The sequence below is a fragment of the Osmerus mordax genome, chromosome 19 (genome assembly GCF_038355195.1).
Source record: "Osmerus mordax isolate fOsmMor3 chromosome 19, fOsmMor3.pri, whole genome shotgun sequence".
Lineage (NCBI taxonomy): Eukaryota > Metazoa > Chordata > Actinopteri > Osmeriformes > Osmeridae > Osmerus > Osmerus mordax.
Window position 1 is genome coordinate 4,080,736 of NC_090068.1, and position 144,179 is coordinate 4,224,914.

Consider the following 144,179-nt stretch of genomic DNA (forward strand, 5'->3'; position numbering starts at 1 on the left):
CTAATTGATGATTGCGTTGACTGTCAAGCCAACATTTCAGTCAGTTATTTCTAAACAGTGTGTTTAACGGGGTCATTGACTGGGTTTATTGGATACTTCACACTGTTCCTTAAAGATCCTGTAAAGTGGACCTGGAAACGAGTTTTAAGTTTGCCACACCATAGAATAATGTGTTATTAACTACCCATCCAAATTCGAATGGAAAAAAAACACCGACAAGTATGTTAAATTAGGCTTTGAAATCGTGAAAAAATCAGCAGTCTTCTCTGCTTGAGACTGGGGGGCCGTGTCGCCTGAAAGAGCTGAAGCTCCGCCCCTCGCTGCCTAGTGCCTACCTCCGACCCAGATAATGGACGCCATGTCAAGCCTAACAAAACCGTATATAATTAGAATTTATTTGTTCAATGAGTGAAACATACAGATGCATATAAATGAAATGTTCCCCTCAGCTGTAACAGTAAAAATGGACACCAGAGACAGCAGACAGTGAGCTCTCCAACTAGGCTACTTCTAACACATTAGCTACCATTTCACCAAAATACCATCATTCTACACCGAGTAGTCTAATATAAATTTAGCGGTTTGCACTAACTCATAGCAGAGATAACTCTGGAAAAGTTATATAGTATAATTCTAACAAGCACACAGAACTGAGTGATGAACTGCTGGCGGCGGTGGATGGTCCAGGTGCGACCGGAGGATGAACGGCCGGAGGGGCGATGCTCAGTACGGCTCCGCGCTGCAAGAGAAGCCGTGTGTTGGTGAACCCCGTCTGTCTCTGGTCCATGTTAAAACTGTCTGCCGTGAAATGGTCAGTGCAGAGGCGGCTGTTGGAGTTTATCCGAAGCTTTCCATGAGCGTGGCTCTTCACAAAATCAATCCACCCATTTTTCATTATCAATAGGGAATTTAAATGGCGTTGCAGCGCTACTGGAATTCTTGCATCCAGGGAAGATGCAGTTGCGGGTGGTGGGAGACATCCTGAAGCTAGCTAGCTAGCTGATGTAGGCTACAATAACAGTACAGCAGGAGGAGCCATTGAGTGATCTGATGTAGATAGGGCGAAATGTCGTAGATAGGGCATTTTTTGGCTCCGCCCATTAAAACCTGATCTGAAAACGGAAGAGAAACTGTTCTTCCGTTTAACTCCACATTTTAGTGTGACAAAGTTTTAGCGCTTTGCACATGCTTTCAGGAACTCATTTCACACGTATATAATGAACTTAGAAGCAAAACATGGAATTTACTTTACAGGATCTTTAAGGTCTCCGAATAGGGTATGTAACATTGGTTGGGCTGAAAATGGCCCGGGTTAGCTCTAGCTATCTTGCTGAAAAATAGATCTGGACAAACATGCATCTTGAATAGTAGATTGACATGACAACACAGGTTATTTATTTGAATGAAACACAGTCAGGAACATGAAATAACGTTATAGGCCATAAGGTGAACCCTGTTATCGTTTCAACCCGCTCCACAGTCTGGCATCTACACAATCTTTAGCTCATAAAAAAGTTGTGCTAAGCTACCAAAAAAAAGTTTGTAGCTGAAATTCCAGTCAATTGTCGATGCGTCTATGTTTTATGCAGAACTAGTTTTTTAGTTTGTTCTTCAGAGCGTAGGCCTAATAGGATTTTGGTGGCACAGTTTGACACGTGATCGTTCTACACCAATAAGGTAGCTGCTTTTTGTCAACATGGATGGATATGGTTGGCAAATAGAGGATGGGACCTTGCACGTTACAGTGTTTCCTCTATGTTTATTTTGCCGTGGCGGCCCGCCACGACTACATTTCTGCCGCCATGGTATCAGAAATAGGGCTGTACAAAATTTTAGGACGTCTATGTGATTGTTAAGGCCGCAATATGAATATCCATCCATGTTGACAAAAAGCAGCTACCTTATTGGTGTAGAAGGATCACGTGTCGAACCGTGCCACCAAAATCCTATTACGCTCTGAAGAAACTAGTTCTGCATAAAACATAGACGCATCGACAATCGAATTTCAGCAACAAACTTTGTTTTGGTAGCTTAGCAGGACTTGTTCTTTTTTTATGAGCTAAAGATTGTGTAGATGCCAGACTGTGGAGCGGGTTGAAACGATAACAGGGTTCACCTTACGGCCTAAAGGTATGTTGATTAGGGATGGGCGGATCGATCCTAAAGTATTGATATTTTCGATACTAGCATTGTATCAAAAGGATCGATTCTCAATTTGAAATATCGATTCTACGTGGGATTTATTTTAAACTAGTGATTTTAGAATACTTTTATAATAGTAGTAGGTCGTACAGTATAGAAATGTACTTAAATAAGAAAGTCAATGGGAACTATTTTTTCTTCCGCTGTGTCTGTGCTTATCATGAGTTCATCAGCGGCAGCGTGCCGCGCTCTCTCACTCTCACTCAGTGAAAGCACACAGCTCAGATTCGAGTGCATTGCTGCGGTCATGACTGAAAGAAAAAGAAGCATAATCTGGAGTTATTTCATTCCAGTTAACAACGATGAAGCTTCATGTGACATTTGTCAAACAACAATATGCCATTGTGGCAATACCACAAACATGACAAGCATCTAAAAGTTAAACACACTAAAGAGCACAACGAAGTACAGCTGACGCAAGCAGAGGAGGCAACAATGCTTATTGCAGTTTATTTAATATTAATAACGATGGCTTTCAGAATGCATTATAAAATTACTCAAATAAAAATATTTCATAGAAGTATCCGTATCGATATCGACGATACTGGATTTGAAAGTACTTGGTATCGGATCGAAAAGAAAATGATTGGTATCACCCATCCCTAATGTTGATGTGTTATGAAACGTATTAAGCATTCTACCTATGCTAGATACAGGAGACGTAAGCATTGCTAATAGGCTAACTGTTACAAAATTATACTTGGCTTGCGTTTGTGATGAGCATAAGGATGGAACCGCACCTCTTTTCAGCAACAGCGTCTTAGCAAATCCTTCTTTAAATTGTCCAAGGTTTTCATTCAAAACTGTCTTGGTGAAATGGTTCGAGCAAAGGAATAAATGAGTGTCGAACTTCACAGGGAGCTTCTCATAGAAAAACATCAGCCATGCCCGTCCAGTGTCTGGTTCCTTATGAAAAGTGTCAGCATTCCCAGTACAGCCTGGAACACTCCATTTACTGGTCCATTTTCAATATACTTTAAAAACTTTAAAACTTTCTCCTTTGTTGTTCGCGTGGAAGTACATAGAGCAGCGCGCAGCTAAACTAGTGTCTGAGATCCTGGGCCAGAACACCAGATAGCTGGTCTGTATGTAAATGTTGGGGCGTGACAAAGGTGATGCGGAATTCCTCTTTTTCGAAACCGATCGTTTTACAGCTGTATGTAAAACGATCGGTTTTGTCATCATACTGACGTAAAAAATCAGCTGTTTTTACGTCAGTATGATGACTTGAGCGAATATCATTCACGTCTTACTGAAACAGCGGCCACGCGAAAGGGAATGAGGAAACTTTTTCCTCTACTAAAAAATACAATGCGGGTCACGTGAAAAAAGGATCCAAGGACTCGTAGAAAGACCGAGTCGGGAAATGAACGAATCGTTCGTTTCCTTTAGCTACCAGTACAGAGCCTATGCAGGTCACGTGAAAAATGATCCAAAGACTCGTAGAAAGACGAGTCGGGAAATGAACAAATCGTTTGTTTCCTCTAGCTACCACTACAGAGCCTATGCAGGTCACGTGAAAAATGTTCCAAAGACTCGTAGAAAGACCGAGTCGGGAAATGAACGAATCGTTAGTTTCCTCTAGCTAACACTACAGAGCCTATGCAGGTCACGTGTAAAATGATCCAAAGACTCGTAGAAAGACTTGAGTCGGGAAATGAACGAATCGTTCCCTCTAGTGTTTCCTCTAGCTACCACTACAGAGCCTATGCAGGTCATGTGAAAAATGATCCAAAGAATCGTACCCGAAGACCGAGTCGGGAAATTAACGAATCATTTCTGTTTACTTGGACGAGCCTATGCAACAGTCCCGATGCGCGGCCACGAGAAAATTAACGAATCACTCTTTGAGAGGACTCGTTACTCCCGAGTCCTTGTAAGGATTCGTTCAAAATGAACGAACCGTTCACGAACGACACATCACTAGTTTGTTGCGAGATACAGAAGAATAAGAAGAACAGACAGCAGAATATAGAATATTTCCAAAGCTCCACAAGCTCTTTTTGCGATTGAAAAAGGCATAAAATTTGAAGTAAGTTTTGAGGTTTGCATTGGGTTTAAGTTTCCTGAACATTTTTTACGAATAGCCTACAGTAGCTGTGTAAGTTAATGTTAGAACTTCAACTCCAATAACAGACAAACTGAGACAGTCAGTAGGCTTGTACTCCGATTTTACAGTTTTCTTGTGCTTGTGCGGCTTATATTTCGAAGCAGTTTATAATCCGGTTTTAGAACAAAAAAGTGGCTTTGTCTCAAGATCTACAAGACCCAGTGAAATGTTATAGCCTAGCTAGCTCTAGCAAAATAACGCTAGCATTGCTAACAACATTACTAATTCAACTTTGGTAGTGTAACCGAGCTCTTTGTAAGTTCGTTTTAGATGTAATTGTATATGATCGTGTGGACAATAAGGCACGGACGCGTTCTCTTTTCATAACTTGTAGTGATGTGTCGTTCGTGAACGATTCCTTACAAGGACTCGGGAGTAACGAGTCCTCGCAAAGAGTGATTCGTTCATTTTCTCGTGGCCACGCATCGGGACTGTTGCATAGGCTCGTCCAAGTAAACAGAAATGATTCGTTAATTTCCCGACTCGGTCTTTGGGTACGAGTCTTTGGATCATTTTTCACGTGACCTGCATAGGCTCTGTAGTGGTAGCTAGAGGAAACGATTCGTTCATTTCCCGACTCGGTCTTTCTACGAGTCTTTGGATCATTTTTCACGTGACCTGCATAGGCTCTGTACTGGTAGCTAGAGGAAACGAAGTCATCATACTGACTGGTTTTGTTATTTGGGTGTGCTTTGCCTTCGGCAAGGGCACAACCTTTGTTCTCTCACATATATATTATTGGGTGTGCTTTGCCTTCGGCAAGGGCACAACCTTTGTACTCTCACATATATATTATTATTTTTTTAATTTCTTTTTGCCCCCCTAAAACTCAGTCAATATTTGGCCTACATAGACAACCTAGGTGTCAAAAGTTTCGTCTTGGTAGCGATTGAATTGTGTTTTTTTTGGGATTTACGTTCCGTTGCATGGTATAAGTGGAAATTACGTTTTTGTGGCGAAAAGTGAAGCTAACGGTGGCTAACTTGCTAGCCACAGTCAATGACGCTACTTACGTCACTAACGTCACGAAAACTCGCGTGACTACCTCTAGCAGAACATTAGTTTAGCAGCTCGTTAACTGGGAAATAGCTAAGCTAACTGCTTTACTGCAAGGCAGCTGCAGAAACGCCACAAGCAAAGAGGCCAGGTGATAACTATTTACTAATTTTACTTTGTGATGTGACACACAATTGTGACGTGTAATGTACAATATAAGCTGATTTTATTAAGGAAGTACATCTACTTTCGGAAACAGTAGTCTACTATGTCACTGAAGTATTAGCATCATGACATTAGCCTCTGTTGCCCGGGCAACACATACTACAGTGGTCTATGATGCATCTGTTTTCAATCGTTAAAATAAACATTCCTCACAAATACATATTATGTCATAATAAATCCTACATTGTAGGATTTATTATGACATTACATTACAAGTAAACGATTTGTGGGTGAAATTATCATTACCTGTGGTTTCAAACCAGTGTTGCTTACTGCAACGCTGTAGCCTACGCGAGACACTACAAAAACATCTACACAGCTGTAGGAAGTCAAACGGCGACAGAACATGTTGGCACTCCCCTTACTTAAATCAAAAGTATATCTAACTACTAACCTTAACTTCATTGCCACAGCCTAAACTTTGTCAATCTGTTCATGAAAATAATTAATTTCAGCCGAAACCGTACAACGGAACGTTAAATCAAATTCAACCAACGCAATCGCTACCAAGGCGAACACAGCAGTAGTCTAGTACTGTACCGTAGTAGTACAATTTACCGGGGCAGCTTCTCCACACAGGGCTATATCGCATTTTGCGTTGTTAGTGACAATGATCGCTACCAGTGAGCTTTTTATGAATGAGCGATTCTCCACTAAATAATTGTCAAGCTTATTTACGTTTTTGGGGGCATATTTTCAGTTAGCAGATGGTACTGTTTGAATCGCGATTCCATCTTCTACTGCCGGTAACGTCGTTGAATAGTCTTCAAAGGGGGTACTTTATTAATGAATGAATGCAATATGAGTAGGCTAAATGCCTGAAAATATCACGAGAAGGGAAAAACTTAAAAGGAAGTTTAAGTCATAGAGATAAGGTCAATTTTTACACCGGTCTGCCAAATTTATTCGTTTTGATTCAGCTATGAGGCTGCCTCTTGCAGGGGAAATGAGAAGACATCTATTTCATTCTACGCTTCACTCGTATTTTGAGTTGTAAATGAGCAGCAAAAAAAAGATGCTTTTAAATCTATGTAATCTTTATAATTAATAAGTATGCATGCTTATATAAAATGCACAGGAATATCAGTTGTAAAAATGTAATAAAAAAATTGACCCCTGTGCAACCGACACAAGCAAGCACACCCTACAATTTCCCCAGAAATGGTACCCTCTCTAGTTTCACTTTACACTTACACTTACAGTTTAGTGCAGTGCAATTGTTTGCACTGCACTAATGCTAGTGTGATAATAAATGACCAAATCATACAAACTGTCATGATACATTATTTTAATGCAGGAATTTCTTTTAAAATAGTATCTGCTGGTGCACATGTCATGCACTAACCTACATGATAATATGATACATATGATACATATGATACGTGTTTGCAGTGGACGGATAGCCCCCCCCCCCGTTGAAATGAACGAATGACTCGAAAAAAGATTCGTTCATTTTACTGAACGAGATTCAAAGAACCGTATCAGTAAAATGATCCGAACTTCCCATCACTAATAACTTGTATTTTACCACTGCTCTTCTTGACATCGCTATTCGAACAGCCCTTACTGATTTCACAAATGCGTTCAGCTTCAAGCCTACGGCAAATCCTGAGGGACAAAACACCCTTGTCCGTTGTCCCATAGAAAGGTCTGCTACAGTAGGCTATCCTCAGGATTTGCAAGTTAGCTAAACTTATACTATATCTAAAATAAGTTTGTAGACATAACAATGGATTCTGCCACTAAATGAGTGACTTGGCTTTATTTCTGGACATACTATCCACAAAGTGTGTTACACAATGCTGTAGATCGCCTATACTCGTGCCTTGCTCTTGGTACCCAGAATGCCCTGCGGCAAGCTGAAAACCTTCTAAGTTAAGGGCATTAGCTTAGTTAAATAAGCATTGTTTGGAGTTCTATAGTTGTGTTCGTTCTGTTTTGAAATGTGTAATGCTATGCTCTTTAGATCATTTGAGTGTTCACCCTGATGAAAGTTGTCTAGTTAGATGGCAAGTAATCAATCGTGAGCAGTGGTCCGTTCAACGTTAACCGGCGCAAGGCCGGATTAACCATTAGGGCAACTGGGCACTTGCCCAGGGGCACATGACATCTAAGGGGCCCTGGACAATGTCAACTAAAATGTTATATCACTTTATGAACGCAGTCCTAACTATCCTTAATGTGAGTACTTTATTGCAACTCGTTCGATCAAAATATTATGTTAAATCACGTCAAAAACAGTGTTTGTATAGTCTAGTAGCCAGTGCCGCCGTTCCCATAACGCGCACTACGCACTGTGCGTAGTATAATACTTATAATGGCGATATTATTTTAGTATAGAAATATTAGGCACGTATATTACAAAACAGGCAGAACAAGAGATATAGCCTATTTAAATGCTAAAAAAAAGTTACGATGGTGCCCCCTCCAAAAAAAACAAACAAATACAAACTCAACTTCCCAAGCTCGCTGTGGGTGCCCTTCCCTATCTCAGTGGCCTGACGAACTTTGACAGCAGGCTAGGTCAACTTTTCTAAAATTGGCTTAAAAAGATAACAGGAGTCAGGGGAAGAAAAAAAGAAAGAAAGAGACTGCGAGATGGTGCCCGTGCATCACTTTCAGGTAAGCCCATGTTTAATCATTAAATACGGGAAATGTGCTGCTAATTTAATGGTTAGCCTATGCATAAACCTCAAACTAGCTGACGTTATTGCTAATGTTAGCACGCTCAAATATGTTTTAACTTAGGTGCAAGCTAAATTGAGATGTTACTGTTAAACATTATCTATGCATTTTACAAGTAACTGACGCCAGCTAGCTGTTACTTTACATTCTATGATGCTTTTATATTCGATTTATCAAATAGTTTTTAAATGAGTAAGGTGGAGAGCTCCTTGGCTAAATCAGGCTAAGAAACGCAAGGTAGCTACGTAGGGCTGAAAAATTAAGAGACAAAAAGATATCACCTTCTCTAGTCAAGATTTTACCAATTGAAAAACAGCTTGTAAAAAGTTTATTTTACATAAAGCTCAAAAAACTATTTTGCGCTCAAAGAAAGGCCCCGAAAATTCGCTCGCACGCGTTGTACTTGCATTACTTTTAGAAATCGTAACTAGCATCACATCAAACACGGGGGGGGGGGGGGGGGCTTGAGCCTTGTTGCCCAGGGCACAGAAAATTGTTAAATCGGCCCTGAACCGGCGCAATGGCAATGTTGTTTGCTTTCAAAGTGAGTCTTATATTCCAGTGCGGTTTATACTCCGATTTACAAACCCAAAGTGCTCATTCTGGGGGGGTGCGCCTTATACACGAACACTATGCGGCTTATTTTCCGAAAAATACGGTAATCAGATAGACGAGAGATCGGTTCCCAATTTAGCCTAACATTGTGTTTACATCTGTGTTAGTAGGTATAATAAATAATACCTGCACTGTGTACTAGCTTGTACACTGACATTCTAAAATTATACATCCAAAGGGTTTCTTATCACACAGACTTAATGTGGTCTTGTTTAGGTAGGCCAATTCCCAAACTTTTCTTTGCTATTAGTTAACATAATATATATGAACATAAATATTATACTGTAAATTTGTAATATTTTTGGGCACCAAGTTATTTATATTTTTCAAGTCAATTTCTGCTTGATTTCTGCAACCTGTCAAGTCAAATTGCAGTGTTTTTTTTGGGTGTGTAAATTCACTTTTTTGTAAATGTTTTGTAAATAAACTATGCACTGTGTTATTTCTGTAACACAGAAATGCTATTATAAGTCCATGGTGCTTGAGCTTTTTTTCCCAAAAATATTTTGGATGTTCCAGCATTTATAGACCCAGATTATACTGTATGTATTAATGAAAACAGTGACCCAAGACTCTGGGCCCCGTTCCTCGTAAGGGTTGAAGCTAAGTTAATCAATTGTCCCTTTAGCCCGTTAACATTAGCGAGATGAGTGAGAATAGCAAATATCGGTTCGTCAACGGCTGATCCGCATCCAAATCATGTGGTTAATTTCAATCAGGCTAAACTTATCAGGGAAATTGCACGTGCACGTCCTACTTCAAAAGGCAGGAAAGGTCGATCACCAAAACCGTGATTTTCTAACGGTATGATGGCGGAAAAGACGAAAGAGAGAGCGGTGATAGGCTATTCTCGCCATCCGAGCAAACTATTATAATGAGTCTGTCTCTGCGAAGACAATAAGAATATTATCATGGCTAAGTCAAACACCGCCGCTGCCAGAGCAAGACAAGCAGCTTGGCAACATTTCCGATAAGCTATAAATGCGAAAGTTTTGGGGAAATGTATAGGCTCATCTTAAGTGCATCATTAGCCCAATCAGATCACATTTCTTTAAATGTGCCTGCTGGCAGTAGGCTTAATGGAAATTAATAATCGAATGAGATCTTGCAAGCGAAAATAATGATCTCAACTTTTTCAGAATAAGTAGGCTAGATAAAAACAAGGCCAAAGAGTATCTAATTGATACGAATTCATAGACACTTAAGAGGATATATGTAGGCTACTGAGCTTATATCATGTACTATATATGTGTATATGCATGTAGGCCTATGTGTAAATCCCTCTTTGATTTAATTGACTGGGACATGGCCAGGGAATATGATGAATTGATTCATCAGCTGGTTAAGCGCCAAGTACACTTTTCTTACAGCAACGCATGCTGCGGCTTTGCCAATGTTTTCTGCATCGCCTATACTGTATAAAAATTTAGCCTATACCTGACGCAAAAAACCTCAAGGCTATGCAGAGTCTGAAGCACAGTTAAAGTTTATTGTCAATTTCTTCACATGTCAAGACATAAAAAGGAATCGATATGACGTTTCCCACTCTCCCACAGTGAAACATATAAAAAGCACAGGCACAACAGATAAGACAAGACATTTCCTAAAACATAGCGTTACATATTCACATACAGCAGCATAAGCTCATAATAAAGCATAAAGCTTGCTGCGGCGTGTGAAATATTTGCAATGTACGGCCCGAGAAGGTCTTGCAAATAAATGAGTCCTTGTCGGCTGAATCGATATCGCTCAAACAAGAACTCATCCGTGTGAAATAAAGGATCTTGGCAATCGCGAAGAACTCTATTGGTATGGAAAGCTAATTGAACTAAAATATAGCTCCTTGGTCAACTGGGTCTCTCAAAAAGGGAGCTGCCATGTTATTTTCCGGGGGTGTGGCAAGCTTATCCAGCTACACTTACGTTAGCCTGCTCTGGAGCAGGTTAGTGCTAATTGATATGTTACTATGGTGATTTATCGAAAGTTGCTTCCACTAACCAAAAAGAGGGGCGTTTTTTATCTTAGCCTGAAAATTAGCTCGCTAAACCGCTTAGCGAGCTACGACGAATACCCCCCTGTTGCTATGACAGCAAGTCCAGGATGAGCTTCGAAGAACCGAACAGTCCAAGATAATGACAAATCGTCAACAATCAAATCCAGCTAACTTGTTAGCGACGTACGGAGAACGGGCCCCTGCTGTTGTTGGCCGGGGCACAATGTACATTGTACAGTTAAGTTTTTGTCCTTTCGCGCAACTAATACGAAGTAATGTGCATAGCTCCATCCTTTAAAGGACGTCCTAAGCGGCTCTGCCATTCTTGTTTTTCCTCTTGAACTCTGGCGCAAAGGTCAAAGTGACGAGTGTTACGCAAACACAAACGTACTATAAAGGGAGGTTTGATTTGTTGTTTTTTTCTCCTCCCGATATGCAGATCGCAGTAATGCAAGTAACGCAAGACATTCATTTTTTTAATTAGTAAGTGTAATGCTATTACTGAAGTTATCAACAGTAATGCATTACATTACTGCTACAGACTAATGTAATCTGATTAGGCCTACAGTAACTTGTTACTTTGTAACACCCCCAACACTGGTTACTGCAGTGAGATTTCTCATGACAAGGGAGTTCTTATTTCCTTCCCTCCCTCCTTCCATCTTCTCTCACACAGCACTGTATTTACTGCTCCTATCTACAGAGTTTGATAAATATTCATATTTCAGACTCTGGGAGTGTTTGTGTGGGTGTGTGTAAACCTCTTCTGTGTGTGTCCAGTCCCTCCCTCCCTTTCTCTCTGAACACAAAGTAAATAACCGACAGGTGTATCAGACCAGCAAAGGGTGTACAGAATTGCCGTCTACAGTAGATCTTACCATACTGTGTGTGGGTGTCGATGTGTGTGCAAGTGTCCACACTGCACATCAACCAGTGTTTGAACAGTGTATGTCGGTTTGGTCACTCTACTGTCCTCTTGAGGGAGACTGTCTGGGCTAATTTCCCCAAATTGCGGGGAATTAGCTTCTCCTGTTGTTATGTCTTGATTGCGTACCAGTCAGGCATTCATTTTACTGTAAGTGATAACTGGCAGTTCACAGACCTTTTCATCCCCATAAACTCCTCCTTTCTCCAGGATACTAGACAGAGCAAGGCCAGATGTGGATCCCTTAGGGTCCCAGTGAGCAGGATTGGGTTTCATATCAGTCCTGGGGACCAGGGCTTGAGAGGATATAGTTCATGTATTGTGTGGTGAATGGACCATGAATGGAACATAACGCATTTGACTGCAGATAGACTTATCTCCCGTGCCTTAGAGTGAATGGAATGAGACAAGTTGATTTGTTAAATCATCTCCAAGCTGTGTGGATAGACAGGAGCATTTCCGCATCTTTGTATTTATGTAAATCCTAAAGGGTTTTATGAAATTATGTTTACAGGACTATTGTGATAAACCCTGTAGATTATCACTTGCCTTTTGTGTAATTCCCCATCTGCAAATGTATTACATTAAGATGAGGTGATGTGTTTCAGAGAATGTGTGTGATTTATTCACTGAGTGAAGTATGAGTGTGTGTCAATATGAGGATGTTACTGTGGATGGGGCACTTACCAATTGTCTAAAGGTCTAGAGCAGGATCTCATCTGGGATTGCTCCTGTTTGGTTTGGCTCTAGGCCCAAAGCCATTGAGGAGACACTGTTGATCCTTGTCTACAGTTTTACTGCACATACAATACCTACCCAAAACACTTGAGAACCCTGTCATACGTGACCTAGCCTTGGTTATAACAAGTAACTGCATGTCAATGGCAACTAGAAGTAACATTTGTGTCAGCAGACAAAAGCTATGGGGCATCATGTATAACTGGACTGCAATTTTATGTACAGGTACATGTCTCTCATCTCCTTTTAGTGATTTGTGTTTTTGTTGGCTGGCGTTCATAAACATGTCACTTAAATTGATTCAGAGATTTGTCTTCAGAGACACAGGGTCTCTAGAGTCTTTAATCTCAAGGACCTAAAACTGTCCGACTGAGAATGGCTGAAGATCTACGCACTCGCTGACTGTCAGTCACTTTAAACAGAAAGGTTCTTTGCATGGCAAATATTTAGCATTGAGCAAATGGAATCTGTAAATTGGAGGAAGAGATGCGGTGTCCTCTCTACACAGAGACAATGTGTGCCTCGATTCTTTAATGTCAGTTCCCAGTTTTATTTCAGATGGTCTGCAGCATTTGTGGATGGACCTGTAGCTACAATACCATTGACAAATACAGCAATCAGCCATAATGTTATGACCACCTGCCTAATATTGTGTTGGTCCCCCTTTTGCCACCAAAACAGCCCTGACCCATCAAGGCTTGGACTCCACTAGACCTCTGAAGGTGTGCATTGGTATCTGGCACCAAGACATTAGCAGCAGTTCTTTTACGTCCTGTAAGTTACGAGGTGGGTCGCCATGGATTGTACTTGTTTGGCCAGCACATCCCACAGATACTGGATTCGATTGAGATATGGGGAATTTTGAGGCCAAGTCAACCCCTTGAACTCATTAATATGTTCCTCAAAACATTCCTGAACAATTTTTGCATTGTGGCTAGGGTTGCAAAGGGGCGGAAAGTTTCCAGAAAGTTTCCACGGGAAGTTTGGCTCGGGAATTTTGGGAATTTTGAAGGAAAAAAAACGTGCCAAAGTTTTTTTGCAAAAGCATAACAGGGAACTTCAATGTAGTTGAGAACAAGACTATGCACGCCTAGCTCAGCTGGACCCTGAATGCAGCTGGTTGGGAACATTGTCTGCCAGAAACATAAACCTAAACGTAAAACGTTCTGTTGTTTTTGAACGTCTTTGTCATCAGTGTTGCGTCTGAACATTTCAGCCCTATGCCTGGCAAGTGTGAGAGCGCCGAATTGCGTAGAGGCCAAGAGCGGTATTGCAGACAGAGATTTCAATTATAGCTCGCAACATATTGAAAGACATTTTTGGAGCTGTGAACATAGTTAAACATTTTTTACTATGAACTGAACTAGTTCATGTAGAAAGTGAAATTTCCCAACACTGTTTGTCATTACCTAGCATATTGATTACTTGGTAAACTGAAGCCATGTTCATTTTAATACCAAGTTTATTTGTATACAGTAGACTAACTTTTTACAGCAGTGAGAGTAGGATGTATGTATGTCCACACAAAAGTTGTATTATAAATGTTTGAATGCATGTCTGCTTATGACAAGGTAAATACAGTTAAATTACCCCAACATTTCTAGTTTATTCCTGTTAATTCCCGTGGAAAGTTTCCAACTTTGAATATTCCCGGAATTTTGCAACCCTAATTGTGGCAGGATGAATTATCCCCAATCAAGGAATACCGTTTCCCTGAAAGGGTGTACATGGTCTGCAACAATGCTTAGGTAGGTGGTACATGTCAAAGTAAGATCCACATGAATGGCAGGACCCAAGGTTTCCCAGCAGAACATTGTCCAAATTATTACACGGAAGGCTTGCCTTCTTTCTATAGTGCATCCTGGTGCCATGTGTTCCCCAGGTAAGCGACGCACACGCGCCCGGCCATCCACGTGATGTGAAATAAAATGTGATTCATCAGACCAGACCACCTTCTTCCATTGCTCCGTGGTCAAGTTCTGATGCTCACATGCCCGTTGTAGGCACTTTCAGCAGTGGACAGGGGTCAGCATGGGTACCCTGACTGGTCTCCCATACGCAACAAACTGTGATGAATTGTGTGTAATGCCACCTTTCTATCAGAACCAGCATGGACCTTTTCAGCAATTTGAGCTGCAGTAGCTCTTCTGTTGGATCAGACCACATGGGGCAGCATTTGCTCCCCACGTGCATCAATGAGCCGTGGCCGCCCATGACTCTGTCACCGCTTTTTCTTCCTTGGACCACTTTTGATAGATACTGACTTCTGCAGAACGGGAACACCCAAGAGCTGTAGTTTTGGAGATGGCCAGTCATCTAGCCTTGTGGATTTTACCAGCTTCAACTTTGAGGACAAAATGTTTACTTTCATGCCTTGTATATTCCACCCCACTGACTGGTGCCATGATCACAAGATTATCAGTATTATTCGCTTCACCCATCAGTGGTCACAATGCTATGGCTTATTGGTGTATACTGTATAATTAACTCAGCTACATCAAATGTCAAAATTACTAATACAGCCTTATATGGGGATACTTATATGGGGACCCTGTGTTTGAGTACCACCACTTCAGGGACCTCTGTCTGCGGTTGAGGTGTATTTTAGGGACTGTGTGTCTTCCAGTGCCTTCTCCACTCGTCCTCTCAGGCCGACGAGAAGAAATGGAGCAGACCAGACGCCTCCTCCCCCGTCCTACTGTTCCAAGAAATCTGGCATCCAGGAATTTTATTTGCTCTGGGATCACACCATAGCCCCTTTTTCATTCTTTGTTACTCCTTCTCTCCTCTCCTGGTTTTTTTTCTCCCTCTTTTTATTACGTGTATTTTTTCTTCAGAGCAAATGGGGTAGGACAGAAGACGATAGGAGGGAGGGGGTGGGATGGGATGAGGGGGGGTTAATGTGTGTGAGGTGTGGGGTGGGTGGGCGGGAAACAAACCTAAACTTGCGGTCTGGTCACGTTCGTTCCTATTTCTCTGCACAGCCCTGACATGTGGAGCAAAGCTGGGTTAGATAGTTCAGTCGTTTGTTACCCAGCAGCCTCGGCAGGACTGAGGCTGGGGCTAGGGCTGAGGCTGGGGCTAGGGCCGAGGCGTATTGCCAAGTTGTGACCGTGGCTCTGACACACGCTCACATGTGTGCACGGCCCCGGCAGCAGCCTGCCAGGCCAGATGTGCTGCTCAGCGTTGCAGCCGGCAAAAGAGACAGGCTCCACGCAACAACACACAGAAGGTAAACTCTGCACTGCTTTAAGTCCATCTCCTCTGATCTGCTTCATACTCTTCTACTCTTCCTTTTATCTATCCCCCTGTTTGCACTCATGCTCTTTATCTCACACCTTCTCTTCTCCTCAGCATGTACGAAGACATTGTTTGTATTTGTCAGTAGTTTGTATCTGTGTGCAATTTCTCTTCTGTAAGAACTGAATTTAAACCCACAGTTGGTTTTATATGTTCCTGTGTCATTGAGAGACTTATCTGTGTCTGGAAGGGAGATCACTTCCTGGGCTTTTTTAGGTAGCATGAAATGGCAGGTCTGGAAATAAAAACCACAGTTTAATGATAGACCAAACTCTTGTTTTGTATAATGAAATTACACTCTGTGATTAATTTAATATGTGCATGAAACATTGAGTACGATCTCAATATCTGAATGTGGGACGAGTCCTGTGGTGTGCTGAGGCAAATACAATACAAACAAAACCAATCCAGTTGTACTACTTCCAAATGATATTTTCTGGTTCTTAACAACATAGGGAACCCCAAGCCTACTTTAAATGCAGTCCACAGTCAGACTAACAGAGTTATAAGATCAGTAATAAAAGACGTAGTCTTCATTTTTTGTTAGCAGTAGCCACTACCTGGCTGGCTTGCTAGCAACAGCAGCAGATCAGCAGTGACTGTTTATTTCCACCATCAGGATGACTGATGCTGTCCCACTGAGGGCTCCAAGTACTCAGCACACTGTGTGCAGTGTCTTAGAGTCCCGGCTTAGTCTCCGCTCAGCTTAAAACATTAAGTGCTCCATTGCTGGCATGGACAGCCAGGGACCAAAGCAGAGTCCCTGTCAGAGAGCCAGCCTGGCTGCAGGTTGCCCTCAAAAGCACACTTGTTGCGGTGCACCAAATGACTCTCTTGGAGTGTCTGTATAAGGGACAGCCCTCTAGACTGAGGAGAGATGGGTACCACTGCTGGGAAATTCCACTGGTGAAGTTTGGCTTGGTTGGGGCTGTGTTGACTGGGGTTTTGTTGTGGTTGGAAGATGTTACCCCTTGGCGAGTGTGAGTTGTTTGTGCAGTGGCTGAAGTTAATTTGAGCTGTGGAGCTCTATTATCAATAAGGTGTTTTGACGTTGTTTGCATTGAATTTTGAGCATCGCTTTACCTAACTGTCACAAATTTGGGCTTCAGTGAAGCATGATACATTTGGACATATTTGTCTTGGGTGTGAAATCCAAATTGTGGTAATGAATCCATTGTAGTTATCAAAAGTTCTGATGAAAATCTATATGCTTATAAGTCAATACTTTTAAAAAGAACACTCACATATTTCGAACACATATCGTTATAGACTTCTGAAACATAATCAGCATCATCGTCCCCACAATTTAGCCTCAGCCCCCATGTCAGCATGATATGACACAACTAATTTGATATCAACACACGGACTAAAGTTGACTGCCGACTATGTGCCTGCTTTGTGCAGGCTTAGTATATTTATTTTCTGTGACGTGCAAAGGGAGGAATCCTGTCACTCGCTTTCTCTCTCCGTTTTTTCTCCTGGCCACGGACATTCTTTCTGCCGGTGATTTCCTGTGCCGTGGCTTTGCCCCGCCAGTCTTGTGGCGTGACTCACAGGGAGTTGGCGTGCCAGTGGTCTGGTCACGGCCAAATCAAATGTATCACAGAGTGGCAAGAGTCTGGGTCCCTGCCCTTGATAATACAGGTAGACTAACTAGGATGGTTGACTAGTGTGTGATGTACTGCTCACACATCTGTAGAAAAGGCAAACTTGTTCAACTTGTTGTGGACTCACCCTTAAGAATGCTGTTATACTTCCAGAGCTTGAAGGTGTCTACATGGGGAAAAATAGGTTTACCGATACAAGTGATATCCAATGAGTGAGCTTCTACTAACCATACATTATATTTTTATGTATTTTGCTCTTACAAATGTCATACCATTTTCTTTTAGGCACATAGAGAATCTAGATGATATAAATTATATAAATAAGAAGATGAACAACTCTAATTCAGGACAAACCTCTTTCAGGTTCACGTTTGGACAAACCCTCACTCCCCTTTCACCCCACCCAATTCCCAGTCCTTCTGCAGAGGAAGGTCATGTGGTTGACCACTTCCTGGTTTGCCCACACATCTAGGGTGAGATTATGCCTTCACTCTGCACATCATGGCTGCCGTGTGTGACATATAGTTCCAAATCTGGAACCAGCTATTTATGGGTGTTTACGTAGTGTACCTTGTAAAGTGTGTGTATTTTGAGATTGGTTGTTTGAACAACATATCAAACCATTATATGTTCCACATGCCTGGCTGGATATTTTATACATTTTATTTTGAATTCAGAATGAATGCTCAGATGTTGCTTCATAATATTTTTAATCGTGACTTTAGCGCTGTCCTGTTATTTCATCATGTTGATGTAGAGTACCAAGATAGGTCCTCCATCTTTGCAAATGCAAAACACATGAGTGTCCTCCTGTTTGCCAGATATGAGACCAAAAACCTTAACCATGAGCTACCGGCCAGTGTTTTGTCAAGCAACCGACAACCATTATGACCAAAGGCAAAAAAGTATGTTATTTTTAATATAGCTGTCTGGCCAGGGTGATTAATTCAAATCATATGGTGTTTTCTCCTCTCGTTCATTTTCTCCCTTTCTGACATACAGAGACAAGCAAACACACACACCACACTGAAACTTTCTGAAACGTTCTCTCCTTTCCACTAACCATCCTCATTTCTGTCTCTCTCTCTCTCTCTCTCTCTCTCTCTCTCTCTCTCTCTCTCTCTCTCTCTCTCTCTCTCTCTCTCTCTCTCTCTCTCTCTCCATCATCGAAGCCAATGATACTAGGAGAATGCTAAGTGAACAGGCTATACAGGGAAGCAGGATACTGTCAGTCTGTTGGGATGTAAGTGATCCTTAAATGTCCCCCTTTTACTAATCCAGGCTTCAAAGGCTCTCTGGGTCAGCTGGGGTTCAGTGCTCAGTCAGCTTTTTTCACACTTGTCCCCCTTGGATCCCAGAAGAAGTCTCTGCTGGGCCAAGCTGACTGAGTCATAGATATTTAGCTTAATGTTACAAGCCTAAATTTTTTTTTATTGGAATATAATTAACATTTAGCGATAAGAAAAGTGAATTGTTGTTACTGTTTTTTGATGGATAGCACTGAATTGATTGCCATGGAGACATTTTACAAATTCAATGCTGTGTGTGCAAGAATCAAAATAAGGTCGTTTATTGTGTTTGTGTATTTCTTTGCTGAATGATGGTAATTAATAAACTGCTTGACACCAAAGTAAAAAAAAGAGGTAAAGACCGGATACAGGCTCTTGGGCTGTCTGACACTGGAGGCATTAGTTGGTCAACATCAACCGTAATAGAATCTTCAAGAATGATCCGTTACGCCACTTAGAAGCCTTACTAATGTGAACGACAGCTCAAAAACACGCTTATACAGCTCCACAATGGGAGTAGTCATGCTGTAGGTATCTTCATAAAAACCTGTGGCCCCTAGGCATCAGAGGAAAATAATATTAATTTCACTCTCAATCACCATATCTCCGCCTTATTTTCTCTCCTCTACCTCTTACTGTCTATTTCTCTCAGATACACATATTACATTTACATTTATGCATTTTTATCCAATTATGCGCTTTTATCCAAAGCGACTTCCAAGAGAGAGCTTTACAAAAGAGCATAGGTCACTGATCAGAACAACGAGATAGCCCCAAACATTGCGAGCAGCCAAAACATGACGCATACATTGTGAAAAACCAAATAAGTGCCAAAGGGAAGAACCGTAAGAGCATGCAGTTAAACAAGTTACAATTAAACAACATGAAACTCAAAGTGCAAGAGTGTACCTGTAGAAAAACAATCAACAGTAAAATATTTCACAGCGAGTACAAGAATTTAAACCCGTTACAACTAACCAACAAGAGCAACAAGTCTCTCAATACGAGTCATTGTGATCCTGGAGGTCCAGCCAAGCATTCCTAAGTGCCGTTGTACTCCCGGAACAAGTGCGTCTTGAGCCTTTTCTTGAAGGTGGGGAGACAGTCAGTGTCCCTGATGGAGGTGGGGAGTTGATTCCACCATTGGGGGGCCAGACAGGAGAAGAGCTTGTGTTGGGACCGGGCGGGTGCTCTTGAGCGGTGGGACCACCAGACGGTTGTCAGAAGAAGACCGTAAGTGGCGGGGGGGGGGGGGGGGGGGGGGGGTAAAGCTGGAGGAGAGACTTGATGTAGTCGGGTGCAGTCCCGTTCACCGCTCGGAAGGTCAGTACCAGAGTCTTGAATCTGATACGGGCCGTGATGGGAAGCCAGTGGAGGGAGATGAGGAGCGGGGTAACATGGGAGTGTCTGGGTAGATTCAAGACCAGACGGGCCGCCGCGTTCTGAATCCTCTGGAGAGAGCGGGTTGCGCATGCTGGGAGACCGGCAAGCAGCGAGTTGCAGTAGTCCAACTTTGAGAGGACAAGTGCTTGGACTAGCAGCTGGGTGGAATGCTCAGACAGGTATCTCCTTATCTTCCGGATGTTGTAGAGGGTGAATCTACACGACCGGGAGACCGCAGCAATGTGGGCTGTGAGGGAAAGCTTGTCATCCATGGTCCCCGAGGTTCCTGGCAGAGGATGAAGGGGTCACCGTCGCCGATCCCAGGGTGATTGAGAGATCGTGGGAGATGGAGGGTTTGGCCGGGATGATGAGGAGTTCTGTTTTGGCGAGGTTCAGCTGGAGGTGGTGCTCGGTCATCCAGGCGGAGATGTCTGTGAGGCAGGCCTCGATCCTAGCTGAGATCCCCGGATCAGTCGGGGGGAACGACAGGTACAGCTGCCTGTCATCAGTATAGCAGTGGTAGGAGAAGCCATGGGAGGTGATGATTGGTCCAAGCGAGGTGGTGTAGAGGGAGAAGAGGAGGAATCAAAAGACGGAGCCCTGTGGGACACCAGTGGAGAGCTGGCGGGGGCCTGACACTTTGCCTCCCCAGGAGACCTGGTAGGATCTTCCCGACAGGTAGGATGAGATCCACTGAAGTGCAGTGTCAGTGATGCCCATCTCAGAAAGTCTGGCCAGCAGGATTGGATGGTTAACCGTATCAAATGCTGCAGAAATGTCCAGCAGAATGATGACGGATGACCTGGAAGCCGCTCTGGCAGACTGGAGGGCAGTGGTGACTGACAAGAGGGCAGTTTCTGTGGAGTGGCCAGTCTTGAAGCCCGATTGGTTGGGGTTGTTCTGAGAGAGAAAGTTTGACAGTTGGTTAGATACAGCGCGTTCAATTGTTTTAGAAAAGAAGGGTAGTAGTGATACTGGTCTGTAGTTCTGGAGGACGGCTTTTTGAGTAGAGGGCTAACTCTGGCATGTTTGAAGGCAGAGGGGGAAGTGCCGGAAGTAAGAGAAGAGTTAAAGACATGGAGAAGAAAAGTTATGATGGAGGGAGAGATGGTTTGAAAGAGAGGGGAAGGGGACTGGATCAAGGGGACAGGAGGTGGGGCGATGAGAGAGAATGAGGTCAGAGATCTCTGCCTCGGACAGGGGAGAGAAAGATTTTAGACATTTAGTTGGGTCAGTCATAGAGGGTGATTGGGAAGGAAAGGTGGGATCAGGTAACCGACTGCTAATGTCAGCAACTTTTTTCTCAAAGAAGGAGGAGAAGTCGTCTGCTGTCAGGGTGGAGGGGGAGGGTGGGGGAGGTGGGTTTAGAAGGGTGTAGAAGGTAGAGAAAGGTTTACACACATATACACACACTCCTGTTCTCTTTCCCTCTCTTTCCCTCTTTCTCTCACTTTTTCACTTACTTGTGACCACCCCATCAACCCACAAGGCGACCACAGCGAGACCACAGTACACTAAGTCAGATCTGTTCAGACAACAACCGCACCTCCCACCAGGGGGTTACTGGAGACTGCTGACTGCTGAGTTTATGAGCTTGTGCCACAGTAGGCCCACCTGATGATTAGAGAATTTCAATAGTTTTGTGGTAGTTAAGTCAGATCGTCATATTTGTGTGGAGGGACTGCCAAGACTTGTCCTGTTTTGCATTGTATGAAACATGAGTGCATCCACTGGTTTGATGACAAACACAAATACCGTAAATCCTCAAATAAAGACCGGGATTAGAGGCCGGGCTTCAGATAGTAGCCGGGGGCGTGATCGATACGGACAAATAAAGGCCGGGCCCCGAATACAGGCCGGGGGTAAAATAAGGTACGTTTTAGCAAGGTCCATTTAGTTCGGAGTTTGTTGGTTCCATTTGACCGTAGCCTATGCCCATTCAGATGTTGCTGATGAATTTGGTTGTTGTGTAATATGATAGGCCTAGTGTAAGTACTGGCCTTTCGGTTTAATTTAGTTTGTCTCCTGTTCGTTCTGTGATTGCTCTCCTTTGATGGGACCAGATGTTTATTGTTACGTTGACACTGCAAATTAAGTGCTATGCGATAAACTTTTTATTTGGCTGAGGGAAATTTTTTACTTGCTTGATTGTAATTGAGAACATTGGAAAATATCTGCAATTGACGATGTATCTTAAAACTGACACTATGGTTAATTACTGATTCATTTCTAAATGGTTAGTCTACAGAAAGTGGATTAGCCTATAGGTCTACTGGTTTCATTCTTAAGTTAAATGGTTGCAGGAAGTGTTGAACGCAAATGCAATGAATGATATTAGCTTACTGTAATTATGTCCAATATTTTATATAAATAATTAAATTCTATAACAAAAGATAAGTAAGAAATAAAAAGAAATGAAGGCCTGCCCCTAATACAAGCCTGCCTCAAATAAAGGCGATTGTTATGTGAATAATAATAATAATTGGTATTGTATTTTATATCGTTGGACTAATTTAAACTCAAGCTTGTGTGGTGTTTCGCCTGATCAGTCACCTTTATAACGAGGTACAACTTGTAAGGATCGTGCATTCGTGGAATGAGCAACACAGCTAACCGTGTGGGTAGCGGCCCAATTCTTTTGCCATAATCCCCTGCAATATTCTTCTGTTGGTATTCACTCTCGTTTTGAGTTGCTTGGTGGATTGGATGATTGCACTCTCCCACAGTAATAAGGAAATAACAACACATATTGGCCATTTTTACACTTTATTCATTTTACACTGTCAGGGATCTCAGTAGCGTGTGGAAGGTCCATACGCAGCCACAACAGCTCCTCATGCTGGTCACCAGCCTGGTCAAACACTGCTGTGGGATGGCATCCCATTCCTCAACCAGTATTTGTCGCAAGTCAGCCAACATGTTTGCATTGGTCACTCTGGCACGTACAGCACGCCCAAGCTGATCCCATCAGAAGGATGTGCCAAGCTTTTGTGGCTGCGTATGGATCTTCCACATGCTACTGAGGTCCCTGACAGTGTAAAATAAATAAAGTGTAAAAATGGCCAATATGTGTTGTTTTTTCCTTATTACTGTGGGAGAGTGCAATCATCCAATCCACCAAGCAACTCAAAACGAGAGTGAATAGCAACATAAGAATATTGCAGGGGATTTTGGCACATTGTTTTGGGCCACTACCCACACGGTTAGCTGTGTTGCTCATTCCACGAATGCACGATCCTTACAAGTTGTACTTCGTTGTAAAGGTGACTAATCAGGCTTTCCAACGATATTAAATACATCATACAATCATAAAGGGAAGGAATAATCGACCGAAATAACGATTCCGAACTTTTTTGGAGGAGTTTATATTAAGATTACCAATGTGATAAAAGCACAATATTGTCCAAGACTGGTGCAGTACTTCTGCACCGCCTGTAGGTGGGATTGTATGTGCTGTTAATATTTTGTGGCCTGTGGCGCCTGTCAACAGACATCAGCATGTGACAACAATGCTACTCACGCTCTTCCTCTATTGTTCAACGGCCAACACACTGAACACAACACAAGACTGTCCATGTGCCTGACATCAAGTGTTTAGTCAAAGACTATCAATCTGGCCTTTGACGCACACAATTCAATAACATCGTTTCCTTAATTGTTGGAACCTATCTATTTATAGCTTAGCCAGACAAAAAAGATGTCTGTGTGTGTGTGAGTGTGTGTTAGCATGTGTATGTCTGTGACAGGACGTTCCTGGAGGAGGTCGCAGCCCAGCTTCCCAGCCCCCTACGGACAGAGCACTTTTAGCATTTAGGTTGTGGGACAGGGGGGGGATGTGATGGGACTTTGGCAGTACATATGGAGGAATGAGTACAGTGGTGCTCTGACATGGTGTGTGTGTTTATGTGTGTGAGTGTGGACCGCCCAAATCTGGTGTGAGAGGGGAACAGGCGGGGTTATATCTTACTAACTTCCTGCAAGAGACCATAAAGCCGAAAGGCATTTGTGGAGGAGCACAACAAAGAGAAAGAGAGAGATGGAGAGAGATTGACACAGTAACAGAGGAGAGACAAGACCTAGAGGGAATGAGAAAGTAAGAAAGGCTGACAGCTACAAATTCATAAATACAAGCCAGCACAAGCAAAACGTTATTCCTCTATTAACATGCGGAACATATAGGGCCCTATTTGAACAATCTGAAACACAAGTATCAAAACGCAAAGCGCAAGTAACTTTGTGGGCGGGACTCCGGCGCTGTTGCTATTATACCGGCGGGATAAATGACTTTGCGCCTGGCGCAAATCTGAAATGAATTGGTCTGAAGTAGCTACATTACTAATGGGTGTGATTTGGGCGTAACGTGCAATATACCAATCAGAGCGTCATCTCACATTCCCTTTAAGTGCAGGCGCGCTTGTTCCATGGCGGATTGCTATTATAACGGCGGACTTGCCAGGCGCACACCAGGAGCGGTTCATAGCCAAGAAGTTCTCGTCAGGGCCGTAATAGATAGAGAAGTGACATTGTATGGGATAGGCAGAGCAGTTTTGTCATTGCCCACTCATGCTGCTCATTCAAATTCTTAGTCTAATTTTTATATATATTTAATTTTTGTAATTGTTATATTTTTTAATTGTTTAGTTCTTAGAATTAGTTTAACCATTGTACTTTTTTAGTTAATTTAAGACCCGTATATATGTTTATTGTTTGCACCTTACTGCCGCAGTAAATTCTGTGTTTGTGTAACATACATGGCGAATAAACCAAATTCAGATTCTAATTGGGATGGGAGAAGAAACCCACCCATATTAGCTTTGGTTAAAGAGTTAAAGAGGCGTGGGAGGAAATTGCCACAATTGTTACAAATCAAGTTCACATACATAGAGATTTGTCATTATAAAAAAAAAAAATCTTTGACATGAAAGAAATGTCATACAATACACATACACAGCCATACAATAAATCAAAACAATGTAAGGTGGCTTTGCAGGAAGAAGACCCTGGCCTCGCCAGCAGTGCGCACGGGCCAAGCATGCGCCCTTAAAATAGCATCTGAATAACGCGCCATTGACTTTAGACTACGTTTTTCCTGGTCTGTGGCGGAATTGTTTTTCTGAAACTGCAAAATAGCAGCAGGGAACGTTTACGCCGGAACACGCCTCCTTTTTTCCCTGAACCGCCCCCGGGAGCGCAAGGTCATTCCCAGTGGTGTAGTGGTAAAAATAGAGGTGGGTAAACTATGAATTTTATTATTTACTTATTTACAGGGTCGTCAAGCACCCCCCCCCCCCCCCCCCCGCCCCGAGCTTTCACGTCTGTTTCGACCCCCCCCCACCCACGCATTGACCGTGAGAAACACGCATTTCAGCCCCTTCACAGAGGCTTGAGAACCCTGTTTATTTATTCATTTTTACGTTTCATTAGGCCTATTTGGATGGAACCAGTAAGGTTGTCTTGTATCTGCATCATCGTATTTAAAAGAATGTTAATAATAGTAGGCTAGCCGTTTGTCCCTGTCTTAATGCGATGTTGTGCAAACCAAAACATCGTTTACAAACGTGAATTTATCTTACTCTGTACTTGAGGGCCTTTTGCGGGCATCTGTGGGAGTGGGAGAACTCGATGGTCTCTTCAAAAATCGCCTGATATCCATGGCTAATTAATCCATTCCAAACAGGTAGATTAATCCACAACGTGTATGTGTGTACATACTTCGTGGATCCTGATTGGTGCCGCAGCCGCAACACATTGATTGGACACAGACCATACAGCGCAGATGAAATGATTCAGACTACAGCGTTTATATGTTAAACAATATGAAATTTAGTCTTTGCTGTTTTAAAATTACACCAAATTTTATTATTATTCTGCCGTTGGATTATTCCAACGCCAGAATACGAGGCGCAGAGAATTTAGATGTGCGTAAACGCGCATAAACGCTAATTAGAGGTGGATAAACGCAATTTCTGCAATTTAGAGGTGGATAAACGCTATTTCCGAATTTTGGGAGGTGCATAAACGGCGTTTACGTGTGTTTAGCCCCCACTACATCCCTGGTCATTCCCTAATTTACCGACGTGCGTCTGTGGAGGGAAAAGTCCGCTTTGCGTCCACTGCAAACTAGAAATGATACTTGCGTTGTTGACAAAGTCAATTGTGCTGGGTGCAAGATAGGGCCCATAGCCTCTATATGCTCCGATTTTTTTATTGACCTCTCCCAATATTGTTATCACATCTTGAAACTGGTGTTTGTGTGTGGGAACATACTGGTTCTTGTGTCCAAAAATCTGATTTTAGACTATAAAAAGACATATTAGGGCCGTATTGTTTGTGTGACCTAAATCAAATGACCTAGTCCTTACAAAATTAAACTATGTTTGCAATTATTACTTCCTCTTTGTAATCTGATGCAACGCAGTTTGTAGTTGCATTTTGAAACCCAACTCAATCCCCTGTTGTTGTCTTCGATTGCAACATCTCAAGCAGTCAGAGGAACCAAACATGATCATGGTGGGGGGTTTGGTTTTGAACCTGAAGGGGACCTGAAGGTCACAGGTCACGGTGCAAGTGGAGTCCGATCTAAGTGTGTGTGTGTGCATGTGTTTCCAGCGTTTGTAATCAACAATCTGGGTCCCAGGGTGGTCACAGGGTGTGTTTTGACAGAGGGACGGTGGCAGGATGTGCGAGGCTGTGCTCTGATTTCCTTTCCTTGACTTTCTCCTTGACTTCACCTCCTTATCTGGGTCGTTCAGATATGTGGAGCTCTCACCTCTGATCCTCTCTGGGAAGCCCAGCCAGGGTCCCGGACACCTTGGAGGGCTGCTTGCATTCCAGCCCCTCTCCTCCATTCAGTCATCGTTCATTCATTGTGATGGTCAGTGTGCGAGAAAGTATTATGTAGGGCGTTTAAGCTTAACTCTTCCTTGAGCTGGAGTGTGTGTAACCTAGAAAATGTGTATTGGATGACCACAAGCTATATATCCAATCAGCAAGTGTGGAAAAAGGATAACAGTTTTGAAGTGTGTGTAATGTTTTTGTCTACAATGCTTTACAGTATTTTGTGTTCAGTGTTCAGTGCCAAGTCTTACCAGGCAGGCTGGGTCTCCCCTCACTGCTGCCGCCTGTAACTGGTAGCCCTCCTGGGGGCCCAAGGCAGGCAAGCGTGTCAAGTATGGACTGTACCATCACACATCTGCATCCTGTCACCGGTTTTAGTGTACAAGTGTGATACACACACACACACACACCTGCATTGAAGTGCACCCTGGTGTGCATGCTTCAGCAAACACATGTTGTTGCACACTTTCATAGAGAAACCCACACACTCCTAAGGTTTTGCAAGTCTGTGCTCACACAAACATAAGATAAGATATACCTTTATTTGTCCCACAATGGGGAAATTCGGGATACACACACACACACAAACACAATGACATTTTGCACCTGTCTCATGTCTCAATGGAGACCCTACTGTTAGAGTAGTCTTCTTGGTAACCCCCACCTCCATCTAAAACTTACCCCCTCCTTAAAATCTTCTAACACACATCATCAAAAATAACAGCATTGTTTTTTGCCCTTCTTATCTCCTCACTCCCAAATATCCTGTTTCTTCGAGTTGCGGCGGCCAGAACCAATAGAAACCTCTTCCTGCTATTGGCTGACTTTACTTCCCAACGTTAGCACAATCTCATCCGCTCCAAACAACGCTTAGTGGAACCTCATCTAGCTTGCTGTTCAGATTTTTTTTTAACTTGAATTCACGTCAGTGAGTTTTTGCCAGGACTCAAAGGTCCTGATCAAAAATGGCCAGCACCATCAAGGTGAGTCAATTTGATTGTGCTTTCACTGATTATTATTAATATTTTGTACATTTTGAATACATGATTTTATGCATCGTCTTTAGTTTACTCTGAAACTCAAATTAAACAGGCTAAGGGAAACACCCTTTTGCCATAGCGGTGAGACAATATTTTGTTTTTCTCCTTTGCAAATTTCCTTTTTCCTATTCGAATTGGTCTGCATAGATTCCCCAAATTTCATGGTATTGACCTGATCTGGGAGTGAGGTGATTTGAATGGGTTATCTCATCCACAAAACAACAATTGAAAGAGTGACATAAATAATTAATAACTGAAAACATACTTACAAATATAGAAATTTCTATAAAAAAAGAAGAAAACTATCAAATAACTGCAAGTAAGAATGGTTATAGGACAACTTTCGTTTTCCTTCATAGTTCTAATTGTCATACGATATGAAGAAATGCTATATTAATTGCATACAAAAGTCATTTAGCGGACGTAGATTTTCTGGTTATGTATTGTTTTTGTGTAATTATTAAAACAAAAATAAAATATTCTCTACAATGCTTGATTTATACTTTACAAGAGCTTTCAAACCAACTTGCTATGCAAATCTTGTGATGAAAGGAGCATTGTTCCCAGAATAATGGACTGAAGTGGTTTAGCACATTTTTACTCCCTCTCAAACTGGTACAGTAGGTCAGGGATAACCAGTCACCTGGCAACTTAACTGAACATGGCGCTCTTAAAAAGATTATCCCACCATGCCAGTGAGAAAATGTTGTCAGGGGTAACACAAAGATGTTTTGCAGCCAGTCTGACCTCTTTGTGAACACAAAAAACAATGCCAAGATGACATAATCAGCTGTCCTACAAATCAATAGATGTAAACACCAAAGTTTGTGAGCAGAAACCAAATGTTTAGAGAGAGAGAAGCCCACTTCTTTGTGAACCGAGATACTGTTGCGTTGAGAGTTGAGATCTCAGGGAGAAAAGGAGAGTAACCGCTGTTTATACTGTATACTTTACCCCTTGAATGTCTTTATATGAAAATGTGGAGACCCTAACTAACCCTCATCTTTAAAACTTTTCTTAGTAGAAATTCTAGCAAAAACAAGATTTGTGACTCTTCTATTCATCAGCATGCAATGCCAGTAAACGTTTGTACCTTTTGAAGAATCCAAGGCTTGCACTACCAAGCTATAGGAAAAAAACAGCTTGTTGTCATCTTTTGGAAAGTGCAATAGTGAAGTTCATGTGGAAAGTACTGTCTAGTTCCTCTGTCACAACAGTCCTGCTTAGTTGCACAATGGTTTCACTGGTGTTTAACATTGAGATTGAAACATGTCAACGGTCAATTATCAGAAAGTAAGGATTTGGTTTAGTACATTTACATTTTAGTCATTTAGCAGACGCTCTTATCCAGAGCGACTTACAGTAAGTACAGGGACATTCCCCCCGAGGCAAGTAGGGTAGAGTGCCTTGCCCAAGGACACAACGTCATTTGACACGGCCGGGAATCGACCCAGCAACCTTCTGATTACTAGCCCGATTCCCTAACCGCTCGGCCACATGACTCCCTAGTAAGTACTGTCCTGGTTACGAAATGTTTGTAATGTGAAGAACATAGTCTGGCCTCTACATACTGTATATCTTGACGACATGTTCCTTGAACTCCTGCAAAGTCAAGAGAAATGGGAAAGTTGTTCTCCAACAAATGTTTTGGAAAGGTCAGGATTTGCACTCTACAAAAGCATGCATAATTAAGTGTAATGGCTTGACTTGTATAAACACTAGGGTCATCCCATGGTATGTGGTTGTGGCTTTTTGTGTGTCAGTTTGTGGCCAGTATTTTTTTATTTCAGAACCTTAAAGCGCACTTTTGCCATATTTTGCCATTAGCCGCTCCAAGTTTCACCCTGAGCTAGTTTCACACATCATGAGTTTTCCGTACCACACATGACAGCATAACACACGCTACTGCCAAACCAAGACCCTGACAATGATTCATTGTTTGCTTGCTGCAGAGACACCCACTCACTATTGTGTCCGATTTCAAAACAATGAATTTGTGTGTGCCGACATAACTTTTTATCCAGTTTGTTAATAATATGAAGCTTTAGGATTAAGTACTTTTTGCTATACTGAAGAGACATACATCTCTGTCAGTTCCTAGTGTGACATCCATTTGTCCTGTCGTCTAACCACCTGGAAAATAATGAGTTGAATGATTGGTGGAATCAGGGAGGGGGCTGCTAAAACAACATCCAGAATGGATGCCCCCGATGAGCCATAGGCTGCGCCATTGACGTTACTAGGCGGTTTACTACCCAATGTGCTGTCCTTTTATACATGGATGAGTGTGCTTCCCTAGCTCTTGATTTTTTCTCCTGCCTTTCCTCCCTTTTCATTTTCCTTTCCTCGTGCTTAACATCCCTTTCTTTCTCCAATTCGCTCTTTCTCTCACTCTACAGTGCCCACCCCTATTCTCATTTACTCCCTCTTGTTTCTCTTTTTTTGTGCTCTCATCTTTCTTGTATCTTTCTCTCAACTTTCGGACTTTTTCTTTCTATTTTCTATGTCTCTCTCCCTCCATTTCCCTTTTGCCTGGCTATTCCATTGGCTCTCTGCAGTTGCAATCCGGAGGCCGATGGACAAGTGCTTCCTTTTGTCCGCCCCCTCCATCTCCGATATCCCTCACTATCTGGAACTTTCAATGCAGGAAATGCTGAGAGAGGGGCTGCTTCCTGTCTACAGATCCACAGTTCATCAGCATCTCTTCAGTGTGGTAGCCTGCAACTGCTTCGTGTGAATAGCTACAGTATCTTTCAGTGGCATAGATTTGGAACTGCCAGAGTTGCTGATACTGAATTATGAGTTACACAGAGACACTGTAGCTATCCTGTGGTTAATTATCTTTTTTGCCCCAATTTTGTGTGGTAAACCTTTCTATTCTTAGAAGGCTAGAGCGCAGTGTGACAGCATCTCCTTTGTGGAAAAATCTTTTAGTAAATGTATATATAATATGTATAATGTATATATCAGTATATATGGCCAACATTTGAACTAAGATTTTGAAAGGATTGAAAATGCTATATTGAATAAGATTTTGAAAAGAATTACCACCAACATGTTTGGCAGGATCATCCAGAAGAATATAATTCTGATTGTTGTTAAATGTCATTTACACAACATTATATTAGGTGAAATTAACAGTGCACCATACCACTTTTCCACGATAAAAGCTCAATATTTATAGTGGCAATTCCCAATAAGAGCCTAATGGTGGCCAAGGGTTTTTATTTGAGTAAGCTGCCCTCTGGTCAATAGTTCATTTTCCTTCCCAGAAAGCTATTGAGCTGCCTGCTTAGTAGTGTCAGTTAGCTCTTCGCTAAAACACAGAGTGCTAACTTTGACTAAGGACCACCCTTCACGTGTGTTCTCCATGTCTTATCCTCCCAAGGAATGGGTGTCAAGTAGAACTTTGCCTTGCTCCTCTCTCCATAATTCTGTGTTTGTTTTTTTTGGCAGTGACGCCAAAGCTTGTGAAACAATCTTTCACTTTTCCTCAGCAAAGAATAATGGGCCGTAGAGGAATTCTCAATTCTGGGCAACGTTGTTGACTTGGCCAGACCTTTCTTGTTGTCCCAACTAATTTATTTAAAAACCATACATTATTATTTTTGCTTCTTTTTTATCATGGTGTTGATGGAATATCTTAATCTCTTCACAAAAGGAACGCAGCATGTTGTCTCGAATCTAAGGTTTTGTTTTGGGTTTATTTTATATTCAATTCATGACCTTCCCCAACATTTTCCATAAAGATTATCACCTAGCCACAATAGGCTACACTGGATACACATAGATTCCAAGCAATTCCCAACAATGGTTTTAATCAACATCACTATCAATGATCTACATAGCAATTGGTTCTCGGCTTTATGGCTTTTTCTATAGGATCAAAGTTCAGGAAGTGTGGAGCTGTCTGGCCCTCCATTAGCCGTGAGTGGATATTTTTTTCTTTTGTTTGGGCTGGACAACCAAAAGCTGCATGTGCTCCTAGTTTCACTAGGATCATCAGGGATTTGAACTAGTCTCTTTTCTCCTCAGTCTTCATCCATCCCTCTTGAGCTTCCTCTTTTGTGTTTCTGGATCTAAACATATCAGTTTTTCTCGTATTGCGTTCCCTCCCTTTCTTCTTCCCTCTGTCAGGTGAGGGTAATGTGGTTTGCAGCTGAGACACTGTATCAGGGAGGACCAGGACCCCACCACATTAATCTGGTTTCCAACACCGTTTCCTTTTCCTCCTAACTGATTTGAGGTCAGGCTCTTGACCTGCCTCCAGATCAGGGCGGTTCACTCACACCAATACGCTTCAGAGGCACTCCTACTACTTACAAATGTGTGTGTGTCTGTGTGTTTGTGTCTGTCACAGACTGAAAGAGAGAGAGGTGAGGAACAAGGAGAGAGTGGCTTTGAGAGACAACTATGGTTGTTTTTTCTAGAGAGAGAGCAAGAGAGGAGAGAGGGACATGAGAGGGATATAAGAAGGGGCAGGGCAGTTGAAGACATGTAAAATATCCAGTTTTAGCTTGGTTGTGTTTGACAAGGTTGTGACCTGAACCGTATGCTTCACAAAACTAAACAACACTGCGAACAAAACTGTTTGTTGTGAGGTTTGTGGGAAAAGGTGTGCATGCGTCATAGACAGTAGTTTTGTTACTTCACAGTTGAATTCCAGAAAGGAATTTGAAATCAACTCCTCCTGAGCTTAAAAAAAAACACACTTTCTTTCTAAGTATTCAGCCACATGTTTTTACCATGTGAGATGGTGATCTTTCTTAGAAGCCGTGCAATCTCACGCTGTGTGTTTGAGAAGTCAGACCTTTAGAACAGTGTGGTTTTAGGGAGGATATCCAGAGATGAGATAACCCCCTTATCAGCATGGTTATGGTCTCTGCTGTGGTCTTCTTACATCAGCTTTAACTACCCTCTTGACCATATTTAAGTAAAAATATATGGTTGAGTCCTAGCATTCAAATCTAAAGCAATACAATGCGGAATTACATAAAAATGTATTTACTGTAACTTTTTTTTTTACTAGAAAAGGTTATTCTTTATTTTACTATATCTAACGGGTGTGAACCTGTGAAACTCACTCCTCAGGTATGTAACAGGCCACCCGCGTCAATGAATAGCTAGCTTTTCTTTGGCGTATCTGATAGTGGTCGCGCTTGGCAAGTCAGAGGTCGTGAGTTCGAGCCCAGCGAGTGACGAATGACGCCTTGTTGTGACAGAGCGTGGCTACATCTGTTACATACCGTCACATTGGTGCCGTGACCCGGATTCACAAGGTTAGCGTCAGCTAACCACCGGAGTGAATTTCAGAAGGGTGAATGTAACGGGTGTGAACCTGTGAAACTCACTCCTCAGGTATGTAACAGGCCACCCGTGTCAACGAATAGCTAGCTTTTCTTTGGCGTAGCTGGTAGTGGTCGTGCTTGGCAGAGGTTGTGCGTTCGAGCCCAGCGAGTGGCGAACGACACCTTGTTGTGACGGAGCATGGCTACGTCTGTTACGTCTGTTACCGTCACACATACATACACATAATTCTAAAGAACATAAAATTATTAAAACTATTGCAAAAACAATGTCAGTATACACTTGGCCACAGAGTAAGAATAAGGGGACCCCCTCAATTTCAGACCATGAATATATAAACCTGAAAAAGGTTCCTCCCTGACTGGTAGGCGGCAAAGTCAGCCTTGAGATGCCAGGATATGTCTATTGTCTTGTGGGGAAGAAAGCCTGCAGGATTAACTGAATGCCTTTGCTTCTTGGTGGTTCCCCGGTGTTAGCATATGGTAGCTAAATTAGCAAGTTTTTGTCGTGTTTGCCAGTTTAAATTTAGTGTTTGCTCAGATTTGTGGCTTTCAGATGAATATTTACACCAATAATAACATACAGTACATGAATGGTAGAGGGGGAAAAAATAGTTTGGAATGTTCACAACAAGCATTGTACCAAAGTATATGACAGACTGGACTTTACACTCTTTTAGAAGACATTTGTTTATATTTTCATATTTTGTTGTTTAAATGTTTTTTCCCCCCCACACTTTGCACAGGAAGCGTTGTCGGTGGTGAGTGAAGACCAGTCACTGTTCGAGTGTGCTTTCGGAACTTCCCAGCATCCCAAGACGGAGATGACGGCGTCTTCGGCCAGCGATTACGGCCAGGCAGCCAAGATGAGCCCTCGGGTAAACCAGCAGGACTGGCTGTCCCAGCCCCCTGCTCGTGTCACCATCAAGATGGAGTGCAACAGTGGCCAGCTCAACGGAAACAGGTGAGGGGGTGGACAAACTAGTGCACTTGTCATTTACAGTAACAGTTGTTTCTTTTCGATCTTATTTGTTGTTGTGTCTTAACACAATCTCTTGTTTTGTTATCAGAGGATAGTAATGAGGCTTTTTGGTTACGATAACACTAAAGGTAGAACCTTAGTAAATCTCTGGAATTGTGGCACTGATGCATTTCCATGCACTAAAATAACGTATTTCAACAAAGGCTACACTTATGACATTGTTTCAAGGATAGCCTGCCTGGTTGTCCACTGCCCTGTACACTAGACCCCAAAGCCATTTGTTTTGAGAATAATGGCTGGCTGATGAAGTTATTGGCTGGCTAGCCAGCTCAGCCAAAACCTAAATGGCTGCTGCAGCCGCCAAAATGTTAATAGCTACAAATGGCTGAAGCTGCCACTTCATGTCTACAGAGGTGTATGTTATACTGATTTACTAGATTTCAATATTTCCAAGTTCTAAAAGAGTACAAAAATATCGATAAAACACTAGTCCTGACTCAACGACAAACGGCATTCTAGTCCTGACAAAACGGCATTCTTACTTCCAAAAACTCAAGATCTAACAACAGTCTAAGTATCCAACGTAGTAATTAGGAAAGTATGTGAGAACAACACAATTACCTTTTCTAGTTTTCTAGCCATTTCAGCTCAGCGTGAGAGAAAAATGCATTGCTTCTTTTACTGTCTATGTCTATGGTCATCACTATCGGAAAACACGCAATTTTAATTGGTCATCAATTCACTGTGAGTCCTGTGTATCATAGCAACGAGCACGAGACTGTGGCGAATCCGGTGTGCAAAATTGATTTAGTTTATCATTTATTTTTCGTGTGTGTATGTCTATGTGATAGATATAATTATTGTTTGATGCAAATAATTTCAGCTGGCACAGCCAAAGAATATCAGATGGCGGCTAAATTTGGCTTACAAAATTATTAGCTGGCTTTGGCTGAAACTCAAATGGCGGCGCTTGGCGGCGGCTTCGGGGTCTACTGTACACTACACATCTGTTTGGACAGGGGAATCCAACTATAGCAACATGATATGATATGTCTGAGGAACATACTTGCCTCAACGGAGAAGGCTTGCTAGTAAACGGAGGGTGTGTTCCAGGGAGACTCCCTCCCCGAGGGGACAGAGAGCTGCAGCCAGGGTGCTGCAGCCCAGGGTCTACTGCTGGGCTTGTGTACTGCAGGCAGGCGGCATGCTGGCAACGGTTTCCTGTCCATTGTCTGGCATTTCTATGAATGCTGCTTCAAAACAGGTCGGTCCGCTGCAGGCTGCAACGCAAACCTACCAGTGTAAACATTTTCTAATAAACACTGCAGACAGGGTGGATGGTTTTAGCCCAGTTAAGGGTGGGGGGCATTACACCCCAAGGCCGCTCATCACTCGTCAGTGACACAGCCTGGGACAGCGGAGTGCCTACACCGCCAAACCAAGTCAGGGCCTGACTAGAGGAGAAAAGGGAGCAGAGGGGCCTGACTAGAGGAGAGGAGGGAGCAGAGGGGCCTGACTAGAGCATAGGAGGGAGCAAAGGTGCCTGACTAGAGGAGAGAAGTGAGCAGAGGGGCCTGACTAGAGGAGAGAAGTGAGCAGAGGGGCCTGACTGAGGAGAGAAGTGAGCAGAGGGGCCTGACTAGAGGAGAGGAGGGAAAAGAGGGGCCTGAATAGAGGAGAGGAGGGAGCAGAGGGGCCTGACTACAGGAGAGGAGGGAGCAGAGGGGCCTGACTAGAGGAGAGGCGGGAAAAGAGGGGCCTGAATAGAGGAGAGAAGGAAGCAGATGGGCCTGACTAGAGGAGAGGAGGGAGCAGAGGGGCCTGACTAGAGGAGAGGAGTGAGCAGAGGAGCCTGACTAGAGGAGAGGAGGGAGCAGAGGGGACTGACTAGAGGAGAGAATGGATTAGAGGGGCCTGACTAGAGGAGAGGAGGGCGCAGAGGGGCCTGACTACAGGAGAGAATGGATTATAGGGGCCTGACTAGAGGAGAGGAGGGAGCAGAGGGGCCTGACTAGAAGAGAGGAGTGAGCAGAGGGCCCTGACTACAGGAGAGGAGGGAGCAGAGGGGCCTGACTAGAGGAGAGGAGGGAGCAGAGGGGCCTGAATAGAGGAGAGAAGGGAGCAGATGGGCCTGAATAGAGGAGAGGAGGGAGCAGAGGGGCCTGACTAGAGGAGAGGAGGGAGCAGAGGGGCCTGACTAGAGGAGAGGAGGGTGCAGAGGGTCCTGAATAGAGGAGAGGAGGGAGCAGAGGGGCCTGACTAGAGGAGAGGAGGGAAAAGAGGGGCCTGAATAGAGGAGAGGAGGGAGCAGAAAGGCCTGACTAGAGGAGATAAGTGCAGCAGAGGGGCCTGACTAGAGGAGAGGAGGGAGAAGAGGGGCCTGACTAGAGATGAGGAGGGAGCAGAGGGGCCTGACTACAGGAGAGGAGGGAGCAGAGGGGCCTGACTAGAGGAGAGGCGGGAAAAGAGGGGCCTGAATAGAGGAGAGAAGGAAGCAGATGGGCCTGACTAGAGGAGAGGAGGGAGCAGAGGGGCCTGACTAGAGGAGAGAATGGATTAGAGGGGCCTGACTAGAGGAGAGGAGGGCGCAGAGGGGCCTGACTACAGGAGAGAATGGATTATAGGGGCCTGACTAGAGGAGAGGAGGGAGCAGAGGGGCCTGACTAGAGGAGAGGAGGGAGCAGAGGGGCCTGAATAGAGGAGAGAAGGGAGCAGAGGGGCCTGACTAGAGGAGATAAGTGAGCAGAGGGGCCTGACTAGAGGAGAGGAGTGAGCAGAGGAGCCTGACTAGAGGAGAGGAGGGAGCAGAGGGGCCTGACTAGAGGAGAGTAGCGAAAAGAGTGGCCTGACTAGAGGAGAGGAGGGAAAAGAGGGACCTGACTAGAGGAGAGTAGCGAAAAGAGGGGCCTGACTAGAGGAGAGGAGGGAAAAGAGGGGCCTGACTAGAGGAGGGCGCAGAGGGGCCTGACTAGATAAGAGAAGTGAGCAGAGGGGCCTGACTAGAGGAGAGAAGGAAGCAGAGGGGCCTGACTAGAGGAGAGGAGGGAGCAGAGGGGTCTGACTAGAGGAGGGCGCAGAGGGGCCTGACTAGATAAGAGAAGTGAGCAGAGGGGCCTGACTAGAGGAGGGGAGGGAGCAGAGGGGCCTGACTAGAAGAGAGGAGTGAGCAGAGGGCCCTGACTACAGGAGAGGAGGGAGCAGAGGGGCCTGACTAGAGGAGAGGAGGGAGCAGAGGGGCCTGAATAGAGGAGAGAAGGGAGCAGAGGGGCCTGACTAGAGGAGATAAGTGAGCAGAGGGGCCTGACTAGAGGAGAGGAGGGAGCAGAGGGGCCTGACTACAGGAGAGGAGGGAGCAGAGGGGCCTGACTAGAGGAGAGGCGGGAAAAGAGGGGCCTGAATAGAGGAGAGAAGGAAGCAGATGGGCCTGACTAGAGGAGAGGAGGGAGCAGAGGGGCCTGACTAGAGGAGAGGAGTGAGCAGAGGAGCCTGACTAGAGGAGAGGAGGGAGCAGAGGGGCCTGACTAGAGGAGAGAATGGATTAGAGGGGCCTGACTAGAGGAGAGGAGGGCGCAGAGGGGCCTGACTACAGGAGAGAATGGATTATAGGGGCCTGACTAGAGGAGAGGAGGGAGCAGAGGGGCCTGACTAGAAGAGAGGAGTGAGCAGAGGGCCCTGACTACAGGAGAGGAGGGAGCAGAGGGGCCTGACTAGAGGAGAGGAAGGAGCAGAGGGGCCTGAATAGAGGAGAGAAGGGAGCAGAGGGGCCTGACTAGAGGAGATAAGTGAGCAGAGGGGCCTGACTAGAGGAGAGGAGTGAGCAGAGGAGCCTGACTAGAGGAGAGGAGGGAGCAGAGGGGCCTGACTAGAGGAGAGTAGCGAAAAGAGTGGCCTGACTAGAGGAGAGGAGGGAAAAGAGGGACCTGACTAGAGGAGAGTAGCGAAAAGAGGGGCCTGACTAGAGGAGAGGAGGGAAAAGAGGGGCCTGACTAGAGGAGGGCGCAGAGGGGCCTGACTAGATAAGAGAAGTGAGCAGAGGGGCCTGACTAGAGGAGAGAAGGAAGCAGAGGGGCCTGACTAGAGGAGAGGAGGGAGCAGAGGGGTCTGACTAGAGGAGGGCGCAGAGGGGCCTGACTAGATAAGAGAAGTGAGCAGAGGGGCCTGACTAGAGGAGAGAAGTGAGCAGATGGGCCTGACTAGAGGAGAGGAGGGCGCAGAGGGGCCTGACTAGAGGAGAGGAGGAAGCAGAGGGGCCTGACTAGAGGAAAGGAGGGAGCAGAGGGGCCTGACTAGAGGAGATAAGTGAGCAGAGGGGCCTGACTAGAGGAGAGGAGTGAGCAGAGGAGCCTGACTAGAGGAGAGGAGGGAGCAGAGGGGCCTGACTAGAGGAGAGTAGCGAAAAGAGGGGCCTGACTAGAGGAGAAGAGGGAGCAGAGGGGCCTGACTAGAGGAGAGAAGGAAGCAGAGGGGTCTGACTAGAGGAGAGAAGGGAGCAGAGGGGTCTGACTAGAGGAGAGGTGGGAGCAGAGGGGCCTGACTAGAGGAGAGGAGGGAGCAGAAGGGCCTGACTAGAGGAGGGCGCAGAGGGGCCTGACTAGATAAGAGAAGTGAGCAGAGGGGCCTGACTAGAGGAGAGAAGTGAGCAGATGGGCCTGACTAGAGGAGAGGAGGGCGCAGAGGGGCCTGACTAGAGGAGAGGAGGAAGCAGAGGGGCCTGACTAGAGGAAAGGAGGGAGCAGAGGGGCCTGACTAGAGTAGGGACTAGAGTAGGGACTAGAGTAGGGAGTCAGGTGGCTGAGCGGTTAGAGAATCGGGCTAGTAATCAGAAGGTCGCTGGTTCGATTCTTGGCTGTGTCAAATGACGTTGTGTCCTTGGGCAAGGCACTTCACCCTACTTGCCTCGGGGGGAATGTCCCTGTACTTACTGTAAGTCGCTCTGGATAAGAGCGTCTGCTAAATGACTACATGTAAACATGTAAATGGAGTAGATAAGTGAGCAGAGGGGCCTGACTAGAGGAGAGAGCAGAGGGGCCTGACTAGAGGAGAGGAGGGAGCAGAGGGGCCTGACTAGAGGAGAGGAGGGAGCAGAAGGGCCTGACGAGAGGAGGGCGCAGAGGGGCCTGACTAGATAAGAGAAGTGAGCAGAGGGGCCTGACTAGAGGAGAGAAGTGAGCAGATGGGCCTGACTAGAGGAGAGGAGGGCGCAGAGGGGCCTGACTACAGGAGAGAATGGATTATAGGGGCCTGACTAGAGGAGAGGAGGGAGCAGAGGGGCCTGACTAGAAGAGAGGAGTGAGCAGAGGGCCCTGACTACAGGAGAGGAGGGAGCAGAGGGGCCTGACTAGAGGAGAGAAGTGAGCAGAGGGGCCTGACTGAGGAGAGAAGTGAGCAGAGGGGCCTGACTAGAGGAGAGGAGGGAAAAGAGGGGCCTGAATAGAGGAGAGAAGGGAGCAGATGGGCCTGAATAGAGGAGAGGAGGGAGCAGAGGGGCCTGACTAGAGGAGAGGAGGGAGCAGAGGGGCCTGACTAGAGGAGAGGAGGGTGCAGAGGGTCCTGAATAGAGGAGAGGAGGGAAAAGAGGGGCCTGAATAGAGGAGAGGAGGGAGCAGAAAGGCCTGACTAGAGGAGATAAGTGCAGCAGAGGGGCCTGACTAGAGGAGAGGAGGGAGAAGAGGGGCCTGACTACAGGAGAGGAGGGAGCAGAGGGGCCTGACTAGAGGAGAGAAGTGAGCAGAGGGGCCTGACTGAGGAGAGAAGTGAGCTGACCTGACTAGAGGAGAGGCGGGAAAAGAGGGGCCTGAATAGAGGAGAGAAGGAAGCAGATGGGCCTGACTAGAGGAGAGGCGGGAAAAGAGGGGCCTGAATAGAGGAGAGAAGGAAGCAGATGGGCCTGACTAGAGGAGAGGAGGGAGCAGAGGGGCCTGACTAGAGGAGAGGAGTGAGCAGAGGAGCCTGACTAGAGGAGAGGAGGGAGCAGAGGGGCCTGACTAGAGGAGAGAATGGATTAGAGGGGCCTGACTAGAGGAGAGGAGGGCGCAGAGGGGCCTGACTACAGGAGAGAATGGATTATAGGGGCCTGACTAGAGGAGAGGAGGGAGCAGAGGGGCCTGACTAGAAGAGAGGAGTGAGCAGAGGGCCCTGACTACAGGAGAGGAGGGAGCAGAGGGGCCTGACTAGAGGAGAGGAGGGAGCAGAGGGGCCTGAATAGAGGAGAGAAGGGAGCAGAGGGGCCTGACTAGAGGAGAGTAGCGAAAAGAGTGGCCTGACTAGAGGAGAGGAGGGAAAAGAGGGACCTGACTAGAGGAGAGTAGCGAAAAGAGGGGCCTGACTAGAGGAGAGGAGGGAAAAGAGGGGCCTGACTAGAGGAGGGCGCAGAGGGGCCTGACTAGATAAGAGAAGTGAGCAGAGGGGCCTGACTAGAGGAGAGAAGGAAGCAGAGGGGCCTGACTAGAGGAGAGGAGGGAGCAGAGGGGTCTGACTAGAGGAGGGCGCAGAGGGGCCTGACTAGATAAGAGAAGTGAGCAGAGGGGCCTGACTAGAGGAGAGGAGGGAGCAGAGGGGCCTGACTAGAAGAGAGGAGTGAGCAGAGGGCCCTGACTACAGGAGAGGAGGGAGCAGAGGGGCCTGACTAGAGGAGAGGAGGGAGCAGAGGGGCCTGAATAGAGGAGAGAAGGGAGCAGAGGGGCCTGACTAGAGGAGATAAGTGAGCAGAGGGGCCTGACTAGAGGAGAGGAGGGAGCAGAGGGGCCTGACTACAGGAGAGGAGGGAGCAGAGGGGCCTGACTAGAGGAGAGGCGGGAAAAGAGGGGCCTGAATAGAGGAGAGAAGGAAGCAGATGGGCCTGACTAGAGGAGAGGAGGGAGCAGAGGGGCCTGACTAGAGGAGAGGAGTGAGCAGAGGAGCCTGACTAGAGGAGAGGAGGGAGCAGAGGGGACTGACTAGAGGAGAGAATGGATTAGAGGGGCCTGACTAGAGGAGAGGAGGGCGCAGAGGGGCCTGACTACAGGAGAGAATGGATTATAGGGGCCTGACTAGAGGAGAGGAGGGAGCAGAGGGGCCTGACTAGAAGAGAGGAGTGAGCAGAGGGCCCTGACTACAGGAGAGGAGGGAGCAGAGGGGCCTGACTAGAGGAGAGGAGGGAGCAGAGGGGCCTGAATAGAGGAGAGAAGGGAGCAGAGGGGCCTGACTAGAGGAGATAAGTGAGCAGAGGGGCCTGACTAGAGGAGAGGAGTGAGCAGAGGAGCCTGACTAGAGGAGAGGAGGGAGCAGAGGGGCCTGACTAGAGGAGAGTAGCGAAAAGAGTGGCCTGACTAGAGGAGAGGAGGGAAAAGAGGGACCTGACTAGAGGAGAGTAGCGAAAAGAGGGGCCTGACTAGAGGAGAGGAGGGAAAAGAGGGGCCTGACTAGAGGAGGGCGCAGAGGGGCCTGACTAGATAAGAGAAGTGAGCAGAGGGGCCTGACTAGAGGAGAGAAGGAAGCAGAGGGGCCTGACTAGAGGAGAGGAGGGAGCAGAGGGGTCTGACTAGAGGAGGGCGCAGAGGGGCCTGACTAGATAAGAGAAGTGAGCAGAGGGGCCTGACTAGAGGAGAGAAGTGAGCAGATGGGCCTGACTAGAGGAGAGGAGGGCGCAGAGGGGCCTGACTAGAGGAGAGGAGGAAGCAGAGGGGCCTGACTAGAGGAAAGGAGGGAGCAGAGGGGCCTGACTAGAGGAGATAAGTGAGCAGAGGGGCCTGACTAGAGGAGAGTAGCGAAAAGAGGGGCCTGACTAGAGGAGAAGAGGGAGCAGAGGGGCCTGACTAGAGGAGAGAAGGAAGCAGAGGGGTCTGACTAGAGGAGAGAAGGGAGCAGAGGGGTCTGACTAGAGGAGAGGTGGGAGCAGAGGGGCCTGACTAGAGGAGAGGAGGGAGCAGAAGGGCCTGACTAGAGGAGGGCGCAGAGGGGCCTGACTAGATAAGAGAAGTGAGCAGAGGGGCCTGACTAGAGGAGATAAGTGAGCAGATGGGCCTGACTAGAGGAGAGGAGGGCGCAGAGGGGCCTGACTAGAGGAGAGGAGGAAGCAGAGGGGTTAGAGAATCGGGCTAGTAATCAGAAGGTCGCTGGTTCGATTCTTGGCTGTGTCAAATGACGTTGTGTCCTTGGGCAAGGCACTTCACCCTACTTGCCTCGGGGGGAATGTCCCTGTACTTACTGTAAGTCGCTCTGGATAAGAGCGTCTGCTAAATGACTACATGTAAACATGTAAATGGAGTAGATAAGTGAGCAGAGGGGCCTGACTAGAGTAGAGGAGAGAGCAGAGGGGCCTGACTAGAGGAGAGGAGGGAGCAGAGGGGCCTGACTAGAGGAGAGGAGGGAGCAGAAGGGCCTGACGAGAGGAGGGCGCAGAGGGGCCTGACTAGATAAGAGAAGTGAGCAGAGGGGCCTGACTAGAGGAGAGAAGTGAGCAGATGGGCCTGACTAGAGGAGAGGAGGGCGCAGAGGGGCCTGACTAGAGGAGAGGAGGAAGCAGAGGGGCCTGACTAGAGGAAAGGAGGGAGCAGAGGGGCCTGACTAGAGTAGATAAGTGAGCAGAGGGGCCTGACTAGAGGAGAAGAGGGAGCAGAGGGGCCTGACTAGAGGAGAGAAGGAAGCAGAGGGGTCTGACTAGAGGAGAGAAGGGAGCAGAGGGGTCTGACTAGAGGAGAGGTGGGAGCAGAGGGGCCTGACTAGAGGAGAGGAGGGAGCAGAAGGGCCTGACTAGAGGAGGGCGCAGAGGGGCCTGACTAGATAAGAGAAGTGAGCAGAGGGGCCTGACTAGAGGAGAGAAGTGAGCAGATGGGCCTGACTAGAGGAGAGGAGGGCGCAGAGGGGCCTGACTAGAGGAGAGGAGGAAGCAGAGGGGCCTGACTAGAGGAAAGGAGGGAGCAGAGGGGCCTGACTAGAGTAGATAAGTGAGCAGAGGGGCCTGACTAGAGGAGAGGAGAGAGCAGAGGGGCCTGACTAGAGGAGAGGAGGGAGCAGAGGGGCCTGACTAGAGGAGAGGAGGGAGCAGAAGGGCCTGACGAGAGGAGGGCGCAGAGGGGCCTGACTAGATAAGAGAAGTGAGCAGAGGGGCCTGACTAGAGCAGAGAAGTGAGCAGATGGGCCTGACTAGAGGAGAGGAGGGCGCAGAGGGGCCTGACTAGAGGAGAGGAGGGAGCAGAGGGGCCTGACTAGAGGAGAGTAGCGAAAAGAGGGGCCTGACTAGAGGAGAGGAGGGAAAAGAGCGGCCTGACTAGAGGAGAGAAGTGAGCAGATGGGCCTGACTAGAGGAGAGGAGGGCGCAGAGGGGCCTGACTAGAGGAGAGGAGGAAGCAGAGGGGCCTGACTAGAGGAGATAAGTGAGCAGAGGGGCCTGACTAGAGGAGAGGAGTGAGCAGAGGAGCCTGACTAGAGGAGAGGAGGGAGCAGAGGGGCCTGACTAGAGGAGAGTAGCGAAAAGAGGGGCCTGACTAGAGGAGAAGAGGGAGCAGAGGGGCCTGACTAGAGGAGAGAAGGAAGCACAGGGGTCTGACTAGAGGAGAGAAGGGAGCAGAGGGGTCTGACTAGAGGAGAGGTGGGAGCAGAGGGGCCTGACTAGAGGAGAGGAGGGAGCAGAAGGGCCTGACTAGAGGAGAGGTGGGAGCAGAGGGGCCTGACTAGATAAGAGAAGTGAGCAGAGGGGCCTGACTAGAGGAGAGAAGTGAGCAGATGGGCCTGACTAGAGGAGAGGAGGGCGCAGAGGGGCCTGACTAGAGGAGAGGAGGAAGCAGAGGGGCCTGACTAGAGGAAAGGAGGGAGCAGAGGGGCCTGACTAGAGTAGATAAGTGAGCAGAGGGGCCTGACTAGAGGAGAGGAGAGAGCAGAGGGGCCTGACTAGAGGAGAGGAGGGAGCAGAGGGGCCTGACTAGAGGAGAGGAGGGAGCAGAAGGGCCTGACGAGAGGAGGGCGCAGAGGGGCCTGACTAGATAAGAGAAGTGAGCAGAGGGGCCTGACTAGAGGAGAGAAGTGAGCAGATGGGCCTGACTAGAGGAGAGGAGGGCGCAGAGGGGCCTGACTAGAGGAGAGGAGGGAGCAGAGGGGCCTGACTAGAGTAGATAAGTGAGCAGAGGGGCCTGACTAGAGGAGAGGAGAGAGCAGAGGGGCCTGACTAGAGGAGAGGAGGGAGCAGAGGGGCCTGACTAGAGGAGAGGAGGGAGCAGAAGGGCCTGACGAGAGGAGGGCGCAGAGGGGCCTGACTAGATAAGAAAAGTGAGCAGAGGGGCCTGACTAGAGCAGAGAAGTGAGCAGATGGGCCTGACTAGAGGAGAGGAGGGCGCAGAGGGGCCTGACTAGAGGAGAGGAGGGAGCAGAGGGGCCTGACTAGAGGAGAGGAGGGAGCAGAGGGGCCTGACTAGAGGAGAGTAGCGAAAAGAGGGGCCTGACTAGAGGAGAGGAGGGAAAAGAGCGGCCTGACTAGAGGAGAGAAGTGAGCAGATGGGCCTGACTAGAGGAGAGGAGGGCGCAGAGGGGCCTGACTAGAGGAGAGGAGGAAGCAGAGGGGCCTGACTAGAGGAGATAAGTGAGCAGAGGGGCCTGACTAGAGGAGAGGAGTGAGCAGAGGAGCCTGACTAGAGGAGAGGAGGGAGCAGAGGGGCCTGACTAGAGGAGAGTAGCGAAAAGAGGGGCCTGACTAGAGGAGAAGAGGGAGCAGAGGGGCCTGACTAGAGGAGAGAAGGAAGCACAGGGGTCTGACTAGAGGAGAGAAGGGAGCAGAGGGGTCTGACTAGAGGAGAGGTGGGAGCAGAGGGGCCTGACTAGAGGAGAGGAGGGAGCAGAAGGGCCTGACTAGAGGAGAGGTGGGAGCAGAGGGGCCTGACTAGATAAGAGAAGTGAGCAGAGGGGCCTGACTAGAGGAGAGAAGTGAGCAGATGGGCCTGACTAGAGGAGAGGAGGGCGCAGAGGGGCCTGACTAGAGGAGAGGAGGAAGCAGAGGGGCCTGACTAGAGGAAAGGAGGGAGCAGAGGGGCCTGACTAGAGTAGATAAGTGAGCAGAGGGGCCTGACTAGAGGAGAGGAGAGAGCAGAGGGGCCTGACTAGAGGAGAGGAGGGAGCAGAGGGGCCTGACTAGAGGAGAGGAGGGAGCAGAAGGGCCTGACGAGAGGAGGGCGCAGAGGGGCCTGACTAGATAAGAGAAGTGAGCAGAGGGGCCTGACTAGAGGAGAGAAGTGAGCAGATGGGCCTGACTAGAGGAGAGGAGGGCGCAGAGGGGCCTGACTAGAGGAGAGGAGGGAGCAGAGGGGCCTGACTAGAGGAGAGGAGGGAGCAGAGGGGCCTGACTAGAGGAGAGGAGGGAGCAGAGGAGCCTGACTAGAGGAGAGGAGAGAGCAAAGGGGCCTGACTAGAGGAGAGTAGCGAAAAGAGGGGCCTGACTAGAGGAGAGGAGGGAAAAGAGCGGCCTGACTAGAGGAGAGAAGGGAGCAGAGGGGGGGAAACGATGGGAAAGTTTGTCTGACTGCTGACTGAGATCCCCGCCACCACATACACACACACAGGCCCAAGTCGGCAACACTCAGCCAATGGCTATCTGCTGCTGTTGGAATCCCCTAACTCAAAACAGATGTACTTCTGCCCCCCCACCCCCCCCAGCCCCCAAGTCTCGTCGCACAGGTCATATTAATGACGCATCTCGCACACTCTCCAAAGGCCCCACCACCACACCAGCCCTCAGCCGTCCTCCACACACACACTCCCCTTCTTCCATCTTTGCAGCAGGCCTCTCTCCACAGGCACCCAGGGAGTGGGTCTAATTTATCTGGCAGTGAGACACTGGGAAAGATTGTTCCAATTAGTGACGAGTCAGGGAGCAAGAGAAAGATTTACAAGGGAGATCAACACTCAGACAGGACTGCTGCTCCTGCTCAGTCCCTTCCCCCCTCCCCCCTCAACCCACCCCCTAGTTCTCCCCCATTCTCTGGAGCTACTATAGGATGGCCAATGCACTGCCAAATAGAAGTATGCGAGGTTCGAGGACAGAGAGTGATCTGAGGGCTGCAGGTGTTTTGATGCACAGGGCATGTGTGTTTGTATGTACATGTGTGTATGTGTGTGTGTGTGTGTGTGTGTGTGTATGTGTACTATAGGGGTTTAAATATTAGCCAAACAACCAAAACTATTCCCCTACGGTTTAAAGGAAGAGGGAAACTGAACAGTATATTAACATCAGAATGGGTTGTATTCGCCATGAAAGTTTGCACAGACAAGGAATTTGCTTTGGCAGGAAGGTGCAAACATTAAACATATAGGAATCTAAAATTTAAATATGAGGACTAAGTATACTAAGGGTACATAACTAGCAATACTAAGTGGAATTAGATTAAAATAAACTATACAATAAAATATAAAATAAAACATGAACCAAATGATGCCAATAACAATGAAATTACAGTTATTTGACTCTATGGGTTCAATCAGAGCAAGAATGATCAAAGTAAAGTTAAATGAAATATATATTTAATAACATTGCAAATGAATGAGATCAATTACAAGGCAAACATTAATAAGTGAACCCTCACATACTGTACCTTGATTATTGTAAATCAGAGAGAGAAAGAGTAAGAGGTGAGCAAGGAGTAGGAGCCAGAGCTGAGGAGAAGCCCTCAGGAGATGAAGAATCAGACCACATCTTGACCCTTACTTATATGACTAGCAATGGGTTAGGGTTACACAATGAGGTGTGAGACCCATCAAGCACAGACTCCGTCCTGCAACTCCAGATTTTTGCATATGAGAGGTGGGCAGGGTGAAACCCAGCCTTACAGTACGATGTATGGTGAATGTTCAGCCTGCATACAGTAGATCTGTCACTGTGTGTGTGTATAATATCTGGGGAACCCGAATTCAACCCAAATTTTTCTCTCGGAAATCAATCCCCCAACTCTCCAGAATAGATCTTCCTTCAGATTATGTTACATGCCCCAGCTTTCTTTCTCCTCTTGTGGAGTTATGGTTTAAGGTTTTGAACCAGGAGGTATATGAAGGGAAGGGGCGGGTGATGGAATGTATTGTGCAGTATGTTGATGTGAGGGCAAGGTTGGGTCCTGGGGTGTTGAACTCTCATTATCTGGATATAATGGGTGAGCAGAGGGTGTGGATCCCTGCCCAGAAACCACAGTGTGATCCACTGCAGACCCAAACTCACAGCCAGACCTTACATGAGTGGTAGGCAAGGTTGTAATAGGAAGTGGGCCCTAGAGCCTTGGTTCATGGCAGATAAATTATCCTCAGCCAAGGCTGGAGAACAATGAACAATGTTAGCTTGGAGTCACGGGCTGAGGCAACGTTTGCCTGCTCTCCAGAATTCTTTACTTTGTCTCTCTTTCTCTCTCTCTGTCCCTGTTCGTTGGTCTGTCACACAAATAGCGGTTAGGTATTGAAAAAATGTTTGCATCACATGCTCCTTTGAGTGTGAACTCAACACATTTCTCAATAATAGATAACATCCACAGACTTGTGATATGTTTTTCAAAAGGAACATATGGCAACATGGCTAGTTTCCACACTCAAACGTATAACAGATACTTTGAAATTAGTGCTTGGAAAGCTGCAACAGTATGATCTTCTGCCCAAACTGTTAACCTCAATCAAGCATAGATTGATCACAGAAAGACATTCTGGTCCTTTCCCTCTCCATTTGGGAAATATATAAAACCAAACTCTTGAGATTAAACATATTTCATTTATAAATTGTTCAATAGTACTGGCACGTTAAGTAATTTTATATCCATCCATCCATCATCTTCCGCTTGTCCGGGGGTCAGGTCGCGGGGGCAGCAACCTAAGCAGGGAGGCCCAGACTTTCCTCTCCCCGGCCACTTCCACCAGCTCTTCCTGGGGGACGCCGAGGCGTTCCCAGGCCAGCCGAGAGACATAGTCCCTCCAGCGTGTCCTGGGTCTTCCCCGGGGCCTCTTCCCAGTGGGACGTGCCCAGAACACCTCACCAGGGAGGCGTCCAGGATGCATCCTTATCAGATGCCCGGGCCACCTCAACTGGCCCCTCTCGACGCGGAGGAGCAGCGGTTCTACTCTGAGCCCCTCCCGGATGACCGAGCTTCTCACCCTATCTCTAAGGGAGAGCCCGGACACCCTGCGGAGAAAACTCATTTCGGCCGCTTGTATTCGCGATCTTGTTCTTTCGGTCACTACCCACATTTCGTGACCATAGGTGAGGGTAGGAACGTAGACCGACTGGTAAATAGAGAGCTTCGCCTTTCGACTCAGCTCCTTCTTCACCACGACGCACCGATGCAGAGCCTGCATCCCTGCGGACGCCGCACCGATCCGCCTGTCGATCTCGCGCTCCATCCTTCCCTCACTCATGAACAAGACCCCGAGATACTTAACTCCTACGCTTGGGACAAGATCTCCTCCCCGACCCGGAGATTGCACTCCACCTTTTTCCGGTCGATAACCATGGCCTCAGATTTGGAGGTGCTGATTCCCATCCCAGCCGCTTCGCATTCGGTTGCGAACCGCTCCAGTGAGAGCTGGAAGGGGATCACACTCCTCAGCCTCCCTGGGAAAGTCTATTCAGGGGTACTAGAGAGGAGGGTCCGTCGGATTGTCGGACCTCGGATTCAGGAGGAGCAATGTGGTTTTCGTCCTGGCCGTGGAACTGTGGACCAGCTCTATACCCTCGGCAGGGTTCTGGAGGGTGCATGGGAGTTCGCCCAACCAGTGTACACATGCTTTGTGGATTTGGAAAAGGCGTTCGACCGTGTCCCTCGGGGGCTCATGTGGGGGGTGCTCCGGGAGTACGGGGTACCGGACTCCCTGATCGGGGCTGTTCGGTCCCTGTACGACCGGTGCCAGAGTTTGGTCCGCATTGCCGGTAGTAAGTCAAACTTGTTCCCGGTGAGGGTTGGACTCCGCCAGGGCTGCCCTTTGTCACCGATTCTGTTCATAACTTATATGGACAGAATTTCTAGGCGCAGCCAGGGCGTTGAGGGGGTCCGGTTTGGTGACCTCAGGATCGGGTCGCTGCTTTTTGCGGATGATGTGGTCCTGTTGGCTTCATCGGGCCGTGACCTCCAGTAATTTTATATCATTTTTATATTCATTTTAACCTGAAAAAGGTTGGTTTTCAATATGGCCAAAAGATAAGTGATGGGGCTTAACTTAAAAGTAATAAAGAGTACAACCTTCTTCTTCCTGTACATATTTCATGTTTTGGCCTAGTTTGGCATCAAGGTTTCTTTTGCAATAGCTTGAAACTTTACTCTCATGCACAATAGTTTGATTGCACTTCAATTCTAGCTCAAATTGTCAAACGTTGGAGCATTCCGTGGGATCTTTAACATGTATGTCATCTCTGACCCTTAACTCAACCTTAACACACTGTTCTAATACCCTAATTGATTACGGATGGAATCGTTAATCACATAAGTCTCATTTGATAAGGAGAGAGAATGTCACTGCTCAACATTCAGCAAAAAGTCAATTTTGAACAACCAAACATTTCCTCAGGTTGGCTTTCAGGTGATTAGGTTTATTTTGACAACCTGATCCCCAGTGATGGGTGTCCGCTGTTTCTGAGGCCCAGTTGCTAACAGTTACAGACGTGTAAGGGAGACACACTTTGGGAGTTCCCATTTCAGCCAAGTTGAAAAAAACAAGGTAGTCCATACTGTAGCAATGTGATAATTTCTTTCCAACAAATAAGGTATCAAGGTTTCATTTTAACATTCCAATCTGGAAACCATATCCTGCTGGTTTTCTAAATTCTGCTGTAGAAAACAAGGCGACCACTAACATTTTGTTATTATTGCCCAGCTTTGGGTCTGTGTTGTCCCTCATTACCTCAAGTGTACTATTCAAACACAAACAACATTTTTAATAATCAAAATTGGCCCAAGAATAAAATTTCTTTTAAGTATATTTTTGAAGTCTGAAGCTTGTCCTCAAGTCACATGGCTGTCCAGCTTGTAACCATGGTAATGCCTCTCTCTATGTAGGGCCGGTTGAGGCCAACAGTTGGTTGACACATGACAAACTTTGATCACATTAAACAGTCTCTAAATTGTTCTTATAATGGCTGCGGCAGGTTGATATGAATTCATGTGACATTCCAGCTGTAATCCATCCAATCTGGTGACTGCAACCCTCAGGGAAGTTCTAGCCATCCAAACAGGAGCCTGGGGGCTTACAGGTCCTCCTCCACTTCCTCCTTTTGATTTTGGCAAAAATCTGCACTTTCTATGTGGCTTGAGTAAAGCTGCGGGGCAGTGGTTTCAGCCGCAGCTGGGATATACTAAATAATGAGAGGTCTGGATGATAAGAGAAGAACAATCCGAGACGACTTTGTTTCGGGGGCTTTGGTGAGAGGGGGCTCAGAATTCTGATTACATGGTCTAAGCAACTGGAGACACATGCTAGGATTATGAGAGATTATTGGGGTCGGCCTTTCAGGTGATAAGTCCATGTTGAGAGGTTAACCTTCCAACCAGGGATGTAATGAAGCATGTTTTTCTGAAAGGCCCCTGTGACCAAGGTGCAATTTTTACAATGACAATAGGGGGGTCAACTTTTTCTCCAGGGTGTAAAGGATACCTCGTACAGCGCAGGGGCGTGCTTCAGTGAACTGAAGTCTTCCAATCCCTACAGTATCTTGCTGGTTTAACGTATTGTCTGCAGTCTGTTGGTGATAATAAATCCAATCCATTCCACAAGCTAATGGGGAACGTACCACACAACAACTGTTGTAGTCAGGGGTCACCAACAAAGTATCGTAAAGCAAAACTGGCAGCAAGTCAGACCCACACACACAACAGCAGATCATAATTTACGCTCAAACACAATGCTGTACCAGAACAAAAGACACTATCAACATTACAGGTAACAATTTATAAATTTTCCGAACCCCCCGACCTGTTGTTTTTACCTGTTTTTTTTCCAAGTCTTAATTAGTAATTCAAACCCAGCCTGTGACCGTGGGTCAGCCTATCATTGAATTCTGCAAACCAACTCAAAGTTATCTGTTGCAGAACTCTCCAAAGTGTATCATTTTGTAGTGTTTAATGAACTGATGATCTCATTGTGATCTATTGAACTTGTTTCGTTGCATCACTAAGATATATAATTGACCTATAGATTGATTCTAACACTTTTTGAATGTGTGTTTGTGTATGTGTGTGACAGGACCTCTCCGGACAGCTGCGGAGGGGGGAAGGTGGTAAAGCTGGCCAGTGGAGGAGGTGGGGCAGAGAGCACAACCCCTGTGAGCTACAGCAGCTACATGGAGGACAAACACATTGCTCCTCCAAACATGACCACCAACGAGCGTAGGGTCATTGTTCCCGCAGGTAACACCACACTTACAGCAACCATGTCACGAAGGGAAAGCATCGTTACAGAGTTTTGCAGTAATTTAGATGTGACAAGATGTGTAATACAGGTACAATACAAGTGTAATATACCCTCCCTCCCTAATAGGCAAGACATTTTGATCTATTCTACTCTGTTGTAGCCTCGTCTAGTTCGGTCCAGTATGTGAGTCGCATTCTGATAAGAAGAGTGTTTCTCCACTCTCATATGTCAAGAGGAGGGACGACTTCCTCTAATCTGCAGAACAGAAGCCCCCAGCGTTAGTTGCCGAGTGCGCTGTTCCTAGTCTAGACAATTTCCTAGGAGAGAAGGAGCAGGGGGGAGAAAGAATTTGTCTGCCAAAGGGAGAAAGGTATTCTTATCAGTTCCCGTTTAGATAAACACACCTACATTCTGGCGCCTTATTTGGGAAGAAAACAATGGCGGCCTAAGTTAGTCAGCCAATAAGAAAGCCTTGTTCTCTCATTGTTTTTCAAAGTAAATAGATTTGAATAGTTTGTATTACAGTTTAATATATTGTTTTTATTATTACAAGACTAATATACTTACAGTATTATACATTATTATTGAGGTTGATACTTGAGGTTGAGTAGAATCATTTTTGTCCCATCTTGATCCTTGACTCCACCTCAAGATGGAAAAATAATGCTGAGTAGTCACCTATTTTTTGGGGGGAATTTTCCCACAGTGACTGGTAGCATCGACTATGTAGCATATTTACAGTGTCCACTCTCAACGACACTGGGCTTCAGCTGCTGTTTCTCTGGCGTAGCGCAACTTCCTATTCAACTGAAGCTGACAAGGACAATGACGAGGCATGTTAAGAACATCCTGTTTTTGCTGTTCACTTAGGGAAGGACAATAGACGCATGCTGCTCCACAGAATGGAATGGGAGGTCGCCGTCAAATTGTATCTTTGCTCGACGTACGGGAAATGCACAAGACATTCCTGATATGTTAGTTTTCAGGGAGAGTGGTATTTCAATTTAGTGATTTGGCATGTAGTCGCATATCTGCCCAGCTGCCCACATATAAGGCTGGCTTTTCCATAACGTGCGGGATCACTTATTCCCTGTCTCACTGATGAATGTCCTGCTTTTAAAGTCACCCTTATACAACCCACCCTACATACTGTCCCAAAGTTACAGTACCGTCTGGGACTCTTGTTTCACCAAATAAATAAAATCCCCCTGCCTCAAAATGTGAGAAGAAATTGGAATGAGGGAAACATATTGAACATGGTCTACTTGCTCAGTTTTTTTCTTATCGAAATGAACTTCACCTTATCAAACTCTTATCAACAAGAGCATCGTTGAAGCATATTTCTGGTCTGATCCTAGACCTTTATTGTTTCTTTCCTTTCTAAATCCTGTCCGCATTAAGACACAATCACTACCTAAAGCAACATCTAGAACATTGTTTGGCCGGTTAAGTCCTCTGATATTGCATCATGATCTGAGGAGACATGGAACAGCAGTGGTCCACCTTCTGCACTATCCCTGCTATCCCTCGCTCGTGCCCCCGTGTAGCCAAACAACTCTCCCAGTTAGCGGTACCCTCGAGTCTCTTAGCCTGTGAAAGTGCTCCAGTTGTGCCTGGCCAGATGCCATCAGCCATGGGGAATCACCAGGGGCTTGTAGTCTCCTCCAGCCCCTGCAAAAAACAGCTCCATTTACAACAGTCACACACTGCTGCTGCTAAATATGGCAGGGGGTTTTGGGGAAGACGAGGGGAGGGGGAAGATGATTGTGGTTTGTTTTTGTGATCGTCAGCCATATTTGGATCCTGCTAAGGTTGTTACAGTAAGTGTGTGAGCGAGGTGAGGGGGGAGGGGCAATCTTGTGGGTTCTTATGTGTGGGAGACTTGGTGAGACAGCAATTGTCTGATCTTAGGGAGATATTAAAGTAATGCACTCAGAACACCATTTCAGCCAAGTCAGAGAATCCTGCCCACACATTTCTGTAGGGGTGATAATGACCACCTTTGACAAGTTTCTGATCATGCCTTTTGAGTGCGACTATTAACCTTCCCTTTAGTCTTTACCATCATTCGCCTCCAATATAGCGAGATTGGGGGCATTCCTGACATTATTCGAAGACACACATTCACATACCTCCCCCCCCCCCCAGACCCTACTCTGTGGTCCACGGAGCACGTGCGCCAGTGGCTTGAGTGGGCTGTGAAGGAGTATGGCCTGCTGGATGTGGACACGGCTCTCTTCCACAACGTGGATGGCAAGGAGCTCTGCAAGATGAGCAAGGAGGACTTCCAGAGGCTCACGCTCAGCTACAACGCTGACATCCTGCTATCCCACCTGCACTACCTCAGAGAGAGTGAGTTCCTCCACTCCCGCACCCCTCCCCCCACCTCCCGCCTGTCCTCTCCGTCCGCTCTCTGTCCCCTCCCTGCTCTTCCTCTCCTTACCTGTGCCTCCACCTCAACCTCCACTGGCCTGTGGAATTATGGGTATTTGAGGAGGAAGGGGGCACAATGGCATACTAGAAGGCTGTGACTAGTTATTATTTTATATTTTTTTATACATATTATTTTTAAATGAACAAAAAAGCTGGTGATATTCAAATATTTTACCTTCAATTCTGTGCTGAAGAATAGTATTTGAATTAGGTGCTGGCTTTGACCGAGGCCAATACACAGGGTTTCTTAACTGCACCGGAGTTGCCTCGCCTTGCCCCAAGGTAACTTATTGTACTGTTTCTGTAGCTTCTCAAAATAAGAGTAAAGGTTCGATTCTACAGCCTTCCAGTAGCAAGCCTGTGCAGTCCTGTTCACAGTCTCTGCATCACATCAAGCTCTCACTGACTTTTTTTGGGGGGGGGGGGGGGGGGGGGGGGGACGACTTACAGCACACTGCGGTGCTGCAGAATGAAGGGTCCCTGACGTCACCTCCCACTGCCTGCCTGCTGCTTTGGCTGTACAACTCTATGCTTCTTGCTTGCTCTCCTTGGCCAATCCTATGTAGCTCTTTGCACAAACACACACTCATGCTGCATAGAGGATCAGATCAGGCTCAAGTTTATGTCAAAACACTAATCACGCAATGGTGGACCCCTAAGAATCACATCACATATTGGCAGATGGGTATAGAAACACTAATCTATTTATAATCAGAAAATGGCTGTCAGACCAGATTTTGGAGAGGATTTTGATAATCTCTGATATATTCTTTGTATTGTCTTCCAATACAGAGGAGTCCAAGATCCACTTGCTCTCACTGAGACGAGGCCTCCAACAAACCCTTCCTTCCCCTATAATGACTCCTCATGTTTGTTTTATATCAATGTTGGTTTTGGTAGCGATCACGCCACTCCAGATGTGCTGGAGAGGTGAGTGATGGGTATTGCTGGCAGGCAGAGAAAGAAAGAGAAGCAGCAAGCAGGCATGCGCAGAGACAGGCAGGGAGGTAGGTAGGTTTTCAGGCAGGTCAACAGACAGGCAGGGAGGTAGGTCTTCAGGCAAGTCAACAGGGAGACAGGGAGGCAGTTCGACAGGGAGACAGGCAAACTTAGAACCAGAAAACCAGACGGACAGACAGCCATTAACTGGACTATAGGCAGATGTACTGTGGAGTAAAATTGTCTTCTGAATTCTCTTCTGTCACTATATTTACATCTGATATGATCAGTACTGTGAATTGCAATAAAATGAATTGCCTGTATATTTACTAGGACACTTAAATGGTGACATTTTGTTGTTTAAAATACATATTAGAAACCATAAGTGATTTTACAGGAGTTAACAGAAATGCACAAAAGTAAAAAACATTAAAACAAATCACAGCCTTAGAAGGAAAGGACTTTCTTTGGCTTTAAGCTCCTCTCAAATGGAAAAGACACCAGGGATGAGGGGTAAAGGGAAGAATGCCCTTACAAGCTTTCCTTTTACCCCGTCCCTTCCTCTCTTCTCCTTTGTTCTTGGCAGCAGCTCCTGCTTTTTCTCCTGATGTACATCAAAATATGTACATATGATGTACACACGTTTGCCGAATTCATCCTGGAGAAGGAAAAATTGTGAAAAGCAATGGATTCTCACTGACTTATGTGGGCACGAGTGACTAACTATTTATTTTGGCTGGCCTTCTGTGCAATTGTCTGTTCCTCCCGGTCTGGCGCCGTGTGCAACACTCACACAAAAGTTTCTCCCTCTCTCTCTCTTTTTTCTTTCTCTCTTTCTTTCTCTCTCTCTAGCAACCCCCCTCTCTTCCCATCACTACATATTTTAGCTTTAAAAAAAAATCTTTCATTCAGCTTTTGTCTCCAATGCCATATTCCTCTCTTTCCCTTATCTCACTTCTCATCCACTCGCTATTCCAGTCAGTTTCCTTGTTGCTAGCCTGTTTGACATTGATGCTTTCAGGACAGCTTCTCCATAGTGCATCCCTCTCCTGGGTTCTCACAGTAAGAGCCGTTCCCACTCATAATGCCCGTCGCTCCTCTTTCCACACATCAAAGGATGTTTTTATTTATTTATTTTGGGGGAGTTGGTCTCTTCTTTTTTCAAAAAAAAGAATGTTTTATTTCTCAGCTCCACTTCCTCACTTGACTTCCGATGATGTTGACAAAGCCTTACAAAACTCGCCGCGGTTAATGCATGCTCGCAACACAGGTAAGGAGACCCCCCCTTCCTCCACCTTCTCCTCCTCCTCCACTCCTTCCCTACATCTGGCTTGGCCTCCGCCACCACAAGCCTTACCGTGGCATCCACTGTAGGACACATACTGGCCATCTATACAGTTCATTCTTCATACTGTATACATGCAGCATACTGCTTTTCTGTTGAAAACAACTTTGTGATCAAAGTTGTTGCTATGCTACGTAATTAGTGTGAGCCTTTACGACTCTCCCTGGGTCTGTTGTCTTTTGTGATGTGTATCCATATTTGATGACACACTAGCGGGAGGTGGCATCCACAGTGTACGCTGGTGTGATGGGACCACAGAGTGGTCTTTTAGAGACAGAGATAAATGCATGCGCTTCGGTATAACATTGATCCATAATGCTGTAATTGCCTGTGCACCTCACACTGTGATATTATGTAATGTTAGCCCCAACCCCGCAGATATACTATTCGCCCATACAATTAAAATGTCAGCATTGGAGCAGTGTATCATGAGATGTGTCATGAAAGTTTCATCATAATTGAAATGATTCATTAATAACACCGTCATTCACTCTCGTTAGGAGGGGCGAGTTTCATCTTCCCCAACGCTCCAGTTTATCCCACTGACTCCCCCAGAGTGCCTGTCAGGGCAGGTGGGTCTTTCAAACTAACGTTACACACTGTTACAATTACACATATACTTGTAGTGTAGACCTATAGGGGCAGGTTATGATATTCAGGTTAAACAAAATGAAAAATACAGGACAAATATGGTGTTTTGTTACTTATTTAAACATATCATATATTAAGTGTAAATATGGATATATATCTAGGAATATACGTTTTGTGCACTTGTACATAATTGTCTATATATGTCTACAAGTGATCTAGAGATACCATCTCTTGTTTGAATCTCAACGTCAGACTCCACATTACAATAAAGCTCCTGTTGTCAGTTTTCTGTGTTGAAGTTGCGTGTAGAGTGGGAGGTCTTTGGCAATCCAGCACCCTTGCCTAAGACCAATGTGTTAAACCACAGTTGCTCTCCTCCCTCTGTGTTTTTATACCGCCCTCTAGGGGGCATGGTGGGTAACTGCAAGGCAGGCAACAGGTTGCAAGTCATCATGAATGAACATTAACTGTGTTTGTAACTTTACAGACTTGTCATACGAAGCAGCCAGAAGGTCTGGATGGCCTCCACAAGCTGTGCCTTCTACCAAAGGTTTATATTTAGATATTCATTTAAACATCAATAGTTATAGCATATATACTGCAATATATATTCTATAATGTATATATATGCAATTAAATGTGAAGGAAATGTTTCCAAATGCAAAAAAGTGGGTGCATTAGTGAGGTTCTGAAAAACCGACACACTTGAATGTAAACAAAACCTTGAGGGAGGAATCAACGAACAGGAAATTGTATACCCCAAGATAAGAAGGAATTTCAGTGCTCTATACACATGGAAACTTGCCCTCAAGGAAACACTGTTAATATTTTGGGAACTTTATCCTTCAAGGTTCCCAGCCATCCCCTGCCATTGTGACCAAAACAGAGGAACAGAGGCCACAGCTTGGTAAGATGCTTTTTTTGTAAAAAAAAAAAAAATGATCAAAAACAAAACAAAGGGCTGTTGAAGAAGTTGAGGAAAACCTTCCTTATTTTGTAATGCATGCTTTTCCATCTCTCAGATCCCTATCAGATTCTGGGACCAACAAGTAGCAGGCTGGCTAACCCAGGTGAGTTGATGTGTTGACAGTCAAAGGCAGTCAAAAATTGCTAAAGGGGAACTCCAAATCAATGTTCTCATCAATTAATATAAACAATTAATTCCAGATTTTGTTATCTCACTATTTTGACTGTCTATCTCTAGGATGTCACATGTAGAAACATATTTGATATTTATGCATATACAGGGTCGGATTAACAATTTTCTGTGCCCTGGGCAACAAGGCTCAAGCCCCCCCCCCCCCTCCTGTGTTTGATGTGATGCTAGTTACGGTTTCTAAAAGTAATGCGAACGCGCGCGAGAGAATTTTTGGGGCCTTTCTTTGAGCGCAAAATAGTTTTTTGAGCTTTATGTAAAATACACTTTTTACAAGCCGTTTTTCAATTGGTAAAATCTTGTCAAGAGAAGGTGATGTCTTTGTCTCTTAATTTTTCAGCCCTACGTAGCTACCTTGCGTTTCTTAGCCTGGTTTAGCCAAGGAGCTCTCCACCTTACTCATTTTAATACTATTTGATAAATCGAATATAAAAGCATCATAGAATGTAAAGTAACAGCTAGCTGGCGTTAGTTACTTGTAAAATGCATAGATAATGTTTAACAGTAACATCTCAATTTAGCTTGCACCTAAGTTAAAACATATTTGGGTGTGCTAACATTATCAATAACGTCAGCTAGTTTGAGGTTTATGCATAGGCTAACCATTAAATTAGCAGCACATTTTCCGTGTTTAACAATGATTAAACATGGGCTTACCTGAAAGTGATGCACGGGCACCATCTCGCAGTCTCTTTCTTTCTTTTTTTCTTCCCCTGACTCTTGTTATCTTTTTAAGCCAATTTTAGAAAGGTTGACCTAGCCTGCTGTCAAAGTTCGTCAGGCCACTGAGATAGGGAAGGGCACCCACAGCGAGCTTGGGAAGCTTTTTTTGGGGGGGGGGGGGGGGCACCATCGTAACTTTTTTTGAGCATTTAAATAGGCTATATCTCTTGTTCTGCCTGTTTTGTAATATACGTGCCATATATTTCTATACTAAAATAATATCGGCATTATAAGTATTATAACTGATGATTTTTCAGTTGGCTAATTTTTGGTGCCCCCTCAGGAGTTGGTGCCCTACGCACAGCGCGTAGTGCGCGTTATGGGAGTTGCGGCACTGGCTACTAGACTACACAAACACTGTTTTTGACGTGATTTAACATAATATTTTGATCGAACGAGTTGCACTAAAGTACTCACATTAAGGAAAGTTAGGACTGCGTTCATAAAGTGATATAACATTTTAGTTGATATTGTCCAGGGCCCCTTAGATGTCATGTGCCCCTGGGCAAGTGCCCAGTTGCCCTAATGGTTAATCCGGCCTTGTGCATATAAATTGTACAAATGTACAAATATATTGTGGATATTAACATCACATTTAGGAAATGGGTACAGTATTTGGCATTCTGTCTCAGTCCATAGTATTGACTGTTAAGACTTCCTGTCTCTCCTCCAGGCTCTGGTCAGATCCAGCTGTGGCAGTTCCTGCTGGAGCTTCTGTCGGACAGCGCAAATTCCAGCTGCATCACCTGGGAGGGCACCAACGGGGAGTTCAAGATGACCGACCCAGACGAGGTGGCGAGGCGCTGGGGCGAGCGCAAGAGCAAGCCCAACATGAACTACGACAAGCTGAGCCGCGCGCTGCGCTACTACTACGACAAGAACATCATGACCAAGGTGCACGGCAAACGCTACGCATACAAGTTCGACTTCCACGGCATTGCCCAGGCTTTGCAGCCCCACCCCCCGGAATCTTCCATGTACAAGTACCCTTCTGACCTGTCCTACATAAGCACCTACCACGCCCACCAGCAGAAGGTCAACTTTGTCACGCCCCATCCTCAGGCACTCCCAGTCTCCTCTTCCAGCTTCTTTGCCACCCCCAACCCTTACTGGAACTCCCCCACAGGTGGTATCTACCCCAACACGAGGCACCCAGCGGCACACATGCCCTCCCATCTGGGAACCTACTATTAGACGTACCAGAGGGAGGTCATTCAGGTGCCACATTAATGGTGAACCTGAATAAATAAACTGGATGAAAACAAGGCAGAGATGGGGCTTAATCAGCCCTTATCAAAGGGGAAATGATCAACAAAGAAGAATTATGGAAAGTAGGGTAAATGCTGTAACACTAGGACATGAGCTGAAGAGGAAGACTAAGGTTTTTTAAAGGAATAAGAGAAGGGATAAGAGAATGTAAATAAATAACGATATAAGTCGATGATCAAAATCAGTGGTATAGAATGCTTAAACGAACAGAGGCATTATAGGAAGTATGGGTCGTATGGGAAAGGAAGATTAGTAAAGATAAGTAGACATAAAAGGTAGTTGTAAGTGGACAACATTACAAAATCAAGTTATTTTAAAATAAAGAGAGATACGTATATAAAAACATACAATAGCTGCATGAATAGTTACTTTTACATATGTGTTTAAACTATTAGACCACCTTATTTAAAGAAGTAAACATATCAAAGACTGTAATGATAAAGGGAGATGAGAGAAGGTGAGAAAAGGATCATAGTTTGTGATACTTTGCGTGCACAGATTGATAAAGGACGGGTAGCTGTTGAAAAACTGTGAACAAAGCACGTACAGGAACCACCTTTGCTAAATCAGTGCAAGATGGGCATGTTGCATGACCATGTTTTGGGCCATGGCACTATACAGTATACAGTATACACAGGTTTAATCTCTATGGTTGGGACTCACAGGACAATATGAGATCAAAGGCGTGAGGGCAACGAGTACCTGAATGACAGTGAATATCAGAATGAATGGCTGACTAGAGACACTTAATATGTGAAAATATTATTATTCCTTTATATATAAACTGCCATGTCTTATCAGTATTATCATGCATACAGTATGGCATTCTTGGATGTAAAGGGAAGCTATATTACTTGACTGTTATTCTTAGAGTTTGCCTTGAAAACATTCCATCAGTGTTGTATTTGGGAAATTTGAAGACTAGAAAAAAACTGGAATATGCAGGATTCGTATGAAGTTGTGTATGACCTCAACCCTTTTAGGGGGAATTGAGTGTTTTTTTGACCAGTGCCTTACCACAGAAACTCTCAATTCTGAAGAGATTTTACAAAAAGTGCAAATGTTTTATTTTTTTTCCTGAGTCGCGAACGCTGTGCGTTTGTTAGATTGAAGTATTCAAGTCAGTGTTTTATTTCTTTTTATATTATAAATATATAACTTATGCATTTATACACTACGAGTTGATCTCAGACAGCCAAAGAGACACAATGTTTTTTTCTAGAAATAGAGATGAAAAAGCCATTGAAATGGACCAAAGTGGGCAATAAGAAATTCAAAAACATTCTTGCCTTTCAGCATTAAGCTTTGTATACAGTTTACATACATAAACAATATATACTTATATACAACTGATTGTGTTGGCCAGGCAAGATATGGCAGATCAGTTGGGTAGAACACCTTTAAGCTGACAAACCTTGTAAAAGCATTTAAACCGGACTGAAATACTGAGATTTATGATGTAAAGGAAATATAAAAATGATATACTTTGATAGATTTTTCTACTGTGTCATTTCTAATAAAGTATTTTCAACCAACATACTGTCCCTTTTATGTATATTTGAAAGGTCACAGATGAGAAGGTGGTGTTCTATCCTGCATGACAAGAAAAGTTGCCAGGTGCCATTGTTTAGACCCGATACAGTAACTGCGTGCCAACAGTGAGATAATCCTCACTGGCCCATCAGCCGATTGTTGCCACAACAACAACGATGAGGAAGAGAGCCATGTGACTTCAAAGCTGTGTATGTGGGTTGTGTCCATAAAGATTATGAAACATATCATTTTAGAGACAGTGGTTTATTAAAAAAAACATATCAGATCCATTATCTTACAAACATGATTCATTCCACACCCATCTGCCTTTTACAGTAAAATAAAATAAGTGCAACTATCCAAATGATTTGTTACAATTTCTTTACTATACATCTATTTTCCTGTAATCATACAGGGTATATAACGATAATTTGTTGTAATACAGTAACTATTATGAATTAATTCCATTACAATTGGAATCCAGCATCTGAAATCCAGTTCTAGTTTTATTCTTCTTTGCCTTCTTTTGTTTGGTTTCCAGACTGTACTTTCACTCTGCAGATGAATATCTTCTTTTACTCAGAGATTTTACACCGACAACTGATGAAACACAAAAACCAAAAAAATACACATATTCATTTTGAGATTTAATTGAGAACAGACTAGCTATTGTATAACAGTCAGAAGTCTAATTTAGTCCAGTGTGCCCCTCTCTATACTTTCTTATACTCTTCTTCAAGCTTCAGTTTCTCAGTTTTGTTGCAAGTGATAATGGCAGGGTCGCTGCTCCCCTGCACCTTGTCAAAGTAGTTAAAGTCGGCGACATATCGTCCACCGGGTGTGCTGAAAAGCACTGGCTTGAACTCGTAACCCCACAGAATCTCCTGAGGAATGTACGAGGTGCGGCTCTGACATGTGGCGGCCGTGGACTCCATGGTTGCGTTGAGGGTCACCAGCAGCTCAAAATCGCGTGTTTTCAGGTTCTCTGCGGTCAGGCCCTTCAGAGGGCTGCTCTCATCCAACACGTGATAGAAGGTGAGCGGCAGGATGAGGAAGGGGCAGTCTCCGCTGGAGTCCATGTAGAAGTCCACGCTGGTCTGGTGTATCAACGTCTTCTCGCCCTCTTCGGTAATGTTGGGGCTCAGCAGTTTGCCTGTTAGCTGGCACTGAATCAGCAGGCTCTTCCTCATGTTGGCCACCCGCACCATCAGACATGTCTTCCCCTCATGACGGCACACCACTGCCCACTTGCTGAATTTTATGGTTTCCGCCCGCTTCTTCGGCCGTGCCAGCTTGGCCAGGAAGGCGCCCGTCACAAAGATCTCCGCCAGGCCAGTGATGACCAGCTGTGCCACCAGGGTGAAGATGGCGAGCGGGCACTCTTCAGAAATGTAGCGGAAGCCGTAGCCAATGGTGGTCTGAGATTCCAGGGAGAAGAGAAAGGCACCGGTCAAAGTCTCCACGTTCATGACACAAGGAGTGTGATTGGAGGGCAGCTCAGTGTTAAAATCGCCATTGCCCATGCCAATGAAGAAGAAGATGACGCCAAAGATGAACCAGGTCATGACGAAGGTGGAGGCAAAAAGAGTGAGTTTATAGCGCCATTTCATATCTACTACTGTGGTCCAGATATCGTGAAGATAAAGTTTGACCATGCCCTCCACATTGTCGATGCGCACATTGTTATGGCCGTCTTTGGACACAATCCTTCGGAGAACCTCTGTCTTCTTGATAGTCATATTTGGTCGGTTGGTGATTGGACCTTCTGTCTTATCCTATCAGGATTGCAGACAACAACAAAAACAGCGCACATTGGGTCGATACACTGTCATCATAACAAGTTGTCCGTGATTAGAACATAATTATAAACATTCATTAAATGTAAACATACAAAACTAGTTTTCCTTCTTACAACAAAATGGGAGACAGACAAGGTCAAGATCTGTCTCTCAAAACATGACACAGCAACTTCAGCAACAGAACAATCTCAAGAACTTGTTATTTTCCTTATTGCTTTTCAAAGTTAATAAGCACATTTTGCAGTTATAAATTAACCCAGCTCCACTAACACACTTGGAAGAACTATTTGGTCTCAGAAAAGTTCTTAAAAGTAAAACCAATATTGTAATTGGAATGTAAAATTGACAAATCATACTCACATTTAGTGTTGTTTCCCAGTTGCTACCCAGGTGTGCGTTTACTTGTCCCTAAACAAGGAATGAGTAAGGTGAAACTACTTAATAACACCCCTCCTAGAGAATTTCACGATCACTCCTGTCTATTGTCCCTGCCTATGCGCATTGAACTTTAGCATGATCATATTTAGGACACAGAGAAAGGCAGAGAGTGAGAGCAGAGCAACAAAGGAGAGAACTGCCTGCACAGGTAATAGTTCAGCTTTTGTTGTGGACAAACTCCACCTATCTGTTCCACCTGACGGGACTTTGAGAAACGTTAACTCTTTCTGTTTTCTCACTTGTTCACCTGTTTGTTTTGAAGTTCCTTTTACAGTTGTGGCTTTATACATGCCTGCATTTACTTTCTCCGTCACAAACTACTGTTGGTAGTATGCTGTTGTGGGAGTGTTCTGAAGGTGTGAACTTAGCTAAATCGTGTCGTAAGGTAGTTTGATGTAACAAATGTCTCTTTTTTAGAGTAAATATTTTCTTAGCAGATACTGTCAAAATCATCTTCATGGCTAGTCTTGTAAACGTAGCAAAATATCAATGCAATTCTTAAGTTACATCCGTTACACAACAGCCTAACCACATCCTTAATCAACAAAAGGTTTTGGCAAAATATCTATTTGTAAAGACCAATTACTTTTCCAGCACTTCTCTACACTAAACAGTGACCTTGGGTTGTGTTACAAGATGGGAGGATAAGAACTCCCTGCGTTTGTCATTAACCCAGCCTGGGGCAAGGGTGCCAAGAGGAAATGGACAGCCAACACAGACAGCTTGGTAATCTCTTGGCTGTCTGTGTCTCTTTGTGAACACTTTTTCTTCTTCTCTGTATCTTTGTTTAGCCCTCTGACTTGTTAATCACATTCATTGTCTTCCCATTTAATATTTAGTTTTTCAAATAGATCCAGTATCTGATCACGAGTGATGTGGCTCTGTCAGCCGACAGCTCTAGTGGTGGATGGAACATTTTCTCTCATTAACTTTAAGAACATTGCCTCAGGACCATGCTTTTTCAGATATGCTACTGATGACTGAAGACTAGTTACAAATTCATAACTTATGCATCTAGTGGAGGGGTCTTCCCACACACCAAAACGCACATTCACACACATACACACACATGAACAGAAATTCACACACACCACCACCGGCACGCACAAAGACACACACAAAACAGCAGGGCCTGGAGCAAAGACATTTGCAATAGTTAGTTATCTAAGTGGGGAGAGCTGAATAGATCATTACATAAAATAAATCGTTTTGTAGGCACTCGGTGGAGCTCCGCAGTGCTGGCCTTCACATCTATTTTATAGGTCACAGGTGGAGATAAGTTTGCCACAGACAAAAAGGTAAAACGGAGTCTACCACCTTGATCTCCAGCCTATCGTTAAATTCACAAATCGGGTTCTATTCCCCAGAGATGGGGTGGAAAAGGGGGAGGTACGAATATAATAAAGAGGAGGAGGTAAAGCATTTCAAATGGAACTGAAATGAAAGCCATGGCCTATGCGCCTTTAGATTTAAAGATAAACGTTCTGCACCAGTTTGCATAAGTGATCCATCATAGGAAGAGGTACTAAGCGGTCAAGTGAAAAGCATAACTTGAGAAAACCTCTGGTGGAGAGGGTCTGAGATAAGCATCACTTGAGCCAATGTATAGTGTGAAGCACTGAGACAGACTCGCGAGAGAGAAGGTAAGCCCTAGGGTGTTTAATAGCACCTTTTCGGTGTAAAACAAATACAGTAATAAGGAAACTGAAAAAGCTGTGTTGGTGTGTCTCTTCAGTCGACAAGTCTCTTAGCCTCTGGCCCTCCTGGCTCAATCGTTAGGGTTCTTCTCTCCTTACGGCGAGTCTGTGTAGCAGAAAACATGTCCACATCAACCAATCTATCACCCCTTTTTGTCCCCTTTTGTACTCATCAGGAGTGGGGTAGATGAGCAACAGGTGTGCCTCGTTGAGGCTCTCTTCCGCAGCCCAGGAGTAAAGGGCTGGGCTGAGGCTTTGCGTCGGTAACGAGGCCAACGGGCTGCCAGGCCTATGGCCGACAAGGCCCCCTTGTCACAATAGACATAGCCTTTTCCAGGCCTAACCACAATCACGTCTATGTGTTCATTTTAAATAAAAGATAAATACATTTAAATAAAACTATATTTTTTAAATACATACTTTATTGGAAAAAACATTACTTGCTATGATATTTGCCTTAAAAGCTTTATAAACACATCACCACACACTGCCATTTTTCAGCTACTTTAAGCTCACTATTTAGCAATTCACTGAGTAAGTATTCTAATCTCACGCCTCTGCTTAATGGTTACTACTTTCAAAACTGTGAGAAGATATCCACAGCCGGTCCCAATGTTTTCATAGTAAGGCCTGCCCAAGGATAGTGTTCCTATTCTATGAAGACTCTCCCAATGCTAGCAAGAAAAAACTATACAACAAACTCCAGCCTTCATTCAATCATGATTCCATCATTACATTTACATTTAGTCATTTAGCAGACGCTCTTATCCAGAGCGACTTACAGTAAGTACAGGGACATTCCCCCCGAGGCAAGTAGGGTGAAGTGCCTTGCCCAAGGACACAACGTCATTTGACTCGGCCGGGAATCGAACTGGCAACCTTCAGATTACTAGCCCGACTCCCTCACCCACCTGACTCCCATTAGGAATGACACCTACATGGAAACACTTTTGCTCTGGATAATAGAATAGGTAATAATAGAAAAAGGTCACTGGGTACCAACAGTGGCTGTCCATGTGGCTAAATTAGGTGAACATGGATATTTACAGAAGATTCTGTGTTTGCATCAAATTGCTCTATTTTCATCTATTGCAAGAAAAAGCTCAGAAGCTGATATTGAGACCCAGGCTCTTACAGTAAGCAATTCACCACTCCCGGACCTCAGCCAGTGGATTTTCATTAGGACCATATTGGCCCTGCTGAAGACAGTTCAGCATCGAGAGGAGGGAAAAGAGCATGGATGGAGTTCATATCAGGAACAGCAGCAGCAGAATTTGAACTTTCATTGCTTGGTCATATCCTCTTGCAACTAGAAGTAGCGTGCCATGATTGATGAAGCAGCACATGTTCATTTTCTTTCAACGGTATATCAGTACAGCGAGTAGAAGTGCTTCTAATCAGCCAGCAGCATGCTGCGTGCCCAGGGGAGAACAGGGGGCCTATTATTGTAATTATTGAAGGAGCACACAGCCTTTTGCAAAACATTAATTAGCTATTAGTCACATTGCACATTTAATTGAATCGACAATTTTATTACTTCCAGAATGTCTGTGGGGCATGGTGAACGAGAGGTCCCCTTAGATAGCTTGAACCTGAGAAGGCCCTATCTGAGGAACAAAGGGCATGTTGGGAAAATGTTAAATCTTTGAGGGTGCAACATGCCATTAATACGCTAGGTATATCCCATCCAAGCCCTATTGCTGAGTCTAAGTAATTGCACTAGATAAACACAGGGCACTCAACACCCTCTCATTGTTTCTGAATGTGCCATAGTGTGCTTTTTGGATGCCATTTCTTATTTTGCCAACTATCTAAGTAATGCACTCACTAGAACATTTTGGTGCTGGAGTGTCGGATTATAAATTAAGCACATGATGACCTGCAAATGCGGTAATACTGTAAAAAAAAACTAAATTGTTGCATTTTTATACACGCCAAGCTTTAGTAAATTTATGTACTAATATAACTACTCATGAATTCTCAATATACATGTTTGTCAATGCCAAACCTATACTGATTTAATAGGCATCAATGGTGGCAGTCGCATCTGGTAGCCGGTTATTTGAGCTGGGATGATGTTGTTGACTGTGATACTTTATCTTTGAAAATGCCCTTGCCAGAGTTTTCTCTCTCTTAAGTTTAGATCATAGGACAGTTTGAAGTCATTATAGAGGGCTTTGATATAGACTGAACCTCAAGCTTCACTGGGGTTCCTTGGGTGGGAGGGGTCGGCCACAATCTTCCTAGCTCGCCTCAGGGTCCTCGAGGCGTGCAGGTCCTCGAGGGTAGGCAGATTGCAGCCGATCACCTTCTCAGCAGTGCAGATGATACGCTGCAGTCTGCTCTTGTCCTTGGCAGTGGCAGCAGTGTACCAGATGGTGATGGAAGAGGTGAGGATGGCTGTGTAGGAGTGCACCATCATTGTCTTTGACAGGTTGAATTTCTTCAGCTGCCGTAGGAAGTACATCCTCTGTTGTGCTTTCTTGGTGAGGGAGCTGATGTTCAGTTCCCACTTGAGGTCCTGGGAGAGGATGGTGCCCAGGAAGCGGAAGGATTCCACAGTGTTGACTGGGGAGTCGCACAGGGTGATGGGGGTGAGTGGGGCTGTATTCTTCCTGAAGTCCACAACCATCTCCACTGTCTTAAGAGCATTGAGCTCTAAGTTGTTCTGGCTGCACCAGGTCACCAGGTTGTCAGCTTCCCACCTATAATCAGACTCGTCCCCGTCAGAGATGAGCCCAATGAGGGTGGTGTCGTCCGCAAACTTCAGAAGTTTGACAGACGGATGACTGGAGGAGGAACTGTTGGTGTACAGGGAGAAGAGCAGAGGGGAAAGGACGCTGCTTCCTGTCAGACAGGAAGTCTCTGATCAACCTGCAGGTGGAGTCGGGCACGTTCAACTGGGAGAGCTTGTCCTGAAGCAGGGCGGGGATGATGGTGTTGAAGGCAGAGCTGAAATCCACAAACAGGATCCTGGTGTAGGATTCTGGGCAGTCCAGGTGCTGTAGGGTGAAGTGGAGGGCCATGTTAACGGTGTCATCCACCGCTCTCCATCCATGGCTCTGTAGGCAAACAGCAGTGGGTCCAGGAAAGGGTCGGTGATGGATTTGAGGTGTGCCAGCACAAGGCGCTCAAAAGACTTCATAACCACAGAGGTCAGGGCGACGGGTCTGTAGTCATTGAGTCCTGTTGGCCTTGGCTTTTTGGGCACAGGGATGATGGTGGAGGACTTGAGACAGGCTGGCACATTCCTACCACTTAGCCTCCTTGGTTGGCAGGACTGTACATGCAAGTGCTGTTTGGTGAATTAGGCCAACAATTTTTTGAACTGGCTTAACCATTGTGCATGTAATAACTTACGTTATTAACTAAATGTCTAGATGTTTGTGGTGGTAAGACAATTGAACAGAGAACCAATATAACACATTTATCAACATAACATGAGCAATTGATAACGTAGGAAACAGCAGACAAATGAAGGCTAAATAATCATTATCCAGAGCGACTTACATTAAGTACAGGGACATTCCCCCTGAGGCAAGTAGGGTGATGTGCCTTGCCCAAGGACACAACGTCATTTGGCTCGGCCGGGAACAAGTACTTCAGAGATGACAATTTAATTTGTGATCTGAGAAATATAGGTACCAAAACCACTGAGAATAACTGTCATCACCAGCTGCATCACGGGCACTGCACTATCTATCTATAATTCCAGATATCTGTGTGTCACCAACATCATCGCGGGCACTGTGCCCTATCTATAATTTCAGGAATCTGTGTGTGTGCCACCAATTGTATTACTAGCACTATGCACTAGTTTCTTCAATTTGAAAGCAGCATTTGAAACTTCACATCTGAAGATTCAGCAGAGGGCACTGCTGAGACAGCCAAATTAAACCTCCCTTCACTTCCTTGATTGAGCAGATGGCGGGGCTATATGAGTGCTGTTCTCCAAACCCTTCATCTTACCTCACACTGCACCAACAGGAAGAGGGATGGGGCCTTTTTTTCCAAACATTTGGAGTCTGCTGGAGCTTGCTGGTGTGCGCAGACTTAAAAGAGTGTGTTATGGTTAATTTGAACACCAGTTGGTAGGGATGATGATTATCCCAGTACTGACATAGGCAGGAGGGGAGGGACAGTCTCCTCTAAAGCCATGGAAGGAGTTCACACTCCCTCCTCTGTGAGCTTTTCCATTACACCCTAAGTACTCCCCTGCTGCTTTTGGAAGAATAGACGCAGCAGCTCAAGCTGGTGTGTATGTGTGTGTGCGTGTGTGTTGTGTGTATGAGCGTAGGGATGTTAATGCCAACATGTGTATCATATCTTTGAGAACAAAAGCACCACAACAACCGAGACATCGCCTGTATGGCAAACGCAAAGCCAGGAATAGACCTGGCCTGGTTAGAGGAAGGCCTGGCCTGGTTAGAGGAAGGCACAGCTCACCACGCCCAGTTCAGATCTATTCCTTACCTGCCTCCTTGACTGGTCCATCATTACTGGATGCTGGCAGAGGTTCTGTCAGGCTGATTCTTTGTATTGATATTCAGTCTCAGGAAAAGCCACTCTCTCCATGTCCACAATCTAAGTTGTCAGACAAGGTCAGACAGGAATTCAATAGAGAGGATTCAAACCAACACTTACGGTACGTGTCCACTACAGCGTTTTTTAACGCTCTGCACTGCTTGCCTTCCCACAGTACACCACGCTCAGGGGCGTGTCCGACAGGTTAATACAGAGTTGTAGTTCTCTAAGGTTACTGAGTGTTGTAGTCATGGCCAATCGTGCAGACTTGGGTTCATGTACTCACAATATCGATCAAAATACACAATAGTTTACTAGTGAAGATTACAGTACATGTTACGCCACCGGTCACTCAACCCAGTCGTGTGTCGGCTGGACTAGCGAGCTAGCAGTGGCACAGAACAGTCACATAATGTGACGAGACTTTAATTTAAAAGTATAAAAAACACACCGTGGACGCTGACAACATCGGCAACCCTGCACCATGCATTATTGGGTGTGTTCACGCCTTCAGCGAGCACAACCATTGTTCTCTCACATATATATTATTATTTGTATTTTTTTCCCACCCCTAAGGATCCCTCAATATTTGCGCTACATAGACAACTCCAGTGTCAAAAGGTTCATGTTGTTTGCGATTGCGTTGCTTGTATTTTTATTCAAGTTCCATTGCACGGTTTAAGTTTAAATTAAGTTTTTGTGGCAAAAAGTGCCTTTTGTCGCCAAAGGGAATCAGTAAGCCCAACGTCACAACGTCAGCACACATTAGCAACGACGCATAACTACGACGTGCATAGATGTAGTAAGACTGTTGCGCACAGTACTGTCAGCATCATACATTTAAGTAATTCAAGACTTGCATGTACAGTAAGTAATTTCACATTAAATAATGTATTTAAACTAGTGGTGGCCGTTATAAAAAATATCGCCGACCTTTGACGCGTACGAACATACCGGTATGTCCAGTCCTGGCTGGTCCCTGAAGTGTACGGACATACCAGTATGTTTAGAACGCGTCCATAGAATGTCCAGTTTGGCTTATTACGTAACAATAAAGTCTTCAAAATTAGACTACGTGTATATTATAAACATAAGTCTTGATGCACTGTATATTTACCTTTATTATCCATATGAAAACGTTCAAACAAATTAGTTTAGCTAATGTTAGCTAACTGCTAACCAAAAATAACTCACACTTTACTCACGCCACCTAGTAAACCATAATATTATCCGTTTTCCTTGACTTGGCTATCCCTTTCAACAAATGTTACTATTGTACAACCAACTAGGGATGGGACGTATGGCACTGACGCATCGATGCTTGTGTCGCAAAACCAATACGCAGTTTCGAAAATGTGTTTTGGAGCTTGTATCAAATTACGAAACCACGTGATAGATGACGTTCAAAAATGAACACAGCCTTAATTAACCCTCGTGCTGCCTTCGGGTCACATGACCCAAAGGTTCATAACGAACCATCGTTGTGTTTACCCAATTTTACCCAATACAAAAACTAATTTTTTTCTTTTTTTCTTTTAACCATTCCAATGTGGGGGGTCTGAGACAGCCCGACAGTTAAAAGAAAATGCTTCACTTTGTTTTTGTATGAGGTCAATTTGTCGCAATACGACGGTGGGTCACAATGACTGATGGGTCAGAATGACCCGAAGATAACACAAGGGTTAAAATATTAAATAACGTAGGGTAGTCTACCGTCGGAGACAACCACTACGGCTATATGACGCTGTTCATTTTCAATGCGCCGATAGTTCGGCTCTTTGGGCCGGCACAATCCGGAAGAAACCACCAAAGTTTCACAAGGCATCGTTCCCCCATTCCTACAACCAACCAGAGATCGAAATAATAGATATACTTTCACAAATATGCATCTAAAACATCCGACAATAGTCTGTCTTTCGTCTCGTTTTGAGCTACTAGAGGCCATCTTTGATTTTTTTTGTCTTCCGGCAACAAATATGACCCTTGATGATGTACCACTTGACCCCGTACACATCAGTATTTTCTCGTGAGAAGAAAAAATCGGAACCGTAATGACAGTACTAAGTTATTTTAATAAATATTTTAATTCGTTAAAAAGCCCACACCAACAAGTTTCTTAATTTTTTACACGTATCCTTCTACTCATTTCAGGTAGCTACATGCCCAGGAAAGGGTAATCTCGTCATTGTCACGTTACATATCAAGGAATATCATTGCCCACAGCTATAAAAAATATCACGTCAAAATTATTTAAAACCTTGACACCAAGAAGTGGGGATACTGTGAATGTAAACAAGTAAGCTAGTGCAAGGGAAACTGAATGTAAACATAACATGCTAATACCATAATATGTGGACATTAGTTATTGAGGTAGCAACCATATGCAAAAATATTGAGTGGAGTCTGATGATGTACAGGAGCGTGTGGGGTGCATGGGTTTGTCCACAATGCGTGTGGCTTTGGGGATGCAGCATTTGGTATAGATGTTTGTGAGGGAGGGCAGAGAGATCCTGACTATCTTCTCAGCTGTCCTCACTGTCCTCTGCAGGCCGTGATGCAGCTCCTCGGGATGCTCTCTATAGTCCCTCTATGCAATGTGGTGAGGGTGTGGGATGGGAGATGGGCTTTCAGCCTTTGCAAAAAATAAACACGCTGCTGGTACATCAAGGAATTAGGAGTTCAACAGTCTCGTTGATGTTCAGCAAGGAATGGTCACTTTGTGCTGACCGTACTTGCATTGAATTACACTGAATTATTGTGTTTGCTTTAATTTGACTAAACATGGCAAGTAAATTAATGCATCGTTTTGTTTTCGTTTTGCTGGCTTCCATCCAGTAACTTATTTTGTGAACACGGGCTGCGTTGCCAACTCAGAAGGTTTACGAGATGGAAGCCAGCTAGAGAAAACAAAACGATACATAGCAATCAAGTTAGACTGACTGGATGTATCCAAATTATTTTTTATTCGTTATAATCCGACCACACAAACAACGTAACATAGCCTAGTCATTTAGCAACAGCTAACTTGTTACTAAACGAGCTAGCTAGTTTGGCAAAAACATCACCTCGTGAAACACAACAGTTCATGCATTCATCTCAGTATCATGCAAACTATATGGGTGGTATTATTTGAGTTATACAAAAACTTCAGTCACCAGAATAATAGCCAAAATATCTACTTTGAAGGTTTCCGCTAGTCCCCTGAAGCGGAACAAATACGTAACGAGAAGGTGGGTTAAACAAAACAACCAATGAATGGAGTAGTCGTCACTAATACGGGGTGCAAGCTAAGTCAATGGAAAATGCGAACCGAGAAATGCTGAAATTGTATAGCAATTTGATTTTAATGCGTCAATCAATTTCTGGAACGTTGAGATTGATCCAAACTCACGCGCATAAATAACTCACTCTGGGGGACCAGTCAAGAAATTTAGAACGTACGTGTGAAAGGGTTAATCTATTCTCAAAGTTGGGTTGGGAGCTGGGTCTATACTACGCAAGCTATGATGACTTTCACCTCGATATTTTAGCGCGGATGTATACCTAGCCAAATTGCACTGTAGGGGGCGAGAACGAGTCTTCGAACCTGTGTGTATGCCTTGTGTATGACATTATCACATCAAACGTGACGTGCTAACATGGATGCGGCTATGAAGCCGCCTGGTTTGCTTCAGGGAAAATGTATTTTTAAGAAGCTTCCCAATGGAAACCTCGACAAGACTAAGGTTGTTTGCACCTTGTGCTATGCAGAATTAGTTTACTGTAGGAGTTCTTCCAGTCTCAAATACCACCTCAACGCAAAGCATCCCTTTGCTAATGCGGAAGATGCGGGGCCAAGCACTGATGAAGCCATAGAGTTAATATAACTAGAGGAAGCAACTTTTGTCTTCCAAGATGGCGTCCCCATTCATTTCTATGAAAAGTGCTAAGTGGCGCAGTGAGGCAAGCGAGAGCGCGAAACTGGACCGCGCCATCTCTCCACTTCCGACCTAGCTTTAAACAGTGGCTCTTTTTTTCCCTAGCTCCGAGACCTCGTGCACGCTTGCAACTAGCTGTACACGTCATACTTTGCGACAGCCAGTGGCGAGCATAGATTTATATGGTTGCGAGCGTGTGAGCTAAGGCATTGCAGTGGCAGAATGGGGTACAAGTCCGATAAGAATCAGAGACATGATGCAAACTTTACGTAAATGTATGCTGTCATTGTATAGTATTCCTTTCACTTGGTTGTTAGAAATAGGCTATAGGGCTAAATATAGGGATATTCTAGACGGAACTCATCACATGTTGCTTTTTTTCTTGTGATTCGAGTATGATTTCCAACGCATTGTATCGGATTAAATAAACTTTTAACATGAACACCTAGCTCCGTCGTTGTTCTCGCCAGGCAAAGAAAGCTCAATAGTTATTTTGGTAACAGAAATCTTCTATAATGCAGACTTACCATAGCTTACTGTCAACTGTATTTTCAAACGAAATGCCACGACATTCACACCGCCTTCAATTTACATATCAGTGTAGAAATGTGGCCTGTGTTTTATATGTTCTACAAAACCAAACGCCTATTAATGGATATAACGTGATCTAACAAGACTTGGAAATAATGTAATAAATAAAAGATTGAGAAGTGTGTCTAAAATATACTTTATTTAACATTTGCCTTTGAAAGTGAACTGTCAGTGAACTGTCAGGACCTCGCCAGCTCTCCACTGGTGTCCCACAGGGCTCCGTCCTTGGACCCCTCCTCTTCTCTCTGTACACCACCTCACTTGGACCAATCATCACCTCCCATGGCTTCTCCTACCACTGCTATGCTGACGACACGCAGCTGTACCTGTCGTTCCCCCCGACCGATCCGGGGATCTCAGCTAGGATTGAGGCCTGCCTCACAGACATCTCCGCCTGGATGACCGAGCACCACCTCCAGCTGAACCTCGCCAAAACAGAACTTCTCATCATCCCGGCTAAACCCTCCATCTCCCACGATCTCTCAATCACCCTGGGATCTGCGACGGTAACCCTTCATCCTCTGCCAGGAACCTTGGGCTTACCATGGACGACGAGCTCTCCCTCACGGCCCACATTGCTGCAGTCTCCCGGTCGTGTAGATTCACCCTCTATAACATCCGTGGTATAACATCCGGAAGATCAGGAGATACCTGTCTGAGCACTCCACCCAGCTGCTAGTCCAAGCACTTGTCCTCTCCAAGTTGGACTATTGCAACTCGCTGCTCGCTGGTCTCCCAGCATGTGCAACCCGCCCTCTTCAGAGGATTCAGAACGCAGCGGCCCGCCTGGTCTACAATTTACCCAGACGCTCCCATGTTACCCCGCTCCTCATCTCTCTCCACTGGCTACCTATCATGGCCCGTATCAGATTCAAGACCCTGGTATTGACCTTCCGAGCAGTGAACGGGACTGCACCCGTCTACATCAAGTCTCTCCTGCAGCCTTACACCCCCAACCGTCACCTACGGTCTTCTTCAGACAACCGCCTGGTGGTCCCACCGCTCAAGACCGCCCGGTCCCAACACAAGCTTTTCTCCTGTCTGGCCCCCCAGTGGTGGAATCAACTCCCCACCTCCATCAGAGATACTGACTGTCTCTCCATCTTCAAGAAAAGGCTCAAGACGCACTTGTTCCGGGAGTACAACGGTACTTAGGAATGGTTCGCTTGACCCGATGTTAGTTTCCTCAAGGATCACAATGACTCTTGCTTAGAGACTTGTTGCTCTTGTGGTTAGTGGTAACTGATTTAAATTTTTGTTCTCGCTGTGATATATTGTTTTTATTACTGTTGTTTGCTTTTTTCCACAGGTACACTTGCACTTATAGCGGTTCATGTTGTTTAATTGTAACTTGTTTAACTACATGCTCTTATGGTTCTTCCCTTTGGCACTTACTTTGGTTGTTCACAATGTGTGCTTCATGTTTTGGTTACTTGCGATGTTTTTTGGCTATCTTGTTGTTATGATCAGTGACCTATGCACTTTGTAAACCTCTCTCCTGGAAGTCGCTTTGGATAAAAGCGTCTGCTAAATGAATAAATGTAAATGAAAGGGGCATATTAACAGAACGAGGCCTATATACAAGACGTTTCCATCAGATATAAGTGGGGGTGAAACAGTCACTGAGGACCTTCATTGTCCCACAAAAGCAGTCTGGCTTGATGACACGATAAAAAAAAAAGAATAATGGGTGTGTTTAACAAAAGCTTCTGAAGGCAAGACTAATCATATTTATATCATTTCTTATTGTGGTTATCAGTTAAAGCATTAATCTTCGTCTTTGCTCCAGATAGACATGTCAACAATCTATGCTCACGCTTAACATAATATAATATTTGCCATAATGTCATGAACGTAAAAACGTTCTTGACAGAAAAATCTAATCTGTTTTAAAATAACGTGCATAAACTATACTAACAACATTTCATGTATGTGTAACAACCATTTGCTAAACTTGCTACCACAGGGCAGGCAACTCAAGCCATTTCTCCCTGTGCTCATTCAATATGGCTCATTCAGCTCCAGGTAAATCCGCTATCGGCCAATGTGAACTTTTGTGCTTGTGCCCTGTTAGTATCCGCGAGCACATTTGCAAGCAACTATTACTATTACGTTTATTGACGTAAGCAAATAAATGGGGTGCTAGTTTACCCATTTCGGAATGGTTTCAAACTTAGCAAAAATCAGGAACAATTATTCTATGAAAAAGCTAGTAGTATGAGCCAGGTTCGAAAATCGAACAAAAATTATTGGGGGAGATAGTTTTGTAAATGTTGACTGGAGTTAATAGAATAAAAACGACCGGAAGAGCCGGAAGTCTAACAAGAAATGCAATACCACCTACATCCACCGGGGCCGTTGCTTCAAGCCGAGGGGCGAGGGATGGGGGCTTTGATGTAGCGCAGGGGAAGAGTCGTCGTCAAACTACGATGTTTGAGTGCAACCGAGGCAAGCCCGTCAGCACAGCTCTATCAGCCAAGCTAACTAATCTAATAAACAGTTAATAAACACAAGTACATCTTATTGAACATAATTTATTTTAATCACCAATTATCATAGTAGAACAGCTTTCTCAAGCAGTTTGTGATGCATTTTGGAAACAGGAGATGAGCTCCTGGTCTAATGCGCCACCTGGCTTGAGAAACCCGTTCTCAAAGACTTACTTTTAGTAATTATTTGGGTAGCACACATATTCTGAATGCCTTCGGCGGAATTCAAATGAGCCATTTTAATCTAGATTAACGCCAAGATTACAGTGAGATTAATCTGGATTAAAAAAAAAAATTATGCCCACCACTAATTTAAACTCAAGCTTGTGTGGTGTTTCGCCTGATTAGTCACTTTTACAACGAGGTACAACTTGTAAGGATCTGGCATTCGTGGAATGAGCAACACAGCTAACCGTGTGGGTAGCGGCCCAAAAAGATTTGCCAAAATCCTCTGCAATATTCTTCTGTTGGTATTCACTCTCGTTTTGAGCTTCAAGTGGGATCAGCTTGGGCATGATGTATATGCCAGAGGGACCAACGCAAACATGTTGGCTGACTTGCGACAAATCCTGGTTGAGGAATGGGATGCCATCCAACAGCAGTGTGTGACCAGGCTGGTGACCAGCATGAGGAGGAGGTGCCAAGCTGTTGTGGCTTCTATGGATCTTCCACACACTACTGAGGTCCCTGACAGTGTAAAATTTATAAAGTGTAAAAATGGCCAATAAGTGTTTTTTTTTTCCTTATTACTGTGGGAGAGTGCAATTATCCAATCCACCAAGCAATCAAAACGAGAGTGAATACCAACAGAAGAATATTGCAGAGGATTTTGGCAAACTTTTTTGGGCCGCTACCCACACGGTTAGCTGTGTTGCTCATTCCACAAATGCACGATCCTTACAAGTTGTACCTCGTTGTAAAGGTGACTAATCAGGCTTTCCAACAATATAAAATACAATACCAATTGGTATTATTGAAGGGGAGGAATAATCGACCAAAATAACGTTTCCAAACTTTTTTTGAGGGGTTTAGGTTAGGGTGTTCATTCTACATTTACATTTAGCAGACGCGCGTATCCAGAGCGACTTACAGTAAGTACAGGGACATGCTACACCTCACTTTTTGTATTTTGAATTGTACATGAGCAGCAACAAATGTAGGCTATGCTTTTAAATCTATGCAATCTTCATAAATAATAAGTAGGCATTTTTATATCAAATATACAGAAATATCAGTTGTAAAAATTACAGTTAAAAAACGGACCCATCTGCAACCAAGCACACCCTACAATTTCCCCAGAAATTGTACCCTCTCTAGTTATTTTTATGTAATCTTTAAATTCAGGCTCGTCAAATTACGTAACTTTGTTCTGAACAGGAATGGGTGTGCAGCCATACACGAAAGGTTTCTCCTCCATCTTGAAATTGTAAAATCTACAAATGTTTACCATGACCAACGGTTGCTACGTTACAAGAAACAAGAAACCAACCCGTTTGCGTTGGCCAATCGGTTGTCCGTTTCGTTCTTCTGCCAACCGAGTCTTCAGATCAATGTTTAATTCTTCTGCCAACAGAGTCTTCGGATCAATGATTCGTTCATCTGCCGGGTATGACTCTTTGGATAATTTTTCACGTGACCTGCATAGGCTCAGTACTGGTAGCTGCATTTACATTTTACATTTAAGCATTTAGCAGATGCTTTTATCCAAAGCGACTTCCAAAATAGAGCTTTACAAATGTGCATAGGTCACTGATCATAACAGTTTCGCGTGACTAGGTTTAGTAAGACGTGAATGATATTCGCTCACAAGTGATAATTATAGGTTTTGTTATTTTAACAACAAAAAATTCTCGGCCACGATAAAATGAACGAATCGCTCTCTGAGACTACTCGTTACTCCCGAGTCATACTAATTATTTGTTCAAAATAAACGAATCATTCACGAAAGACACATCACTACTACCTGAGCTGAATGAGCACAAGGAGAAAGAGCTTCATAATCTACAGTTGCCTGCTTTAGCTGTAGCCAGTTTTACAAATGTTTGCACACATACATGACGGTTGTTTGTAGAGTTTATTTCTGTTATTTTAAAGCAGATTTAACCATTTTGTAATGAACGTTATTATGTTCGTGGCATGACAAAAGTAATGCCTAATATAATGAGTGATATCGTGGCATGTTAAGGCATGTTAATCTTGGCTTTATAGATTGTTGACGTCTTCTGGAGCAAACACGAATCATTGATCCGAAGACTCAGTTGGCAGAAGAACGAAACATTGATCCGAAGACTCGGCTGGCAGAAGAACAAAACATTGATCCAAAGATACGGTTGGTGGTGAACGATTCGTTCATCTGCCGGGTACGAGTCTTTGGCTCATTTTTCACGTGACCTGCATAGCCACAGTACTGGTAGCTAGAGGAAACATAAATTATTCGTTCATTTTGACGGGGTCTTCGGGTACGGGTCTTAGGATCATTTTTCACGTGACCTGCATAGGCTCAGAAGAGGAAACAGAAAGGATATGTTTACCTCGTTCACTTTTGCGTGACTAGGTTTAGTAGAACTTTTTTTGTATTTTACTTATGTAGCGCCCTCTACCCTGGTATATCCAATGGCCGGGCACCCGAGTTCCTATGTGTGCCTCTCGGCGAATTACCTATAACTCCCTCCTGTGTCCCATTAACTATAAGTCCTATTTACCAGTGTATCTAGTCATAGACGTAGTGTATGTTTTATCTTAAGTAATGATTACCATTTACACACCCTGTACCTAGTCCAAATAACACTTCTATTTATTCACCTCAAAATAAACAGAATGCAATTTCATCCTGGGGTGGTTCTCCATGTAAAATAAATACATAAACGTTTCCTTACCCATCAACTGGATGGTTACATTGGTGTTGAATGGAATGAAATAAACCTTCAGTGACTGAAAACCAAGTTAGTTATTTCAGGTAGCTACCGACAGTCAGTAGTTGTGCACCAGCAAAAATAAACTTCAATTCCAATAATCAAACTTAACAGATAGCAAAGATGCTAAAATATCTTAATTATCACAACAGTGCACTGTGGTCCCACACGCAGACCACTCTCTGTTGCAGGCCTGTATCGTGGCTTGAGAGCGTGGTGGCCGTGAAACTCACAAAGGGACCACTTAACTCCGAAGAGCCAAAAAAAAAAACTTTCCGGGGAACTCTGCTCCGACTCTAGAACAAAGTTGAACTGGTCCACCAGTACTCACGCAGCCTGGTTCCTCCGTCTGTAACCAGCTCCAGCAGTAAGCGGACCTAGCAGACAATCCTCTTCTCCTCCGCATGCCGACAGTCCATTCCACCACGCTTTGTAGCGAAAACACCTAGCTAGCTAGGTCCAAACTCAGTCCGTCACTAAAGGTTACAGACAAGGTTTATACTCAGTGCCTCGCACTATATCTTACAGAAAGTAACGATCACTTTACTCAAGTGATGCATACGACTCCTGGTCTAACACAGGCTTACTTTACTCAATAAATCGGAAAAAACTTTTGTCCGTCCGTGTTTCTTCACGCCGTTCCTCTTTCTTCTTCCTCTCTCCTTCTTTCGCGGCCTTCCACTCCTCTCCAATCCCAATCCCACTCTCTATTAAAAGCGGGATTAATCTAAATGGCATCCAATTAGACCTTGACTCCACAAATTTGATAGCACGACCCACATGTTCTGTATGTGCATTGCTCAAATATTAGCTACCAGGCTTAACTCTTAAAGGAACACAAACCATTATTTCTTAATCAAACAAAAAACAAAATGTTTACATTTGTAATAGACCCTTCTTAAAATAATAAAACCCATCCACAAATAAAATGATAATACTTATAACCCTAGCCGGGTTACACTTACAGTTCAGTGCAGTGTAATTGTTTGCCGCGATAATTAAATGCACACTGTCATGATGCATTATTTGAATACAGGAATTTCTTTCAAAATAGTATCTGGTTTACATGCACTAACATAGGCCTACATTAAAATATGATACATGTTTGCAGTGGACGTATTTAGGCCAGGGAATTGGCCTAAACTACCCCCTCCCTCCCCCCGTGAAATGAACGAGTGACTCGAAAAAAGATTGGTTAATTTTACTGAACGAGATTCAAAGAACCGAGTCAGTAAATGATCCAAACTTCCCATCACTAACGTGTACAGCTAGTTGCAAGCGTGCACGAGTCTCGGAGCTAGGAAAAAGGCGAGCCACTGTTCTGCGCAAGGCCGGACGAGCTGGAACTGGAAAGATGGCGCGGTCCAGTTTTGCGTTCTCGCTTGCCTCACTGTGCCACTGAGCACTTTTCATAGAAATAAATGGGGACGCCAACTTGGAAGAGAAAAGAAGCTGTGTCTACTAAATATAAGTCTATGATTGGAAGCCGACGCCCCGCGCTGCCCGCTCCGCTGTAGTGGACACACACCGTTACTGCTGATGTGTCTCACTGTGTCGGACTATTGGTGTTGGATTGTCAATCCCACAACTGAGAACATATATTTTTAACTGTGTTGTTATTTGTGTGCATTGTGTAATATGGACCTGGTCCTCAGTTGTTTGATAATATACCAGTATATAGTATACTTAATTAAATGAGTATGCCATACCAAAACTAGTGTTCAGTCTGTTTATATGCTATGCAATCAGTGATTTTTTTTTGCTTTGGAAAAGTGAGCTCATTCATTCTCTGGGGTCACACTTGAAATGTGGGTCTGTAAACTGCGGGTGTCTCCAGAGGAAGTGCGACCTTCTGCGCTTCCTGTCTTTAGCAGCAGCGTGTCACCCTCTGTGACTCGAACCCTCTCAGGCGGCGCCATGGGAATGCACTGAACCATTTTGGACCAGTCATGCTCCTCTTACTCCTCAGTCACGGCTGATGTGCCTTTTTCCCTCACATGCGTCTGTCTGCTTTGAGAAACGGAAAGCAGTAGAAGGTGAAAAGGGGGGAAAAAGGGATGAGCAAAGCAGCAGGAGTACAGGACCCTCAGTTTGACTTGACCTCCTCTTCTCCTACTGTGCATGATCTGTTTAGCTGTGACTATTTAGCTCTCTAGACCTTCTGAGTGCAGACAGATGTAGATTTCACAGGGAAATATATAAACAAATTCTAAAATGACCAGAGTCAGTACAATGTACATTGTGCCCACGCCAAAAACACCTCTCCACTGCCACGAACACAACTTCTAATCTGTCAAAGCATCTTCAACGGCAACATGTTAACTCAAGACTATAGCTAAGGATCCCGGAACCCTGAGTGACACACAAAAGGTTGCCGTTGCCATTGTTGCCGACACCAACCAAGCAGCCACGACTTGACTTTCAACATCAGCAGGTTACCAAAGCAGAGATAAACAGGCTTGTAGCAGGTGACATCTCAGGTGATGTCACGGAGTAATCCAAAAGTAATGTAACTAGTAGTGTAACTAGTGAGTAATCTAGTAATGTAAAGCATTAATTTTTTTAAAGTAACTAGTAATGTGTAATCTATTACTTTTTTTGAGTAACTACCCCAACACTGCTCTTGAAACAGAAGCATATCTGAAACAGAATTGTCTCTTACGGGGATTTTGACCGTGCATATATTTACATTTAGTAATTTAGCAGACACTGTTATCCAGAGTGACTTACAGTAAGTACAGGGACATTCCCCCGAGGCAAGTAGGGTGAAGTGCCTTGCCTAAGGACACAACATAATTGGCAGAGCCGGGGATCGAACCAGCAACCTTCTGATTACTAGCCCAATTCCCTAACCGCTCAGCCACCTGACTCCCTTACACATACACTGTTCTGTACTGTACTGCTTGTACTGAACGAGTTTTCATTACATACAAGACCTGTCTATGTTTCCAGATTCCTAGGGACATTTGGAAAACGTTATTATTCCACTGTATGTGGAATGGTTTCACAGTCTGGGTGTGATATGGTTGTGTGATGTATTGCACATTCATTTCACATCTAGCGTTGAACCAATAAGGGCCCAGGGGAACCAGGGCCCTTAACCAAATTCGCTGCTTCTCTCAGCAGCTCCGGGCAAGTTTTAGACATTTGGTCCTGCACCTCGCACGCTGTCTCAACATGGGGGCTAGCAGGACCGAGTCTTCCCCTCGATTAATATTAGCCGTAGCATTGCAAAGTGCGGAAATAACTCCAACTAGAGAGGGTAAAATTTCTGGGGAAATTGTAGGGTGTGCTCGCTTGCGTCGTTGCAGGTGGGTCCGTACCCTTAAGTTTTTCCCATCTAGTGATATTTTCAAGCATTTAGCTTACTCAAGAACCCCCTTTGAAACAAGCGAACCCCCTTTGAAACAAGCTACTGTAACAAGACATCATTTTGACACAGGCGTTGTCTATGTAGTCCAAATATTGACTGATCCTTAGGGGGGCGAAAATAAACAATAATATATATGTGAGAGAACAATGGTTGTGCTCGCCGAAGGCGTGAGCACACCCAATAACTTCAAGAAGTTCCTCTGCTTTACTCGCTACATGCTCTGGGTCAGCAGGTCCTGCTTCCACATTGTCAGCTAAGTCTAAAATGTCTCTCACCAACTCCCTAGAAAGTTCATGAAGATCCTCCATGTCTCTATCCAGGCACTCTACTTAAAACCAACGCAATGGATCAAACTAGATTCGCGCTAGCCCCACCCACTGACTTTGATGGGCGAGTTTGACAGATAACACAATTAATGAAGCACTGCAACACAACTCGTTGTGAAATGTAGCATGAAATGTAGCATGAAATGTAGCATGAAATACTTAAATAGTGAAATAATTATATATGTATTTTACATTAAATGAATTGATATTTTAATTAATTAATGACACATTTAAGAACACATTTATGTATTTAATGTCTATTTTAATTAATTAATGACACATTTAAGTAATTATTTAATGGTTTATTTATTTTAATGGTGTATTTATTTAATTCATTGTGGCACTTTTAGTCCTCCATGGATTAGCAAGCTATTTTTACTAATGTTTTGTTAGCGGTTGAATGGTAATGCAAGCTAGCTAAAAACAATGTTAGTTAGCTTGGCTAAACTGGTTTTCATAGCAACAGAAATGAACAAATCAGATCAGTCGAACTTTATTCAGAAGGGGGGGGGGTGGCGCGAACATTAAAAGTGTAGGGTACAGTAAAAGTGAAATGGAACGCGTCTTTCTGCCTTGAAGCTGCGTGCGCATCATCATCAAGACGCCATCTATATGTAAAGATAACATCCAAGCGAACAATTTCGCCAAATCTGACTGCAGCTTTACTGTGTTATGGTTGTTTGAGTTAAACAACTTGCTAAATGAATTAAATGTCTGTTAAATGTCAAATCCAACTATAAATGTATAAAAGAGAGAGTTCCAATCAAATCTGAATTATTTTTACATTTACATTTATGCATTTAGCGGACGCTTTTATCCAAAGCGACTTCCAAAAGAGAGCTTTACAAACGTGCATAGGTCACTGATCATAACAACGAGATTGACCCAAACATTGCGGGTAGCCAAAACATGAAGCATACACTGAAAACGAAATAAGTCCCAAAGAGAACAACCATAAGAGCATGTAGTTGAACAAGTTACAATTAAACAATTTAACAACATGAACCTCAAAAAGTGCAAGGGTGTACCTGTGGAAAAAAGCAAGCAACAAAGATATATTACACAGCAAGTACAGTAGTTTTAAGTCAGTTACAATTAACCAACAAGTCTCTCAATAAGGGTCATTGTGATCCTGGAGGAAACATCAGGTCGAGCCAATCATTGCTAAGTACCGTTGTACTCTCGGAAAAAAGTGTGTCTTGAGCCTTTTCTTGAAGGTGGGGAGACAGTCAGTGTCTCTGATGGAGGTGGGGAATTTTTAAACCTAGAGGTTTAAAAGGCTACCTTTGCGTAAACTGACATGCACCAACTCAGAGAACTGAGTTTCAACATCCATTTACACATTTAGTCTCTAATCTTTACTCTACTCTTAAGGCATGACTATGTTTAACTTAATATATGCACCTCTCTGTCACCAACTGTCTCTGGAGTGGGGGGTGGGGGCTTCACAGGGTGTATACAGGTATAAACAAGTTAACCCTTGTGCTGCCTTCGGGTCACATGACCCAAAGGTTCATAACGAACCATCGTTGTGTCTATCCAATTTTACCCAATACAAAAACAAATAAAAATAATTTTCTTTTAACCTTCGCAATGTGGGGGGTCTGAGACAGCCCAACGGTTAAAAGAAAATGCTTCACTTAGTTTTTTTATGAGGTAAATTTGTCGCAATATGACAGTGGGTCACAATGACTGATGGGTCAGAATGACCCGAAGATAACACAAGGGTTAAATAGACTTACACTTTTTAAGACCTTTTAATACCACTTGCAAATGAAATTAAAGGCCAAACTTAAGATGGAAATACAAATCAAAAGTGGAACTATACAGTAATCTTTCCAAGTAAACACTGATGTCTGTTCAATATGAACAGTATGGTAAAATGACAATAATCGGTTGAGTTTAAGAACATTGACTAAATGTGTGTAATGGGAAAGGATGACACAAAAATGTAATTGCTGGGAGTCAGGTGGCTGAGCGGTTAGGGAATCGGACTAGTAATCTGAAGGTTGCCAGTTCGATTCCAGGCCATGCAAAATTACAATGTGTCCTTGGGCAAACCCATGGAAACAAAGGCAAATGTGTGAGATGTACTGATGTGGAGCAAAAATCGTCCAAGAAGCATTACTTCTCTTGAGTGTTTTTATTCAAATGAATAATCATTGGATTAAGGTCAAAAGTCTATCACTTGAACTCGTTTCATCACTTAAGACACTCAAAGTCAGCAGTTTGGCATGCTGGGATATGGAAAGGATTAAACATTTAGACTTTTATCAAGGTAAAAAAGGTTTGTCCTTTTTCATCAATGTCCTCAAAAAAGCTATCTACAGAGCCAGTAAACACAGTAGTCTGTGGGATGACTGTCTCTTGAGGGTGTGCAGGCAGGGCCTGGCCAGCAATCAGGGCAGGCAGGCCAGCTGGATTAAGCTGTCTTGGGGTCAGGGCTGAAGAGAAGCTGTACGGCTAGAGAGGGGAAGTCCAGCAAGGGGTCTGTGTTGCGGGTGACTGTCTGTCTCCGGAGGCCTGGCAGGCAGGGGCAGGCAGGGCCTGCAGGCATGCAGGCAGGGAAGGTCAGCTGGATGAAGCTGTCCTGGGATCGGGGCTGAAGAGAAGTTGTCCAGCTAGAGAGGGGTAGTCCAGCAAGGAGTCTGTGTTGCTCTCAGCATCCTCTGTTGTACTCTGTTGAGCAGGCCTCTGCATGACCCTCCAGACCTGTAAAAGTGAAGAAAGGGTCCATGTCAGTTGTGAAAAATGAAGCTTTTCCCATCTACACTTGATACAGACTTCAGTTTTGACTGTGAAATGCAGTGGCATTACTTGAACTTGAATCCAAATGTGTTGACCTGATGGAGACCCATGCAAAGTCACTCAAAACACAGGTTCGATTCCAGGCTCGGGCAAGAGTATTTAGCTCTAAACTGGTCAATAAACACAGGGCCGGATTAACGTAGGGGCAAACGGGGCAGTTTCCCAGGGGCCCCCAGCCACCAGGGGGCCCCCGACGACATGTCGGGTAACGTGCAATGAAATTACAATGTGCAAGTCAACTGTCCAGTGTTTACACACTCACTGTTTACGCGCGACAAATTGACCAATTAAATCGTGTGAATATTTTCTACCAGAAAACATAGTTACCCTTAACAATTGGTAAATTAAGAAAAAAATGTAGCCTAGCTAGACAGGCAGCGCAGAAAAGAATGGATCGACGCACTCCTAGCGCTAGCGGGTATGTTAAGCGAAAGCAAAAAAAGGAGAAATAAGCGAGAGGAGCAGCTCTTTTACAAAGTAGGGTGCCTTCTATCGACAGCGTTATTTTTGCCCAAGGGTAACCACTGTCAAATTATCCTGGAACGCAGGTAGCAAACGCATTGAATCGAACGTTCAGAAAACATACGGTTATTATCCTGAATGTAGCTGAGAACACCGCCTGAAAATATGGCACCGGAATTTTCAGGTCCACGTCCTTTTCTTAGTTCAATAACTAGTGACTACTAGCAATAAATGAAAGACAAGTATGCCAGTTAGCACGTAGACATACTTACCTGGCAGGGGAGACACCTTGATCAGGAAGTATCAAATCGGCACTCTGGTTCCCGTTTAGCCGTGGTGGTCAGGAAAGAAATCGAAAGTCCGGGGTCTTGCGGTGTATGCGACACGGCTTGCGATTCCTTTGTTGGCTCTGCGGTGGAAGCCAGGTTTTCGATCCCCCTTTCTCTCTTCATTACTTTCCCCCCTTTTTCACCACTTGGCTGGAGACAGAGGCAGAATACGTGGCCTGACCGCGGTTCTGCCAAAATCTTCAGCCCAACCACCCAGCTGCGGAACACCCCGAACAGGCCCGGAACCCTCCGGTGCCACAGGGCCCGGTGAGGGGCAGGAGGCAGGGGAGCAGGAGGAGGGTGCTAGGTCGTGGTAGACCAGCCCTGACCCCTCCGGCTTTCCCAGTACTCCGCCGACTCCCAGACCCGCCCAGCTGCGGAACACCCAGGACAGGACCGGAATCCTCCGGTGCCCGCTGGCCCCGGTGAGAGGCAGGAGGCAGAGGAACAGAAGGAGGGGCTAGGTCGGTGCAGACCGGCCCCACCCTCGACTCCCAGTACCCCGCATCTCCCGGATCCCCATACCCCCCCCCCCCTTTGCGGCTGGCCAGACCGCTCGAAAAGTCGGGATAAGGACCTTTTCCGCCAGACCAGACCCGGAGGAAGGAGGGACAGACGGGAGAGAGCCCCACCACCTACGCCGAGAGCAAGCAGGCCACAGGAGAGTGGCACGCCAAGGGCCAAGCACTCTGGTGGCTCTGCCTTGCTCTCAGGTCTTCCTCTGTCCTCCATAGGAAGACTGTCCATCTCAGACCAGACGGGAGGAGGGCCAGGAGCCCCAACACCACCTCTAGGAGCAGGCGGGCCACAGGAGAGTACCGTCCCTTGGGGACGGGCTACCGAGTGGCCTCAGCCGGCTCTGAGTCTTCTTCCCCCCCCCACCCTTGCAGGTTCGGGGAACACGCACCATCACCATGGCTGCCAGGATGAACCCTGGGGCGATGAGACGGGTGAACGCCGTCAGAGTGACGGTGAAATCCGATGAGGCTGCCGGGGACGGAGTCACCAAAGGATCCACAACCACCGCAACGACGACAGGACAGAGAGACACCACAACCGGAATGACCCGCCTGGAATTCAGCAGAGCCGTACTCCAACGAGGTATGGGCTTTGCGCCGCTCGATCTCAACTGCCTGGTGAAACCGCCCTCAACCCCCAACACCTTTGAGGTCAGTTTCAAAACACCACAACTGTTAGAGCAATTTTGGACCATGTACCGCCAGAACAAAAATAACCCGCCTTTCAGCCATCTCCACACAGAACCACTTTCAGACAGGGAAAACAAAGTAGTCACCATTCAATTCCACAACGAAGCTGTGCAGGAGTACGACGTGGAGGTTTGGCTGCGCCGCTATGCCCGCGTCAACTCTGGAGCGAGGAGGGTCCTGGACGAGGATGGAGTGTGGACCGGGGCACGGAAATGGCTGGTCCAGCTCACACCGGATCCTTCAGCGGTGGGCGGTGTCCAACACATCCCCAGTACCATCAACCTGGGGAACCACAGGGGCACCGTCCACTACTACGGTATGCCCAAATTGTGCAGGACCTGCGGCCACCTTGGACATCTGGCCGCGGCCTGCACAAAGACCATCTGCCGCATCTGCCGAGGGGAACACCCCACGGCGGAATGCACTAACACACGCCCCTGCAACCTGTGTGGGCTTCAGGGACACCTCTACAGAGACTGCCCCCACTCCTACGCCAACAAGACAAGGAGGCCGGCCAATACCCCCCCTACGGCACCGCCCGGAGCTCAACCTCAGAAGGAGCAGGCCGACCCCCCTCCACCAACCTCCCCCCCCCTCCCCCCTTCCCCCTCCCCCTCCCCCTCCTCAGACTCCTCCACACCCCCCCTATTCATAATTACTGACCCCGACCCGGTATCGGAACCCGACTCGGTACCGGCCCCCTTCACCGACCTCCCCCCTGACTCCCCGACCGACATCCACCCCCTCTCCCCACTCCCGGGGGCAGTCTCATCCCCGACGACACAACCAGACCTACCGGACTCCCAGACAGACCTGCCGACCCCCACCACGGCAAATCCACCGGGGACGACACGACCGGACTCTGACTCCACCGACATGACCTCCCCGGTGTATCTCCCAATACGTACATCCACCCCTGCCAAGCCGGTGAATGTGAGGGAACCGGCTCTGGTAGGGATCATTCCCTCCCACGACTTACCCCCACACTCCCAGTCACTCTACAACGAGGACTCACCACTCACTGACTGGAACATGGTCGTTCTGAAGAGGAAGCGCAAACCCACCACTGCCACCTCCGAAGACGACTCCACCCCGACTTCTGACTCTCCATCCCCCCCGAAACCACCACCAAAGCCTCCAGGTCCCCCCCCCCCTCCCCCTCCCCCCCTTCCCCCACGACCTCACCCTGGTCCCAAGTCCAGACGCCAACCCTCCACAGCAGTCTCTGAGCCCACACAGGATCAGACCAGCCAGCCCCGGCCCACCCAAGGACCCTCCGTGCCAGCCGAATCTCCACCACCAGGCAGACGGTGGGGGGACGACGAAGCCGTGAGCAATCAGGGGGAGGTGCCCGACCCGGAATATGGACAGGAGGCCATCAGGAACCTCCAAATCATCGCCACAGGAATCAGCGGACCCGTCAAATCATCACAATCACTATGACTATCACAATAACATCACTCAACACCCGCAGTATGTTACGACTGGAGAAGAGGGCAACCGTTTTCAGACACCTCTCAACACAACCGGCCGACATCTACCTCCTCCAGGAGTGTGCCATCCCCTACATGGAGATGGATGCACTTCTGGAGGGGGAGTGGACTCGGGGAGACTCTCTCTGGTCAGGTTCCAACACCAATAAATCGGATGGGGTCGGGATGTTGGTGGCCAATCCATTCCTCCGACAAACCAGCCACCGAGTCGTCGAGAGCGGGCGGATCCTGGCCGTCGACCTGGAGGTCCGGGGTTCCCCGCTCAGGGTCATCAACGTCTACGGCCCCTCCAACGCCACAGAGAGAGTCTCCCTCTACGCGAAGCTTCGACCTCTTCTGATGACCCCCATGCCAGTATTGGTAGGGGGTGATTTCAACTGCGCCCTGAGGGATGAGGATCGGAGCAAACCCTGGAAGGACAGATCCACCAAAGCACTACAGGACATCATCAATGACTTCTCCCTGATGGATGTCGGCGGCACCTCCCCCCCAACACACACGTGGGTGAGATCCTCGGGCTCTGCCTCTTCAAGGATCGACATGTTCTTGCTCTCGCCAGGTCTGGGAGTGTGCTCCTTCAAGACCCAGGCGACGCACTTCTCAGACCACAGGATGCTGACCGTGACCCTGCGATGGGAGGGACCAGCCAGACCAACGAGGGGGCCCTGGAGGATGAACACATCTGTACTCCAGGACCCCTCCATCAGCCACTCCTTCTCCAGGCGCTACCTGGAGTGGAGGACCCTGAAAGAACTATTTACATCCCCGATAGAGTGGTGGGAAATGGTCAAGTCCCGGGTCAAGGGGTTCTTCGGAGGGGTTGGAAGGAGGAAGGCTCGGGAACAGAGGGCCCGTTTCTACCACCACAACGGGGCCCTGCAACGCCTGAGCCTCCTCCAACTCAGAGGATTCGACGTGACCCGGGAGCTGTCAGAGACCAAGGAGCACCTGGCCACACTCTATCGGGAAGAACAGGAGAGGAAGACTTTCAGGGATAAACTCAAGGGCCTGGAGGAGGAGGAGAAATGCACCAAATACTTCTTCCGCAGGGCACGGTCTAAACAACAAGGCATCCTGTCCCTCTATAACACCAGCGGCCAGACCGTCACAGACAGCGACGACATCAGGAGGGTGACCGAGGAGTTCTACGGCCGGCTGTTCGACACCAAGCCGGCGGACGGGACTCTGGCGGAAACCTTCCTCGACGGTCTGGACCAAATCAAAGAGGGGGGCGAGGGCGAGGAACCAGAGCTGAGTCTGGAGGAGCTCACCCGGGCCGTGCACGCCATGAACACCCAGAAGGCCCCGGGACCGGACGGGATCCCGGCGGAATTCTATCAGGCCTTCTGGGAACTCATCAAGGGCGATCTGGCCCAGGTCCTCCGAGCGGTCTACAGGGAAAGGAGGCTAGGAGAATCGATGAGACAGAGTACAGTAACACCGGCCCTGGACATCCAACAGGTATGGAAAAACATTAACCATAAATGCATCAACAATAAACAAAAGGATTTGAATTGGTCAACTGCTCACGGCTGTCTCCCCACCAGAGAATTCATGCATAGACGGCGCATGGCCCGTACCGAGCTCTGCCCCCACGGTTGCACTGACACTGAAAACATTTACCACCTGTTTGTCAAGTGCACCGTGGCCAGGCGGGTCTGGGCCCTGTTTGTTCCCTCTGTCTCCCTCTACAGGAACAACACCTTGCCTCGCTTGACGGCGGACGACATCCTGTTCGGTCCTCCGGGGGGCTGTACGACCCCCCGCCTACAACATCAGTGGAGGATCGTCAGCGCCGTCAAGCAGGTGATATGGGAGACAAGGAACAGCAGGGTCTATCATCAACAGGACCACCCTTTCATTGTCCAGAGGAGGAGAATCACTCTCCTCCTCAGGGACTACGCCATCCTGGACTTTAAAAATAACCCGGACACCGCCAGAGACACATGGGGGGTGGAGAGGTGGAAGGACGTGTCCATCTAACTCAGCCCCCCATGCCACCACACCATCTCTGCACTACATGCTCCGTCCCCGAAGGCCGGCGGCATTCCCCGTCCAACACCCTCATCGCCCCCAACACCATCACCACCGCCCTGGCAGCCACCACTCCACTCACCCCACCGCTTCACCCGTTCCGGCACCAAGCCCGAAGACCCAGGGACACCAACACCTGTCCCCAGTACGAGGGTCCGGAGAGGAGAAACCCACCAGGCCACAAGGGAAGTACAACAGCACATTACACCTGCACCCCACTACCCTTGCTCACCCCCTCCTTTCCTCCCCTCTCCACTCTCTCCCCCTATCACCTCACAGGGTTCCAGTTTGCCAACACCATCCCAGCAGCAGCACCCTCTACCCCCCCCCCCCCCCAAGGACCGGTCATCACCCCTCCCCGGCACACCAGCTGCAGCACCTGGAACCCCTCTCCCTGGGCCCCCGAAAAGGACACTACACCCCCCACCCCCCGCCACAAGAAACCCCCCCCCCCATCCCACTCATCAAGAAGTCTGGCCCCTCCAACCCCGCCACCCACACACCCCACCCCACTTACCGGAACGTTACAGAAACTCTCACCTCAGACACACATCATTTGCACTGCACTTGGACTCGGCCCGACCTGCAGCACCCCCAACCATCCCTGGAGGAGGGGATACCCCCTCGAATGGCTCCTCCCGAGGTTTCTTCTTAATTTTCTCAAAGAGTTTTTGTGAGGAGTTTTTCCTCGCTTTCCTGGAGGGTTTAGGTTGGCGCAGGGAGGGCCCACACTGGTGAATTTGTGTTTTTCGTTTTGAGGTAAAGGGTGATTGTGATTGACGTATCGACACTGGGTGAAATGTGGTGGAAGTTTTTACCAATGCTGTAAATAACTGTTTTTAATTTTGGTAAAACCAATAAAAGCTTAAAAGTTAGCACGTAGACACTTACGCCTTAATGCTATCAAATGTTGGTTGCATTGAGAAAGTGTGTGAAAATACTGTTTATAGTTTTTGCTGCTTTGGCTAGGGCACGACTGGGAGACATATCTTAAACTAAAGTTTAGGTTGTTTTCTTCAAAATAAGGTATGTTTAGTCAATGGAAAAAAGTTTTTTCCCACATGGACACTTCCTGAAAAGCTACATTAGGTCAGAGCCATATAAAAAGAGTAAATATAAGTAAATAAAGCTTATATTTCCACTTGCCCTACAAAAAAATCCACGCATAGAGGCATATTTATTTATTATTAGGCCTACACTGCAAAAAGCTGCCTTAAAAAAACAAGAAAAAAAGTACCAAATTTAAGTGAATATTACTTAAAATAAGCAAAATTATCTGCCAACAGAACAAGAAAATTTGACTTGCCAAGATTTTTGAAAACAAGAAAAAATATCTAACCTCAACAAACTTATAGATACCTTAAAACTAGTGTGTTCTCACTAATAACGAGTGCATTTGCCTTAATACGATTAAAATATATAAGCTTTCTTTTCTCAATGTGTTGGAAAACGTTCTTAAATTAAGTAAATACTTGTGTCATAATCTTGTCATAAAGCTACACACTAGGTATTATTTTCTTGATACAATACAATGTAAGTAGTTTTTTTCTCAATGTGTAGTATAATCTGCTTAAATTTAGCATATACGTCTTTACACAATTCTTGAAATAAGGCAAAATCCCTGAAATATACATGTCATATTAAAGATAAAAATCTGTAATCCTGTCATAATAGAAAATGTAAAAGGCTTGCCTAAAAAATTAAGATACGAGTCGAATTTCTTATCACCTCTTTATTATTTGTTTAGGTGAACATCAGCAGAGCATAAGACCCAAGGCTGAAAATCTGAATGGGCAAAATTAAACAATATCATTTGACAGAGAAACGTCACACATTTTCTGGGAGGTTGAAAAAACAACAACAGCATACATGAAGACCCCAAGGCTGAAGGGGCAAAATTAAACAGTATCATTTGAGAGAGAAACGTCATACATTTTCTGGGAGGCTGAAAAAACAACAACAGCTCCTCCAAAACATTGTATTGGGGTCAGGCATCTACGTTATTACTAATGTTCAAGCCTATTCGGCAATGAACGTCTTCCACTCAGCCATAGCTTTTTTATATGACGAAGTCATATCTCGGTCATGGATGGAGTCCATGAGGACTTCTGTCTGCAGCACAGAGAGGAGTGTGGCAATGCACTTGGGATATGTAAGGTGAAAGGTGTAGTAACATGCAAGGATGTACATCACACTGACAGAGAGGTCTTCCTTTGGGAAGGTCAGCACAGGCATGGTTCCAATGGCCAGTATGCAGTTGGTTTCACAGACAATCACAACAGGGCTGGAGAGTGGTCTTGCCTGAAGAAAGGTGTTGGGGTCTTCTGCAGACTGAAACAAGAATAGAAAAACAAAAATGATCACTTAAACAAGTCACTGTTAAGAGAATATGATCAAGTAATATGAAAAATACATGCATACATTTCTTACCTTAAGGATGTGAAGCATAGCCGCACTTGCATGTCCTAATTTCTTGTGAACCACAGGTGATGGGAACAGGTCTGGCAAAGCCTTAATCACGGCAACAGATTGCTTTACTGTGAAAAAGAAAAATAGTCTCATTATCTTTACTGCAATCGGTAAAAAAAAACCTTACTAACATGGGAGTCTGACATGGGATTCTGATAGCACCATTCACTGCAAAATATAGAAATTAACACAATTAAGCATTCTCTAATGAGATAATCCACAAAAATACAAGTAATCAAGTTCAATGATGAATATGTCAAAATTGATGACAAATAAATTGAAAGTATATTATTTTGCATAAATGACGCATAATGCACGTAATATCAGAACTGGTCAGTGAGGTAGGCTACTTAATTGGGCACTGCAAAAGAGCTACAGTTCCTGTGCAGACAGGAGAACTGACAGAACAACCATCTCTCCAGCTCTCCATCTTAGCCAAAGCCCACCTGAGAGGTCACGACAGCTAGTCAGACTCGTTAGATCAGAGAGGTATATTAACATCGTTTGAGTATTGTATGAGTCGAGACTTCAGGACCCCGGGTTCTGGACTGGATGGAGTGCTACAGAGATGGTGTTCTGTCAGAGTCTCCCATGTATGAACAGGAACACTAAAGCTATGTAAGAGTGTCTCTTTTTAGTAAATACCACTTCAAGAACCGAAATAGTCAAAACAACAGACTACAGATAACTACAATAACATAATTCACCATTGTAATTACGAACTCATGATTAACGGTATTAGATTTGTTTTTCACTGACGTAGGTTTTTTACTAACATGGGATTCTCAATAAACTGCAATTACCTTTATCTGACAACGGAGGCCTCATTACTTTTTTTTAAACTCCATAAAACTGTGCCTTCTCAAAAAAGGTTTCCCAGCGGTTCTTTAGTTCAGACAAGTAGTGAGCGTTTTCCTGATTGAGGATCCTCCAGAGTTCATCCATTACCTGGTACAGAGAGACAGACAAAAATAGATAATTAAATATATAAAGAAAATAAATATTACAATCTACCTTCCAGTTAAAATCAAACTAATATATCTTTTAATTTGTATCAATTTCTTGAACCACTGTGGAAGTGGAATTTGTGGACTAAATTTATTTGACTAAACAGGACAAAAGGATCACTTTCCACACAAAGTTATGTAAAAACATCTATCAAGTCCCAAAACTTGAAACAGAATGTGCAAAATAGAACTTAGCCAATAACCCAATATATGCTTACATGATCCAGTTCTCTGAAGCAGGGATATGCTTGAAGAATCTTGGTAGGCCTGTCCTGCTCCCTAAGAGCATCAGAGTCGATGAATTTCCGTCTTGCTTGGTACTCAAGGTCCAACAGCTGGGCAACATCCTTCTTATTGGGTCTGAGCTTGGATTTGTACAGCTCCTGAAGAAGTTTGTAATGTCTTGCCTGGTTCTGTGTGCTATCAGTAGTAGTTTCAGATCCTAGAAAACACAGTTTAACGTTTATCATGATGTAATGAAATTACAATAAGTTTCTATTATTACAGTTTGATGGAACCATACAAAAACATATAGGATAAAAACTGTTAAGTCCGATACGCCCGGTACCAGGCCAAGTGTATTAGTTTGGTCTGTTTTAAAGGTTTCTTAAGGACAAGGCTTTAATGCAACATCAGTCCATATCCAAGTTTTTCTCTTTCACTTTTGATAACAATAAAACTACTTCATTTGGAGACTATATAACTTACTAACATTGTAACTGTTACTGACAATAGATAATATGAGGTTTAACCAAAAAGACCAAGATTAGTTTTGAAGCTCTCTCTCTCTTTTAGGTTAGCCACAGCTCCCAGACCCCATAGGGTTTAAGAGGTATGACATTATTTTTAGATGAACTCATTTAAAGAGATGGTATTCTCCATTGTTAACAGTAAACGTTGCATTAATACCAAAACACAATCTTAATATGTGTTCTTACCTGACCCTTTTGCAAGTGTTGCAACAACATTTCGACAGAACAGTGTTATTAAGAAGCAATTCAGTATTGTGGATGCTGAAGAAATTCCAATTGCTCGAACCATATGCAGGACGAAACGTGGAGGATCTAAAGACTTCTTCATCAAAGACAAAGTGTTTCATTATGTACCATTAGTCAAAAGTCTAGAACAGTTCTTATCACACCCAAGGATATGGTCTATGATTGACAAGGGACCACAGAGGTGCAGAGAAGGTTTTTTTATAGACATTGTCTATGGTGCCCTTCTAAAATCACATCCCTTATTTTCAGAGAAACCAAATGCATTACAGATTGTTGTATACACGGATGAAATAGAGATCTGTAATCCACTAGGATCATTTGCATCAAAAAACAAATTATTAATGGTGTATTACACCCAAGCAAACATAAATCCGAAATACAGGTCTAAACTTGCTGCTATTAGGCTACTTGCCCTGGCTAGGTCAGTAGACCTCCGTCAATGTGGTGTAGATGTAATATTGAATAGAATCAAAGAAGATATGGATGCATTGTACAATGGTGTTAAAATGCAAACTATTAATGGACAGAAAACTGTTATGGTGCCATGGTCTCTATTTGTGGCGACACTCTGGCGCAGCATGAACTTGCAGGGTTCAAAGAGGGTGTGGGCTTTGCCTATAGTAAATGCAGACACTGTGAGTGTACTTTTGAGGACATGCAGTCATACTTCAACGAGGATTCATTTACCAAAAGGACCTTGAAGAAGCATATCAGACAAACTAATGAAATAGAAAATGCAAACACAGACTTGCTTCGCAACAGCCTAAGAACAACATATGGGATCAATCGCAGGAGCAAATTAGTTGATATCCCTGCCTTTGATATTATTCAACAGACTCCGCAAGATATTATGCATGTAATTCTGGCAGGAATAGCTCCTTTGGAAATCAAGCATGTTTTGAATCATCTTGTTCAGTCAGGGCAGATAGATCTAGACTCTGTGAATTCTGCTATTCTTGGTTTCCCTTATTCCCCTTTGGATGTTAGAGATCGGCCATCCCCGATATCAGTTAGTACGTTAATGTCAAATGATGGTAAATTAAAACAGTCGTCTGGTCAAATGCTTGTCCTGATAAGGATATTGCCATTTGTTTTGGAAAGCTTGAAAACCAATGCATTTGTGCATCTGATCATTGAGCTAATAGAGATTGTGCAAATAGTGTTTGCACCTGTTCTTACCATTGCAACAGTTTCTAGATTGAAGTCACTAATTGAAAATCATTTGAAAAAATGGAAGGAACTTTTTCCAGAGAACAATATCACACCTAAGCAGCATTATATGCTACATTTGCCCTCACAGATTAAGTCACTGGGTCCAATGATTAGACATATGTGTATGCGGTTTGAGTCTAAACATTGTTTCTTTAAACAATGGGCTTCTAAGTCTTTGATAAATCAGAACCAAATGTATGAAGGCTGCCAAAATGCTGACCCTTCAATGCACCCAATCTTTTCAAATGAGAGAGAGATGGGACCTGTATCTGAGGTTAAAGATCTACAATATTTACGTGGAAAATTAAGAGACTTTCTAGGTTATGATGAAGTAAACAATGCTGTATCGGTCAAATGGCTTGTGATTTATGGCAATAAATACATAACTCAAAAGTCAATGATCCTTGCCAAAGTAGTAAATGATAATATGCCAGAATTTGGATTGGTCAAAAACATATTTCTTGTTGATTCTACACTTTATTGTTTAGAATACCAACCATTTCAAACTATACACTTTGATAAAAATATGATGGCATATCTAGTTGAGGTCCCGCATCTTGCACAGGCCACTGAGTTAGTGAATGCTGAAAAGCTGGTTGACTTTACCTCGTATTACACAATCAGCAGCAAGAGCCAAACCTTTGTACAGGTCAAATACCATCTTGGGGATGTAATAGAATTGTACAACGCTGAAAAATGAGTCATTGTGTGTTCCCCAAATATGATATGACTTTTGCTTTTAACGTAGCTTTGTAATTTGACTTTGGAATATCTACTTAAGGACGGTCCATAGCAGATGAAAACATACCTGCTGCAGTGCACAAAATGATGTGAATGTTTGTATAAAGATAAGCTATTTCTGTTAAGAAGCTAAATGTTTTAAATGTTACATTTACATTTAGCAGACGCTCTTATCCAGAGCGACTTACAGTAAGTACAGGGACATACCCCCGAGGCAAGTAGGGTGAAGTGCCTTGCCCAAGGACACAACGTCATTTGGCACGGCTGGGAATCGAACTGGCAACCTTCAGATTACTAGCCCGACTCCCTAACCGCTCAGCTATCTGACTCCCTGTTACGTATGAAATGTTGAAACATTAGATCAGATGTGCCATGTGCCAATTTCCAATACTGTACCTACTATATTTTTATGAGTACATCATTTATATTGTCTGTTTGACAATAAAACTAAAGATTACACTTGGATGTTCTGTTTTTAATATGGGAAGAGTTAAAATTATAACAAAGTCATAATTTCTTATTTCTTGATTAAAATAAGAAATGATTACTTAACAAAAAGCAGTTTGTACTTTTCAGTGAGGATTATAATATGGACATTCTAGTTTTAAGCATGCAGTCACAAAAACAAGTCATAAAATCTCACTACCAAGTTATAATATCTTATTAAGATAATGTAGGACCTTAACACTTAAAACAAGTAAAATACTCTAACATAAAATGTGTCTGGTAAGTAAACATTTCTTATCAGAAAAAAATAAGCATGTATTAACTTGATTTAAGATATTTCATCTTACTTAGATTTCAGTTTTTGCAGTGACATGCTATTATGCTCGCTGCTGGTATGTATAATTTAATTACATTTATAGATTTTGTGCTGTTGTAGCCTACTGAACAATCAATATTATTTTGCAACAGACATCGTTTTACATATATAACTAGCTGTGGTTGAGTTAATAGGAGGAGGGGTGGGAGGGGCCCATGATGCCTTCGTGCCCAGGAGCCCAGAATTTGTTCATCCGGCCCAGAATATACACATCTGTCCAAAGACCAGCTCAACATTTTCCTGTAATCAGTGATTCTGACTGCCAGAGACCTTTAAATAGGCTGACCGAGTGAAACTAGCCTGGCTAACGTAGGTCGCTTTCTCAGGCAAATTACGAAGGAAACAAGATTGCTTTGAAATTCCTAGATACTTGTTATCTTCAGCAGGCTCTTTTCTACAAAAAAGCAGTCCTCCCTGACGTTTTTGGAGTAGAATTGAGTGAAATACAGTCACTGCCAGTGAGCTAACCAAGTCTAACTCTGAGGCTAACGTCAAAACAATGCACTCTCACTCAATTTGCAAGTTTTCCACAAATCACAAAAATAATAGGACCATCTGGCTACAATCACAATTCCCACATCTCTTGAAGCTGCCTTGCCCTTTTCGGGGGTTGAATTTTAGTGATGGGAAGTTCGGATCATTTTACTGATTCGGTTATTTTTTTCTTTTTTTTTTACATATTTATTTATTGATGGAAATTGGTGGTATACAGAGTAGAATGGGAAGCATTAATGGTACAATCTCCATGTTTTTTGTTTTTTTTGACAATCAAACAACAACAATGACATCATCCAACGATACCCTGAACTAGTATGATGAATGTACAAAAGGAAAAAAAAGAAAACGAAAAAAAACACACAATAACTAGAGAGGGTACAATTTCTGGGGAAATTGTAGGGTGTGCTTGCATCGGTTGCACAGGGGTCCGTTTTTGAATGAAATTTTTACAACTGATTTCTGTATATTTTATATGAAAATGCATACTTATTATTTATAAAGATTAAATAGATTTAAAGGAATTTTTTTTTGCTGCTCATTTACAACTGAAAATACGAGTGAAGTGTAGAATGAAATAGATGTCTTCTCATTTCCCCTGCAAGAGGCAGCCTCATCGTTGAATCAAAACGAATAAATTTGGAAGACCGGTGTAAAAATTGACCTAATCTCTATGACTTAAACGTCATTTTAAGTTTTTCCCTTCTCATGATATTTTCAGGCATTTAGCCTACTCATTGCATTCATTCATTAATAAAGAACCCCCTTTAAAGATTATTCTACGACGTTACCCGGTAGTAGAAGATGGAATCGCGATTCAAACAGTACCATCTGCTAACTGAAAATATGCCCCCCAAAACGTAAATAAGCTTGCCATTTATTTAGTGGAAAATCGCTCATTCATAAAAAGCTCACTGGTAGCGATCATTGTCAGTAGCAACGCAAAATGCGATATAGCCCTGTGTGGAGAAGCTGCCCCGGTAAATTGTATTACTACGGTACAGTACTAGTAGACTACTGCTGTGTTCGTCTTGGTAGCGATTGCGTTGGTTGAATTGGATTTAACGTTCCGTTGTACGGTTTAGGCTGAAATTAATTATTTTCATGAACAGATTGGCAACGTTTAGGCTGTGGCAATGAAGTTCAGGTTAGTAGTTAGATAGACTTTTGATTAAGTAAGGGGAGTGCCGAACATGTTCTGTCGCCGTTTGACTTCCTACAGCTGTCTAGATGTTTTTGTAGTGTCTCGCGTAGGCTACAGCATTGCGGTGAGCAACACTGGTTTGAAACCACAGGTAATGATAATTTCACCCACAAATCGTTTACTTGTAATGTAATGTCATAATAAATCCTACAACGAAAATGTATTTGTGAGGAATGTTTATTTTAAAGATTGAAAACAGATGCATCATAGACCACTGTAGTATGTGTTGCCCGGGCAACAGAGGCTAATGTCATGATGCTAATGCTTCAGTGAAATAGTAGACTACCGTTTCCAAAAGTAGATGTGGGCCTACTTCCTTAATAAATATCAGCTAATATTGTACATTACATTTCATAATTGTGTTTCACATCACAAAGTAAAATGAGTAAATAGTTATCACCCTGGCCTCTTTGCTTGTGGCGTTCCTGCAGCTGCCTTGCAGTAAAGCTATAGTTAGCCTAGCTATCCCCCAAGTTAACAGATGTGAAACGAATGTTCTGCTACAGGTAGTCAAGCGTGTTTTCGTGACGTTAGTGACGTAGTGACGTTAGTAACGTCAGTGACTGTGGCTAGCAAATTAGCCACCGTTAGCTTCACTTTTCACCACAAAAACGCAATTTCTACTTAAACCATGCAACGGAACGTAAATAAAAATACAACCAACGCAATCGCTACCAAGACGAACCTTTTGACACCGCCGTTGTGTATGTAGTCCAAATATTAACTGATCCTTAGGGGGGCGAAAATAAATAAATAAATATATATGTGAGAGAACAAAGGTTGTGCTCTCGCCGAAGGCTTGAGCACACCCAATAATTATACTATAAATAATAATAATACAAAAAATAATAATAATTGCGAACCCCCACAGTAGTAAGAATAACAAAGAGAAAAACACACACATATACAGTGCCTTGCAAAAGTATTCGGCCCCCTTGAATTTTTCGACCTTGTGCCACATTTCAGGCTTCAAACATAAAGATATAAAAATTTAATTTTTTATGAAAAATCATCAACAAGTGGGACACAATCATGAAGTGGAACGAAATTTATTGGATATTTCAAACTTTTTAAACAAATCAAAAACTGAAAAATTGGGCGTGCAAAATTATTCAGCCCCTTTACTTTCAGTGCAGCAAACACTCTCTCGAAGTTCAGTGAGGATCTCTGAATGATCCAATGTTGACCTAAATGACTAATGATGATAATTAGAATCCACCTGTGTGTAATCAAGTCTCCGTATAAATGCACCTGGTCTGTGATAGTGTCAGAGGTCCGTTTAAAGCGCAGAGAGCATCATGAAGAACAAGGAACACACGAGGCAGGTCTGAGATACTGTTGTGGAGAAGTTTAAAGCCGGATTTGGATACAAAAAGATTTCCCAAGCTTTAAACATCCCAAGGAGCACTGTGCAAGCAATAATATTGAAATGGAAGGAGTATCAGACCACTGCAAATCTACCAAGACCCGGCCGTCCCTCTAAACTTTCAGCTCATACAAGGACAAGACTGGTCAGAGATGCAGCCAAGAGGCCCATGATCACTCTGGATGAACTGCAGAGATCTACAGCAGACGTGGGAGACTCTGTCCATAGGACAACAATCAGTCGTATACTGCACAAATCTGGCCTTTATGGAAGAGTGGCAAGAAGAAAGCCATTTCTTAAAGATATCCATAAAGTGTTGTTTAAAGTTTGCCACAAGCCACCTGGGAGACACACCAAACATGTGGAAGAAGGTGCTCTGGTCAGATGAATCCAAAATCGAACTTTTTGGCAACAATGCAAAACTTTATGTTTGGCGTAAAAGCAACACAGCTCATCACCCTGAACACACCATCCCCACTGTCAAACATGGTGGTGGCAGCATCATGGTTTGGGCCTGCTTTTCTTCAGCAGGGACAGGGAAGATGGTTAAAATTGATGGGAAGATGGATGGAGCCAAATACAGGACCATTCTGGAAGAAAACCTGATGGAGTCTGCAAAAGACCTGAAACTGGGACGGAGATTTGTCTTCCAACAAGACAATGATCCAAAACATAAAGCAAAATCTACAATGGAATGGTTCACAAATAAACATATCCAGGTGTTAGAATGGCCAAGTCAAAGTCCAGACCTGAATCCAATCGAGAATCTGTGGAAAGAACTGAAAACTGCTGTTCACAAACGCTCTCCATCCAAACTCACTGAGCTCGAGCTGTTTTGCAAGGAAGAATGGGCAAAAATGTCAGTCTCTCGATGTGCGCAACTGATATAGACATACCCCAAGCGACTTACAGTTAAGTTAAGGGGGCCGAATAATTTTGCACGCCCAATTTTTCAGTTTTTGATTTGTTAAAAAAGTTTGAAATATCCAATAAATTTCGTTCCACTTCATGATTGTGTCCTACTTGTTGTTGATTTTTCATAAAAAATTTAATTTTTATATCTTTGTTTGAAGCCTGAAATGTGGCAAAAGGTCGAAAAATTCAAGGGGGCCGAATACTTTCGCAAGGCACTGTATCTTGAGCCCTGGATGCCTATGTATCGCGAATGTGAATAGGCGTTTGAGAGCATTATTACATTTACATTTAGTCAATTATTACAAGTACCGCGCACTCTCAGAGACGGTGTGGAAGGCCAGGGAATACTAAATGGACCATGTCTACAACTCCTTTAAGTTGTCAAAATATTCAATAATTGGCTGCCATCTCCGGTAGAAATTCTTCATGGACCCTCACAAAGTAAATTTAAATTTTTCTAGCTTGAGAAAGAGCATGACATCCTCCAGCCAACGGGCACTTGATGGGTGTGTGGTGGATTTCCACATAAGGAGAATTCTACGGCGGGCACGCAGTGAGGTGAATGCAATAACATCCGATTGAGCTTTAGTGACTGTGTCTGTAGGAACACCAAATATTGCAATTAAAGGACTTGGATCAATGGTGACGTTAAGCGCCTCAGACAACATTTTGAACACTCCAGACCAATATGTTTCAAGAGAAGGGCAGGACCAAAACTTGTGGGTAAGATTTGCAGGTGAAAAAGAGCACCTGCTACAGCTAGCATCAGCCCCCTGATATATTTTCGCCAGTTTTGCCTTACTATAATGAGCTCTGTGTAGCACTTTAAACTGAATGAGTGCGAGGCGAGCACAGGACGAAGATGAATTAACTCTTTCCAGTGCACGGTCCCAATAATCACCCAACTCCATTCCTAACTCCTCCTCCCAACCAGCCCGAATTTTGGCCAAGTTGTGATTTTCCAAAGAAAGCAATTTCTGATATAAAACTGAAATAATTCCTTTTTCTGGTTTTAAAAGAGTTATGTCTTCCCAGAGTCCCTGCTCAGGCAGGGAGGGAAAGGAGGGGAAATTAGCCTTGAGAAAATGCCGTATTTGGAGATATTGAAAAAACTGTTGTCTTGGGAGGTCATGTAATCTCTGTAGATTCTCATAACTATCCAGTGTTTTAGAACTATATAAAGGTCTTTAAAACAGTAAATACCCTTCCTCCACCATTCCATAAATGATAAGTCCATAATAGAGGGACGAAAAATATGTTTTTTGTGAATTGGACCGAGGGTTGAGGCAGACATGAATTTGTAATGAGAGCGAAATTGGTTCCAAATTTTCAGAGTAGAGAGCGCTACAGGATGAGAGGTGAAGCTGGAAGATCTTATAGGTAAGGATGAGTAAACTAAGGCCCTAAGGCTAGATTGTTTGCATGACTGTTCCTCTAGAACACACCAGCTTATATGAGGAGAGTGTAGCCAACAGACTATTTTCTGAATATTTGCAGCCCAGTAGTAGTGGATGAAGCTGGGCAAAGCAAGTCCGCCAACACAACGCTGCCTTTGTAAAAGTTCTTTCTTAACTCTGGGTGATTGGTTGCCCCATATAAATGAGTTCACAGCTTGACTAATTGTTTTAAAAAATGATTTAGTGAGAAAAAGAGGTAAGCATTGAAATACATATAGAAACTTTGGGAGCACAGTCATCTTCACTACATTAATACGACCCGTCAAAGTAAGTGGTAGAGCAGACCATCTTTTAAAATCATCCTTCATTTGGTTAACTAATGTTGTTAAATTAGATGCATGAAGAGAAGTGAAAGATTTGGTAATATGAATTCCTAAATATTTGAACCCATCTTCAGAAAGGCGAAAAGGAAAGGAGGGTACTAGCCTGGAAGGAACAGGAGAGTTTAAAACACTCACTTTTCTGCAAATTGAGCTTATATCCTGAGAACATTCCAAACTCCTCCAGGATAGACACAATAGAGGAAGCAACCGTGGCTGGGTGACTAACATAGATCAACAAGTCATCAGCATATAGAGAGACCCTGTGCTCAACTCCCCCTCTAAATATGCCCTGAAATGCTGATGTAGTTCGCAGGGCTATGGCAAGTGGTTCGATTGCAATGGCAAATAAAAGTGGGGAAAGTGGGCAGCCTTGTCTTGTGCCTCTTGTCAAAGGAAAAAAAGATGACCGCAAACCATTGGTTTGTACACACGCTTGGGGATCTTTATATAAAATCTTAATCCATTTAATGAAGGTGGCGCCAAAACCAAATTTTTCCAAAGCCGCAAATAAATACTGCCATTCAACCCTATCGAATGCTTTCTCAGCATCCAGAGAAATAACTGCTTCGGGAACAACAACTGTATTTTTCGTATATGCTATATCAATCAGGCGGCGGATGTTTGCAAATGAGTGTTGACCTTTAATAAACCCTGTTTGATCTTCGGATATCATTTTAGGGAGTGGATCTTCCAGGCGGTGGGCTAAAGCTTTTGCTAGAATCTTGGCATCCACATTCAAGAGAGATATTGGACGATAGGATCCACAGTGAGTGGGGTCCTTGTCTTTCTTGAGAAGAACGGAGAAGAGATGGACGCTTGAGAAAAAGTGGGTGGCAAAGAGCCCCTATCTAAAGATTAATTGAAAACTTCCAAGAGAAGTGGCGCAAGCTGGTCCTTAAACTTTTTATAGAACTCTATACAATATCCGTCGACGCCTGGAGTTTTTTTATTCTGCATGGCCATAATTTACATTTACATTTAGTCATTTAGCAGACGCTCTTATCCAGAGCGACTTACAGTAAGTACAGGGACATTCCCCCGAGGCAAGTAGGGTGAAGTGCCTTGCCCAAGGACACAACATCAGTTGGCTTGACAGGGAATCGAACTGGCAACCTTCGGATTACTAGCCCGATTCCCTCACCGCTCAGCCACCTGACTCCCTTGGAGCCATAATGGCTCCAATGATCTCCCCCATCTCCAACTTTCGCTCAAGTGATGAAACAACTGTTTGATCAAGAGAGGGGGCCTCTATATTATTCAAAAAGGCTGTCGTGGGTGTTATGTCTGTGGGGAAGTCTGAAAAATAAAGTGAGATGAAATGGGAAGTAAATATATCATTTATGTGTTTTGGGTCTGAAACTAAAATACCTAGCTCATCTTTAACCTGAGGGATAAGACGAGATGCAGTCTGCCGCTTTAATTGGTGAGCAAGTAAACGACTACATTTATCCCCATATTCATAAGAGGTCCCACAAGTTTTTAGTAGAAGTTGCTCTGCGTTTTTCGTAGTTAGAATGTTCAGTTTGGCTTGCAATTCTATCCGTTTCTTATGTAACTCAGCATTGGGGGATTCTGAATAGAGCCGGTCAAGTTTATGTATAGAGTCAATTAAGCTTAAGACTTCCTTAGAGTGTTCCCTTTTGGTAAATGCCACGTATGAAATAATATGCCCCCTGAGGAAAGCTTTGAGCGATTCCCACAGTAATGAATATGAAGTGTTCTCCTTTTTGTTTGTGCTGATGTAAACATCTATGTTGATTGCCAGATAGCGGCAAAAGTCTTCATCTGACAGTATAAGGGGATCTAGTTTCCATAGTGGACGTTGCTTTATATTCAGAGCAAAAGAAATGTCAAGAACAACAGGGGCGTGATCAGAGATAATGATGGTTGAGTAGTCAACAGATTTAAGTGAAGGAATAAATGAGCTGTCGATGAAAAAATAGTCTATGCGAGAAAAAGAACGGTAGACTGGGGAGAAGAAAGAAAACCGCTTCAAAGTTGGGTTAAGAAGCCGCCATGGATCAATACAGCCACTCTGCTCCATAAATGTTGTGAATGCCTTTGCCATGCCTGAGGGCGAAGATCTCTTTGAACATGACCTATCCAAAGTAGGGTTGATGGCACAATTTAAATCACCTCCCAGAATCAGTTTGTGAGTGTCCAAGTTAGGGAGCGAGGACAGAAGCTTATTAACAAACTCTGTCATGCCAATTAGGAGCGTAAACATTGACTAGAAGAACATTGGTCTGGTAAAGACAGCCACTGATTATAACAAAACGACCATAGGGGTCGGTGATGATCTCTGTTGGTGTAAACTGTACCTTCTTATTAATGAGAATAGCAACGCCTTTTGAGCTACCATCATGTCTGGAGTGATATACTTGGCTAATCCAAACTTTACGCAAACGAATGTGATCTTTTAACCGTAAATGTGTCTCTTGTAAAAATAAAATATCGGCATTAAAAGATTTGAGGTGAGAAAGAACTCTGGATCGTTTGACTGGTCCATTCAGCCCCTTAACATTCCACGAAACAAAGCGTACTACTGAATTACTGTTTAATCTATCAGAAGAAGTAACCATATCAATGTGTTTGGACAAAAGGGATTGTACAGTATATTACAGAAACTTGAAGGGGCGGTAAGATCATAGTATAAATAGACATGTGCTCTCCAAAGCCTTACATAAAGCTGAAGTAAATGGGACTGTGATAAAGGCGTGTGTCCTGGGCTAACCCACATGAAAAATGAAAAAATGGGGGGTGGAAAAGACAACAAATTCAAAGAATAAACACAACAATATGAGCAACAACAATAACACTTTCCTAGATCCTCCTCTATTAATGAACCTGAGGAGCATCGCAGGCTTAACCAAGCTACAGACATTTCCTAAGAAACAATATATTATAATATATATATAATATAAACAATGTACATTTTTCACTAATCCTCTGTGCCAGCAGTTAGCCCTCTTGCTAAGCACCCTCTGATCTGTCTGGACAGTAGTAGCAGCAACTTCCTGAACCCACTATCACTGACTCAAGTGACGGATTACCACTGTTCCTTCTATCACATTTTTTCAGGATGGGGAGATTATGTCAAGATGCAATTCACTTGATTAGTGTCAAAGTCTGAAGGCTTGTTGACTACTGTATATATTTAGCGCACTAGAGTTTGTTAACCCAGTACAGTTCTCTTTGCTCTTGAAGTCGTTCAATTGCATTTAGAATGCATAGTTTGAAAATGTAGAACATATTAGGAGGAATGTAAGTGTTAATTCGAATTAATCAAATATCTAGGCTTACTGAAGTTGGCTATTTTGGAGAGGAAGATTAACTACATTGACATTTACAGCAGTGTTTCCCACACATAGACTATTTTGTGGCGGTGCGCCACAGGTTAAACACTGGCCGCCACACATTGAGTTTCGTTTTTTTTACGCTATTACGAACACGCAGCGTACTCGTTCAGTTGCATTTCCTCTCCCTCCGTGTCTGTCACTCACGCGTCTCACATACAAACGCACACACAGCCCCTCCCCTCCGTGCACACCACGTCTGTCTCGCGTGTCATGAAAACGAGATCATCCTATTTGGCCTAATTGGTGCAGAGAAGACGGCTGGCGAAAGTTTACGAAAGGTTGGTATCTCTTTACACATTAAAAAGTGCTATAAAAAATATTATATTTCAATACAATGTTGTCAGTGTATTAATGTTGGAGTCCCGACCCTTAGCAAACAAGCGATTCCCTGAAAGTTATCTAGCGTTAGTCGCAAGTTTTCGGTAAAATGCAGTTGGGTTGTCGAGGTAAAAACATTATGCTAGGTTATATGTAGCAGCTGTGAATCCAATAAACGTATTATAAATAATATAATTGTGATAGAGGGAGCTATTTTAATTACTAGCTCCAACCATATCATTCTAGCCGTAATTGGTAGCCCCGCCCATATCAGCCAAGCCCATTTAAACAGCCAGGTGTGAAGCGTGATAATGTGTTGGGCTGTTGACTAAAGATTTTGGGCATACGAAGTCGTCAGAGACTTATTTGGATCTCCATCCATTTCCAAACCTATCTGGGACCGGGTGAAGGAGGGTGGACTGCTCTGCGGAAACGTCGGTTGCTGATTTGCTGCGTTTGTTCCCTGCTCCGTCAATTTTGCTACTACTGGCCTATTATCGTGGGGGACCGATACCGGGGCTGTCCTGAGTAGCGTGTATTTGATTTGATTTGTGTTTTGTTTTTTTCATTGATGTGATTTTTTGGGGTTGGATTCTCAAATTAACGTGTTTGCATGTATTTTCTTTTGGCGCGGAAACTAACTCAGACCATGGATGTTTAGCCCCGGCTCTTTTAACTGATAACAGTGCATCTTTTAATATTGTTCCCTTTTCTACTTAATATATAATAAATGATATGTATTGTTGGGAAATCACATCTCTGTGTGTCATTTAGTTGACTGACCCGCAACTTTTCGAACTGGTTATTGTGCCCAGGCACACCCTTACACATTTGGCGCTGCGAGTAGGGTTGTACAGAGATGTGTTTTTCCCTAACTTTGTAGAGGGGTTTTGAGTTTTTGTATATTATTTATATATATTTTTTTTTTGTGCATTAAGTCTTGAGTGAATCTGTATTGTGTGAGTAGGTGTTCTGTTTTAAGCAGCAAAGCGGCAACTGACAAGACTGGGTAAGACCTGTGGTCTTGGGCAGATGTGACCTAATTCGAAAGTGAACATTCTTTTCATTGTTTACCATGGAAACTGAATTAGAGGAGTTGCGTAGGCGGGTACAGAAATTGAACACTGAGAATGCACAATTACAGCAACAGGTTGGCACCGTTGGGGGCTCCCAGGCCACCAGTAGCAGGAGCATCCACACTCCTCTCAACCCAGAGAATCAGAATCAGAATCAGAAAGGGATTTATTCGCCATGAAAGTTTGCACAGACAAGGAATTTGCTTTGGCAGGAAGGTGCATACAATAAACATATACCTAAAATTTAAATATGTGGACTAACTATACTAAGGGTACATAAACTAGCAGTACTAAGTGGGATAAATATAAGTTGCCGTAAATTACAATATAAAAATACAAAAATACAAATATTACAAAAAAATACAAATGTACAAGATACCATGTTGTGGTGCAGTGCAAAAGCAGTGTGTTTTAAGCAATAAGTCATTTGAGTCAGTGTGGTCCCTTGGCCTTGTTGAAGAGGCCAACAGCGGAAGGGAAGAAACTGTTTTTGTGGCGTGAGGTATTGGTCCTGATAGACCGCAGCCTTCTGCCGGAGGGGAGTGACTGAAACAGGGAGTGTCCAGGGTGGGAGGAGTCGGCCACAATCTTCCTCGCTCGCCTCAGGGTCCTCGAGGTGTGCAGGTCCTCGAGGGTAGGCAGATTGCAGCCAATCACCTTCTCAGCAGTACGGATGATACGCTGCAGTCTGCTCTTGTCCTTGGCAGTGGCAGCAGCGTACCAGACGGTGATGGAGGAGGTGAGGATGGACTCAATGATGGCTGAGTAGAAGTGCACCATCATTGTCTTTGGCAGGTTGAACTTCTTCAGCTGCCGAAGGAAGTACATCCTCTGTTGTGCTTTCTTGATGAGGGAGCTGATGTTCAGTTCCCACTTGAGGTCCTGGGAGAGGATAGTGCCCAGGAAGCGGAAGGACTCCACAGTGTTGACTGGGGAGTCACACAGGGTGATGGGGGTGAGTGGGGCTGTGTTCCTCCTGAAGTCCACAACCATCTCCACTGTCTTAAGAGCATTGAGCTCAAGTTGTTCTGGCTGCACCAGGTCACCAGGTTGGCCGCTTCCCACCTATAATCAGACTCGTCTCCACCAGAGATGAGCCCAATAAGGGTGGTGTCGTCCGCAAACTTCAGGAGTTTGACGGACGGATGACTGGAGGTGCAACTGTTGGTGTACAGGGAGAAGAGTAGAGGAGAAAGGACGCAGCCCTGAGGTGATCCGGTGCTGATGGACCGGGAGTCAGAGACTTGTGTTCCCAGCTTAACGCACTGCTTCCTGTCAGACAGGAAGTCTGTGATCCACCTGCAGGTGGAATCAGGCACGTTCAGCTGGGAGAGCTTGTCCTGAAGCAGGGCGGGGATGATGGTGTTGAAGGCAGAGCTGAAGTCCACAAACAGGATCCTGGCATAGGATGCTGGGGAGTCCAGGTGCTGTAGGGTGAAGTGGAGGGCCATGTTAACTGCATCGTCCACAGACCTGTTGGCTCTGTAGGCAAACTGCAGGGGGTCCAGTAGAGGGTCAGTGATGGATTTAAGGTGTGCCAGCACCAGGCGCTCGAAAGACTTCATTACCACAGAGGTCAGGGCGACGGGTCTGTAGTCATTATGTCCTGTTGGCCTTGGCTTTTTGGGCACAGGGATGATGGTGGAGGACTTGAGACAGGCTGGCACATGGCATGTCTCAAGGGAGGTGTTAAAGATGTGGGTAAACACCGGAGACAGCTGGTCAGCGCAGTGCTTGAGGGTGGCTGGAGAGACAGAGTCCGGCCCAGCTGCTTTGCGGGGGTTCTGCCTCTTGAAAAGTCTGTTAACTTCACCCTCCTGAATGGAGAGAGTCGTCACTGTAGAGGGGGGGAGGTGGGAGGCCTCCTGGGTGGGAAGGGGTAGTTCAAGACTGTCCAATTGTCTTTCAAATCTGCAGTAGAACTCATTCAGGTCGTTGGCCAGGCGGGAGTCGTTAGTGGAGTGGGGGGCTCTGGGCTTGTAGTTGGTAATTTGCCTGAGCCCTCTCCAGACAGAAGCAGAGTCGTTTGCAGAGAATTGGTGTTTTAGCCTCTCTGAGTACAGTCGTTTAGCCTCCCTCACCGCCTTGCTAAACCTGTTCTTTGACTCCTTGAAACTGTCTTTGTCCCCACTCCTAAACGCGGCCTCTTTCTCTGACCTCAACCTTCTGAGTTTAGCTGTAAACCAGGGTTTGTCGTTGTTGTAGCTTACCCTGGTGCGTGTTGGTATACAGCAGTCCTCACAGAAGCTGATGTATGATGTCACAGCCTCTGTGAGCTCATCCAGACTATTGGTAGCAGTCGTGAACATGTCCCAGTCAGTGCAGTCCAAGCACGCCCGCAGATCCTCCATAGCTTCACTGGTCCACTGTTTTGATGTCCTCACAGCAGGCTTACAGCGCTTTAGCTTCTGCCTGTATGCAGGAATCAGGTGGACCATGGCGTGGTCAGAGTGACCCAGTGCTGCTCGGGGGACCGCATGGTATGCTTTGCTGAGAGGCAGGCACTAGTGCAGCTGCAGAGCGTCTAGTTTACCTCCCTAGAGAAAGGCGCTTTTAGGGGTGGGGAAGAAGAAGACATCTTTGAATGGATGGAGGATATTAAGGCCAGTTTCAGGGTCCGGCGTCTATTGCCTGTAGAGGAGGCCCTGTTTATCCTAGATCACCTAGGGGGTTCTGCAAGGAGGGAAATTCGGTTTCGACCCCAGGGTGAGCGAGAAGACCCAACCAAGGTCTTTGCTATTTTAACAGAATTGTATGGGAGCACGTGTTTGACCATGGCTTACGCCGAGAACTTAAGCGTTTTACGCGACTTAGTCCTACGTCCACGTTCCTTGGGAGTCAGATGGCTGAGTGGTTAGGGAAGCGGGCTAGTAATCAGAAGGTTGCTAGTTCGATTCCCGGCTATGCCAACCAAATGACGTTGTGTCCTTGGGCAAGGCACTTCACCCTACTTGCCTCGGGGAGAATGTCCCTGTACTTACTGTAAGTCGCTCTGGATAAGAGCGTCTGCTAAATGACTAAATGTAAATGTAAGTACGGAGGGAGGCTATCAGGTGGGTGGACGAGGGAATGAGTTCAGTTGACCAGAGAGCAAGGAGCTATTCTGTTCCAGCATCCTTTGCCACCCAATATCAGGTACATGGTGGTGGTGCGGTGGCCTCCACCCCAACAGCTAAAAATATTGAATTGGTTGAACTGAAAGAAATGCTCAAAGTTCAACAAGAGCAGCTTAATCAACTTACCCAGCGTTTACAACAGCTGCGGTCACACCCGGCACTCGGTCGACCCTGGCCTAATAACCCAATTATCTGTAGGCGTTGCCACCAACCAGGTCATATAGCGCGGGATTGTACAAGAGCTTACAACCGGTCAGTAGACCAAGGAACAACAATACCACGGCAGTCACAGGATCAGAGTAGGCAGGCGGAAAACTTTCCCCCCCTGAATTAAGGAGCCACACTTCAGGAGGGGTATTGCTTGGCTCACAGGCCTCAGAAAATAGTAGTACCCAGGCTGTTTTGAAATTATTAGGCAATTGCCCTTCTGTTTCTATTATTATGGGTGGGGTTGTTGGGTCCATGTTTATTAGACACTGGGTCTATGGTGACTACTCTTTCTGAGAGTTTCTTTAGACAAAATTTTGCGCCATGGGGCAAGGAAAAGTTGCATAGTTGTGGATGGTTAACACTCCGTGCTGCCAACGGACTAGAAATTCCATATGTGGGATATCTAGAGTTAGATTTTTTTGTCCTTGGAAAACCAATCTGTAATAAAGGGGTGTTGATTGTCAAGGATCTGCCTAACCAGGCCTCAGACAGTAGACTTCCTGGGTTGTTGGGGATGAATGTCATTCAGGAATGCTACCAGGATCTTTTCCACCAACATGGTAGCAAATTATTTGATCTTCAAAGTGTACAGGCCACTCCCGCATGGCAAGGTGCCCTACAATATTGCCAACAGGTGGGGAATGAGGCCACCGGGGTTGTGGAAAGACAAGCAAAAGTTGGTAGGACAGCAGTGCGGGTTCCTGCTGATTCCTTGCGTTTTGTAGCCGTAACCTGTTCTTTATTAGTTGGGGCTAACTCTATGATGTTGTTTGAGCCACTAAAGGAGCAGAGTTTGCCACCGGTAGGTCTACTGGCCTCAGTGTCACTGGTCCCTGTGGTCAAGGGTGTTGCCCATGTACCCATAGTTAATGTGGGGGAGCAAGATGCACTGGTACAACCACATGTCGTGGTTGGGACATTATGTCCAGTCCAGGCAGTAGAATGGCCAGATGGGGTTGTTGCAATGCCAGCTGAAGAACAGGTTGGCGCTCAAGCGGTTTGCTCCTCCCAGATAGTGGGTGTTGATCGAGTAGGGAAGATGATCACAGACATAGACTTGTCCCAGCTTTCACTCCCTGAGCAGGCCCAGGTGAGGATGTTGTTGTACAAACATAAGTCTGTGTTTTCAGCGGAAGAGGGTGATTTGGGCTGTAAAAGGCTCATAACCCATGAGATTCCTTTATTGGACAATGTACCCATTCGTTTGTGTGTTGATTATCGGCACTTAAATAGTAAGACCAGGAAGGATGCTTTCCCTCTACCACACATCGAGGAGTCACTGGATGCCCTGTGTGGGGCCAAGTGGTTTTCCACGTTGGACCTCGCAAGTGGGTATAACCAGGTTCCGGTAGCAGAGGGAGATAAGAACAAGACTGCCTTTTGTACTGCCCTTTGGCTTATGCAATGCCCCAGGTACATTTCAACGTCTTATGGAGCGTATGTTTGGTGACCAGCGGTTCCAAACATTACTGCTGTATTTGGATGATATTATTGTCTTTTCGTCCACTATTGACCAACAGGTGGAGAGACTGGAAATGGTGCTCACTCGACTGCAACCAGAGGGCCTTAAGGCTAAACTTGAAAAGTGTTGCTTCTTATAACAGCAGGTGAGCTATTTGGGGCACGTTGTGTCCAAGGATGGGGTATCCACAGATCCAGCCAAAATCAGTGCAGTATCTGAGTGGAGGCGTCCTACCAATGTCACAGAGCTGCGATCCTTTTTAGGATTTGCAAGCTATTATAGGCGCTTTGTTGAGGGCTTTGCTAGGCTCGCTGCCCCATTACATCATCTTGTAGCCAAAACATGCGGGACCAAGAGAAAGCGAGGTTCTAGGGAGCCACTTGAACATGGTTGGGGTGAAGAATGTGAACGGAATTTCCATCTGTTGAAAGAGAGACTGGTGACCGCACCTGTTTTGGCCTATGCTGATTTTTCCAGGCCGTTTGTGCTCGAAGTCGATGCGAGTCATTTGGGGTTGGGGGCAGTCCTCAGCCAAGAGTGTGATGGTAAACGCAGGCCAGTGGCATATGCTAGTCGAGGCCTTAGGCCCACCGAGAGAAACATGCAAAATTATAGTTCCATGAAGTTAGAACTGCTGGGATTAAAATGGGCACTAACTGATAAAATCCGAGACTACCTGTTGGGGCAGAAATTTATTGTCTACACTGATAACAATCCACTGAGTTACTTGAACTCTGCCAAACTTGGTGCCTTGGAGCAACGTTGGGCTTCACAATTGGCAGTGTTCGATTTTGAGATCCGCTACCGTCCAGGCCGCGCTAATGGTAATGCTGACTCTCTGTCCAGGCAATATACCACAGTCCCGAGCTTGGAGCGAGACGAGGGGTCGGCTTTGCCAGCAGCCCTTGTTGAGCATTTAGAAAGTTTCAGACCAGTTGAAGCAACGCAGCACACGGTTGCAGTGTTCCCTTCCACCACTAAGGTAGACCTTGGCCAGCTGCAGGAAAGGGATCCAGTCATTGGTAAGGTTCTCCGGTTCTTCTCACAACAGCGTTACCCTACTAAAATGGAACGCCAGACAATGCCTAAAGCATGCTTAGAATTATTACGTCAGTGGGGAAGACTTTCCCTGGAAGAGGGGGTGCTTTATCGCCACATTAAGTTGCCAGGGGATGGGGAGGAAGTAGACCAGCTAGTACTCCCAGAGGCTTTGCAGGAGGTGATTTTTCAGCAGTTGCACAATGACCAGGGTCATCCAGGCAGGGATCGGACCTACAAACTGATTCATAGGCGAGGCTTTTGGCCCGGAATGAGTGTTGACATCGAGCAGCGCTGCCAGAATTGTAGCCAGTGTGTGATTGCCAAGTCTACTCGGCCTCCTGCTCGTGCCCCTATGGCACATCTGCTGGCTTCAAACCCAAACCAAATCCTGGCTATTGATTTCACCATTTGATTTCACCTTGCCCAGGTAGTTTTTGCATACAACACCACGTGTCATACTGTTACCGGAGAAGCTCCGCATTTTTTGATGTTTGGGCAGGTGCCGAGGCTTCCTGTGGACTTTTTGTTGGCAAGGGTGGATGAGCCCAGGGGCGGTCAGGTGGTGGATTGGGTGGTAGGACACCAACAGGTATTATGGGATACCTATACCAGGGTGAGAGCTAGGCTGGCTAGGGCGGCTGAACTCCGCAAGGCGAAGTATGATCAGTCTGTTAGGGATGAGGTGCTGAGCGAAGGTAGTTTGGTGTACATGCGTGACCACACAGTCCGTGGTCGCCATAAGATCCAAAATCATTGGTCCACCATTGCTTATAAGGTTCTCAAGACTCCTAGTGGTGATGGTGGGGTATATACCATAACTAACCCGTCTACACCCATCGTAGTGAAGCACGTACACAGGTCCCAGTTAAAACTGGTCCCCAATCCAATTTCACAACAGGCTCTGCCAGACCCAGGGTTGGGAGAGTTGGGTCTTGAAAGGGAGTTCGAAGATATCTCAGCACTAGTAATCGTAAAACCTGGATTTGGTCCTGCCAGGGCAGAACCCTCTACTGTCATGGACCCACAGTATGATTTGTTACAACCATCTGTACATCCTATATGTATGTCCGACACTGGCCCTCGTGAGGCAGAATCCCCCCTTCCCATGAGGTCAGGACATGACCTGTCTGGTAGTTCTATAGATATATCCCGGGTGAGGACAGATAGGCCTAGTACTACGAACATAGGGGGCCCAGTACCTATGGGAGACCCGTCACTTAATCAGGCTGTAATGCAACGACGGACCACCAGGGCTAGTGCAGGACAGCATTCAAATCTACACCACCTGCCAAGACATATGATCATTCGTACCATTAGCTCATCTCCAGGATTGGAGGACCTGCGACCCTCCTGTCCTGGCCAGACCATCGATGGCCATTTTAGACCATGGCTTTAGGTTGAATCATCGGGACGATGATTGAAAATCTAGGGGTAAATTGTGATAGAGGGAGCTATTTTAATTACTAGCTCCAACCATATCATTCTAGCCGTAATTGGTAGCCCCGCCCATATCAGCCAAGTCCATTTAAACAGCCAGGTGTGAAGCGTGACCATTCTACAACACAGTGTAAAACGTGTTGGGCTGTTGACTAAAGATTTTGGGCATACGAAGTCGTCAGAGACTTACTTGGATCTCCATCCATTTCCAAACCTATCTGGGACCGGGTGAAGGAGGGTGGACTGCTCTGCGGAAACGTCGGCTGCTGATTTGCTGCGTTTGTTCCCTGCTCCGTCAATTTTGCTACTACTGGCCTATTATCGTGGGGGGACGAGGCTAGTTCTGACTAGTCTGGCTGGACTAGCTGGGGACCGATACCGGGGCTGTCCTGAGTAGCGTGTATTTGATTTGATTTGTGTTTTTTTTTTTTCATTGATGTGATGCACTGATTAACTTTGAGGGGTTATCCCTGTCTACATCGGGAGGACCTCTTTGGTCTTACGGAGTTTCTCCGCCATTAACATTTGCTGTGTAGTTGCACCCAAGTTTGATTATTTTTGTGGTTTTATTTGTGTGAAATTTCTTCTTTTTTTTTCTTATGGTGTGATTTTTTTGGGTTGGATTCTCCAATTAACGTGTTTGCATGTATTTTCTTTTGGCGCGGAAACTAACTCAGACCGTGGATGTTTAGCCCCGGCTCTTTTAACTGATAACAGTGCATCTTTTAATATTGTTCCCTTTTCTACGTAATATATAATAAATGATATGTATTGTTGGGAAATCACATCTCTGTGTGTCATTTAGTTGACTGACCCGCAACTTTTCGAACTGGTTAATGTGCCCAGGCGCACCCTTCCACATTATGTAATGTTTTTACTTTAACACAATGTTTGCTGCTTCAATCCAGATGAGTATAGAAAAGTACTTTCTGAAAAAGGCACGTATTGAGGATGAGGACCAGCCAGAACCGGAGGTATCAGTCTGAAACAGCGCTGAACAGTCCGACCAGTATAGTAATTAGTTTTGTTATTAATTTGTTTACAATATTTTCAGGCTTCAACCAGTGCTGCTCAGGCAAAAAGACAGGGTCAGGGAGAGAAAGAAATAGTTTCTTTAGGCCTTGAAGAAAGAGTAGGAGAGGATGACAGCATCCATGCTGCTGTGAGAGAGACAGCTGAAACAACAGGTAAGGTGTACAAACAGATGTGGAAACAGGCAGGTAAGAAAGCAGGTTCCAGGACAAGGGAAATATATTCTTCTGTTTCTAGCAGACAGGACTTTGGCAACATCCAAAGGCACCAAACACAGGGGCACTGGATTCAACCCTGAGTGGTTGAACATGCTTCAGTTCAAGCCATGGTTGTACCACACACAGCATGGTAAACTTAATGGCTGGATACTATTCTATCCTTTACAAATAATCTGAAATATATTTGTATTGATTATTCGTTTTATATGATTATTTATGTAATAAATGTATTATGATAATTAAAAAACACAAAGTGTGACTGTGGAATGTCTATTTAACTAATTTCATTAATTATCAATGTACTTTTAAGGGATGTTTTGTAGACTGTGCAGGCAGCACAAGCCTGCACCCAAGAAAGGTGCCACAAAGAGGGCTTTTGTTGAGGTCGGGGCCAATACCTACAGGAAAGACTATTTGGAGTGGCACATCACCAAAGAGCACCACCAGGAGAGCATCAGATGCCAGGCATCTCTTGCATCCGGTAATTTCTGAGTCCAATAGCAGATCATATATAATAATAATATAACTTCATTTAGTATACTCCCAAATTATTTTCTAACAATTTTGGCATTAACAGGTGTCTCTGTAATGGACTCTTTCGAGCCTACTATTGTGCTAGAGCACGAGGCCATCATTGGTGGCTTCAAGTGTCTCTACTGGCTGGTAAAAAATGAAAAGGCCCACCACACCAACTACTCAAAGCTTCTGAGCCTGGCAGAGCTTTTGGGGTGTGATTACTTTAAGAAGTTAAAGGTAACACACCTAAACCGTAAGATAAATGTCACCTATTATGTAAACATACATTTAATCTTTACTTTAATGACTATACATGTTTTCCCTTTCCCAATGTCTAGATTGACCATAGGAACAATTACAGGTCTCATCGAATAATTGATGAGATGCTTGATATTTTGTCTCAGGAAATTGAGGAGCCTATTCTGATGGCCATAAGAGCATCACAGGCAATTAGCCTGGAAATAGATGAAAGCACAGATGTGTCTGTGTCCAAGCAGCTCGATCTGCATGTCAGGTATGCATTTATTTTCTTTGTCAGATATACATGTTGGTCCCTGTTGAAGAACTGTGGATACTAAATGCTTTTCTCACAGATACATGGATACACAGGGAAAAGTAGTGAACCAATTTCTGGATCTTGTTACTGTTCCGGATGAAAAAGCTGACACCATTGTGTCAGCTGTTAAAAAAGTGCTACTAGAGAAAGGTATCCCAACAGAGAGGCTGTATGGGCTCGGGACTGATGGGGCAGCTGTAATGACAGGTAATTATTTTAAACCATGTGAGAGTATCTTGGCGGTTGAATCCCTAAATATTGTGACTAAATATTGTTTTTTAAATCTAGGGCGTTTGAATGGGGTTGCAAAGCAGCTAACTGACAGCTTCCCCAAACTTGTGACCGTGGCCTGTGCTGCCCACAGACTGGCCCTTGCCTGCAAAGATGCATCAAATGATGTGAAATACATGGCCACTTTCAGAAACCACTTGCAGGACCTCTACCTGTATTTTAGAAACAGTGCAAATCGTACTGCCACTCTCAAGGCTGCATCCATAAACCTGGGTGTCAGTGACTTGAAGCTAAAGGTAATATTATTCTGATTCTGATACTAATAGTTATCTTCTGTCACGGCCACAGCCGTGCCCCCCCCGGTTTCAGTTTTTTGCCCTGCCCTAGTGTTTCCCTGTCATTGTCTTCACCTGTTCTCGTTAGCGTTATTGTGTCCACCTGTGTGTCGTTTGGTTCTGTGTATTTAGGTTTCTGTTTTGTGTCTGTTTTGTGTCTTTGTCTTGTCCTTACCATACCTGTCCGTGTGAGTACCCGATCTGTTCCCAGTTTTGAGAATAAAACCCTTGTTTCTGCCATGCCTGCCGACTCCCCTGCGTTTGGGTCCAACCCCACCTCACGTCGTGACTGAAGGAAAAGACCACAAATGGACCCAGCAGAGAGTTCCCTGAACCCTTTCCTAGGGACCCGACTTGCCCTTGGTGGACCCCGAAGCCTGCAGCGGAGGGCCCACCCAAAGTCCGGGTTCCTACTCCGGCTCCAGCCCCAGCCTGAACCCCGACTCCAGCCTCGGTCCTGCTCTGGGCCCCTGCCTTGATCCTGCCCTGTGCCCCTGCCTCGTCCTGAGGTTGTGCCGCCCTGCGCCCGGACGAACAAGGTTGTGCCGCCCAGCACCCAGACCACAGAGGCTGTTCCCGCCGGGGAGTCTTGGCCGCCTGCCGCCGGTACCCAGCCCCGTTCCTGCCCTGTACTCCAGCCTCGGTCCTGCCCTGGGCCCCTGCCTCGATCCTGCCTTGTGCCCCTGCCTCATTCTGAGGTTGTGCCGCCCTGCGCCCGGACGAACAAGGTTGCGCCGCCCAGCACCCAGACCACCGAGGCTGTTCCTCGTTCTTGCCCTGTGCCCCAGCCTCGTTCCTGCCCTGTGCCCCAGCCTCGGTCCTGCCCTGTGTCCCAGCCTCGGTCCTGCCCTGTGCCCCAGCCTCGTTCTTGCCCTGTGCCCCAGCCTCGTTCTTGCCCTGTGCCCCAGCCTCGGTCCTGCCCTGTGCCCCGGCCACCGCCTCCTCCGCCCGAGGACGTCTGGCCGCCGCCTCCTCCGCCCGAGGACGTCTGGCCGCCGCCTCCTCCGCCAGAGGACGTCTGGCCGCCGCCTCCTCCGCCCGAGGACGTCTGGCCGCCGCCTCCTCCGCCCGAGGACTTCTGGCCGCCGCCTCCTCCGCCCGAGGACTTCTGGCCGCCGCCTCCTCCGCCCGAGGACTTCTGGCCGCCGCCTCCTCCGCCCGAGGACTTCTGGCCGCCGCCTCCTCCGCCCGAGGACTTCTGGCCGCCGCCTCCTCCGCCCGAGGACTTCTGGCCGCCGCCTCCTCCGCCCGAGGACTTCTGGCCGCAGCCTGCCGCCTTGCCCGCGCTCCCAGGCGCCCCCTCGTCCGCGCTCCCAGGCGCCCCCTCGTCCGCGCTCCCAGGCGCCCCCTCGTCCGCGCTCCCAGGCGCCCCCTCGTCCGCGCTCCCAGGCGCCCCCTCGTCCGCGCTCCCAGGCGCCCCCTCGTCCGCGCTCCCAGGCGCCCCCTCGTCCGCGCTCCCAGACGCCTCCTGTCCCCTGTGCCCGTCCCCTGTGCCCGTCCTGCCCCCGGGTGGTTCCCTGGACCTGCTCCGGCCTCCGGGCCGCCGGCCTTCTGCCCAGCCTCCAGGCCGGTCCCCGGACCTGCGCCGGCCTTCTGCCCTGCCTCCGAGTCGACCTCCGGACCTGCCCCAACCCTCTGCCCTGCCTCCAGGCCGACCCCCGGACCTGCCCCGGCCCTCTGCCCTGCCTCCGGGCCGACCCCCGGACCTGCTCCGGCCTTGTGGGACGTCCGGTGACGTCCCTTGAGAGGGGCCACAGCCGTGCCCCCCCCGGTTTCAGTTTTTTGCCCTGCCCTACTGTTTCCCTGTCATTGTCTTCACCTGTTCTCGTTAGTGTTATTGTGTCCACCTGTGTCGTTTGGTTCTGTGTATTTAGGTTTCTGTTTTGTGTCCAGTCTTTGTCTTGTCCTTACCATACCTGTCCGTGTGAGTACCCCATCTGTTCCCAGTTTTGAGAATAAAACCCTTGTTTCTGCCATGCCTGCTGACTCCCCTGCATTTGGGTCCAACCCCACCTCACGTCGTGACATCTTCTGTCTATTCATAACTAATCATTATTGCATATGACATCTACAGGAAGTGAAGGACACACGCTGGCTCTCACAGCACAAGGCCATTGAGACCCTACAGAGGAACCTGAGTGCCGTCCTTGGAGCCTTGGCAGAGGTGCGCAAATGTCCTGGGGCAAAGGGACTCTACACATTCTGTGCTACGTACAGATGTGGCTGCCGTGTACCTCCAGGCCGATGTTTTGCCCCACCTCGCCTGCCTCTCTAAAATCTTTCAGAAAGCACATGTAAATTTCTTACATATCAAAGAGCAGGTATGATAAATGTGCACAATCTAATTCAAATCTGCTTGATGTGATGCATTGAAATTATTGTTTGCATGAACTAAATGGCTGGAAATGTTTTTTTAAATTTAGGTTCCTGTGACAATCCAGACTCTAAAAAATATAAAAGAGGCTGGACAAACTCCACTCCCTGGATCCTTCTTGTCTCGCCTCCATGAGGACCTTGATGATCCCCAAGGACTTGGAGCCTTTAACATTCAGCACGAGGAGGAGAGGGATAGGAGAGGGCGAGAGGTCCAAGATGAGTCACGGGTGGGGAAATGGGCCAGATTCCAGCGAGAGGTAAATGATCATTTGCTTAGTGCATGAGTACAGCACTCTTGTTAGGAGAGCTTCACTGTCTACACATGACAAGATAAAAAATTGATTAGTGCCTCACAGAACAGTGTGGCTGGCCTCAACCGTATCAATCATTATGGGGTCCTTGTATCTACCTGTAGCAACAGGTTGGGGTGGGGAAAGGTCAAATTCAAAATAGATCAAACATTGGGTTGTTTCAGAACACATACAGTAAGCCTGAGTCATACCTCCGTTTTTACTTTCTCTATGCACTCAGGCGTGCACACGCGCTTCTCTTTTTAGAATTGTATATGCCTGTGGTAGGTAAGGGTAGGTAAGAGCGAGAGAGTAGACCCTTAAAGTATACCTATGTGCCTGTTTAAAAACGAAAAAGTTAGAATTCTTTAAAATCTCCTCTTGCTGTCAGAACATCTTCCTCGACTCTGCCTTTTAGCCTCTGAGCTTTGAACGTTCTCTGGAACTTCTTGAATTATTAATGGTTTTGCCAGAAACATATTTTCATCTTTCTTTCTGTCTTTTGAAACAACCTTGAGTTAGCCGAATCATACATTGATTTTCTTTTTTAAAGATAATCCAAAACAAAGAGAGGTTTTGTGAATCTGTAACAGTATTTTGACCAAGGTTTGGACTGGTCCTGGTGGGGTTCCAGTAAAGCAGGTCTGCTTCAGGGACAGAGACCCTGAAGAGAAGACACCTGGTGTCACGGTTCACACGGCGTCTGAGCACCGATCTGCGTCACCGGAATATTAGACGCAGCTGTTTTGTATTGACTCTCGTGCACTTTCATCCCAAAACGCAGACTCTTTGCCTGCTTTATCACACCTGGCTGACCTTGAGTTCCCTCACACCAGGCACCTGCTCTAACTAACCACCTCCATTGCTATAATCAACCTGCTGCTCCCCACCTTCAAGAAAAGGCTCAAGACGCACTTGTTCCGGGAGTACAACGGCACTTAAGAATGCTTGGCTGGACCTGATGTTAGTTTCCTCCAGGATCACAATGACTCTTATTGAGAGACTTGTTGGTTAGTTGTAACGGTTTTAAATTCTTGTACTCGCTGTGAAATATTTTACTGTTTGTTTTTCTACAGGTACACTCTTGCACTTTTTGAGTTTTATGTTGTTTAATTGTAACTTGTTTAACTGCATGCTCTTATGGTTTTTCCCCTTGGCACTTATTTGGTTTTTCACAATGTATGCTTCATGTTTTGGCTGCTCGCAATGTTTGGGGCTATCTCGTTATGATCAGTGACCTATGCTCTTTTGTAAAGCTCTCTCTTGGAAGTCGCTTTGGATAAAAGCGTCTGCTAAATGCATAAATGTAAGTGTGCTGACACACAGCATGAATAATGTCTGACAGCCCCTCACCTTTAACATTTAGTACATCTCTTTCTCACTATCTCTTTCTCAAACTCGCACTTTCTTTTGTATATGACACAAAAGGTTTGAGGAGAACAAGAAGTTCAGTATTTTTGTGGAAGCAGAGAAAACGTTTTAAGATGTATTGGATTTAGTGTGCTTTTGTGAATAGTTGTCTTTGTAACACTGTAGATTGCCTTAGATCAATATGTGCTTATGCTTAAATGACATTCTGAGTGTGTCATTCTGAGACTGTATATGATTGAGTGGATTTTGTGTGTAAGAGGGAAAGAGCTTATGTTTACATGCATCTGCAACATCTGTGCCAGGAAATAAATACTGTTTGAATAAATTCTGTGATCTCTAGGTAGATTCCATGGATTCTCCGTAAATAAGACAATACATGTTCAAATACCAGGAGCTCACATGAGAAGGCATACCATATATTTAGCCAAATGCCCACATTAATTTAGGCAACAATTCAGTGTTTGTCAGCCATATGGCCCCTCCTTAAATTTAGGAATGCCCAGGTCTACTTCCATCCGTTGCAGCCCGTTCGGTTCATCTGCCACCGTCTCGTTGTCCCCGCCGTGTCCCGTAAGTTAGCAGGTTTCTCTTTTTATACTCCTCCTCTTTCCCCTTGATCCCGTTGATAGGTTGGTTAATAATTGTCCAGGTAATTATCCATGTCAAAAGTGAATTAGCAATTGGCTAGCCCCAACAGGAAGTCTGTGTGAGGAATAGTTCATGCAACTCACATGGTGCATACATAGTAAAAGATCACACAATACACAGTAGACATACGAGATCACAGCAATCACAAATGTCACAGCAATCAATAAATGTCACAGCACACTAGTGACCGCAAACCAGAAACACCATAACATTCACCTATACATTCCCAATAGGCTGACATTTACACTATCATTTTATGATTTTTTAGAATACAAGCTTCCCAACAAACCCTTGTCATTAGACAAAATACACAAATTAACAGTTTTCCCCTCATAGCAATAATATGCAAAATTTTCATCATCCGTCCACAAGCACTGTCAAATAAATGGATCATCTTCCTGCCACACTGGATTCCATCTAAATCCCTGCACCGTACTCGGATGCAGCCTAAGCCTGTCACACTAGCTGTCCAGGCCTTTCCCCTCAGTCTTGCAAAGCCTCAGTCAAGCTGCTGCTAAATTCTACCCCCCCATGGGAAGCCTATGGAAATGGGTTCCCATAACAAGCCGTCTCCAAAGAGTTCTCTTTCTGTTTAGGCACACGCTCGCTCCCTCTATTTTGCGACTCAGACAACTTCATAATGGGAATGAGACTGGGCTGAAATGAACCTCTCTCTGAGCTGTGTTGGATGTGTCCCCCCACACACACCTAATGTATCTCACTCTTTTCCTCTTTTTTCTCCATCTTATTTCCACAAAGACTGATTGTGACTTTTGCTAACCATTCTGATCTTGCCTTACAGTACATTCTGTTTTGCTAAAGAGAATGTACAATAAACTTGTGAGCCCATGATGGTTCATGTGGCTGGTTTTCTACGGTCCTTCAGAATATTCATCCCAAGGTGAGAACAACAGTGGCACCTAGCACTGTTGTTCTCACTGAACAACAGTGAGAATGACTCCAACCTTTTTGTCTTTCAACTTTAACCTTCACATAACATTGTGGATTGACAGTGGAGGATGAGAAGTAAGTATATAATATATCTTGTTCAGAGCCCCTCAAAGGCCTGCGAGACAGACCACCCTATTTCCTGTCATCACTGCGGCCCTTTGGTTGTTACATCATGTTGCTGATGGCTACCTCTCATGCCCATTCAGCTAGAGGGATGGATGGAGACAGTAAAGAGATGTAAAAGCCTCCCCACCATGTTGTGCATTCTTATTACGGACCACTCTTGAGACATAGGGAAAGAAGAAACTAAGAATGAATTACTTTGGAGAGTGGCTGAGGTTGAGGTGGGGCTTGGGGGATAAGAAACAACATACTATGTTTCTGCAAATCAGGAGGTGACACAAGGTTTTAAACATGGACAATGGGACAGACACAAGCTGGAAACAGTACTATCAGTCACTGTCTCTGGCTGGGCACAGAGAGTGAGAAGAAATCAGGATGATAAAGGAGTAGAGGCTGCTGGGAGCTAGCTGCTCTGTCTAGTTCCCAACAAAACAGAAAAGCCTTCCCTCAGTGGGAGTGTAGATACAGCTAGCTCTCTCTCTCTCTGTGCTCCTTCCCAAACTCACCTTCTTTCTCTCTATCTCTCTCTCCCCCTCTCTCCCTTTCACCCTCTCATCTCTTCTCACCAAGCAGCCGTTCCCTCCACAGTAGCCTTGGCACCAGTCCATCTGAGCTGGCCTATCAGAGCCAGACCCCCCTGCTGCCTTGGCCCGTGATAGTGGCATACTGGACAAATGGAAGATGCTGGAGGAGACAAATGCAAAATCCTGAAGCTATGAAAGAACTGGGCCAAACCATGTTGACCCTAGTTATGTAGAGTATTTGGGTTGTGCTGTGTTGTGGTAGCATATTTTATGTATGTGTGATTAGGGATGCGTATTGATAAGATTTTAACGATTCTCCTTATCAATTCCTGTTTATCGATTCGTTATCGATTCTCTTATCGATGTTCCCCTCTATACTGCCATAGGTCTGTGCGTCCTGCACCCCCCCACACACACACTTGTTCTAAACGAATTTCTCAAACTGGCTTTGACTGGCTCTGAAATTAGCTAATACCTATCACCTCTAGGCCACTTCAGGCCTCTGTTTTCAAAACAAAATCTGGTCGGAGATAGAAACTTTCAAGCTTCTATTACTCAACATCAGTAGGATTTACAGGGGTCCTAACAACAGGGAAAATAACTTCAGTGTCACCTTTCAAAAAAAAAAAACATTTACATGCATGTACTCCAAATGGTTCAATAACAGCTTTCAATGTACTTTGGGTATGTTGTTTAGGCGTTTTCAGGTACATTTAACAGCACAATCAAAAGGTTAACCAATTAAAATGCTAAGTTTAATAATGGATTAAAATCCGATATGCTCAGTTTAATAATGCGACACGCGAACGTTTGCTGATAACACACGCCGCCCCGATAACGTGAAATGATCAATAAGATCAATACTAATGGGAGACGAATGCCGGAGCTAAAATGTATGCTTCATAATCGACGGGACAGAAGATAACTAGATCGACTACACACAATAAAGGCAAATTGCTTCACACAGTAACAAGTGGTTGTGATCACTTTTGAGCAGTTTAGCTCTACCTTAGATAGTTAGAGATGAAGCGCGAACATTAGCTGCGCTGTTGCATGCATTGAACACATGACGTTCCAGTAACTTCATTCCATGCTGTGTGTTCAAATGCTTCTTCATATTTGTAGTATTTCCTCCCTTCGACAAAATATAATTTTTACACGCGTTACAAGTGGCGTTGTTGTCATTTTGTCGTGTGAAATACAACCAAACTTTAGAACACTTCTTCCTAGTTGCCATGTTTGCTGCAGTCTGTCTATGCACAAACTTTTATAGTTTATTCAGACAGACGTTCGCGTGTCCCATTATTAAACTGAGCATATCGATTTTTAATCCATTATTAAACTTAGCATTTTAATTGTTTAACCGCACAGAGAATCGTTAAGGAATTTTGCTAACGATTCCAAGGAATCGATTCACTGGGAACCAGTTCTAAACAAGAACCGGTTCTCGATACCCATCCCTATGTGTGATACACACAAGATGTGTACACAATTGTTTACTAAATACTGTTATAAAAGTAATTGTTTTCTTTTATTATGGACAAAACAAGCGAAGACTTTTATTGTGATAGGTTGCTGAGACCGGGAGATTGGGTATGGGGAAGTGTCTCCACGATTGCATGCTCACATATACGCAAGAGCTGTGAAGAGTACAGACACAATTCCCCATTCTCTTCATTTATTCTCTCCGTTCATTCTCTCCTGTATTCACAGGTAACAGTAAAGCCAGTCAGGCCTCCTGAGCCGAGGGCTGAGGCCAGCGGCTGTGACGTCTACTGAGGCAACGAGACACAGACATACCAGGAGAGTTGAGAAGATGGCTGTCTTAACCCTTGTGCTGCCTTCGGGTCACATGACCCAAAGGTTCATAACGAACCATCGTTGTGTTTACCCAATTTTACCCAATACAAAAACAAATACAAATAATTTTCTTTTAACCTTCGCAATGTGGGGGGTCTGAGACAGCCCAACGGTTAACCCTTGTGTTATCTTCGGGTCATTCTGACCCATCAGTCATTGTGACCCACCGTCGTATTGCGACAAATTTACCTCATACAAAAACAAAGTGAAGCATTTTCTTTTAACTGTCGGGCTGTCTCAGACCCCCTACATTGGAATGGTTAAAAGAAAATTCTTTTTATTTGTTTTTGTATTGGGTAAAATTGGGTAAACACAACAATGGTTCGTTAAGAACCTTTGGGTCATGTGACCCGAAGGCAGCACGAGGGTTAAAAGAAAATGCTTCACTTTGTTTTTGTATGCAGTAAAGTTGTCGCAATACGACGGTGGGTCACAATGACTGATGGGTCAGAATGACCCGAAGATTTACATTTACATTTATTCATTTAGCAGACGCTTTTATCCAAAGCGACTTCCAAGAGAGAGCTTTACAAAGTGCATAGGTCACTGATCATAACAACAAGATAGCCAAAAAACATTGCGAGTAGCCAAAACATGAAGCACACATTGTGAACAACCAAAGTAAGTGCCAAAGGGAAGAACCATAAGAGCATGTAGTTAAACAAGTTACAATTAAACAACATGAACAGCTATAAGTGCAAGTGTACCTGTGGAAAAAAGCAAGCAATAGTAATAAAACAATATATCACAGCGAGAACAAAAATTTAAATCAGTTACCACTAACCACAAGAGCAACAAGTCTCTAAGCAAGAGTCATTGTGATCCTTGAGGAAACTAACATCGAGTCAAGCGAACCGTTCCTAAGTACTGTTGTACTCCCGGAACAAGTGCGTCTTGAGCCTTTTCTTGAAGGTGGAGAGACAGTCAGTGTCTCTGATGGAGGTGGGGAGTTGATTCCACCACTGGGGGGCCAGACAGGAGAAAAGCTTGTGTTGGGACCGGGCGGTCTTGAGCGGTGGGACCACCAGGCGGTTGTCTGAAGAAGACCGTAGGTGGCGGGTGGGGGTGTAAGGCTGCAGGAGAGACTTGATGTAGACGGGTGCAGTCCCGTTCACTGCTCGGAAGGTCAATACCAGGGTCTTGAATCTGATACGGGCCATGATAGGTAGCCAGTGGAGAGAGATGAGGAGCGGGGTAACATGGGAGCGTCTGGGTAGATTGTAGACCAGGCGGGCCGCCGCGTTCTGAATCCTCTGAAGAGGGCGGGTTGCACATGCTGGGAGACCAGCGAGCAGCGAGTTGCAATAGTCCAACTTGGAGAGGACGAGTGCTTGGACTAGCAGCTGGGTGGAGTGCTCAGACAGGTATCTCCTGATCTTCCGGATGTTGTAGAGGGTGAATCTACACGACCGGGAGACCGCAGCAATGTGGGCCGTGAGGGAGAGCTCGTCGTCCATGGTAACCCCAAGGTTCCTGGCAGAGGATGAAGGGGTCACCGTAGATAACACAAGGGTTAACCGTTGGGCTGTCTCAGACCCCCCACATTGCGAAGGTTAAAAGAAAATTATTTGTATTTGTTTCTTCTATGCTATTCTATGCTATTCTATGCTATTCTATTCTTCTAGGCTTCTATGAAACTTAACTTGTCCCAGCTGTGCATACTCTTCAAACAGCTTGATGGCCTCCTCCCTGAGGCCCTCGGAAAGTGGTTTGTCCCAGGTGTTTTGGGCCATATTTCCACTCGCTGTCTCCTGGAATGCTTTCCTAACGAGTATGGCACCTTTCTGCTTCAGTGGTGTGACGAGTCCAATAGGGTCATAGAGCCCAGCAACCTGACTTAGCAGTTGTCTTCTGGTGAGAGAATCAGGTGTTTTTGATCTCACCTCCTCCATCAATAGGTCTTGGCCTGTTCTCATCTTTCCTCTCCTTCTGGAGAAATTGATTGAAGCCATCAGGTAGAGTTTGTCTTCCTCTACTACATATCCAATACCTAACGCCTTATTGTCCTCATCTTTCAACTGATTTGGCAGGACAAATGTTTTGTGCGTCTCAGAGGGCGTCCTCGTTGTGGGGTCTGCTACTCCCCTTTCATGCCTCTCACTTTGCGTAGACTGGACCCATGGCTTCAGAGAAAATCCACCTGCTTGCAGAATTTCCTCAACCTCCTCGGTCACTTCGCTCAGTCAGTTAGCATTATTGTGGGATGTTAGGACATTATCCATGTAGCTATCTTCCTCCAGTACCCTTCGTGCCTCCTCCAGGTGAGAAAACTTGGTGAGCATTGCAGTTTCTCGCATAGCCAGCTGTGCTATGCATCCAGCAGGCCTGTCACCTATATTCACCCTTGTGATGACATACTCCCTATCTCTTCATCTTGCCGGTCCCTCCAAAGGAACCTGTGAAGATGCATCTCACGTTCCTCCAGCCACACAGAGTTGTACATCTTCCTGACATCTCCTAAGGCTGCATGCACTCCTTTCCTAAACCTTAGCAGGACGGCCCTGATGGGGTTCAAGACATCCGGCCCTTTGAGCAACAGGTCGTTCATGCTCACTCCTCTGAACCTCTGACTGCTGTTCCACACAAGTCACACTGGAGTAGTGACTGAGTGGGGATTTGGTGCTACTAGATGACTCACATACCAAACTGGTCCCCTTAAGTGTTCAGCTATCTTCCTTGTGAGTCTCTTTGCAGCTCCACGCCCAACCTTCTCGTGGACTTGAGCGGTGTAAGCAGCAAACCACTGGTTCCTTACTGAGCCTTTTCTCAGTTCTTAAGTAAGTAAGTAAGTAAGACTTTATTTATATAGCACATTTCATACAAGAATTGTAGCTCAAGGTTCTTTACATAAAATCAATAAAAACAATAATACAAGTGATAAATAATTCAAACAATAATAAAAATCCCAATAAGATCTCTGTTCAAGAGAGAAAACAACTTAAAAAAGTAGGAAAACCCTTTTGAGATAAAATTACTTAAATGCTTCGGTAAAAAGGTAGGTTTTAAGCTGTCTTTTAAAAATGTCTAGAGTGTTAGCTTCCCTAATATTTATGGGTAATTTGTTCCATAGTTTTGGGGCGTAATTGACAAAGGCCGAATCACCAATCTTCTTATGACTGCTTCTGGTGACCTCTAATAGGCCTGCATCTGATGATCGCAGTGTTCTAGCTGGTGTGTAGTTTATAAAGGAGTTAGCAATGTAGCTAGGTCCTTGTCCGTGTAGAGCTTTGTATGTGAGGAAAAGGACCTTAAAGTCAATTCTGAAGGTAACAGGGAGCCAGTGTAAAGTAGCTAGGACAGGACTAATGTGTTCTCTCCTTTTAGTTTTGGTTAATAATCTAGCTGCAGAATTTTGAATGAGCTGTAGTCTTTCAGTGGTTTTCTTGGGAAGACCAGTGAAAAGTGAGTTAGAGTAGTCCAGCCGGCTGGATATAAAAGCATGAATTAACTTCTCTGCATCATTTTGGTTTATGAATGGTCGTACCTTTGCTATATTCCTCAGGTGAAAGAAAGCTGTTTTGGTCACTTTATTAATGTGAGAGTTGAAATTCAAATCTGAGTCCAGGATTACGCCGAGACTCGTCACCTCTGGTTTAAGACAGGGGGTTAAGCCTCCAAGATTCTTAATAAGCATCTCTCTTTTGGATTTGGGGCCACATAGTAGGACTTCGGTTTTGTCTTCATTTAATTTAAGAAAGTTATCATTCATCCATTTGTTTATTGCCAACAGGCAGTTTGTAATGGAATTGATGGCCTTGCATCGTTGGGTTCAGTGGATATATATAGTTGTGTGTCATCCGCATAGCTATGGAAATCTATGTTATGTTCTCTGATTATGTCGCCGAGTGGTAACATATAAAGAGAAAAAAGTAATGGACCTAAGCAGCTTCCTTGAGCAACCCCGTAGAAGTTCTCATGTTTCTTGGACCTATGGTCACCTAAACTAACATAAAACTTCCTTCCTGTGATATATGATTTCAGCCAGTTCAATACACTATCCGTGAACCCAATAAGCTTTTCCAGTCTATTGATTAGGATGTCGTGATCAATTGTATCAAATGCTGCACTGAGATCTAACAGGATAAGGATAGAGACTTTATTTGCATCAGAGTTAGTCTGATGCAAATAACGTCTCTATCCTTATCCTTATCCTCTTAAGAAGGTGGCCTCAACTCCACTCCGGTTGTTGGGAAGGCAAGCAGGATCCATTATCCAAGGATACCTCGCATCCCAGTGTGGATACTTGCTGTGTTCATCCTCCATGATGTACGTCAGGCCATCTTTTATTATTTCAAATTCCCTTTCCTCTGCTAAGGTCATCTCCTTTCCTCCAGGCTGGCAGTTCCCACAACGACATCCACCACATTTTGGCTCGCAGGCTGCACCAATACTATCCCATTTCCACCACTCAAGGAAGTCACAGTGAGTTGCAGCTGTATGCCTAGCCTCGACGATGGTGTCCTGCATGGGAACTGTCTTGGTCATGAAGGGAACCTCAGCAGGGATCTCCTCATATTTGATGGCAGCTGTTCTGATAGAACGAGCAAAGTGTGTCTTCGACTCATGTGCCGTCATATTTACTTGCTCAAACAGATCAGGGTGTGCTCCGCCCACTGTCTTTCCAAGAGGGCTCTCCCACAAGACGAGATCTCCCACAACCTTCACCCTTTGTGGGGCAAGTCTCCCTTCTCTGTGACTTATGAGCAACTCAATCTGCTCAGGTCTCCTCAGCTCATCAGGTTCAACTTCTGGGAAGAATCTCCTCAGCTCTTCAGGCCTGACAGCTTTGTGAACTTTGGCGATGTCCTTCAGCCCATAACAGATTAGTGGGCCCTCTCAGTTCCCTTGGAGGTTTTGATTCGAACTCTGAGAAGGTATCTTCTTGTGGCTACTTTGGTAGCCATTCCACCCACTCCATGCACAACAAGTGTGATCTTCTCACTCATAAGCGCAGCTAGTTCAGGCAGGGCAATTGGGCAGCGTGCGTCAGTCATCGGGGACGTAAGGCGTCTTACTCCACCTTCCTTTCTTCCGCCCACTACCACACCCATGTTAGCAGCACATATCCATTTAGCCACGTCCGATAAGGCGTCTTTAAAAGACGCGCAGATACGCACACACTAATCCCGGTTGTTGTATGATCAGTGCTGCTGCCAATGCTGTTTCTGGTCCCGCGTCTGTTGGCTGTCTTGTTTTTCGGCTTTGCCATGGGCGACTCCTCTGATTCGGAGCCGACCCGTTTGTTGGGGGTGTTTGGTGGAGGTTCCGATCGATCACCCGGAGGTGCACCCTCCGTGGACCTCGGCGACGATGGGAATGGCCAAGTCGACGCAGCTCGCGTCTGGCCCAGAGATCGGCTACCATCACTGATTGGCCAGTCCATCGCATCCTCGACTCCCTGTACGACCGGGGTGTGTGTCAGTGGCAACCACGAGGAATTGTTAGATTTTTTCATGGAGTGCGGCGGTATCGCTCCTCCCGCTCCCCCGAGCGCTCCGGCAGGGTGTCCGTGCTCCTCAAGGGGTGTGATCCCAGGATGTCCGAAAACCTGACTCTGCCCGAGTTCTACGTGGCTTTCGGCGTATACCGCGACACGCTCTGCGAGGCTTACCCTGAGCGCCGCGTGGAGTTCGATACCTACCTGGCATTGATTTCCGATCTAGCGATGCGCTATGGCGGAACCCTCTTCTACGAGTATCACAAATGCTTTTCTGCCAAGGCTGCATTGTACATTCAAAAGTTCAACGTCCGTGTGGATTGGTCAGTGCTCAACCTCGATCTGGTCAGCAGGGTGTTCACCGGGCACGTGCCGATGTGTTGTTCTGTGTGCGGTTCGTTGGCCCACACGATGAATCTGTGCCCGAGGACTGCATTCGCACCGCCGATCAAGGCAGAGGGGTCGGCCTACGGTGCCTCCGCCTCGGGCGGTCAAGCCGGTCGAAGGAAGGTACGGCCCTCCTCCGGTGCAAGCACCTCGCTGTGCATCACGTACAACGAAAGTGTTTGTCGGTTTACTAATTGTAGGTTTCTGCATGCTTGCAGTTATTGCGGGGACGCTCATCCCCGATCTGTGTGCCCTCGTCGGGCCCGCCCGGCTCCGAAGGGGAAATGATTAAATATCCGTCAACCCCAGTCAACATATCCAGACTTTCTGTTGCGTTGGGGAGTCATCCCAATCGCTGTTTTGTGTCTTATTTACTAGATGGTTTGGTGCACGGGTTTCTTGCTGGTCTTTGTTATCTGCCTGACGTGAGTCATGAGTGCCCCAATTTGCAAACGGCGATCAAAGAGCCAGCGGTCGTCGAAGCGCTCCTCGAGAAGGAAGTGGCTAAAGGGTTTATGACCGGACCTTTCCTTGCGCCCCCTTTCGCCCCGTACAAGTATTCTGGCAAGAAACGCCTCATAATTGACCAGTCTTCCCCTCACGGCGGCGTCGTGCCCAGCATGAATAGTTTGATTCCCCGGGAGCCGTTTTCTCTGTACTACGCTAGCGTCGATAATGCAATCAGCATGATAAAAACCGCAGGTAGGGGCGCGAGGCTGGGGAAAGCCGACATCACCGACGCATTTAAGGTCATGCCTCTTCACCCCTCTCAGTGGCATTTATTCGGCGTCAGGTGGGGCAGCAAGCTGTACTTCTCTGTCAGGTTGGCTTTCGGCTGCCGCAGCAGCCCGCGTATTTTTGACTCGCTGTCGGAGGCGCTGTGCTGGATCCTGGTGAATGTCCACAGGCTGCAGTTCGTTTTGCACCTGCTGGACGATTTTTTGGTGGTGGATTTTCCGTTGTCTCCACCCGCCCGCTGTATCTCGGTGTTGAGGGACATGTTTGGGCACCTGGGCGTTCCTGAGGTTTCTCAAGTTCACGCCTCTTGCTGTTCCCTCTTGGACAGAGAAGGAAGTGGTGATCTGAGGAGCTTCTCTTTTTGCGGTCTACATTCCTGCATAGGTAAGTGTGCAGGAATGTCTACAGCCGTCATCATACTTATGACACCCTAAGCACGCACCAATCCTTTCCTCCAGTCTGGCAGTTCCCACAACGACATCCACCACATTTTGGCTCGCAGGCTGCACCAATACTATCCCATTTCCACCACTCAAGGAAGTCACGGTGAGTTGCAGCTGTATGCCTGGCCTTGACGATGGTGTCTTGCATGTGAACTGTCTTGGTCATGAAGAGGACCTCAGCAGGGATCTCCTCATATTTGATGGCAGCTGTTCTCATAGAACGAGCAAAGTGTGTCTTCGACTCATGTGCCGTCATATTTACTTGCTCAAACAGATCAGGGTGTGCTCCGCCCACTGTCTTTCCAAGAGGGCTCTCCCACAAGACGAGATCTCCCACAACCTTCACCCTTTGTGGGGCAAGTCTCCCTTCTCTGTGACTTATGAGCAACTCAATCTGCTCAGGTCTCCTCAGCTCATCAGGTTCAACTTCTGGGAAGAATCTCCTCAGCTCTTCAGGCCTGACAGCTTGGTGAACTTTGGCGATGTCCTTCAGCCCATAACAGATTAGTTCATGGGCCCTCTCATCTTCCTTTTCTGACACCTTCAGACCCCTGAACTTCTTGCAGAAGAAAATCCTGTCCTTATGTTTCTCATCTCCACAGATAATGCATCCCTCCTCAGCATCCTCTTTCTTTGTGGCTTGAGTTGAGGCATATTTCTTGTTAAATTTCATTTCTGCTTTGTCTGAACTTTCTGGCTTCTTTGTGATTTGTAGGTGCTCTAGCCTCTCAAATCTCCTCTTGCTTCTTCAGAAAAGCTAATAGCATGTCAAAGTGCTTATCGTCAGTGACATCATTGCTAGGATCCACCATGAACATCAGCCAGTCCTTCTTCAAACCCTCAGGAAGCTTGCTCTCTGAAGACCTCACCACCAGTGGGTTTTTGATGGTGCCGGTACTTCCTAGGTCTGTGAGGTCAGCGAGAGCTTTTCCAATGGTCTGAATAAGGTCTACTACTTTCCTTGGCTGATTTCCTCTGACTGGCTGAATCTTCTCAAGCTTTTGAAAGTCTCTTTCCTCTGCTGCAGGAATCCATGACTCCCAGGCTGCGAATGCGTCAGCTGTTTCTTTAATCAACTTTCCCACTACAGTATGTTGGATTTCAAATCCTTCACAGTTGCTGCTTTCCACAGGTAGTCCATATGTATGCCTACAGGCTTTTTCTGCTTCTTCAAAAGCAGCCTCTAGCATCTCTGATCCATATCTGCTCCAGAGGTTGGTTTGAACAATCTGCTTTACGTCATTGAACTTTTGCTCACATTCACTGCCGTATTTACTTAGGTCTGCATCTTGCTCCAGACTTAGCACATCATCTTTACCATCTTCTTCGGCTGCTAGCTCTGCTTCGAACCCAGTCCTGTAGTCATCGTTGGCCTCAATAACTTTCCTTGAGAGCTTTGCAAATTCTTGTCTGAGTTCTAACTCAGTTAAATAGCCTGCTTTCCGGCTGAGACAGTTAGCTTGCTTGGTGAAGGAGGTCTTTGCAACCATCCTATATTTCTTAAACTGATCCAGTGTTTTGCCGAGAGCTTCGGCTGCCATCTTGAGCGTAATGATCTATTTTCTCTTTAACTCTCAACTTATTTATTTAGGTTAACTGATTGGGTTCCTAATGCCTCTTGAATAGCCTTGCTGTCTAGCAACTCTCCTCTGCATCCACACTCTGGACTCACTGAAGCCGTTAATCTTCTAGTCTTGATGCAGCTCTTTGGTTATCAATCAGCGTTTGTTTTCAACTGTCAAGTTATCAGGGGATTCTTAGCTTCTGCCCAAACTTGAAAAAAATGCCTTGGTCATCAACAGGGTTAAAATGGAAACGACTCAGACGGTTTCTTAATTCTTCTTCGATTTATTTAAGTTAGTCATTGGTTTAAATACTTATTTTCAGTGCAACACGTCTTTTCAGATTGAAAACCTTTACAAGAAACAAACACAAAAGATACATCAAATACACAAACAACCATCAGGTTATTCTCACCCTTACACCGTTTCACCAAACAACATACTTCAAACAAGCATTACTCCCACTCTACACTAAACATTCCATTAAATGAACTAACACGAGCACCCAGCAGTCAGATATAAATTACTAACTAAAAAAACTCAAGTACACATTTACAATAGATGACCATTAAACAGATCAACAGATAACATCATCAAACCATTGTCCTACCAGTAGCATCCCTGGAAATGCCCAGCAAGCTAAGTCCCCAATTCACCATCCATTAGCAGTCACCATGTGCTTTATCAACATTAACACACACTACCTGTGCCTAAGTGACTCTGCACTTCCTATTTCCTGGCATGAGGACCACTTCCTGTTTCAGAATAAAATTTGTAATTTCCTCAAAACAAAAGTCCTTTTCCAGTTACGATCTGACAGCACACTCACCTCTTCCATCACCATCTGGTACGCTGCTGCCACTGCCAAGGACAAGAGCACTCCCCTCCAGCAGAAGGTTGTGGTCCATCAGGACCAAAACCTCACGCCATAAGAGCAGTTTCTTTCCATCTGCTACTGGCCTCTTCAACAAGGCCAAGGACTCCCATTGACATTCATTCATTATTTAACCCAGTATCTGATTGCACTATTGCACTATATGTTGACCACTCATGCTGCTCATTCTTATCCTTATTCTTATTTTTATATATATTTTATTTTATATTTGAATTGTTTTATTCTTAGATTGTTTAGTTCTTAGGAATAGTTAAACTTCTGTACCTTTACTTAATTTAAGATTCGTATATGTATAGTGTTTGCACCTCCCTGCCACAGTAAATTCCGTGTTTGTATAACATACATGGCGAGTAAACCAAATTCTGATTCTGATTCTGAATCCCGAGGAAAGGAATATCCAAGTGAAATCCTAGACAAAGAGGGACAAGAGACACCTGAATGGGGAGATACTCACCATTGGCCGCCATGCCCGGATGACACAAACGAGAGGGGTGGAGTTGAGGTTGAAAGTGAGCTTGAGGATTTATCAATACGGACTGAGAGTCCAACGTGGGAGATTGAGACTGGAGTGAGAAGGTCAACTAAAGAGCGAAGACCAAAACAAATCTACACATATGACACCCTAGGTCAGCCTTTGATCCAACCCTTCTTTTTTTTCTCTCTCTCTCTCTTTTTATTATAAAAAATACTTTTTACACTTTTGTCAATTATTTACAGAAGATACACAATGGATCCAGACCACATGAATGCTTACATGGACAAATAAAACCACATCATAAATTGAAACCTAAACTCCCAGCTCCTGTCACCATGATTAAAGAGCTGTTTTTCACAAAGCAGTTATGAAAGTCTTCTTTCTTCAGCATGTACACCAGCCTCACATTTTTTTTTAAACATTGACACAAACCATTCACAAACTGGAATTACCCTCCCCTCATAATGTGCCATATTTCACAATAGCATACCGTACGTGACTCAAAACTGAGTTTACCAAATTAACATTAATGCCTTTTACTTTCCCCAGCACTCCAAATAACCACAGTTTCTTCCATTCTACAGTATTTACATTTACATTTATTCATTTAGCAGACGCTTTTATCCAAAGCGACTTCCAAGAGAGAGCTTTACAAAGTGCATAGGTCACTGATCATAACAACAAGATAGCCAAAAAAACATCGCGAGTAGCCAAAACATATTTTCCACTTTGACCCCACAGTGTTTACTTAACAATTCCTTAATCTTGGCAAACAACCCAACCAACATTGGACATTCCACAAAGTAATGGTTAAAGTTCTCATCAGTTCCTTTACATACATCACACACTCTACTGATGTTATTATCAATTTGATGCAAAACAACGTTTGTGAATATTCTATTGTACCTTATTTTGAAATCATTGTGCTCACACTCTATACAATTGTACTTTACATTCAAATTTCCCCACACTTTAGTAACATCAAAATCCACAAAAACCTTTGCCCATACTTTCTTTGAAGTTGGTCTCCATACCATCCACCAGAAAATCCATATAAACACATTTAGTTTGTACCTCTTAGTTTGTAGATCCAACCCTTCTTGACCATAAGTACACTGACAGCCTACCCCACTACACACATCCCTGTTTGGGGCGTGCCCAGTTACACGACACCTATCACATATTCCAACTTCTACATGCCACAAACACACTCACCATCTGGGTTTAAAGCACCTGTATATGGGACATGCATATGAATAAGGTACGAAGTGTCTGAATTTTGAAGTTTTGTTATTTGTTTGTCGGGGAGTGTGTGATACACACAAGATGTGTACACAATTGTTTACTAAATACTTTTATAAAAGTAATTGTTTTCTTTTATTATGGACAAAACAAGCAAAAACTTTTATTGTGATAGGTTGCTGAGACCGATAGAATGCCGGGAGATTGGGTATGGGGAAGTGTCTCCACGATCTCCACGAGGAAAAAACTGTTTGTGAGTCTGGTAATCCTTGCTCTTATGCTCCGGTACCATCTACCATAAGGCAGCAACAAGAATAGTCCATACTGTAGGCTGGGTTGCTGTAGTCTTTAGTAATGAAGCAGCTGTCATACTAAGAAGAGATGCAGCTGTGATGTTATGATGCAATGGTGCACCTGTAAAAGTTGGTGAGTTTTGACAGACATACCAAACTTCCTGAGTCTCCTTAAGAAATAAAGACGCTCTTTTGCAGATTATCAATGCCGCGTCCGATTGCCTGGACCAGGAGAGGTCATCACTGATCAACACATAGAGAAGCTTGAAGTAGGAGACTCTCTCAACTGGTGCTCCATCAATGTACGGAGAGAGGTTGTTTTCCTACCAAGACATTGACGTTGGTGGTGTCGTCTGAGAACTTGAGGATGATCTTGGAGCTGTGTGTGGCCACACAGTCGTGCCTGAACAGGGCATACAGGAGGGGACATAACTATTGGGTGTCTGCATTCTGTAGACTTTTGACAGGACCTCTCAGAGTAAAGTACTGTATATCACCATTCTGTGCACCTGTCTGGTTTTCTCCCATTTTCTCCTACCTCCTCTCAGCCATTTGTATTTTTCTCTGACATCATTATACCAATAAATGTGCATGATTCATGTCCTGGTATCTCAGTCTGTTGCAACATGGGGCCAGTTGTGTGTGTGTGCAAAGCCTTTGTGAAAATGAATGTGTGAGTGAGTGTGTTTGTGTATCTATATGAATATAGGCTTCTATATGCGTGAGTGTGTTTCTGTGTGTGTCGGGGGATGAGGGGGTGCACGTGTATGTGTTTGTGTGTGTATGTCCGTTTCTACCGGCAAAATTGTATTAATTGTGGGGAAGGGGGACAGAAATAATCACCCAGGTTAAGACTTGGGATTTAGCGCCAGCTTGACAGATGATACCTGGCTTTGTAAGATGGTGAAATCAAGCCTGTTCTTGTCAGGTGGTGGGAGATGGAAAGAAATTAGGCAGGAGGATAGAGAAGAGTAGAAAAAGAGAGAGAGAAAGCGAGAGAGAGAGTAAGAGAGAGAGAAGAGCAGAAGAGGGAGTCTGGAGCCCAGTCTTTCTCCGAAGAATGAGTGAAAAGCAGGAATTGATTTCCTCATCTTCTTCTTAGCTCAGTGAAATCTCTCAGCTGGGGTCACAAGTCTGGCCACCCTCACTCATTATATCAGGCAATACTATCACAGCAACACTTCCTGAAGCTGGAGCCACTGTCCCCTTGCCAATGCTGTCAACATTGAACAATTATTTGTTTTTCGGAAAGAAACTGTAAGAGTAGCTGTCAACCAGCTAGATATTGAGCTTACAAAAAAATGACCAAGTAAGACTATTCACCTTTTGCTAGGTCTTTGGTTTTTATCTGTCAGGGGGAAACTTGGTTGGGGTATCACCTTACGAGAAACAAGAGGTGAAAATGTGTTCAGCACAACCCTGCTGATAGGCTGTCACATGACAATTAATCACTTATTGATGATGCTCTCCGGCCCATTGGTGGGCATGTGCGTCAGTCTTGCCCGAGGGTGGTACAGATGGAGCACCATGGAGACGGGAGCTTACTGGTGACCAAGAGTGGATGAGGTAATACCTTGCAGTGAGCATCAGGAGATTCAACATTCAGTCTGAGATTCTATGCCGGATTGTCATTATAAGCTTGGCATTAAATGCTGTGAACCTATCTATTTTTAAGAACAATGAGGAAAAACAGTAGGCCTCAGCTTTAAAATATTTGTACATTCAAATTAAAGTTCACAATTAAATAAATTTGATAGAATCTGGTATTGCATGACCAGAAGTAATGTATTCCGTTGTATTGCCTGGGTATGTGGTAGAGTTCAAATTGCATTGTGCTAATTTGACATGACAACAGTGCTAATTACTGTCAGTCATGTGTTTATGTGGAACACCAATGTTTATAATGATGCATCATGTCTTTTCTCAGAAATGTTGGAAAAGTATTTGACTGTCCTTTGCTGTAGTTTGATGGTTTGTTTTGTATCTTTCTCAACTCACAAAACATACCACCATTTGTGGTACATGTTGTTTTTCGGTTTTTCGGTGAGAATAATATAGCATGTGGATTTCCAGCAATACATTGAACAATGTTAGGGCTGTTATTTATCATTAACTACATGTATGCTGTATATGCTGATTTTCCGTTTCTCCAAATGATTAATAAATAATGACTGAATAAAAGTACAGGGGTTCAGAGTAAATTATTTACATATTTCCACCATGCAACTCTTACTGTTGCTACTTTACTTGGAAAAGAATCATCAACCACTTTCGTTAATAGTCTACATTTTCTCCGTTCCACATAGAATATACAAACCACAGTGTAACAATCCTAATATTGTTTTATTCTGTTTAACCAATACAGGGCTGAATGACCTGTGCATTTCATAGGACATAATGCAATCTATGTTTGAGTGAACCTCTATACCAGGGTCAAAAATAACAACAGGCAGATAGCTCTCCAGGACCAGTGTTGGAGACCCCTGCGCTAAACCATATCCACCTATTTTCTGGTAGACCCCAGTCATACGTACAGTTCTAGGCTTTCATATACATATAATAGATTACCTTACACACAGAGTTTATTTAAATGTTGTAATAATAGTATTTGTTCACTATTATTTGATTTACCTGATGTCAACTTGATGTCACCATAGTGCAAAGGGTTTCTTTGCTCTAAAGCAAGTAACTGTTTGCTTTGAATGTGTGTAGTTGAGTGTGTATGTAGGTGTGTGTGCGCACACTCATCCCACACAGCTGAGAGCACACTGCAGGTGTCCTCTTGTCCCCTCGTGGGGTCTACGAGCATCTCTTTGATGTGGATCACACACTATGACACACCACCCACAGACCAGCTCTCTTTCTTTCCTTTGTTCCCTCCCTCCTTTTCTACGACTGTGTGTTTGGTTGCTGCGTTTGCTGCCAAAGAAGGAGATTTCTGACATGCTTGAGACAAGCACGTCACCAGCTACTGGAAACGCTACTGAGGCTTTTCGGCTCACAGACTCTGTGCAGTCAGCTACAGAGTGAAGCTTTTTGGAGTTGTGGTTTCATGAATGGTGATATATGTCCCAGTCTGTCCTGTGTGTGTGTGTGTGTGTGTGTGTGTGTGTGTGTGTGTGTGTGGGGGGGGGGGGGGCAGACACATAGAGAGACAAAGACAAAGGAGTGTGGAAAAGGAAAAGCTGAAAGAGGGAGACAGGGGACAGAAATGGAGTGGGAATTTTCAGGGAGACAGTTTGGAAGGGAATTGTATCTGCTTAGCATGCTCTTTTTCTCTCATTACACCAAGACTCCAACTGTCCACTGCTAGAGAGCCAGAGAACAGTTAGCATAAGTTCAACATCAAACATGTGACACAACTCAACAAAGATGACAGGACATTCTTCTAGCTTACTTACAGTAGGTGTCTTGTAAATATGGACAGTACATAGTGAGGATTTTAGAGGTCTACATTATTTACCTGCAACGACGTTTGTTTTTTGCATGCTTATTATTATTACCATAGCCTAAACTTTGTCAAAAGAAGCGTTTTTAAGCATTATGCCACCATTCCAACTCTCTCTGCTTTGCTCTCTCTGTAAATCACAACAGAACACAACAGAAAATATTGTTGGAGCATATGTGCATACTCAGGAAAAAATCTTTTTGCCAGGTTTTACATCAATTAGCTCATCCCGACTCAACTATACCAGTAATAATCCATTCAAATGTAAACTTTCTTCACTCTACCTAGATTATTATTTTATTTTAATTAGGGAGGGTCAGATGGCTGAGCGGTTAGGGAATCGGGCTGCCAGTTCGATTCCCGGCCGTGCAAAAATGACGTGTCCTTGGGCAAGGCACTTCACCCTACTTGCTTTGGGGGAAATGTCCCTGTACTTACTATAAGTCGCTCTGGATAAGAGCGTCTGATAAATGACTAAATCTATTTTCATATTATATACAATTATTCCGTTATTTCTGGCAAGAACCTGGAAAGAACAAAATTTGTTGGCGACAATCAACAGTTTCATTGTGAGAAGTACAAATGAAACCTGCAAACAAAAAGAAACACAGTTAGGAAGTCAATTAATTATGTTGATCACATGACATACGATGAATCTGCATTTTCCTGGAAAAGTGATGGAAAGAGTGAGAAACAAAGAGTAAGGAAAAGTGCATGGAACATGCCACACACACCACCGTTTAAGTTCCAGTATGAAGGATGATCTTTTACATGTCATATCGGCTGGCTAGTTTAACATGGCTGGGAGGGCCCTCAGTAGCTCATTATGTTGTCCAAGGAAAACGCACATAAAAAGACAAACTTTCTCTCTGAGATGATTGAGATGTCCAGGCCAGCACCTTTCCAACAGTTACATTTACATTTAGTCATTTAGCAGACGCTCTTATCCAGAGCGACTTACAGTAAGTACAGGGACATTCCCCCGAGGCAAGTAGGGTGAAGTGCCTTGCCCAAGGACACAACGTCATTTGGCACGGCCGGGAATCGAACCAGCGACCTTCTGATTACGAGCCCGATTCTTTAACCGCTCAGCCACCTGACTCCCATTACATGTCTGAGATTCTTACTGTAAAAAATCATCCAAACAGGCAGCATTGTTTCCTTGTGCTCCTTGTCTTTTATATCCATATAATAGCAAGACCATCATCATTTTAGATTACATGGGCCACATTTATGCTGCTGT

The 144,179-nt window shown here is 45.0% G+C and overlaps 2 protein-coding genes, 1 long non-coding RNA gene and 1 pseudogene across 3 annotated transcripts; 3 read left to right on the forward strand and 1 right to left on the reverse strand.

The window, feature by feature from the left end:
• The first annotated feature begins 27,825 nt into the window (after positions 1-27,825).
• On the forward strand, positions 27,826-61,667 carry erg (ETS transcription factor ERG). The gene is made up of 10 exons (XM_067257778.1): positions 27,826-27,888; positions 33,998-34,215; positions 51,400-51,563; positions 53,716-53,919; positions 56,129-56,209; positions 56,785-56,856; positions 57,363-57,425; positions 57,726-57,782; positions 57,898-57,945; positions 59,428-61,667. Exons 1-10 carry the CDS (start codon positions 27,871-27,873, stop codon positions 59,946-59,948), a joined length of 1,446 nt encoding a protein of 481 aa, XP_067113879.1. The 5' UTR covers positions 27,826-27,870; the 3' UTR covers positions 59,949-61,667.
• Positions 61,668-61,810: 143 nt separating this feature from the next.
• kcnj15 (potassium inwardly rectifying channel subfamily J member 15) lies at positions 61,811-63,896 on the reverse strand. The gene is made up of 2 exons (XM_067257780.1): positions 63,716-63,896; positions 61,811-63,331 (listed from the first exon to the last, which is right to left on the reverse strand). Exon 2 carries the CDS (start codon positions 63,293-63,295, stop codon positions 62,270-62,272), a length of 1,026 nt encoding a protein of 341 aa, XP_067113881.1. The 5' UTR covers positions 63,296-63,331; positions 63,716-63,896; the 3' UTR covers positions 61,811-62,269.
• A 22,281-nt stretch (positions 63,897-86,177) lies between these two features.
• On the forward strand, positions 86,178-89,889 carry LOC136963500 (uncharacterized; annotated as a pseudogene).
• Positions 89,890-118,235: 28,346 nt separating this feature from the next.
• On the forward strand, positions 118,236-118,917 carry LOC136962910 (uncharacterized). The gene is made up of 3 exons (XR_010878955.1): positions 118,236-118,365; positions 118,546-118,716; positions 118,813-118,917. It is a non-coding gene; the product is annotated as an uncharacterized lncRNA (long non-coding RNA).
• Positions 118,918-144,179: the final 25,262 nt, after the last annotated feature.

Bases quoted from the DNA above. Each gene is read 5' to 3' on its own strand.
- erg (XM_067257778.1), top strand. The intron at 53,920-56,128 runs GTGAGTTCCTCC...TTTATTTCTCAG, and splicing joins CCTGCACTACCTCAGAGAGA to CTCCACTTCCTCACTTGACT. The intron at 56,857-57,362 runs GTGGGTCTTTCA...GTAACTTTACAG, and splicing joins CAGAGTGCCTGTCAGGGCAG to ACTTGTCATACGAAGCAGCC.
- kcnj15 (XM_067257780.1), bottom strand. From the start codon at position 63,295: ATGACTATCAAGAAGACAGAGGTTCTCCGAAGGATTGTGTCCAAAGAC.